This window comes from Mytilus edulis, chromosome 8, assembly GCF_963676685.1.
Source record: "Mytilus edulis chromosome 8, xbMytEdul2.2, whole genome shotgun sequence".
NCBI classification, from domain to species: Eukaryota; Metazoa; Mollusca; class Bivalvia; order Mytilida; family Mytilidae; genus Mytilus; species Mytilus edulis.
In genome coordinates this window covers 59,889,791-60,033,969 of record NC_092351.1, presented here as the reverse complement: position 1 = coordinate 60,033,969, position 144,179 = coordinate 59,889,791, and the positions used below count along the sequence as shown (strand labels likewise).

General features: G+C 31.0%; 4 protein-coding genes and 1 long non-coding RNA gene across 11 annotated transcripts in view; 3 read left to right on the top strand and 2 right to left on the bottom strand.

Moving 5' to 3' along the window:
- Positions 1-869, top strand: part of LOC139484242 (uncharacterized) — a 7,924-nt gene extending 7,055 nt beyond the window's left edge. The window contains exon 4 of the mRNA XM_071267977.1: positions 383-869. Within this exon, the coding sequence (XP_071124078.1) occupies positions 383-846 (464 nt within the window). The 3' untranslated portion in view covers positions 847-869. The remainder of the gene's footprint in view (positions 1-382) is intronic.
- A 7,460-nt stretch (positions 870-8,329) lies between these two features.
- Positions 8,330-9,836, top strand: LOC139484241 (uncharacterized). Its single transcript, XM_071267976.1, has 4 exons — positions 8,330-8,351; positions 8,468-8,539; positions 9,377-9,582; positions 9,615-9,836. The coding sequence occupies exons 1-4, from the start codon at positions 8,330-8,332 to the stop codon at positions 9,834-9,836; spliced, it is 522 nt and encodes a 173-aa protein (XP_071124077.1).
- A 4,470-nt stretch (positions 9,837-14,306) lies between these two features.
- On the top strand, positions 14,307-26,492 carry LOC139484240 (uncharacterized). Its single transcript, XM_071267975.1, has 7 exons — positions 14,307-14,402; positions 15,355-15,730; positions 16,041-16,112; positions 16,857-17,302; positions 22,264-22,555; positions 25,613-25,912; positions 26,470-26,492. The coding sequence occupies exons 1-7, from the start codon at positions 14,307-14,309 to the stop codon at positions 26,490-26,492; spliced, it is 1,605 nt and encodes a 534-aa protein (XP_071124076.1).
- A 26,888-nt stretch (positions 26,493-53,380) lies between these two features.
- On the bottom strand, positions 53,381-136,664 carry LOC139486008 (protocadherin-9-like). 7 transcript variants are annotated; one of them, XM_071270694.1, is made up of 15 exons: positions 136,558-136,661; positions 134,401-134,459; positions 131,544-131,695; positions 129,685-129,817; positions 129,097-129,299; positions 128,211-128,299; positions 126,935-126,995; positions 104,694-104,767; positions 103,031-103,224; positions 90,485-90,527; positions 64,352-67,060; positions 60,085-60,144; positions 56,395-56,482; positions 54,961-55,665; positions 53,381-54,550 (listed from the first exon to the last, which is right to left on the bottom strand). In XM_071270694.1, the coding sequence occupies exons 11-14, from the start codon at positions 66,962-66,964 to the stop codon at positions 55,241-55,243; spliced, it is 3,186 nt and encodes a 1,061-aa protein (XP_071126795.1). In that variant the 5' UTR covers positions 66,965-67,060; positions 90,485-90,527; positions 103,031-103,224; positions 104,694-104,767; positions 126,935-126,995; positions 128,211-128,299; positions 129,097-129,299; positions 129,685-129,817; positions 131,544-131,695; positions 134,401-134,459; positions 136,558-136,661; the 3' UTR covers positions 53,381-54,550; positions 54,961-55,240. The 7 variants fall into 7 exon arrangements, with proteins under 7 accessions (XP_071126795.1, XP_071126794.1, XP_071126793.1 ...); XM_071270693.1 differs by having other exon boundaries at positions 128,211-129,299; positions 134,373-134,459; positions 136,558-136,664; XM_071270692.1 differs by having other exon boundaries at positions 128,211-129,299.
- A 2,523-nt stretch (positions 136,665-139,187) lies between these two features.
- The window catches only part of LOC139486021 (uncharacterized), a 10,347-nt gene continuing 5,355 nt past the window's right edge, over positions 139,188-144,179 (bottom strand). Inside the window, exon 2 of the long non-coding RNA XR_011655454.1 lies at positions 139,188-139,217. This is a non-coding gene — a long non-coding RNA (uncharacterized lncRNA). The remainder of the gene's footprint in view (positions 139,218-144,179) is intronic.

The window sequence follows — 144,179 nt, the reverse complement described above, 5'->3', positions numbered from 1 at the left end:
TCAAATCGTCTTCAATTTGAATAGTTCGACTAATACGATGTTATCTATGAGGGTATGTATTTGTCAATTTCATCTCTGTTCTCGATTTATTTTTCCAATTTATTCGTCTGTCTTTATTTTTGAATATTTTACATAATCGTTTATTTTTTTAACGCACGTCTCTGTTCTGTATTTGAATGTTTTCTCCATTATTTTCAATGCTGTAAATCCTTAGCAAGACACTTATTGGTTTACAATTTTCGAACTCTCATTGATAAATGACTGGACACGTTTTTTCAAGGTTCACAGAAATTTATGGGGAGCGTTTCATAGAAAATAGCTTTAGAAACATATGTACAAAGCATGTGCTATTTTGTAAATAGGGTACATATTTTTCCCACAGGCTTTGCAGGTGGTGGTTATTATGGCGAATCAGGCTCTGCTGCTGAATATGTATGTTTGCCACCAGATCCAAATTATGTAAAAACTAGTGGTGGAGCAGATAATGGTCATATGTACGGTGCAGAATTTAACTCTAACTTTTTTGCTTCGAATGCTAATGGCGAGGACGTCACGTGTGCCTTATGTAGAACGAATCAAGCTACATCTGTGATAATGATTCCCGGTAAGAATACTTGCTATAGTGGATGGACGTTGGAATATCATGGATACTTGGCATCGGGATATTATGGTCACAATGTTGCTTCTGCTTATGTTTGCGTAGACATCAAACCAGAATATGTTATGGGAGGCGTGGATTTTCATTACGGTAAACTTTTCTTTGATGTCCTCACAAAATGTGGATCTTTGAAATGTCCACCGTATATTGACAATTATCCATTGACCTGTGTTGTCTGTTCTAAGTAAAACAATAAAACATGTAAATGGTACCAATTATTGTTTCAGATGCTTTAATATACATATATATTTTGTTGTGCTCCAGTGAATGGTGAAGGATTCGTATACATAGAGAATCGATGTCCCCCTGGCCGAGCAACATGTCGTTTATATTCTGTTTTTTGTTTGTTTTCATGTTGAATTCCGTGTTGTAATAGGATTTAAAAACTTTGAGATAATAATAAACTGAATATAAAACATGAAACATATAGGATTATGGAATAAATTGTTGATGTATATAATAAAAACTAAGGAAACTGGAATTATTAAACTCCCTTTTGTATTAGAAAGGATTCCGAAATGCTAAAAAGACTACCGTAAAGAAATTTAAATAAACAACAATAACGTATAGAAGTGCAGGCTCTTATACTGTACGCGCATGAATTATCTGCCACTGGGCATCTTGCTCATAATAAGCAATGACTCAAATCGTTATTCAAAAATATTTGTGAGGCCATCTCTCAGAAATGATAACTGACAATTTAGAATTGTATCCCTTTAATTGTTTGATTTTTGTGTGCTTCGTTTGTTCCATTGATAAAATTGAGAAAGGAAATGGGGAATGTGTCAAAGCGACAACAACCCGACCAAAGAGCAGACAACAGCCGAAGGCCACCAATGGGTCTTTAATGTAGCAAGAAACTCCCGCACCCGTAGGTGTCCTTCAGCTGGCCCCTTAAAAATATGTATACTAGTACAGTGATGATGGACGTCATACTAAATTCCGAATTATACACAAGAAACTAAAATTAAAAATCATAAAAGACTAACAAAGGCCAGAGGCTCCTGACTTGGGACAGGAGCAAAATTGCGGCGGGGTTAAACATGTTTATGGGATCTCAACCCTCCCCTATACCTCTAACCAATGTAGAAAAGTAAACGCATAACAATACGCACATTACAATTCAGTTCAAGAGAAGTCCGAGTCCGATGTCAGAAAATGTAACAAAGAAAATAAATAAAATGACAATAATACATGGATAACAACAGATTACTAGCAGTTAACTGACATGCCAGCTCCAGAACTCAAATAAACTGATTGAAAGATTATGTCTTCATCATATGAATATCAGGTACAATCCCTACCGTGAGGGGTTTAGTATCATACTATCATAGAATATATGAGAAGAACATAACCCGTGTCATGCCAACAACTGTTTTTCAAATAAATGTGTTTAGTTCCGATGCAAAGACCCTATGAGTGAATCAATATTAAAGCCAACATTTGCAATCTTTAATGACCTGACAACAGTATCGTAACTATATCCCTTCTTAATAAGTCTGTTTAAAGGTTTTGTAAGCTTTTGAGGTGAATACTGTCATTTTTGTGATTTGTGAAGAATATTACCATAAAAGATTGAATGTGAAATACCTGAACTTATAAGATGTCTGCATGTTGAGTTATATTTACGAATTATTTCCTTATACCGATGATAAAATTTAGTAAATGTTTTGACAAGTGTGTGATATCGAAAACCCTGGTGTAATAATTTTTCAGTAATACATAAATTTCTCTCGCAAAAATCCAATACGTTGTTACATACACGAGCGAATCGTACAAGTTGAGACACATAAACACCATAAGATGGTGACAAGGGAACGTCACCATCTAAAATTGGATAACTAACGATAGGAAATAAAAAATCATCTCTTTTATCATATTTTTTTGTATTAAGCTTCCCGTTAATGATATAGATATCAAGATCGAGGAAAGGGCAGTGGTCATTGTTAGTACTAGCTTTATTTAAGGTAAGTTCAACAGGATAAATTTCTTGAATATACATACCGAAGTCGTCATTATTGAGAGCCAATTTATCATCCAAATATCTAAAAGTATTGTTATTTTTTTGTATAAAATGTTGTTTCGATGGGTCTTTGCTAATTTTAGTCATAAATTGTAACTCATAACAATACAAAAACAGGTCTGCAATAAGTGGTGCACAGTAAGTTCCCATTGGAATTCCAATAACTTGACGATATACGGAATCTCCAAAGCGAACAAAGATGTTATCAAGTCAAAGTTCTTTTGTTTATTGCTACTTATAATGACTTAAAAGAGTTTGAACATATGTACTCGCATTCTGACTTTTTAAATGCCCATTTAATTAGGGATGTGATTTTTTTCTTACTAAGAATATGAGACAAAGTAGTATAAAGGTTAGGAAATCAAAACTTTGAACAGATTCAAAATCACCAATATATGCATGCAATTTATCAAGTACTTCCAACGAATTTTTGACACTCCAAAAGTAATTAATTCCACTATTTTCAAAAGCCTTATTTGAACAATTCATTATCAGGTTTTTTATTGTACCAAGTGTACTAGTAAGTAGGATAGACAATTAAGAACTGAAACACTGGCTTGAAGATGAAATGAATCTATATTTGTAAGGATTTTTTTAATGTAGCTTCGGAAGCCAGTACATAGTTGGGACTTCATTGTATTTGGTTCTGCTTGTAAAGAAGTAGCTAAAAATGTGTGTTTGTTACAGATGTCGTTTTCTGAAAATCGATTTTCTGAGTTAAATTCATCAGGAACGTTTTAGAGGGTCGGGTTCACGAGTGATAAATGAAGTAAGGATGTGGAAATAAGACAGAAACCCAATAACAGATACAATTAAAAAGATATGACCGTAAAAAAACTGATATTACAGATGTTACAGATGTCGTTTTCTGAAAATGGAGTCAGTTGGAATGTTGGTGAGTTTATTTCGTGTCTCTACTTATAGACTAATGATTATGATTTTTGTCTAATGATTTTGTAAGAAAATACAAACAACATTCTAAAAAACACAAATACAAAACGCTGAGTGAATTTTAGGTGCTCTTGAAGGGTAATCACATCCAGCAACTCATGTGGCTTCCGTTGTTTTAATCATTGTAAGAAATGATTCTATAATATCCCATTCGTCGATGAAAAGTTAGCGCACTAACATCATTAACAAGTATTTTAAAAACTCAGATTAAAATTATGTCATTCAAATTTAGACATGTTTTTAATATCAGTTTTTTTAAAGTCATATCTTTTTAATTGTATCTGTTATTGGGTTTCTGTCTTATTTCCACGTCCTTACTTCTTTTATCACTCGTAACCCCGACCCTCCAAAACGTTCCTGATAAATTTAACTCAGAAAATCGATTTGGATGCAATGTATACCGTGTTGATTGCATTATTCTCGTGTAATTTGGTCCTTGGTGCCCGAGTGGTCTAAGTAGTTACTTTTATAGTAACTAGCCAGTCAACACTGATGTTGTGAGTTCGAACCCTGCAGGTGGGCACTCAACTCCATTCTTAATTGACTAGGAGTGTCAGTTTTCCTATCGAAGGTCAGTAGTTTTCTCCGGGCTTACCGGATTTCTCCACCAATAAAAACTGGCCGCAGTAATGTTATGTCATTACAATACCTGATTGTCGTCATGAATCCTAACAATGGTCGGATTAAATTATACTATAAATTTTCTCCATTGCCTTTTTCTCAATTTAAACGACACCTTAAGGATAACAAATTGTCGTCTCGAAGTCAGTAAAAGATATATGGGAGGTTGACATGTCTTCACGTCGACTGTCGCCTTCCGTTAAACATCAAACTATATAAGAGGGTATGGATAGTCTTTATAGTCTTCAACGTTGTATTTATTTGGCTTTTTAACTATTTTGATATGAGCGTCACTGATGAGTCTTATGAAGACGAAACGCGCGTCTGGCGTATAAAATTGTAATCCTGGTACTTTTGATAACTATTTATATATAGAAAATAATAGGCCAACTGTACAGATAAATCGACAAAAAGAAAATAGAGAAAAATGAGATAAAAGAACAAGGAAGTGTGATATTGGGGTGCTAAAATAGAAAGAATAGAGAGATTGAGAGAACTGGACAAACAAATAAAGAATAGAGAATATTGAGTTAAATAATAAAAGAATAGAGAAGACCATCCAGATCCTTATATAAACTTCGTTTGTTAGTGTTGCAACTTCCATCAATGTATAGATCAATTTAAAAAACAGTTCATTGAAATCACACGGAATCGCAGTTGCAAACTGGTTTCGTTTCTTTATTTTGTCTTCGATGCTAAACAGATGTATAATTTTCAGTAGTTAAAGATAAAAATTAACGCGGTAAAAAATCGAAATGAAGATTTCGTGCAACAAATTGTTGACTAGTTAGACTAGTGACCGCTGGTTTGAGATAACGTTTGTGTGAGTTTGAAGTGACTTTTAGAAGCAGGTGACCTCTGAAACGAGATAACCGTTCAAGTAGGTTTGACTGTATGTAGAATAAGAGCATGATAAAGAGGTATGCTGATAAGATTTCGTGCAACAAATGATTGACTAGTTCTTTAATAGTAGTATCATTTCTTCTGTTGTACAAGACTTTCAGCAATATATCGTAAATGATTTCAATCATTGTATCAGGATCTAATCAGAGTTTGATACTATTTACCTATTAATGCATTAAACTTTCAGAACTGTTGGTTTTGGTCTAGGTATAATGTATGAAGGTAATTCAAGCAGAAAATATCGATTGCACTGAATTTGTAATCCCGCGTTTATATTTCATGTTTTTATATTATAATGCTATATGTGTTGATTCTCTAGGTATTGTGTAGATAAATCATTGACCTCACCTTAACATCTAATGTTATTCCTTTATATTTTTCAATTAAAAAATATCACGGATATGTTCTATGGTCATACCGTTATGAAACCACGAATTTGATAAATGACCTAGAACGAAACTCAGTAGGAGTTTTAGTAATGACAGAAAAGCTGCTGTAGAATATCATTAGGAAATGAGTGGTTAACGTTTTGGCGAATTTTGGTTTCATTTTTACGGTATTTGAATTATATTTCATAAACAAAGGATGCCACCCACAGTCCCAATATTTTGGATTGGCCATTTGGATAGTTGCAGGTCATCAAAGGCTTAGGGTACTACTAACGTTCGAATACCAAATTCTAAGAAGGAACAGTTGATTTGATTCAATGGCACATATTAACGAATTTATTTCTTAGAGAAAAAATATTCAATGAGTAATTAAAACATTTTACGTTTTGCAAACTAAAGTTGAAATTTCATTATTGTTTCAAATGAAATTGTAAAGGTCTCGATTATATTCTTATAATATTGTAAGGCATTGGAAGTACTTGTTATGATATTATAAATTCAGAAAAGGGAAATATTATTCTTTTAAACATAACGGTTGTGTTCTTACGCATAGTAACTTGGCTCGCACGAGCAAGTAAAACATTTTTTTAATCAAAGATATGGCATTAATTTACTAATTATTTTTTGTATGGATTTCACACGCCAAAGTTTCATTTTTGTTTACCAAATATAAAGGGGGGAAGCATTTCATCAGCTATGATATGAATTTCTAGTTCATAAAATTGAGAATGGAAATGGGGAATGTGTCAAAGAGACAACAACCCGACCAAATAAAAAAACAACAGCAGAAGGTCACCAACAGGTCTTCAATGTAGCGAGAAATTCCCGCACCCGCACCCGCATGTTTGTATATAGGTTCAAGATGATGTTGACAATTATCAAGTTTATCAAATTTTTAATGTGTAAAACACTGGATGTGAAATGAATTTGTCATTTGTTTACATTTTGTTGTACAAGTGTTACGGCAGGGAATGTATGTAATTACTCATGGCTTACCTTCTACATGCTTTATATCATGTATATTGTAAATATTTAGATGATTGAAATGAACTATGTTGTATGTTATTTACGTATTATGTAATAACGCAGATCGTCTGCTAAATCAATGCGCGCGCAGTGGTGTCCGATTGTTTATTTCAAGCATCTTTGTCGATATTTTAAATGCTATAGCTTTGTTTTGATATTTAATGTATAAGGACAATGTTCGGACAACTTAAGATGATATGTATATTATGTTTTTCATTATCTGAAACTTTTATAGTTCCGGCTTCCAGGAAAGGACAAGTTTCAATTGGATTAGTATGTCACGTGACAATTACAATTTAGTATATAAACGCGCGAGCACTCAGCAATGGCAGATAGCCCAAAGTTTTGCTGGCGGCAAGTTCAAACCTTGGAAAACAAATAAAGTAACAATAACCTTTAGGTGAGAATAGGGATAACATTATGAAGTTTAATGATATGTTACTAGCCGTCTTTTGTACAGTAAGCTATCTCCCACCACGTCGGACACCACAAATATGTATTTAAGGATTTATGATTCAGTACACTTGAACTGTTTATTTATATTATTTTACGATGTTATAACAATATTATATTAGGAACAAAAATTAGCTCAGTAACATTCGAATACAAGGGATCGCTCAATAAATACATATTAAACAACCTGAAGACCATACCTGACAAGTAATTTAGGTAGTTTAATACAAATGTAGAGTTGCTTCAGGAGTCACATATTGTATTTAAGTGTTATTAAAGTAAACTACCGAGTATAGGACAGGATGCTCTCGGGTGGCTTACAATATTATATATTTACGCTTCCGATTATTTCGTTTGTTTATTTGTTTTATAAATTAGTCGATATGCCCAATTTAAAAAAATCCTTGCCTTAAAAAATTTCTATCGGTTACACTATTATGGAAAATGTAGGAGTATGTCGAAAACAAGATGTCCTCTTAAAAATTGTCATATCCATATTGTTATGTTCAAATGCACCAGTGAGCTTATGCATGTAAACTTGTTGAAATCTTTGTCTATGTCACCTTACTTAACATTAGATTGATAAGAAACAATTTGTGTCAAATCGTTTCTTCAAAGCACATGAGGGAAGTTTAAGTATGATCATTTGGTTAATATATTTCTTTTGTTTTAGTGTTAATCTGGTCACCTCAGAAGAGAAGAGGCTATTGCTTAATGGTCCAGATGTACTCGTTAATCGTTTGAACCGAATTGAAAATATCGTTGCAATAATGAATGCCACAGTAAAACAGTTATTCATCGAAAACCAACAGCAGATGTTAACTAATCAACAGCAAGAGAAAATCATTCAGCAACATCAGACATCAACACTTCAGCAACAGGCATGGATTACACAACAAAACGCATCAATTCAACAGCAACAGGCAACACTTCAACAACAACAGACATTAATGCAACAACAACAGAACACCATCCAACAACACCAAACAATAAATCAACAACAACAGATAATAAATCAACAACAGGAGCAGACAATTTAACTTTTGCAAAGTTCATTTAACACCATTCCAAGTAAGACTTTTTTCATAAAGAAGAGAATTTACAAAAGATCCAAACACAATCGTAAAGTCAAGCAAACAACGTATAACTTCATATTTTGTTAACTCGTGTGAGTGTGACAAATTGATCTGGCTGATGTGAAGATATAACAATCTCTTGCCTTTCTTGTTCAGTTCACCTGTAAAACAATAATTACAACTTGAGTACTTCAGTGTGCTTTTAACTGAAGAAACCATTGTGTCGTAAATGCCATTGTATCATAAACATGGTATTTAACAAAGCATTGTTTTAAGGTTTCATGTCTGAATAAGCAACCAATCAATCAACATAATATGTGTCTATGGTCTATTTGAAATACACCAATCATTATCTACTTTATTTCAGGTATCGGAACAACTTATATTAGATGGGGAAGAAAGCAGTGTCCAAATAATAATACAGAATTGATATATTCCGGTAAATATGTTACACTTTGTGTATAGATGTTTTGTGTTCTGTTAAATTGTTCCTTTTATAATTGTAACACGATGATGACTGCTGTTCCCATATTTTGAATATTTTATTTATTATGTCTGTTTAGTTCAGGCATAATTTTAAATATAACGGTATTCGATGTGACTGTCATCAAAGCGAGAGGGTTAGCGCTTTAACACCATGTTTAATCCACCATGTTATACATTTGAAAATGCCTGTACCAAGTCAGGAATATGACAGTTCTTGTCCATTCGTTTTTGATGTGTTTAGTTATTTGATTTTGCCATTTGATTATGGACTTTCCGATTGGATTTTCCTCTTAGTTCAGTATTTCCTTAGCCGTATTTGGCACAACTTTTGGGAATGTTGGATCCTCAATGCTCTTCAACTTTGTTCATGTTTGGCTTTATAAATATTTTGATATGAGCGTCACTGAAGAGTCTTATGTAGACGAAACGCGCATCTAGCGTACTAAATTATAATCCTGGTACCTTTGATAACTATTTTAGTGGTTTTACTTTTTCATATAGGTTGAATATATCAAATGCAGAGTTTTGATACTCGTAGTTGGTAGTTTTACATCTGTGATATTTTAGCATCATTGTGTTCTTAATTTTACACATTTCAATTAGAAAATATATCATCCCATTGCCGATTACTTCAAGTATAAGATAAATGTTTCCTTCATTTATTATACTAGTATACGAGTATTTCACATAAACTACATGTTCATTGTTTTAAAATATTATGTGGATTATTTCCCGATTACTAAGTATGCATTTATTATTTTTCCATACTGATGTTACATAACTATTACAGGCTTTGCAGGTGGGAGTCACTATACTGATCCAGGCGCAGCTGCTGAATATGTATGTCTACCACCAGATCCAAATTATGTAAAAACTAGTGGGGGAGAATATGGTCGTATGATCGGTGCAGAATTTGATTCGAACTTTTTTGCCGCCAATGCTAACGATGAAGACGTTCCTTGTGCTCTCTGTAGAGCAGAACGTGCCACACTTGTTGTAATGATTCCCGAAAAAAAACATGTTACAAGGGCTGGAAGATAGAATATTATGGATATTTAGCGTCCGGGAATCATGTTCATGCAGCAGCTACGGCTTACGTATGTGTTGAGCTCAACCCAGAATATATCATTGGGGGTGTTGATCAGCATCTTGGCAAATTGTTTTATGAAGTTCTTTCCAGATGTGGATCATTGAAATGTCCACCGTACATTGACAATTATCCACTAACATGTGTAGTCTGTTCTAAGTGATAGATGACAAGAAAGGAATAATAAAATATCTATTTACTCGTTAGTTAAATGAATGCTTTAAATCACGTCTTGACAATTATAGCCGATAAAGGTAGTCTCATTACGGTATAAGAACCTTCCATGTTTTTTCCGTTTGTATACCGGAATAAAAGGTTTTAATATCTGTTTTTTTGGAAACAATTGTTGAGGCATATGACTAATGATTATGACGATTCATTTCTAAAAACCATCCTTAGAAAGTGAAATCAAAAAAATGCTCCAAGGTAAATTAAAAACGAAAAGTCTCTTTTTTTTAAAATGGCACAATCCAAGGTTCAAAGACAACAAAGCTATCGGATAACAATAGTCATATTCATGACTTGGTAGATGCATTTTCGTAAGATACAATTGGGGTTTGCACCTTGTTTTATAACAAGATAAACCTCTTACATGTGTGACAGTCGCATAAAATTCATTCTATTTACAATAATGTGTGAATAAAACAATGACATAAAGGTAAAAATGTCTCAATATGGGTACAGCAGTGAACATTGTGATATGATCTCAATTACTATACAAACAAACAAATATGAGACAAAGAGACACATACTGGCATATAAAGAAAGCTCGTAAGAAAAAGACAATAATCTAAAAAATACCATAGCAAAATAACCTAATGACCGGGTGAATTACAGAGCCCCGTCAAATTATTATCACCGAATATTGAATAAACAGTTGAAATACTATTCACAGGAAATATTTCAACACGTTATAATGATGATTAACAAAATCAGTTATCAGACTATATACTTCAAGACCATCGGGTCAACAAGGTCTTGGAACCTTTCGATGACTTTTTGTTTTAAAAAAAGAACAAAATGTTCTTTGACATACCCCTGGCTCATTACCTTTTGCTCAAATATTGGTGATGTTTTACAAATTATGAATAGCAGCTAAATTCCGAATAAGTTCGAAAATGTATATCCCATATGCAGGTGAAGTTGATATTATGTACTTAGTTTTGGGAAATTGAAAAGTTTCAAAATTGAAATAGTCTCGCTTGTCATATATTCTGGCACTGAGATGACCGTGTATTTTCTAATTCTAGATTTAAGTTTAAAAATGAGGCGGACAACGTGTTTTTTAGTTTTAGAAATTGGAAATATGTTATCCGAATACAATCAGAAAAGTTCAGATTATTAATGGCAAGAACATCATCAACTTTTCTAAATGTGAAATAAAATTACATAACATTTCAATCCACCTTTTTTCCAAGTGTTTGAAGAAACTCATACCTATATGCAAATAAGAAGAAGTCGGCAAGGAAATGTAAACAGTTCGTTCCAATAGGAATGCCACTAATTTGTTGAAAATTCTACTTCCATATCCAACAAATATGTTGTCAATTAAGAAACTCACGAATGTGATCACTTGTTCCTGTGTGTAGCATGTTTTATATATACGTGTTTCTCGTTTCTCGTTTTGTTTATATAGATTAGACCGTTGGTTTTCCCGTTTGAATGGTTTTACACTAGTAAGGCAGCAACCATTTGATTTTCGGGGGGGGGGGGGGGGGGGGCTATGTTTTTTTTTTCTGTGCAAACTTTTTTTTCGCCTTCGGACGAAGAACAATTTATTTTTTTATAGCGACAAAACGAAAACAATTTTTTTCTTTCAATTTTAGCATTACATATAGTGGCAGCTGAGGGTGAAACAAACAATTTTTTTTTCTCAGGGTCCAAAACAAATTATTTTTTTCACCAAAACCTGGAAACAAACTATTTTTTCCAAAAAAAAACCATAGCCCCCCCCCCCCCCCCCCCCCCCCCCCAGAAAATCAAATGGTTGCTGCCTAATTTTGGGGCCCTTTATAGCTTGTTGTTCGGTGTGAGCCAAGGCTCCGTGTTGAAGGCCGTACTTTAACCTATAATGGTTTAATTTTTAAATTGTTATTTGGATGGAGAGTTGTCTCATTGGCACTCACACCACATCTTCCTATATCTATTAACCTTTTTGTTCACTATTGTCAAAATATACCATATAGTAAGTATCCCAAAGAAATAAATATGTAGCGTAAACTATAATTTTAATAATGAAAAGTATGATTGATTATTTCTTTTAGAATATTTTTTTACTTCAGTGAAAAGCTGGTATACATGGTTTTTACGCTATTCAAATATCATTCTCAATATTATAAATTAACACAAGGTAAATAATAATTTCATTTACCTGATCAGTCTTATGAAATGTTAATCAACAAATGTGAACCACGAGCTGCGAAATAGTACGTTTTGTTTGAATTATCACTTGATCAGTCAGAGTAGTTAAAATCAAAAGTCAATAATTATAGAGTATATATCTCCCATGTGTTACGATAATACAGGCTTCGCGTTTCATAATTTTATAATAACAAGCTCCAAGTACTTAAGATGCAAGTCATCCCTTCAAAAAAATAAAAATAAACGACGCCATCCCAAGCTACAACGTAATTGACTATTTTTAAAATTTCTGTTTCAAAGATGACGACGTAACAATGTTGTTAGCAAAATTCCGTTCTCCTTTTCAACGAATTTGGCATGTAGAATTAGACTTATCACTCGGTTTGTACGTATAAGACGACGGGTGCCACATGTCGGACATCATACCCAACTATATCAGTCCTATTCAGGACCGATAACTCTGTCGATAGATATTATCGGGTATACAATATTGTTAAAACCAGACCAATCGTATTATACGTCTCTGTTGGAATGTATATACATGTAATAAATCTTTTGTTTTACACAATTTAAACTTTAAATCGATTCATTGCCTATATATATTTAGCTTTAAATATTGAATTAAAAGATAAATAACAATAAAATCATATTCAATGATCGAAATTCATTTAAATTAAAATTTGAATCAGAATATTTCTTTGAAATAATTATAGAAACATATAAATATTTGAATGACTTTTAAGCAAAAAATGTTTTTTTTAAGAAATTTTCATAATATTCATATTTTCCTAAAGTTTATAATGAAACATACTTCTTCTGATTTAACACAGGAAGGAGAAGATATTTATTTGTACATTTATGAAAACTTTTGTATATCACAAAATTTAAACTCTGGTAATACATGTATACACACTGACAGGATGTTTAATGTCAGCTGGTTGCTTTTGGTTTTCACGTCTACCTGACAATATATTATGATGTAACATTATAACCCAAGTTAGATTTCACCTGTTTGGTCAAGGAATGAAATTCTAAAGGTATAGAATATTTATCTATTATAATTGGACATTGTTTTTTTTCTCTTAGGATGAAAACATTTTTGTTTTTGTTTTAAAAGAAATGAATAAATATATTTCTAAAGAAAGATAAAATATACAGAAAACTTGAAAAACACCTTTAAAAAAGAAAAGATTTTTTTTATTATAGATAATGTAAAGTATTTTCTGGTAACAGTATCTCCTGGATGAATATCAGTCAAAATAAATGTTCGCGTGTCACACTTATTAAGAAATTTTGTAATCAATGATATCGAAATATCACTAAAGGGAAATAACAGAAACATCAGAGATTCCTTATGAAAAATTAAATATAATTTAGGAAAGTCTACTATAGAAATCATTGATTTGATGCAACATTTTCATATGATACATCAGCCGCCATTTTGAAAAATCTCGGAAAATTCCCGTTTTTAAATCGATGTTTGACCGAAATTGCCCTGAAATTAAACTGTTTTAAGTAGTATTTTCCACTGCTATATGTTTGAATATACTTAATCGATTTGCAAAGTTTGTTTTTTATTTACAGAATTTCTTTATTTGTTGTAAAAGTAGACATGGGTATCGGTAATTTAGCATTGACTCAACGGAGAAATGAGGAGAAAAAGTGTATGTTTTACGATTCCGATTTGACCGAATTTAATCAAAAATTAAACTGTTAGGACCAACATTGTTTGATAGAAATATGTTTGAATATCAAGGATTGATTTGCAAAAGTAAGAAAACGGATTAGGTTTAAGAGAAAATTAAACTGTATTGAAGCATATATGCATTTTATATGGGGAAATATAAAACAAAATGGCGGCTTATATACGTCACAAAAGTCACGTGATGTCCAACTTAGTTGGATATGGGATCTGAATGTTTTGATTTTTAAATATATATCATATGTGATTTTGTTCAGACTTTCATATTGTGGCAATAATGATTTCTTTTTTGTTATTCGATTCCTAAATATCTGTTCGGTGTTGTCAGGTAATAAATTATTTTTTTGTGTGTCTTTTTTTGGTCTTAAAATGAAAAAAAAACATTTGAAAAAATGCTATTAATATAAATTGAAATACTAAAATAATATTTAATTAAAAAAAAGCCAATTCGATTTGGTGTTATGAGATAGGCTGAAACAAATCTGCTCTTTTAGAATAACGTTTTAATACATATATCACTTTTTCAACTTGTCGTTTACGATATACAAATACGATAATGTAAAATTGAGAATGGGTATGGCGAATGTATCAAAGAGACAACAAACTGACGATAAAGCAGACAGCAGCCGAAGGCTACCAATGTGTATCGATGAGTTTACCCAGATCGTATGTTAATTTCAGGCTTATTAAACAACGTATCGTAGATAGATTAAGACAGCTCATCGCGTTAAAAATATATTTTTTCTACTGGTTCAGTCATAGTTTTCAACAAACTCGTTGCATATATGGAAGAATTTAGTTTAGATTTTTAAGAAATATGTGGAAACGAAATCCGTGACTTAATGATTAATGGTTAATACATAGATTACCTTCATTAAACATGTTAAATCCCAATAACATCAATTCAGACATGGGTACAGAGAATTCGTTATGATTAAGAGTATACAAATGCAGTGAGATGGTGGCAAGGGACATCGCCATAAAAACAAGTGGGAAAGAGATTGAGAGTACAATTTTGTTTTATAATTTTAAAGTAACATGTCATGAATATGTATACATTTACTATCTGTATCATTGACAAAACCTCTCACATCTGTTCATATACCTTCAGATTTCCGAAAGAAAACGCCTGTAAATCATAAATAGACCATGTAGTACCCAAAATTAAAACTTAGAATCTGATTTAGACATTTTTAAAAGGAAAGGGGTTCTCATGACATCATTTTAAAAAAATGATTTTTTTTTTGGATTTGGATATGAAAGATGTTGCCAAAACAAGGGGTAAGACACATTCCGAATGTCGTTTCCTCCTTGTTTTGGCAGCATCAACAATTCACGAAACATTTAGAATCTGGTAATTATAAGTCATATATTCAGAGAATGAAAACGGAAAATGAGACAACAACCCGACTAAAGAAAAACTAACAGCACAAGACCAACATATACATATCGGGATTCTTTAACGTACATGTTGGCGTACACATGATAACATTGTGAGACACTTTGTGACCTTTTATAACTTATGAATGATAAGAACCAGTTTATGTTGAATTATATAATAGCAAACATGGTGCATCTAAGTAGATTTGTCTGCTTATATTATTTCCTCTGTTTTAAGGTAAACATGGTTACTTTGGAAGAGAAGAGGTTATTGATTAATGACCAAGACATACTAATTAATCGGTTGAACCGAGTAGAAAATATTGTTGCAATATTAAATGCTACTGTAAAACAGTTATCTACTGAAAATCAACAACAGGGATTGACTATTCAACAGCAAGAGAAAACAATTCAGCAACAACAGACATCAATCCTTGAACATCAGACATCAATTCAACAACAGAAGACGTTAACGCAACAACAACAGTCATTAATCAATCAACAACAAATATCAATCTATCAACAACAGACATCAAACCAGCATCAACAAACATTGATCCAACAACACGAGCAGACAATTAAACAATTACAAGGGTCATTTAGCAGTTCTCAAGGTAAGACTCTTGTGTCAGTTTTCTTCGAAGAAAAAAATTAAATCCATCACAGGATTAATTATGTGAAACGTTTTAGAAAGATAGTATGGCATTCTTTTTTGTTGTTGTTGCTGACGTTATATTAAAACATCAAAACTATATGATATGAAATATAATAAGCCAAAGGCAAATATTTTCGTAATACACATGATTTTTAAAGTTGTTAATAAAATTCGAACTTTAACTTTTTCTACGAAAATATTTCATGAAGAGGTTATATTTTGATTAAAAATTTACCATAATCAGCAAGCAAACATTGCATTGATTTCAGATTTTGGAACAACTTATATTAGATGGGGGAGAAAGCAGTGTCCAAAAAATAATACAGAATTGGTTTACTCAGGTGAAGAAATTAATTTTATTTAACATATTATTCATTTTAAGTTTCTAAGAATTGAATTTCCCTTATCGCATAACTAACCAGTTGACAGAAGATGTGGTATGAGTGCCAATGAAAGAACTATTCAGGTCCAGGTCACAAATTGTAAAAGAAATCAATTATAGGTCAAAGAACCGCCTTCAACACGGAGCCTTGACTCACACCGATCAGCAAGCTATGAAGGACCCCCCCCCAAAAAAAAAAAGACTAGTGTAAATCCAGTTAAACATGATTACCAACTGTATATACATGAAAGAAAAAGAAACGAGAAAACACTTATGAACTAAATCTATAAACTACAACCACTATTTTAAAAAGATTTTTAAAATATAATACTACCTGTTGGTACCTTTATTTTGATAGCCACAACTCAAAACTACTACAGGCTGCTCTATTTATTTGCTTTGTCAATCTTTTTTGTGTTTAATAACAAATTTACCCTTGATATAAAAAACAATAACAAATTGTCAAATGTGAATTTAATAACACTTTATGTCCCCTTTTTAACTTTTCTTCACTGTATACAATTAGAAATAATTATATATCAGCAGTTTCGTATAGATTGAAAATCTAATCTCGTTAGCTGCACTGACAGGAAACTTTAATATTTTTGTGACTTACATGTATGACTGATTTGGTGCAATATGTATATGTTAATACATGTGATATGCATCAACTGGAATGTATATCGAGATACTTTTTTTACAGGATATGCTGGTGGTGGTTACTATGGTGTATCGGGCTCGGCAGCTGAGAGTGTGTGTTTACCACCAGATCCTAATTATTTAAAAACTAGAGGTTCAAATTTTGCTCAAATATACGGTGGAGAATTCAATAATAACTTTTTTGCCTCTTATGCTGATGGTCAAGATGTTCCATGTGCACTATGTCGAACGACTCGAGCTTCTTCTGTGATAATGATTCCTGGAAAGAATAGATGTTACAGCGGATGGACGAGAGAGTATTATGGATATTTATCGTCAGGAGGTTATCAAAACGCCGCTGCTTCGACTTACGAATGCATTGATATAAACCCAGACTACGTTATTGGAGGTGCGGCTCAACATTATGGTAAACTGTTTTATGACGTTGTTACCGTATGCGGATCTTTGAAATGTCCACCGTACATTAACAATTATCCGCTGACATGTGTAGTCTGTTCTAAGTAATATAATAAATGGCAATAAAATAAGGTATGATATATGTGTATGACTATAGTTTCCATGACTATGAATGCATAGCATGATAAACCTAACATGTCGTTACAACTTGGCGCATTGCGATGTAAGGTAAATTTTTACTTTCATATCCAATTCCTCTCTTACGCTTGAGAAAATATAAAGCAACTATGACAATACATAATAAATCGTGACATTAGCTGATCGAGTTTAGATTCAAAGAGATTTCCTGGCATCTTAAGATACTTATTTCATCAGTAGAAAATCCTAATAACTCTTTAGCGCCAGTCTATTAATCAACATGTTTTAAAAATAATGATTCGATCTGATACTGGTAAACTTGATTATTAAACCTTTAATATCTTTATATTCCAATAAAATTTGTCATAAGTAAACTTGTAGTTGCTATTAAAAAAAGAACGGGTGCCACATGTTGAGAAGGAATCGAGTACCCTCTCTTATAGGGTTTCAAAGTTTCCTGTGTGGTGTTTTTTTTAACTTGTTGGTCTCTTTTTTGTATTTCGTTCTTTGATGTCGATTTATGAAATTATATAGACAATTCATCAAATAATTTGAAAACTTGGCGTCTTTGGAGAACGAACCATAATATTATAATGTCACAAAAAGATAACCAAAAAAAATACAATTTACTTTTTTCATAACACCAACATTAGTTACTATTTGTAAGTCTGAATATCAAATTGACTGCTAGCTTATGGGATAACGAACTGGGCTCATATTTAACATTAATTTGTCATGATAATAAAAAAAATGACACACCCACACACACACATGCAATTATTTTTAAGTCAACATATGTTCTTTGATAGACAAGCCCGAATTCAATATGACTATATATAAAGAGATATTGGATGAATGATTGAATATTGAATGCATAATGACCAGTGTGTTATGCATAGTCAGGACAATTAGAGAACAGATGTCTGCAATGAATATGACACCATATTCAGTACTGCATCAAAACGAGAGACGGTATTATCGAAGCGATATTAGAAAACCTGAATTTCTACAAAATCGTGTATTACTTCGTATACATCAATTTACAACATATGAGTGATTAGATAGAAGAACATTGAAAAATCATGACTTTACGGACTCTTCGTTTTGAATTTTTGTCGGAATTTGTTATTTTTGTTATTTTACTTTTAACATACAGACAAATCCAATAGGCAATTTGAATGCTACACTAAAATTAAACAATTATATGACCATTGCATACAGTACAAATAAATGTAATGACATTCAGAACAGAGACATTAACATTACAATAGTACATTTCGACATGTTAACCAGAAACTAAATATCATCATAACTAAACACATGAATGTTGGATAAACAAAAATCGTGACACGTCTTATAGTAATGCGAATCCACTCTCAGTAAAACAGTCATTTTCGGGAATGTGGCATATATGTAAACATAGATGGAGCTACGTTCATTTAAAACAATGCTAAGTTAAGATTTTTTTTAATCTTCAAATAATCTGCTGTGAAATGATTATGAGTATGAGTGTAAATTCACATTGCGATAAGACGTGTCACGGTACTTGTCTATCCCAAACTCATGTATTTGGTTTTGATGTTATATGTATTATTCTCGTGGGATTTTGTCTATGTGTGTTACATTTTAGTGTTATGTCGTTGTTCTCCTCTTATATTTAATGCGTTTCCCTCGGTTTTAGTTTGTTATCCCGATTTTGTTTTTTGTCCATGGATTTATGAGTTTTGAACAGCGGTATACTACTGTTGCCTTTATTTATGTTCACCTGATTGGATTCCTGAATTGCTCTTAAGATTAAGACATTGTTTTAGATTGTTGAGTCTTGACCATTTAAATAATATTTGACTAATCAGGTGCATTCTAAAAAACATTTCAACTCCCGTAAACCAGTTAATAGTAGCATATTTCTTGTTTTTTGTGAAGGCCTTATTTATATTTTAATGCATTATTTTGACTATTACATTTTCTTGATAAATGCAACCCAAGAAGCAAGTGTCGAGTGCACAGTTATGTGCATAAGTATGTATTGAATTTGATTGGTAGTTATTAGTATACATTTTTTGTCTCCTTTAGATACACTATTGAATTCAGGACAAATTTCTCCCAAAAAAAAAAAAACTAATTTCATAAAGGATACGAACACTGACTGAAACTAAAACACTGAATTGTAATAAGCCGATATGATAGGACACACAATTTTCAAAGGAAACATAGGTATGAAGTTTAATAAGTCTAAGTGAAACATGTAAAGATTCAACAAAAGGAGTAGGTCCGGTAAGGGCCGATTTTGGCCTCAAATTTCAGGTTCATCTAACAAAAGTTTTTGGATATAGTTATCAAAAGTACCAGGATTATAATTTTCTACGCCAGACTCGCGTTTCGTCTACATAAGACTCATCAGTGACGCTCAGATCAAAATAGTTAAAAAGCCAAACAAATACAAAGTTGAAGAGCATTGAGGACCCAAAGTTCCTAAAAGTTGTGCCAGATACGGCTAAGGTAATCTAATCCTGGGGTAAGACAATCCTTAGTTTTTCGAATAATTCAAAGTTTTGTAAACAGAAAATTTATAAAAATGACCATATAATTGATATTCATGTCAACACCGAAGTGCTGACTACTGGGCTGGTGATACCCTCGGGGACGAAACGTCCACCAGCAGTGGCACTTTTTAAAGACTTAAGTGTCTATTTCAATTGATTCGATTAGTGTATGTAAAATATCTTAACTGATTTAGTCATTAAAAACGCTCTGATTCAAGTTTTAATATGAAAAATTAGACAAAAAAAGTTGACACCTATGTAAGATATAGAATGTGTTTACTCTATTTATAACACGGGAAATCCCAGATTTCGATTTGAAAACTAATTTTAACTTCTTAAAATGTGTAAGTCTCTAGGTCAATACATAGTCTACTGCACAGGTATAGTCGATATAAATAAACTATTTATGCATAAAGTTTTGAAGATTTCCGTCATTTAGCATGACTTAATGATGCTAGAACGCAATAAATGTGCATTGTGTTGTCAAAAACATCTCATATTTATATGGCAGAAGCATTTTACTTTCCAAAATATAGCTTAAAAATTATATTTTCACAATTTTCTAAAACTGCGATAGTTTTGGGACAAAAAGGGGTCTTACTGAACCTACTCCTCTGGGTTCGTATCTGTTATTGAACGCAGTACATCCTAAATGGCATAAAAGACATCTTTTGTCTCTTAGTTTGACGGGGAGTTACTCTGCTATATCGATATCATGTCACTTAGTGAAACATAACTAACTTCATGACAACACTTACGGAATGATGATTCTTTCAAATTGAATTTGAATTTGTTATTTGGTACAATACGATCAATAGAAAGAGGCAAACTAAATATGACTTTTAAAAGGGTCAGTGGAGAAAAAAATGAGATGTTACCAGCTTCCCAATTGTGAACTTTTCATTCCTTTATAGCAGCACTATATGTAATTTCAGCAGCACCTGCATATGAGGTATATATATATATATATATATATATATATATACGTATCCCAATTGATACGATATTTCAGAGCCTATATAACATTTCCCTATAGGGTTGTTGGTGATATAGTAGCTTTTAAACCACGAGCTCCAAGGGGTAACGTTGAAGATATTCTTAAACGGATCTATCATACATTGGTTGACCGTTATGGAATATCTGTTTCACAGTTGTCAACGGATGTGTTCCAACACCCGTAACCATAATAAATTCCTTGTATCCTGGAATATTACCTACCGAATGCGACATATAACCAGGTTTGTACCTGTATATGACAAAAAAACGAGTGTCGCATATGGATTATGTTAAGCTTATTCTTCCAAAACATCAGATATAATCCTATGATTTTGGCAAGGTTTGTGTTTTTTTTATACTGCCGTTTGTTTTTTAATAGATTTTCATTTTTTTCTTGTAATAGTATGAATATAGATGAAAACAAATAATTTCTCTGAAATAGACACAAAAGAATATAATGTTAACTGTTAACAAAACTTTAAATTTTTGAATTACTAAGGCTGTTGTTTCTCAGGAATAGATTTCGTTAGCTGTATTTGGCAAAACTTTTAAAAAATTTTGGTCCTCAATGCTCTTCAACTTCGTACTTTATTAGGCCATTTTAACATTTTTTTATTCGAGCGTCACTGATGAGTCTTTTATAGACGAAACGCACGTCTGGCGTTAATATAAAATGTCAATTCTGATATATATGATGAGTTTATTTGACCGTGTTTTAAGAGACGGGTGCATAAACGTTTTTAAAGAAAGTTGTCTTTTGATTCGACAAACAATTTTACCATTTCAAGTATTTAGCATAATTCGACTCAAACTTTTATGTAGGTTAGATAGAGTAAATCTTTAACCAGTGAATAATGTGTTATTGCCATTGGAAACATTTGCTTTTTATCATATTCATATGGACCCTCTTGTGTAGAACATGGTAGATTAAACCTTGTTTGTAACTGATACCCACAACCCTTATATTCTAAATGCAAAGGTTTCAGATGTATTTTAAATATTTTTTTAACAAAAGAAAGTCATTTTACGATTTCGAGCATCAAATGTACTTTTTGCGAAACATATCTACTTTTTTAAAAGAAGAAGGTGTTCATCAATAGGTCTTTTATCCCTTTTAATGTTTTATTATAACTCTGTACACACTTTATTTTATTAAACGAAATAAGTCAAACGACTGAGCAATTGCACCATTTTAAATATGTCGAATTTACAAATCACGATTTAAAAACTAGACATCTTTAATATAGACCTGAGACCATTTGTGACCTTTTCTAAATCTTGAATGATAAGATACAAATTGTGTCATTTTATGTCTTCATAGGTAATAACAGACTTTTAACCATGATTGTGTTTTTAATATATTTTCTTTATTTTAAGGCAAATCTGGTCACCACAGAAGACAAAAGGTTACTACTAAATGACCCAGATGTACTGATTAATCGGTTGAACCGAGTGGAAAGTATTGTTGCTATATTAAATGCAACAGCGAAACAGCTCTCTAATGAGAACCAACAACAAGCATTAACTAATCTTAATCAAGAAAAGATCATTCAGCAACAACAGACATTTATCCAACAACAGAACATATCTATTCAGCAACAGCAGAAATTATTTCAACGACAGGAACAGACTATAAAACAGCTGCAAAGTTCATTTAGAGATTTTCACAGTAAGACTAAACCTATGAAATGTCTTTTTTTTCTTACCTTATAGTTATAAATGTTCCAAACGGTAATAATTGTGTACTGCGCGATTACATGACATTTTTGTAGAAACAAAGCTACTTCAGAGGATGGGACTTTCTCATTATTTAAAGCTATGAACTATCCGTGCTCACTTATATGTGATGTGAACTCAGGTTGATATTTAGAAATGTTCACATGGCATGGAATAGGCGTTTGCATGGAATACATTTATGAAAAGTACAAGGTCATGTAAAAATGAATTGCATAACTAATTTCGTTTACATTGTTTGTTTTGAATCATGTAATTTGTTTTATGGTCATTTTTCTGTTATTGTCATGGCGTTTTCTATTTATCTCCAAACAACATTTCAATAAAATATCATGTAATGCGTTAAAGTAACAGAAAGGCATTCAGCATAACCGTTTTTTTCAAACGACGTCACTTGAGTCATAATTTTCGATATTAATTAATTATATAAACAAAGTAATTGCTGGTTATTATATTGTAAATGTTACAGTGATTATTGTCAATCCATTTTTGAAAATGACCCACTACAGTTATGCTTAGAGAATATCAAAAGAATTCGAATTCTGTAAAGCTCTTTCAAAACAAATGTAATATACTTTCAAACTTTATCGCATCTGGTGTAGGTAAATAAGCCGCAATTGCCTCATATTTTCCCCTATCGCATCATATTTGTCCTTCAAATAAACTCATTATAAATACCAGAACTAAATTTTGTATAAACACCAGTCGCGCGTTTCGTCTAAAAAAAGACTCAGCAGTGACGCTCGATTCCAAAAACAAAGTTTAAATGCCAAAAGAGTACGAAGTTGAAAAACATTGGGGACCAAAATTCTTAAAAGTTTTGCAAAATACAGCTAAGGTAATATATGCCTGAGGTAGAAAAGCCTTGGTATTTTAAAAATTCAAAATATTGTAAACAGTTAATTTATACATATAACCATATCAATGATAATTCATGTCAGCACAAAAGTGCTGACTACTGGGCTGGTGATACCCTCGGGGAAATAAATCTCCACAAGCAGTGGCATCGACCCAGTGCATGGTAGTAAATAAACTCATCATAGATACCAGGACTAAATTTTGTATATACACCAGACGCGCGTTTCGTCTACAAAAGACTCATCAGTGACGCTCGAATCCAAAAAAAGTAAAAAATACCAAAAAAGTACGGATTTGAAGAGCATTGGAACCAAAATTCCTAAAAATTTTGCCAAATACAGGTAAGGTAATCTATGCCTGAATTGGAAAAACCTTAGTATTTCAAAAAATTCAAAATTTTGTAAACAGGTATTTCATAAATTGTCGACCTGGTGGTCAAATATAATCCTCATATTGCATAGGCTTATAAGTTAAATATGCAATTCAAAAAGAATTACAGTCAGCTTAGAATGTATAACCAAATAAGTATACCAAAACGTTAATATAACATCGAAATCGACCTTAAACTTCAAACATTTATCCTTGAAATGCAAAAACAAAAGACATTTTCTTTCGTTTTAATCTCAATATGAAGGAGCAAGACTAATTCATAGTTGATTGCAGGCATTGGAACAACGTATACAAGATGGGGAAGAAAGCAGTGTTCGAATAATGGCACAGAATTGGTATATTCAGGTAAATATGTTAAGAAAGCTATACCACTTTCAAAATTGGATACATTTTAACAAAAAAACTTTAGTTCATAAATATATTCGGAGTTTTGTATGTCACCCATTATCACTGAACTAGTACATTATTTTGTTAAGGGTCCAGCTGAAGCACGCTTCCGGCGGTTTTCTGCTCTTTGATCGAGGTGTTGGCTCTTTGATATATTTCCAATTTTCATCTTCAATTTCATCTTGCATACTATCCTTCTTGAGTTATTTAAGAAAAACAAGATAATTATCGAGGATTTATGGAGTCTTTTTAAATGTTGGCGGTTTTTTTTTATAAAAAGGTTTTTAGAATCATTTTTCAAATTAAACTTGAGTGGTATACGTAGTAGCTATTGTCGAAACCACATAATAATCAATAACAATAATTATTACCATCAACCATCACTTTGGTTTTGGCTTTATGAATATTTTGATCTGAGCGTCACTGATGAGTCTTATGTAGACGAAACGCGCTATAAAATTATAATCCTGGTATCTTTCATAACTATTTACACCACTGGGTCGATACCACTGCTGGTGGACGTTTCGTCCCCGAGAGTATCAACAGCTCCGTAGTGAGCACTTCGGTGTTGACATGAATATCAATTAAATGGTCATTTTTATAAATTTCCTGTTACAAGACATTGAAAATTTGAAAAGCTAAGGATTTTCTTATCCCAGGAGTAGATTACCTTAGCCGTATTTCTCAGAACGTTTTGAAATTTCGGCTCCTCAGTGCACTTCAGCTTTGAACTTGTTTGGCTTTATGACTATTTTGATCTGAGCGTCACTGATGAGTCTTATGTAGACGAAACGCGCGTCTGGCGTACATGGCGTATTAAATTATAATTCTGGTACCTTTGATAACAATTTATATGTAGTTAATATCTATAGATATAAGAAGATGTGGTACGAGTGCCAATGAGACAACTCTCCATCCATGTAACAGTAAGCAAAGTAAACCATTATAGTTTAAAATACTGCCTTCAACACTTAGCCTTGGTTTTTCACATAATTTCATTTAGTATAGAAACAACATTCATATTTATAAGATATAACTATACATTCTCGATGCATGCATAATTGTTTACAAATGCTAAGATATAAAGTGGTTTACTGATCTAGTAAAAAGGAATAAGACCGTGTCTTTCAAAATTCTAAAATCATTTAATCTAATTTAAACTGCTAGGTTGAAATAATACAATGATAACTTGCACTCGAATATCAAGCAGTTATACCATAAAAGGTTGAAATTATGATTTAACGAATTTTATATCACACATTTGTATATTGATGTAACGTATATCTTTATAACAGGGTTTGCCGGAGGTGGTTACTATGATAATAAAGGATCGGCAGCTGAATGTGTGTGTTTACCACCTGTCCAAACTATGTTAAGACTAGTGGAAATGATGCAGGCCATATGTATGGTGGAGAATTCAACAATAACGTTTTTGCCCCAAATTCTCAAGATGAAGATGTTCCATGTGCTCTTTGTAGAACGACTCAGGCTACTTCTGTCATAATGAATCCCGGAAAGAATACATGCTACAATGGATGGAAGATTGAATACCATGGATATTTAGCGTCGGGTTATTATGTCCATACAATTGCTCCCGCGTACGTATGCGTTGACAGAAACCCAGAGTATATATTGGGAGGCGTAAATCAGAATCTGGGTAAACTGTTCTATGAAGTTCTTTCCAAATGCGGATCTTTGAAGTGCCCTCCGTACATAAACAATTATACACTAACATGTGTAGTCTGGTCGAAATAATTAGATACAATATAATAAAAAAAAAATGTTGCTATGTGTTATATCATACCAGATATGTTTGCACTCATTTTCTCTCTTAGTTCATAAAATTGTATTAATCAACAACACAAGTCGATGTCTTTTTCTGACCTACAAAAAATTCCATTATAACTTTTTTCAACTCGATGATTAATTTTCTGGTTTTATATACACATGATATTTTCAACAGTATCAACAAAATGTTATTATAGAAAAAGACCATGGAATTTACAAAAAAGGGATCTCATCATAAAAACAATTAAAATCCAAATGAATAAAACAAATTTGCGTCCATAATCAACAGTTTCCTTACATACACTTTGTTTACGTGTTCGTCATTATTGTTTAATATGTAGCATGATTCTATTTACTGATTACAAAATCAATATTTATACCAATAAGAGCAATAATAAAATACTTAAATACTGTGTAACTTTTTAGAAAAAGTTTATCTAAACAACTGATAATTAATCCGCATCTAAACTAGAATTCTGGCCTCAGTTTTCATCATCTTTATAAAATTAAAGATTTGCGACACGAACGTAATACTGAGAATAAAAATGGCCTTGCTTATTATTATTTAAAATTGCTTACCAGTTTATATTTATAAATTCGTTCTAGCGCGGGTCAACTTAAACTGAGGGAAACACATCAAATATAAGATGAGAACTACGATACAACAGAAACACCACAACAAAATGCAGCACTCACAGAACCGAACTATAACATAACAATGCCCACTTTCCCGAACCTGGACAAGACACCCTAAGAAAAATGGCGGCCTGAACCTGGCTCCATGGCATGCCAAACCTCCACGAAAATAAGTGAATCCACAGTATTAAATAATGTAAGATAATCCATACAGAGTAACAATCATAGTAACCAAATAGAAATGTTATGCTTTTCATGGTTAACTTTGTAGTAATAAGGTAACTTTCGTGTTCGCCCTTGGTTGCGAGAGTTCTCAACAGACTATTACATTAATATTTGCTCCTTCTTCTCTCTAGCGAAGCACGTGGCATTTATCAGTAAAAGCAAAGACTTGTCGGTTCGGAGTCAGAATAATATATCTTCATGCAAACTGGTATCTTTAAAACAAAATGCTGAAAATCAGGCTCAGCGTGTCGTTGTAGTACAAAACAGGGCTAATTATCGTCCTGAATATGCAATTGATTTGCCCATGGACGTTTTAAAAATTGCAATTATAGAATCATCCCTGACCGCAAGCTTATTTTGTTATCATTTATGGTTTACATCTCTGTTTTTCTTTTAAGTGTTTTTTTTTGTCGTTATCTGTTGTTGAATAATTTTTTTTTTATATTTGAGAATGATAGTGTTTATGATTTGTATAAAGCGTTTATCATTGTTTTATAATACAAATTATCTCTCTAAATGCGTAACAATTCATTGAAAAATAAACAATTTTCTGATTCTTCACATAAGAACTTTATGGTCCTCCTTGTGTAATGGTTGATGACTTTATCTCCGTATAAAGGCTACATTCAGAACCTCTGTCATGAACATATAATTCTTCCCGTCCGTAGTGTAACAAATTTTTCAAAGGCGAAGTATGTATGATATATTTACCCAGTTTTGACTGCTTATAGGATTATGTTTTTTTAGATTCGTCGGTTAATGCTTTAAAGATGACGCATTTGCCTGATTGATTCACAGACATGGAATTTATCTACATAAGAAATTAATATTAAGATTTACGAATACGTTTCGAATGGATACAAACAAAACTAGGAAATAAACAAGGTATTTACAATTAAAAACCAATTGTTCAGAGAACAATTGTAGGTCTTTCCACTAGTAAAGATCTATTTTGATATTGAAAGATGAAAAATCAGTTTAAAATGTTATTTCCTATGGCTTTATGATGTATTTATATGAATTTAAAGCAAAGGTCAAAATCTAGAACGTCATATTAACCTATGACCTTGACCTCAATTTCAAGTTCACAAACCAAGGACCTTAAATCAAAAGACCCTAGGTCTTTAATATGTTTGGTTTATTAGTAATATCACTTTACGCGTAATTCTAAATGTTAGATGGGCAAAAACTCCCATTTATTGTCTGCGCATCCTTTCAACCAAAATATACAAGTAAGGACATGTCGCAACTAACAATTTATGAAAAATTATTTGTCGATATGTCATAAGGTATTTGAAAATAAATGAAAATAAGCCAAAATCAAAATTTAGAATATGACCTTGACCTTTGACCTTGACCTCATTTTTATCATTTTGGACCAAGGACCTCAAATCTAAAGACCCTATGTCTTTATCACTTATGGTTTACCATTTAGAAATGCATATCACTTAATTAAATGGAAAAGGGGGAATAACTCTCATATGGAGTCTCTGTAAAGCTTCGGTCCAAATGAATATCCTAATCCTGAAGATGTAACGAGCAATTTGGTAAAATAAATTTGTCTTAATCTTTAACGGTTGCGAAGGAGTAGTGGCCACAAGAAAAACAGTGTTTGGGGAGATAACTCTTACAACGTAAAGTATTTTGTTACGCAGTTGTAAATTTTTAAAGCGTATAAACTATACGATACCATATTCCTAATATCTAAGGGACATCTTTTGAAACATCAATAATACGCAAGAAAAAAAATTAGGCGGAAGAAAAAAAAAAAAAAAATAATAATAATAATAATCAGAACAAATTCAATAGGTCTTTCCACGGAAAGGTGGAAAGACCTAATAATATATTATGTCTATATAAGATTTCACGAGTACAAAAATTAAATTGAAAAATCATTTACTATCCAGCCTGGTGTAAACATGGATAAGGCTTTCCAGCCGAACAATATTAAAGTACTTTGCCAGATCTGTTATCTTTACATTATACATTATTTTACAAGAATGATATAGTGCTGGAAGTACAAATTACTAATCTGGAATAATTCTCCCTTTTTAATGCCATTTGTAAAACAAAATGAACACCTGTTACAATGAGCTCATTAATGAAAGCCTTTTGAAAGAAGTATTTGTACTGGAATCAGGGTATATTTTCACTGACTGCTTGAATGCTACACGAGCAGCTTCGTGGTCTCCTGACATCTGTAAAACAATACCAAGAATGTTGTAGGCTTGATATTTTAAACGGACGTTGCTTTCAATCAAATAGTCTTCTGCTATAACAAGTTGTAAAGTATGGATGCAATCCTGACATTGTCTGACATTATGTAGATGATAATTACATAAAAATTGTAGAAAATAAACATAAACTATAGAGGGAATAAAACATTTTCCATTTTCCACTTCCGATTGCAGTTCGTTTGGTATTAAACAAGAATATGTATCAAATTTAATAAAATCTACTAGCATTATTTTCCATAATTTAACTATACTTTTCTTCTGTAAATATTTGAGTTTGTGCAATCGGTAATGAATATCTGTTATATTCATGAAATTGTATAGTTTTTCGGAAGTACATTTCGATAAAGAATACACGAAGATGTGCAACGCTTTATTATATTGCTTTGACTTATAGAAAAGCGTAGCTAACATAAGCCATCCAGAAACAGTGTCATGATAAATATTTTGTAGCAGATAACAAAGACAGGAATTATACTGTTTGTATTGGTGTTTATTACAACTTCTAGTACTGTTCAGTGGAAAGGTCTGAGCATATAATGCACACCACAATGACATGTAATGTGTATACAAGTATTTTAATGCGGATTGGTCCGATGATACTAATTGGTGTATTATATATCTGTATGAATAAATTTCCATTTTGAGATCTATCATTAAAGAATTTGCAAAATTTTTTTTTTTTTATTGAATTCAGTGTTTTTGCAACATCTATAGTATGCACTGTATGTGGCTCCATGTGATCCTTCCACGTTGATACATGAAAGTAATATATTTGATCTGAGAATAAAACGCATCGCCAACCGTAACTTTTGAGTGTATGTAGTCTATCTAGGAGAATTTCACGAGTCCGACCTTCTATTTTGTTTTCAAACATGTTGTTTTCTGGAATAAAGTAATGTACGCATGCTGAATACTTTACACAATAAATAAGCCTGTCAAAGCAACGCAGGAAACAAGGTATAAGATTATCAGGTTTCCATACGGATTGTGGTAATTCTTCTGATATCCAAAAAATAATTGTTTTCAAGAAATATGAGCAGAGTAAATCTGAACATTCAGTGTAGGTTGCTATTACATCTTTCAAAAGAATTTTCAAGAGGGCAAAGCATAATAATTGTGTGTGTGTAAAAGTGTTTATAAGCATTTTCTCACCGACAGAAAAAGACATTCGCCATTCTATATCCTCTTTTGGCGACCCCTTAGTTCCAATTGGTACAAAAAGTACTCCATGTTTTATAATACTTTCTTTGACATTATAATTTGGCCATGAGTTATTTGATCTTGATATCCACTGTGATGCTTGTGATATCCATGTCTTACAATGTAAGCACAAAACATAGTCAAAATTTCCATTTTTGTCTGACACACACGGTCCATGAATTATTTGGTCAACTGAATTTCTTAACACTAATTGTTTACAAATTGTGCTTGATAAATAATATTTTCCATCGAGTTCTTCATTGAGTTCTAATAACTTGAAATCTATGTTTTCATTTAGCAACAGCGTGAAACAAGGTTTTACATCGTCTGTTTCCATACTATAATATATAAAATTTCGATTAACAAGATTAAGTCGGGGTTTTTCATCTTCATAAACCTCGATTGTTTTTGCTACATACATCACATCCAAATCACTACCTCTCATCTCAAGCCCTTCTCCAAAACTTCCACTTGTGATAGTGGTTCCAGACTCGGTGGTCGTCATATTATCCCTGACAATATTCATTAGTCTGATTGTTCTAACATGGTTTTCTGTTCCAACTATGTTTTCACACAAGTAGCGATAGAGTGCTAATGATACGGTATTTGTGTCTGTGTCTAAAATAAATATGACATCAATACAGAGAATAAAATACAATGTTCACCATACATGTAGCCATGAAATGTAATTACAGTTTAGCTTCAATGTGGATGACTTGTTGATGTGTCAATTTATCTTTAAAATCGATAAGGTATTTGCTGTGATTCTGTTGACTTATAAATAACGTTGTATTTTCTAAAGCATTATTATAAATAATATCGAGTACTCCGGAGTCCTAGGTAAATATTGTTTTACTTGTAGCTCACGTTCTACTATCAAATGGTTGACTCGAAATTCATTTTCTTTAAAATCTTAGCTTCATGTTGATAAAGATAAATAGATGTTTGAGAAATGCTTGATATGTGTGTAAAAATAAATAAAACTGAAACGTGCTCCAAAGTACTTGTAGAACATATGTAGTGCTGGGGTGGTTTACGAATACGATCAGAAAACGTAGAAAGACAAGAATTAACATATGTCATAAATATCAATTGTGAGACTGAACTATCGTAACTATCCGACAATAAGCGACTGGCTGATCATTCTGACATTTTAAGGAGTATTTCTTCATAATTTGTGAAAAGTAGAAAATGTTTTTTTAATCATTTTTTTGAAAAGCTGGTAAAATATCAAATGACGACCGAAAGTACGGTACCGTTCTGATCAAGTCCAAGTTGTACATATTATAGGTTGTTTTACTTACAAACATATATGTCAGAAGTTCAAGTCTTATTTTCCTTACCCACTGTGAATGCTTGTAGTGGTCATTATTATGTTATTCACACATGAAACATGTTTAACGGACCACCAATCATAAAATTCAATAAAGTAATATTGTCAATAAAACAACAATAAAAATCAAATGACAATCGCTTGTATTTAATAAAATGATCTGCAGGGCCGAGCTATATGCAATTGCAGAGGTCAAACCCTTAACAATTTGGGCGCTACATTAAAGCTTGATACAGCTCTGAATTTTGATTATGAATACACACTTGACACATTATAGTCAATATGACCAAAGAACTGAACAATTCAAAAATGGACTTTCATCTTTTATGGTTTCATATCCAATATCTAAATATACGGTTAGGTACAGGATATCAAAGGACACCATTTGTTCATTTTTTTGTGTTCTTTTATTAAATGTGTACCCTAGGGACACTAATATGGACAAATTATACCAAAAAACAGGACCCAAAATCGAAAACGGTTTGATTCAGCATATAAAACAATCAACAAAAAATCAAGTCTTTGATTAAACCTCATTGCGATTTCTCATGGAATAGGCAATTCATACAAATTTTAGAACTTTTACCAAAAAGATTAAGACCAAAACTGTGAACCGATAAAAACCTTGTTCAAATCAATATCAACCTGCCTGTAAGGGTTTAGAATCTGAAGGTCAAATTTTATAAGAATAAAAACACTTATTCACAATTGCTTGTCCTGAAACCAGAAAAATGCTTGTTTTTTGGGCCCGTTTCAGGCCCCTGATTTTTTCAAACTACGAAAATAATCCACACCATCAATCCCAACATCCCTGTTGTTGGTATACCATTTCGTCGCTGGGCTTCCAAAATGTCGTATATGACTTTTTTGGTTAAACATGCTTTTTGACACCAATGGTCTGGGCGGGAGAACTTCTTTGGTATTACAAAATAGCACACAGTTAGACCAATCAAAACGTTTGAAATAAGACATATAACAAAATTGCCAATGTCAGTTGTTTGTAAAGTTTGCTTCAAAAATGTTGTATAAAAACTTGAAAATCGATGTGTAATGGCTTTAGGAATAAAATAATTGTACATTTCTTTATTTCTGTGAAAATAATTTAAGTTCTCAGATACTCTAAAATGTCAAAGTTTCTATTTCACTGCTATTTACAAAAATGCTCGAGTTCACATACGACATTTTGGAAGCATGCATTTTGTCAAAATTTTCAAAGACTGTTTGTGAGATATTTATTTCTTGAAAAAATTATAATTTACAACATTTTGGAAAGCCCAGCGACGATTTGCTACAATTTCACTTATAGAAAAGTCATTATCTGTAAACAAAATGTATTCGGTAATGAAAATCTCTTTTGACAACGACACAGACATCGTCAGTACAATATACGAACGCCGAAATGTTGAGGTCGTATAGAAATCCCCGACGTTACATAATGTGTAGCGAGACAAAAGAGAAAATAAAAGATAATATGATAGAGAGTGGTCATCGGCAAATCCCCTCTTATAGTTCAATAGTTCAATAGTCTTACGCTATAACAAATATAATTACCTTTTTTTAAATGGAATGATATATACTAAAACAAGATATTAAAGTACGGATAGGGTATCCTTTATTATGTCTTGAAATATACACTAGCTAGTAATGATAATTTAATTTGATATTCTTGTTTCAGCATTTAGGGAAATTTGTTTAAGGAATGTCTTAACATATTCTGGCTTTGTTCCAAAAGTTCAACCTTTGTTTTGAAAGTAAACTTAAGCATGTTAAACGGTGCAAATTGTTTAAAAGATTGATTTATTTTCACGTTTAATGTACGTGAAATAGAAAAACGAAAACAAATAATGACATATATGCATTTAACTTGCTTCATTTTCCACAATTACATCGACATACCTGCCATGTTGTGTAAGCTATTCAGATGGGTATTTTCACTAAATATATTCAATTTACTTCCGTTTCTATTTTTAACCTTTCGTCATCAAATACAATATGTGAAATACGAAAGAGGCCTAAAAGGGATAAATTGCATGATGGACCAATAAATTCACCATAAACTGGTCAAAGATTTCGTCGCATTTTCATAAACATTTTAATGATAAACAGGAGAAATGTAAAATATCAAATAACTTTTAAATATAAAGTTTTTTATAAGATAAAATTTAAATCCAGATTACAAGTAAGGTTATAATAATTAAATCTATAAAGTACTAAACGGACATAGAGAAAACGGCAAAAAAAACCGTGTAATCTGTAACATTAAATAAGCATAAAATAAAGTTTTTGACCTCAATTTTTTTTAATTTTCAACATTTTCCCCTCATTTCTTGTATTAGAATTTCCCGTATTCTAACTATGACGTCATACAAAATTCAAAGCTGAAATTGAATTGTAGTTTAGTATATGTAAGAAATAGTAATTTGGACGGATTTTGATATTCGAATGGAAGAATCGGTAAGAAAAATATGTAATTGTTTTTTTTTTTATTTCAAAATAACTTGATGTTGCAAATGTGCATTACAAGGGGTTTAAAAAAAATCTTCAAACAATGAATGATTCGATAGTCCAGACTAAACACCTGACTTTTTTTAATGTCCAGTTGTTATGTTACAATTTAAAGAAATGACGTTTTAACGCTATTTTATAAATGGAGTCCACGACATGATCGCTTAATATTACCATTACACTGCTCTTAGCATATATTAATTTATGTTTCCAGAATGTGCATCAGCTGCACTTTATTGTAAAAAAAAACCGTTTTGAACGTTCATGTTTAAAGCTATAAGATAAACTAAATGTCTAGTGTTTTTTTTGCGCGTCTGTTTACGGGGGGGGGGGGGGGGGGGGGGGGCAACGTCGTAAATGAAGGTTATGTCGCCAGCCATATATAATTTGGTTTTATATCACTTTAATAGAACAGCCTAAGTTGTCGTCATCAGAGAGAGTTCTACTGAACAAAAAAATTGAAATTGCACAAGAAAAGAGAGCTAATAAGAAAATCATTCAATATAAATAAACTAATTGCAAAAGAGACACCAAAATTATACAAAGAAAACACAGGAGCAATTACACAGTGTGGGAACGGAACTGTACGGTTTTCTAATAATTTGGTCATTCGGGAGACTGTCAAGCGGTGCTCCGACATTCGAAAAATAACAAGTTGCTTGATGGAAACTTTGACGAACTCTTATGTTCCTATATAACGTTTCTGCTTCAAGTTTTGATAGCTAAAACATTCTTAATGTAAATATGAACCAATAAAATAATAAGAAAGATATATGCATCAAAACGTTTTCCTTAGAATGGTGGAGCTCCGTGTAAAACTATCAAAATGGTCACACAACAGCGATCAAAAATGTCAAATAAACATCGAAAAATCAATGTTTGCTACCTGGATTTTCACATGTACCTTTTCTGATATATAGTCTTACCTGTCTGAAAGTTTCAAAGCCATTGTCCTAGTAGAAATCCAAATATATTCATTTTCTCCATGTCGGATATTTTTTTTGACTGTACAATCGCTCGCAAGTTGACTGTAATATCACTAGGAGCCTTCCTGTACAATCACTCGGAGCTTTTCTTTTCATCGTTTGGTCAACTAGACTACTCCGAAAGGAAGGTAACCTACTTAACCTTCTTATGACTTCACGTTGCAGCTAGCAAGCTAGCTAGTCAATGCATTTTGCTGTAATAGTTTCAAGTGGCATATGACTAATTATAACTCTTAAGGGGGCTCGCGGGTTTAAATCAAATTTTTTATTTAATATAGGATTTCTCTATATTTTTCTATAAATGAACTTTATCTTATACTTAATAGAAAAATGAAATAAAAAAATGGGGTCACCGTTTATTTACGCTCACAATCTGCCTTCGCAAGAAGCATACATTTTTGTTAATGTCCTTTTTTTCTGTTGAATTATTAGGAGAAATAGCAGTAATATCGAAATAAAAAAAGAACTAAATTACAGAAATCGCTAAAATTTTACAATTATTTAGTTTATGTACAGCTTATTCGAAAACAACAATAAAAATTATAGGTCACCGATGAGTAAAAAAAAGATATTTCAATTTTAATGCCAAAAAATGGCATTTTTGCACCAAAGGGAGATAATTTGGAGCTTTTTCAATGATATCAACATTTTAAAAGTCACCTGGGGCCAACACGAATTGATTTTTTGGAATGATTTTTGTACCATATGATAAAGTAACAACTACTTAAGGTAATAAATAAAATTTGTAACGAAAAATTAAAGTTTAATTTTTTTCTAAAAATCTTATACCCGTGAGCCTCCTTAAGTAGATAATGCTAAGCTTCTCCTGCCACATTCATGATCAGTTTATGTTTTCCATGATACTTTTTTCATCTAAATATCTATTAAAACTACTGCAATCCAATACAATATATTTCTGGTATGATTTTTCTCTCCTTTTTCTGTTACGATTTTTGGTATTGTTATCGATTTTTGTTTTAACCTAAATTACACACTCAAAAGTATTAATGATTTTTGAACGTTTTATTTGAATGGCTGCAGCCTGCATTAGCGGATCTGGTATGCGGGGAGAGGGAGTTTTTGGTGGTTGAAGCCTATTTTTTTCGATTTTTCATGATGGTGTCCCGTGGTTTGGATCCCCCTTTGTAGAAAGGCGGGATCCGCACCTGGTCTGATATCGTCAATGATAGTATGATGATCCGATTATTCATCTGATTTTTATAGTTTGGTCTTGTGCTGTGATAGTTTTGGGGAGAAATGAGCGCACACAAACATTTTTACCCTTGCCAAATTCTTTATGTACCTGTTTTAAGTCAAGAGCTCGTAGTTCAGTGCTTGTCATTGGTTCGTGTCTGTCATATATGTTTTTCGTAAATTGTTTTATTATGAATTAGGCCGTCAGTTAAATTCGAAAGGTATTGATTCTTATTTTTCTTTTCGGGACCTTTTGTAGCCGACTATAATTGCTTAAATCCATTTATTTTTTTAACTTTGACAATCATATTACGTCTCCTTATTTTTATGTTGAAAATATAAATGTGGTTTGATAAAATGTTGTTTTCCCTAAATAAAAAAAACTGTTTCGTTCGTTTGTCGGATGCTATCGTTGGGAATATAAAAAAGTTCCTGAATCGTGACATTGATATAAAAAAAAATGTTGAAGAATTTTTGTGTTTTCTCTGTCTTTCAGATAACAAGTCCTCTCCTATCCTTGATAAAATTTAATTTTACAGGAGCTTTTTCTACCAGTAGCTACATGTATAGCTTGTAATAAACAGACATCTCATTTGTAATTATACCACATCTTCTATTTTAATATCATGTTTATTGACATATACGTGTCTTTTCTTGGGTCAGCGGTTAGCTACCACAATTCCACATTCGAATTCCTTGTTATACCAAATTAAAAAGTGTTGGGTATGTGTAGATACACCATAAGAGAGGCTAAATTTCACGATAAAGCTTTGCTTTGAAATTTAGTTCATCCTATGGTGTATCTACACATATAGCCAATCACTTTTTTATTTGGTAAATGACATGTGTCAAAGTTCTCAACTGATAGCACAGGAAAAAAAATGTGTTACAATGTAGTTTCTTGCTAAAAGTGTGAGGTATCTAACATACACCACATGACCATTTTCAATCTTCTGGTAAACCAATCAGAGGGTCGATATGGAACTGTGGTGTATGTGTCGATTCCCTCACACTTTTTCAAACAAACTATGGTACATATCAAGTTACAATATCCCGATCCTGTGCTGAGAAATTCTTTGTTGTATTGTTCAAATATGTATTTATTATTTTTCTAAAATTGCTGGTGAATAATAAATTAAGTAAAATTCAAAATATGCCAATTAACTTTCCAGAGAATCTTTTCGGTATATATAAATATAAATAAGATTAGATTCTTAACATATTTTTACTGTCCTTTTCTTTTTGTCTTGTATACTTATTCAGTGGTTGTTTGTTTATGTGTTACATATTTGTTTTTCGTTCATTTTTTGTACATAAATCAGCCGTTAGTTTTCCGAAGTCGTTTTCCATTGTTATTTCGGGACATTTTAAAGATGACTATGCGGTATGGGCTTTATTCATTGTTGACGACCGTACGGTGACCTATAGTTGATAATTTCTGTGTCATTTTGGTCTCTTGTGGAAATTTGTCTCTTTGGCAATCATACCACATCTTCTTTTTTATGTGTAGTGTACACGTTTTGTTTTTGTCTCTGATATAGTCACCTTAAAAGGGTTCCTAGATAGAATCTTAATTGTCAAAATGACTGGTTTTGTGCTTATTTTCACTTCAAATACAATAGATGAACAAATAGGACAGCAATAAACAACCAATGCAATGCATATGCAATGTATTTAATAAATTTGGCCAAGCAATACTACAGGAAAGCTCCGAGTGATTTACAGGAAGGCTCCGAGTGATATTACAGTCAACTTGCGAGCGATTGTACAGTCAATAAAAATATCCGACATGGAGAAAATGAATATATTTGGATTTCTACTGGGATAATGGCTTTGAAACTTTCAGACAGGTAAGACTATATATCAGAAAAGGTACATGTGAAAATCCAGGTAGCAAGCAATGATTTTTCGATGTTTATTTGACATTTTTGATCGCTGTTGTGTGACAATTTTGATCGTTTTACACGGAGCTCCAACATTCTAAGGAAAACGTTTTGATGCATATATCTTTCTTATTATTTTATTGGTTCATATTTACATAAATAATGTTTTAGCTATCAAAACTTGAAGCAGAAACGTTATATAGGAACATAAGAGTTCGTCAAAGTTTCCATCAAGCAACTTGTTATTTTTCGAATGTCGGAGCACCGCTTGACAGTCTCCCGAATGACCAAATTATTAGAAAACCGTACAGTTCCGTTCACACACTGTGAATTAGATAATGAGAATATACTGAAAGAAAGAGACAACATGAAAACAGAAGACGCAACAGAAACGAATACATGGAAGAATATAGGAGACGTTCTAGTATATTAGAAATCTTAGATAATGATGAACACGATGGAATATTTTCAAACAGACTGAACAATGCTAGGTAGGTCCAGTTGAAAGAAAATTTAATATAAGTGATCATACCAAAAAAAATTAAAGATGAAAAAAATGAAAATTATAATATATTTTTTTTTCTTTTAATGTTATGCCTTTTATTCAAATCAATAACTTTTTTAGACGTTTGCCGATTTTAGGTGCAATGCCATTTCTATATTGTAAAACTATTTGCATATATTTTTGTGTATGGTTATTTGTTTTAATTTTTCGTTCATTGAGATTTTAGAATTAAAATTGTGTGTATATAAAAGTGTATCAAAATGGACTAAGTTCATGTACATCATATATTCTTGAATATATATTATACAGGGACATGCTCAAAATCTAGATTTAGACATGCAGCAGTTCGTCAGATTTTTTTATACAAATATTGCATAGAGAGAAGGATGTAATTGATCATAAAAAAATGCCTTGAAAATTTCACGGAATTGTGTATCTTTTTTTTTCATTTACAAGTCAATTAAGAAACTTAAACTTGCATAACCAGTTAATTCAGTCAAAGAGCGGGTGTTCTGTCGGCATACGTTGACGAAAAAAGGACAATGAAATCTCCTGCCTGCTGTTGATAAATTTCGTTCGTCTATCGAAAAAAGAAAAGATAGAGACATCGGCTATTCTAAGCACCAAAGAAATTATCACGTCAGTTAAACACAAAATAAAAAAAGATGCAATAGCAAGCTGCCAATTAGTTGCATCTGCTGTCAGTGGTCCTAGCATATATAATTAAAAAAAAAGAGTCAGTTAAAAGTTAGCAAGTAAGTTAGGGGTCAATTGGAAAACAATCCAAAAAGGCAAATCCTTCAGAGCTTAATAAAGGCAACAGTAGTATACCGATGTTCAAAACTCATAAATCGCTAGAAAAAAAATCCGGGTTATAAACCAAAACCGTGGGAAACGCGTTAAATATAAGAGATTGGCGACACAACATTAAAATGTAACACACACAGAAACGAACCAAGCATAAGACTAAAGTGGTTCATTCTGGAAAAAGTTCCTTTTTATATACACTAAGAACGACTAGGCGTGATGCGTTAGACGATTGACAAAAAACCTAGTGCACGATTGTTAGTTGAGAGAAAGCAGCAGAAGACCTACGAACAATAAGAATGATATAAAACGTGTCCGTCGAGGTTCAAAACTTTATTTATCCCACCAGTGTTGTATAAACAAAGGCAACAGTAGTATACTGCTGTTCGAAAAAACTAGAAAAAACACAAACACAAATATATCTAGATTTCATAAGAGAATATTCTGAACATGCTGAAATAAAGATTTGTCAGCGGGCTTTTGAAAAATGTAAGCCCTAATTTGGTCGTCCGGCTACTCACAAAGACAATCTTACATGTTGTTGTCGGCATCATGTTGAGATGAAAAGTCTGATTAAGTCATGCATGCAATTTCGAAAGAAAACAGTTATTGGAAAAGAAATATGACTCTTTACATGAACTTGATGATGTAACATTGGGACCCCGATCTGCCAATACGCACCAACATAAAATGACTTCTTTGAATCGGATATGTACGGAATGTGGTGTTGACAAACTTGACTTTTTACCAGATGAATTGGACAACAATGGAGCAGTCGAGATCTCATGGGAACGATAAAAATAAATAAATGTAAAAATAAAAGGCGACATAGTAGTTAGAAAACTAGTTCTTGTAAAGAAAAGCTCTATGGCATGTGACATGTTCAATTATTTAAATAACTACTTGAGAATTTTCCATCCCACCAATTTAGAGCTGACTGACAGTCAAAGCAAATGAAAAACTTTATTAACAATTTATCAGTCACACATTGTGTTGCATTCCATGATTTCTCTGAAAACTTTAAATGTACAGAACAGTGTGAAATTCAGTCTTCGTATCCAAAAACAATGCTTCCGGATATTCCCTGCTCGTTTAGCTGTTAAGCTTTAATTTAATCGTATAGTTAATGGGAGAAAACTCATCTATGCTGCTACATACACAGTTGTAGCTGTGCATTCTGGACCAGTCTGTATCGCGTCTATACTGATATACGTAGTAAGCCAGGATTCCAGATTAGACCAGTTCCATCATTTATGTTTCTCATGGATTTTACCTTAAAGTTTACTTTGCATGAAAACGAAGTCATCATTCTTTAAACATATTGACAAAAGCCTTGTCTGAATTTAAATTGTTAACAGCTGAAGGATAATATCAGATATCAGAGACGGTTAGACAGAGACAGTAAAACAAAGAAACGTCCACGTACGCACCTGTTTATGAAACAAAACATTGATTTTTGCGATTCCAAAAAAGTGTTCCAGTGTATGCAAATCGACTTTGATATATATCTGTATAAGAAATAGTTATGATAAGAGCCCCTGTGTCGTACGGTGTATTGGTATTAATCTGTTATCAATTTGGAAAAGACTCGACTTCCACTGAATTGTTTTTGCTAATGAATCGTGGGACTCACAGACACATACGTCTTGCAGTATAATGCATATTCCCACTCTCTTTATATATCTCTGTTTCCGATTGGTTAAATCTAATGGGAAGGTCTAAATGTTTCTCGAAGTTATCTGATCTTATCTCATTTCATACGTGCAGTCCAGATAGATTGACGTAATGAGTAAATTTGTGTCTAAAAAAGAAACTCGTTTCGTTTCTTTTTTAGACATATCGCAGATATAAAGTTTTACTAACTGGATGATACTTTCTATTCAGACAGTTTTTTTCAAATAATTGTTAGAATTAATCATTTACTGCGAGTTTTAAGTTTCCATCTGGCGTCAGTAGACAAAATAATTACGATTCCCATACATGGGTAGGCCTGCTGCAGATGATTGCGACATCAAAAGTAGGCATTTTATACATCATTATGTAGAAGAATAAAAATGATTTACGATATAACAAGTTTTAGTGGGGTTAGCAAACGATAAATCCATTCCCCAGCACTTCTGCGTTGACATGAAAAATCATTGCATTTCAAATCTTTTAATGACTGTAAAGTTTGCGTACAGAGCACTTTGAAATAATGTAAAATACAGTTATGTATCTCTAAAGTCTATTTATATCTCATCCGGTCAATAACCTGTCCCAATCCTGGCAATAATTAATTGATTGTTTTATTTCAAATATAATAATCCATAAAAAAAAATAAAGACTTAGTTGATTTTCTTGATTCAATTTTTTGTCCATATTTCATTAGAAATTAACCCATCCCTGTTTTCATATCATGTGACACGCCACACCTTCGGTTAATCACAGGAACCACCATCAAATAATAAAAAAGCACCTTTGAATAATAAAAAAAAACTTCGTATAATAAAAAACACCTTCGCATATTAAAAAAAGTACCTTCGTATAATGAAAAACCACCTTCGTATAATAAAAAACCACCGGGAATATAGTCCTTAGTGTGGACAGTGTGTTACTTGCCAATTTTTGTTATACCCCTTCCAAATTTATTTCTCCATGTTTTATGCCTCATATAGCAAGTTGGGGGGTGAAATGACACTGTAAAAAAAGTTGGGTCATAAATATTAATGTAAAGTAGTGATTAGGTCCAGCTGAAAAAGGTCAAAAATTAGCACTTCGGAAGCTGTCAAAAGATTTCAAGACCCCCTTAACATAAGATTGTCCATATTTTGAGTTAGAGCTGATGAAGTTTTCTATAATTTTGATATAATTTGTCCCAAAAGTAGTACAACACACTGTAAAAATATTATTGAGAAAGCGCAGGTGGGTTTTTTTTAATTTTCATTTATTGTCTAAAAGAAATGCACTACGAAATAACTGTGTACTCGGACCACCTGTGTATTATAAAAAAAAAAACTTTAAAATAAAAATCCACCAAAAACCTTCTAATAATGAAAGAGACACATGAGACAGCTATGGCCTTCCATATACAAATATAGGGTTTACTTCTGTTGTATAATGCGATAATAACCCTTCTTCGTATATAAAAAGGCATCACTACGATCATTCTTGATTTTAATAATATAATATTGATAGTTGTAAAAATTGGTGGTTTATATGGATACTATTGTTTTCCAGCAGATCCAAATTAGTTAAAGACCAGCGGACCAGACTATGATCGTATGTATGGTGCAAAATTATTCAGCAACTTCTTTGCGTCTAATTATCACGCCAATGACGTCCCATGTGCTTAAAGGTTAAATGCAAAGGTAGAAAAAAAATTTGAGGAAAAGGTGGAAATCGCAAGAATTTATGTTTAAAACGTTGAAATTTATATTTATACAATAATTCCAAACTTCGTTGGTACTAAAATAACAGGAGAATATAAGTCGAAAAATACAGGAAATATCAACCTTTTTTGTCTCCCTTTATTCCCTTGTCGCTGTGACGTCATTCGTGTCCTTTGTTACATTGGTATCGAATACATGTGTTAGAACGTAATCTTGTAAACAACGTTAACCGGCTATTCAATTTGGGCTTAGCTCATTGTTGAAGGCCGTACGGTGACCTATAGTTGTTGATATGTGTGTCATTTTGGTCTTTTGTGGATAGTTGTCTCATTGGCAATCATACCACATCTTCTTTTTTATATGGTGTTTTGTGTTGCATTCAACTATAATACTGGATCAGGTCAGGGATTAATGGCTTGATGGAAAGTACTTATAAATTGTGTATTACAAAGTGCAATGGATTACAAACACAGCCATGACTTTCCTTAACAAGTTTTCTAAATACTTTGATATTCATGGGATGGAGTTTATAGAGAGAATTGCTCTGTTCAAGCAAATTAACAAGCATAAATGCAAGTCTCTTACTAACAAGTTTGCAAAGTTGATCAATCATCATGTATTGAATTTATAAAAAGAAAGAGAAATATATTTTCTTAATTCAATTTGTCTAATCTGATGCTGGTAACTTACTTATTTTTAACATGTCTTGATCGGAGTTTTTTTGGCAAACGAATACTCTTGAGGCTGTTTTGCAAATGGTTATATAACATCAATTTCGCTAAAACATTTGTATTGTTGATCTCACTTGCTCTGGAAGTATAATAGGTTGTTTTTGCTGCACATGCGGCACCCGTTCAATCAGTTGACTTCATAAAATTCTCCATATTGTCTAATGCAACTCGGGGGTCATATAAAAAAAATTGCACAGCTGGTAAATTATCACTTTATAATTGGAATAACGAAGAAAGAAAATGAATAAGATTTGTCAGAATGAGCACTTGTGATACTAATTAAATGCTACAATTAAATGATAACCTGCTAATCATACTGTCATTTTTTTCTATTAACATTTGTTGGAGAACATCATCTTTTTGTTTTATAAAAAAAAAGCAGGAAACATATGAAATGACGACTGAAGAAGTGAATTTTTCTGTTCAAGTCCAAGTTGTAGAATTTTCTACCTTCAGTCATATATATTTCGGAAGTTCCGTTTTTTTCTTTCTTCTACAATTCAGAAATTAAAATGTGTAAAAATTCGCTGTAAAATTACATGGAATTGCCTTGGCTCAATCAGCTATAAAGTATACTTGAGCAGAAAATCAAAGAGCAATACTATATAATAATTTTAACTATGATGTAAATCATTTTTATCCCAGCGTAAAAAGACATTATGTAAATATATGATACGAAACGATCAATTAAATGTGTAAGGGAAGAAGGATAATGGTCTATATTTCATTCTGAATTTTATCGTCAGAAGTCAGTACCACCAAAGCATCAGTTTTTGTTGTTCTATCTAAAGAATGTAATTAGAGTTAAAAGCAAAAAGTCTCAACAATAAAATTCTCTCTGATTACAATATTTATTTCTTCAAAGTTGGTGATAAGAACATATATATTTTTTTTGTCGTAAAATCATAACCCTCTCTCAGAGCTCAAAAGTTGTACTCTTTAACGAATACTTTTTAAAACGTGAGTGTAAGTACAAATTATGGAATATACATTGATATAAATTATATACTAAAACATTCAATCAAGGTACGTCTTATTATTATGTATTAAAACAGTCACATTAAATTACCTTAATTTCTCCTTCTCCGTAATATTTTGAATGAGGAATGTCTTTAGTATTTCATGTATTTCATGTTTACCTTGGTTAGACAATTTTTTTTTTAAAGTAGACCTGCCAATTTTTAAAAAAGATTGATTTTATTTTCACTTTCGATATACGAATTGAACATGATAAACACAAAAATAAAGAAAAACCTTTCTATACCTCTTTATCATTTGGACTCAAGAAATCCATGCATGTTTCCAGGCATCTGGTCCGAGACCACAATTGTTGTCCCTTGATTTTCGGTTTTTTTTTCAATATTTTATTTTTTAAAGCCCCAAATGTTGATAGTTGAAATTTTTCAATTTTAACGTCAAAATTTAACACGCAAAATTGAGTATAGAATTTAACATACTGTCTATAATATATATCTTATTGTTATGAAACTTTGTAAGCAGTGTTATAATGTATTAAGCTTTGGTCATACCAAGTTTTATTAAGATTATTCAACTCTTTCTATCCTATTAGGTCCGAGACCACAATTGTCGTCCCTTGATTTTCGTTGTTCACGAATATAGTCCCTAGTGTTGACAGTGGGTTACTTGCCACTAATTTTTATACCCCTTCCAAATTTATTTCTCCATGTTTAATGCCTCAAATTGCAAGTAGGGGGTGAAATTACACTGTAAAAAAATTTGGGTCCAGAATTTTAAAGGAAAGTAGTGATTTGGTCCAGCTGAAAAAGGTTAACAAGAGTGCACACGCTGAAATGTCTCGCCTTCTTTACTAATCATTGATATTATGTTGATACTCCTAAATATAAAGCTTTATTACGACTGTCACATAAACTTAACATGAACCATGAAAATGAGGTCAAGGTCAGTTGAACCATATGCCAGGCAGACATGTACAGCTAACAATGCTTTCATACACCAAATATAGTTGACCTGTTGCTTACAGTTTAAGAAAATAGACCAAAAAACAAAAACTTAACACTGAGCAATGAACCGTGAAAACCAGGTCAAGGTCAAATAAAACCTGCACGACTGACATATAGATCATAAAATATTTCCATACACCAAATATAGTTGACCTATGACATATAGTATTAGATAAAAAGACCAAAACTCAAAAACTTAACTTTGACCACTGAACCATGAAAATGAGGTCAAGGTCAGATGACATCTGCCCGCTAGACATGTACACCTTACAATCATTCCATACAACAAATATATTAAACCTATTCACGGGTAGTAAAATCGTCACATCGAGGGGCGTTTAGTACAGTGATTTTGTCATAGTTTGGATAAGTTAGACATGGTTGTGTTATGTCTTTTTTATTGACAAACAATGACACAATATAAACATTCGAATTTTTCGCTATAGGAATCTCTGAATATAAATTCAAGCGGGTAAGTATCTTTGTTTATTGCTAATATGTTAGTACATTAAAGTTTTCATCATATAGTTATAATTTGACACAGAATTATGCTTGCGTATGTCAAAATTTATAAATTGTTGTTCGTATCTAATGCATAAAGTACAGTTATTTCTTTACTGTCTGTTACATCCCATATTTCGATATGGTATTAACCTGCCGTCAATTATTCCTTAAAAAACCTACATTTGCACGCAATTTAAGATTACAGAAATTTCGGTGTCATGGTTTGGTTCCTTAGTGTCATGGTTAAGTTCATGTTCGACATGGTTCAGTTATGTAATTCCTGTCGTGAAAGATGGAAGTGTTACGATCAAAATAAACAGACATTTTGTACAACTATATTAGAATATTGTTAAAACATATTTTCGATGATACTAATTTTCGTGTTAGACCCATTCTTTCCTATTTTGAGTCAATATAGTGTCGCTATTTTCTAATGTTGTTATTTTTTTCCCAGACGAGTAGATCTGAGTTTTACATATTAACGATGATCTACTTGCAAAATACACCACTCGATAAAATAAGTCGTCTACAGTAAAGCTAATATATTATCATTATAATTATCATACTTATAGAACAAGCACGTTAAAGAGATCAATAAAGTAATATATTAATGAATTTCAATTATAACAAATTTCTTTAAAAGTTGGTGTATTCGGAATACACTATGACCTAAGAAAGCACATAGTAATATACCATTAGTAAATACAGTATGATTTCCAATAAGACAACTATCCACCCTAGGCCAAATGACGTAAATGTGAGGTCACCGTACGGCCTTCAACAAATAAGCAAAAAATAAATATGATATAGAGGAAAAAACGACAGTCAGTGTATCACAAACTTTATACAATGTCATACATAATATTTAAATGTTTAAATGTTTGCGGGCTCCCATCCAACCCCTTGGCTCCCAACCAACCCCTTGTCTTAATCTGGGCATACTTACACCACAACAAACTATAGAAATAGTTGAAAGGACTTGACTGATTAGATCGATACAGAGCAAAGTAACCAAGTAACAAAAACACCAAAGAAAGAACTGATCTGAGAGTATATTCCAAGCCAATAGCAACTAATAAAAACACACAAATCTAAGACAAAAAGTTCTTTTTATTTATTTCAGAATGGAATACTTCTACCAATATTCATCTTATTGTCTTTGATTTCTCACCTTGTCGGGTAAGAAGTGTGAACAGTTTAAATGTACTTGTACTAAGCACAACAGTACGTGTATCATTGAATTTTTCAAATGTGTTTTTTCAATCACATTTAATAATGTACATTTTTTATCATTTTTATTTGTTCGTAAAAATAGACATTATGGACCTTTTTCTAATTCGAACTTGTGATCTTTCATACATTTAAATTCCACACTTTGAAATTAATTTTCATATTAATTTTACTTACCTATTAAAACAAGAGGCTCTCAAGAGCCTGAAACGCTCACCTTAATTTTTTTGGTTAAATCTCTCATCAATGATTATTTTGGCTTTTCAATTTATTTAAATGTTCTTGAATCGTCCTATTTTCTTCAAAAGCAAAAAAAAAAAATCATTTTCTCCTATGTTCTATTTTAGCCATAGGAGCTATGTTTCTTGACAAACAAGGAAATAAAATATAAAATTTATACTAGATACTCTGAATCTCATTTAGCCTAAGTTTGGCTGAAATTGATACAGCAGTTGCAAAGGAGAAGATTTTTTAAAGTAAGTCAACATGATGAACAAATTGTGAAAAAAGTCTTTAAAGGGCAATAACTCCTTAAGGGGTCAATTGACAATTTTGGTCAAATTGACTTATTTGTAGATCTTACTTTGCTTAACATTTTTGCTATAAACAGTTTATCTGTATCTATAATAATATTCAAGATAATAACCAAAAACTGCAAAATTTCTTTAAAATCATCAATTCAGGGGCATTATACCTGAAAAACCAGTTACCCAATTCGGCTGAAAATTTCAGGACAGGTAGACCTTGACCTAATAAATACTTTAACTACTTGTCTTATTTGCTCTAAATGCTGGAGTTTTTGAGATATAAGCCAAAAACTGCATTTTACCCTGTGTTCTATTTTTAGCCATGACGGCCATGTTTTTTGACGAAATAAAAAAAAAGCACAAACTTTATTTTATACACCCTACTGATCATTCAGTTGAAGTTTGGTTGAATTTGGTTAAGAAGTTTTAGAGGAGAAGATTTTTTAAAGTTAGCAAATATGATGAACAAATTGTGAAAAATTGTCATTAAAGGACAATTACCCCTTAAGGGGTCAATTGACAATTTTGGTCATAATAACTTATTTGTAGATCTTACTTTGCTGATCATTTTTGTTGTTTACAGTTTATCTTTATCTATAATAATATTCAAGATAATGCCCAAAAACTGCAAAACTTCCTTAAAATTACCAATTAAGTGGCAGCAACCCAACAATGGTTTTGTTTGATTCATCTGACAATTTCAGGGCTGATAGATATTGACCTAATGAACATTTTAACCCCTTGTCAGATTTGCTCTAAATGCTTTCGTTTTTGAGATATAAGCCAAAAACTGCATTTGACCCCTATGTTCTATTTTAAGTAACAGCGGCCATGTTTTTTGACGGATCAAAAATCGAAGCACACACTTTGTGCAGGATAATCTAAGGAACAATCATGTAAAGTTTCATCCAAATCAATTCAGTAGTTTCAGAGGAGAAGATTTTTTTAAGTTAGCACATAAATGATGAACAAATTGTGAAAAATTGTCATTAAAGGACAATAACCCCTTAAGGGGTCAATTGACAATTTTGGTCATATTAACTTATTTGTAGATCTTACTTTGTTGATCATTTTTGCTGTTACAGTTTATCTTTATCTATAATAATATTCAAGATAATGACCAAAAACTGCAAAATTTCCAACAATGGTATGTTTGATTCATCTGAAAATTTCAGGGCTGATAGATCTTGACCTAATGAACATTTTTACACCATCTCAGATTTGCTCTAAATGCTTTCGTTTTTGAGATATAAGCCAAAAACTGCATTTGACCCTTATGTTCTATTTTAAGTAACGTCGGCCATGTTTTTTGACGGATCAAAAATCGAAGCACACACTTTGTGCAGGATAATCTAAGGAACAATCATGCTAAGTTTCATTCAAATCCATTCAGTAGTTTCAGAGGAGAAGATGTTTGAAAAATTGTTAACGACGACAGACGACGACGACGGACGCCAAGTGATGAGAAAAGCTCACATGGCCTTTTAGGCCAGGTGAGCTAAAAAGCTCATTAAAGGGAAAATTCACGATTTTTTACTTATGGTTTAAATATGTTCATTATGACATAGTATGTATATTCACAAAGTTTTATCGCTATATGTGCAGTAATAAAGGAGAAATTCAATAATTAATGAAAAAATATCAACTACTTCCTGTAGGTCGTGACGTTTTCTCCTGATTTTTGCATGCCGGGATTTAAAATACAATCATTAAAAGTCTTGGTTTTTAATCATATTTTAACGTAATCGTAAGCGCGCCGATGACTTATGCTTTATCTAATAACCATCCGATAATAAGAAGATAAAACGCACAGACGTTCAATTGTACTCATTCGTGAGATAAATTATCTATGTTAAACGTATATATTCGAATTATTTTTGTAGACAACACAAAAAGTTATAAATTTATTTTTAATAAATGCATTTTCGGACTGATAAGGTGAACAAATTAAAGTACAATAATCTGTAAAGACAATATGTTGGTGTACTATTATTGACCTTTTACTATCTCTGCTATGGCTAGGTTTATACGATGTGTGTATTCACGGTTCTGTGGCAATACTCGTAGATGGCTTGTTGAAAGGTAAATTGTTATTTGCACTTCGGTATTTAACCACGCCTCTAGGGCACACCTTGCCAGGTGTGACTGTCTATTCGGATCAGTGGTAGCATTTAATACACACATTAAAAATACATATTCAAGTTGGTGACAAATAAAAATTGGTCACCGTGGAATTATTTAATTATATTTGGTGCTATTATTTATTTGAATTCAAATAAGTTAATTTACTAAGAAATACACAATTTTCGGTTAAAGACGGGAAACTTAATTCATATGTCAGAATGAAATGATATACAAGTCTGGTCCTTGATTTATGTCTCATAAAAAAGGGGGACTTAGAAATTAGAAATAGCTTTACTAAATCATTTTTATTTGTCTTTATTAGGCGAAAAAATGTACGAGAAAACTTACATTTAGACTTTTGAAAGCCATGTATTAATTAATATATTAAACTATCTGAAGATAACTCTACCGAAGCGGAATTAATATAATATGTACGAATAAAGAAAAAAATATTTTTGTAATGGAATCGAAAAATTACGAATAGATATTCTTTTCAAGTGTGATAAACGTCAACCAAATTTATTCATAATGGGGAACGTCCTTATTAAAATCTGAGACAACTATAATAATCGTCGTCTCCCAACGTATATATATACTTAAATAACTATTTGATCAACGATGTTTAAAATTAAAAGACAACGAATTTAATGTTATCTTTCCCTATATTTGAATGTTATTATAAGTCTGTTCAACTTGCAAGAATACCCCTAAAGCGGACAAATATCCGACAAGCAGTTTATTCTTTAAATTGCTGTCATTGAATATCAAGAAAGAAAATAAATCCCGAAATTGATACTCAATAGTTTTCCTAGAAAATATTCACATTCCTTGGGGATTATTAGTGTACGTCCAGTTGCATATATTTTACATGAATGTTGGAACAATTGTGATGATGACGAATTTCGTCCTTTATTCGAGAACAATTTAATTGATATATAAATCTGTGAGTTTACTATGTTCTTAACTTCGATGAACCAAAGCAAGTTATAAATTGACCTGTATTTAAATCAAATTGTTTCTTTTTTTTCTTCTTCTTCTTTTGGTATACAATAGTCTATCGAATTCGTTGATTACATACTGTTGGCATACATGGACTAGTCTATTTACAAAACTTTTACCACAATTTACACAAAATGTATGTTTCTTTCTTATGTTCAATGTATACATGTATACATATTTTAAATTGCGCTACTGACCATAGTTCCGTAACTTTCTACCAGGCGTATGTATACACGAATCGTCGACAAGTGCGCACATTTTTTTAGATCAATAATTCTGGTATGTTCCAATCTGTCCTAAACTATTGACAACGAGTATATATTACATTTTCCCAAATTAACCCTTGGAAAAATATGTAAATAGATTTGTATTTCTTCAATTATTTTTTTTTGTATTATTTTTTTTTTATAAATAATATTCTTTACACCAGAAATGTTATTTATAAACAAGCGTATGAGTTCAGTAATGACTAGTATGTTATATTACTTTCGGACACGCAAGACAAAAATGTATATTATACATGCACCGAATAGTTCAAAATGGAAAGTTATAAGTAACGGTCGTGTACACTGATCAATACCTACAGAAGTGAAACGATGCATGAACTTGCAAGCCCGCCGGACAGGAAATCGATTGAATACCTGGACGTGTCACCTTACACCCCTTCCAATACCTTTGGGAGTAATACCTTTAGCCATGCTGATGATCAGATAAGGCAAGATCCGAATTTATTTAAATAAAGTTTATTACTTGAAAGAATTATGAACGAATTAGATTTTCGAAAACAATTTCCACGGAACACTTATTTATCATTTTATGATTTGAACTTTGACTTTTTAACTAATTACAATATTATCAGTTTAAAAATAACAGACTATATGGTTATTTAAAAATATAAGACCATTTTCCGTATCAAGTTAGTCAGTCAGATAAAACAACCGTACGATTGACAAGATATCGACACGCAATTACGACTACATCGTTTACTGTAGTTTTGTTCCTTTGTGGTTTATTGACATATCGGGATTTTTCATCGGAGAAGGTGACAAGATGGCGGAGAGTAGAGAACTGATACTCAAAATTTAAAATCGATGGTGATCTCTGATTTAGCGGAATAAAACTTTAATATCTATAAATTTGAGCATTTTTATACAGAATGGACATAATATCAATTTTTGATTTTTTTGCGAAGTTTCCCTTTAAGTAGAAATCAATGAATTATAACAATTGAGCAAGACCTGTGGTATATTCACAAGAACTTGGAATCTGATACAGCAGACCAAAGAACCAGCATTAATAAATATGGTACCGGTAATGTGAAATACATTAAACGATGAAGACCTAACTTCTTAATGGCATTCCTCTCACAGCATATTTCGCAGATATGCTATCATGGCAACTGCATTACTTCCTTTGAGCTCTAGACACTACTAGAAATGCTTTTCCTTTGCATTTGGTATTTTTCATGAGGTGTAGTGATTTTATTCTGAATTTATCCGTCATTTTTTCTTCAATCTGTTTTGCAATATAATATTAAATATAGTAATATTCTTGTTTCTAGAAAATATGCCAGGTTTTGATTGGATTATTAGTTGTGAATGTCTGTTAATGTTAAGTTGTAGACAGATAGTGCATTTAAGCTTAAATCTATAAACTCTGAAAGTCTATAACCCTGGCAGTTTAAGGGGGTTGATGGCCAATTGAATGAGTAAGACCTCCAGAGATTGACGTTGTCACTGACCTATTCACTAGAATATGGAATTTGTTGCAGCAGCTAAAAGAACAAGCATTATAATTTATTAATGAGATTACCAGTAATGTGAATTACATCAAGCCAAATGTCTAACAAAGATGGCCTAACTTCTTACTGGCAATACTAAGAGCATTACTTCCTTTGCATTTAGTATTTTTAAGAGATGTAGTTATTTTGTTCTGAATTTATTCACCATTTTTTATATGTTGTACAATAAATCCCATATCCTATGTTCTAGAAAATGTGTCAGGTTTTTATTGGACTATTATGTGTGAATTTCTGTTCATCTTGAAGTTTAAGTTAGATATTGCATGTACAATCAATTTCATAAACCCTTCAACTTCCATGAGTTTTGAAAAATATGCAAGCAATGATGCTGCCATCTTTCTATCAGATGAGTTATATTTAAAGTAGTTGATTTAGTAGGTTAACATTTTGTAGCTTACTATGGTATATGGTTTTTGCTCATTATTGTAAGTTATACAGTGATCAGTGTGAAGTTGTTAACCTTGATTTTTTTTTCGTCTGGTTTTTGTGGCGAGTTTTCTCCTGGCAATCATACCTGCTCATTTCTCCTCATGAGTAGGTGTGTTTGAAATAACCAATAGTTTGTCTTTTATATTTATTTTATTTGTTAGTTTCATTAATATAACATTTTATTTTGTAGTATATTTCCTCCATCTAGTTTATGTGTAAAACAAGTGTTAACAAGAATAATACTAACAAGAAGGGACAATTCATACAAATAACAAATAAGATATAGTTTTTACTGACCAATACATATAGTTATCTCTCGTCAGATTCACATGCACCAATCGATATCTAATTATTGGATTTAATATTTTGAAATGCATCATAATCTATCTGTAAAATGTTATTCTTTTATATTTATTTTTTCCTTACTCTCAATGTAATTTGCTCCCTTAAATATATATTTTCAATAAAAATATCATGATGAAAAATAAGGGAAATAATTCAATAGTTTTGCTTTAGGTTTAACGTATCATATTATACTGAAGCAGCACTCTATGGAATGTTTTACTAAATAACATACTGCAGCATATTGCTTTAATTTCTGATATATATGCCAAAGATATCAAAGATGATATTTCACTGAATTCCAAAAAAAAAAGTCATAGAAACATATAAATAATAGAAAATTGTTTCTAAGTGTAAAAGTTGATTTTACCTCGGCACAATAAATGTAGCTAATGCTATCTTTTATCAAAAAATATTTTGAGAGAGTTTTCTTTCTTTTTCTAAATTCTTTGGCTAGCTAATTTATTCCAGATTCTGGCAGTATTTTCGGTAAGAATAAAACATAATTCCATATGCCTTTCATACCTACAAGTAACAACAATCTTTCACATCATATTTTGTTCCCTCTCTCTCTCTCTCTCTCTCTCTCTCACCACATTTATTAAATTTGGGACTTTTTATTATATCCATAACATTCAATTTCCATTCCTAAGAACAAGCACCTTTATATATAATTTTGTTCTTTACAAATTATAAAATATAACAAAAATAGTTAACAAAATTATGTACAAACTGAACACATTAGTAAATAAATGACATCACAGACCTCTCACATGTCATGTTTATAAAGATTTACTGAGATCAATGCAAAATTGCAAAAAATGAAATGAAAATTTTGCCATTTTAGTTTTTAAGAATTGTAAAAGTTAATAATGATAAGGATCTATCACGACTACTACAAGGGGTTTTCCTCAACTTTTCTTTCTCTTTCTGAACTCCATTATCTTTTCTCCTTACATCTGAAAATACAAATAAAAAAATAAATAAATTGTCACATCTAAAACAATGCAAACAGTTTCTTTCAATTTTCTGTTATATACAAAAACTGTTCTCAGAAATATGTTGTATGCAGAATAAAATATAACAGCTCTATAAATTTTTATTGCAGATCTCATAAAAGGAAGATATGACATTAATTTCTTATAAAATAACTTAACATTTGTGTTTGCAGATTACTGTATTTTTTTTTAGTAAAAAGTAGGAAAATCATGACGTTTGCAAACATACAAATTCACATCAACATGAACAATAGGTTTCTAAATCCTGACAATTCACAAAAACTAGTAGACTTTTCTATGACAAAGTTTTATGTTATTTTATTAAATTTTATGAAACCCAATTGAATGTAACAAAGAGAAATTAAACTCACCACAACTCCTGCGTACAATACATTCATATCCACATACTAGTCTTTCTTTCTGCATTAAGAAACTGTAGTCCTATATACTTTCAGTCAATGGTTGAATTTGAGTTATCTCCCCTGAGCCATGTTTGATTTTCCTCTGTGTAGATTAGATTTTGTTTGGTGAGTTTAACAGGTATTCATCTCATTATAACGTATTAGTTGAAGCATTTCTATCTCACATTCAGCATTGTAACAGTATAATGTAAAATTTGGCACCTTTATTTGTAGAAACTTCACTGTCCTGCTATACGAAAAGATCTTTCGGACGATTTTCAAATTCATCGTCCAGTTCATCTGGATTAATTGTGTAGCTACCGGATGTTGTTGTGCATTCATCATCATCTCGACTCTGAATGCTACCTAATGCCATATAAAATGGGGAATTGTTTTGAAAATTTAATTTCATGTCGTTAGTCCATGAGGGACTAATAGCTGAAGTCTGTGAATTACTAGGGTGCCTACTTGATGATGGATTTTCTGACCACATAGAATTCATACTTCCCGTCAGCACGCTATCATCTAAATATTTATTAGATTTGTCCCTCATGGGCGGTAACATATTGCCACGTGCAATGTCTGTATTATTAGATTTGTTTTTGTCTAACATAACATATATTCCAGTGTTATTATAGGTTTGATTGTTCAGAGCAAACGGTCTTCCATTTTTATCTGAAAACAAAAATAATAGCAAATTAAAATTTAATAAAAACATAGCATTACTTTAGAGTGAATTAATTTCTACATGATTTTTTTCTTCTTTTTCTTTGAGTGTGCTTTGTTTTTTCAAAAGATTTTCACTTTTGGAGACTTTTCAGAGTTCGTCGTATTGAATGGTCTGCAACTTAATTTTGGTGATATTAATGAATCGTTACTTGCTCGCCTTCTTTTAAAAGGAATTTTTAGGGTGAACTGCTTCTATGACATTTAAACCATAATATTGGCAGGAAACTTTTGAATACTTAAAAAAAAATTTTTTGTTTTTTTTAAGGTATTTTTTGGTTTTTAATACTTTAAAAGTTGATGTGTATCTAAAAAAAATTCTTATTGGAAAACAGTCCATTCTCTGTTGAATTGTTTCACATTTTGTATTGCATGGACATTCTCTTTTGAATTGTTCTAAAGTGGATAATTGTCTCATTGGCAACAAAACCATATCTTTTCTTTATGGTGAAAAAAGTGTATTATCTCCCTTTACAAATTTCATCATATTGTAAGTTGTGTGTCCAATTTCCTCATTTTCTTCCTTATATTCTAATATTTTTCTATGTTGTTTTTTTTGTTGCTTGTGATATCCCAACTATATATAATAGTGACAATGGTCATATTTGTTTGGACAATATATGTTGTATAAAAATTCATTAAAGGAACACTGTATTTTTAATAAGAATTACAATTTACCTAATTGCTGATTGTAATCTTCTTCACTGCCATGGCCACTGTCTGTTTTACTGGAAGTTTCACTTTCATCTGGCACTTTTTGTGGCATCTGTGGGAAAAAAATACATATTAATTTAATTTCATTGTTGTAACTTATTTTGTACTCGGAAACCAATTTTCTGTAGGGTAATAATAACTTTTGTAAATATAGATTTTTTTTTAAGGCATTGTTTAAAACCATGAAATAATACATTTATACTTCTTTAATTCAAAGATTTTGGCAGTATTATATTGGGAAAAGAGACATGTACGGGTTGTACCTAAAAAAATATACCAATGCAACAAAAAAAAATACCAATGCAACAATTTCATTAGAAGAGTATTTGAGGTGTCTGAGATAGAAGAAAAGAGGCAAATATTGTGTTCAGTGGGAAAAAAATTAAACAAACACAGGGGGTTAAAAAATATAGCTTATTTTTCCTACTATAAATTTCTTTATAAACTGCTTATAGTTTAGATTCAAAACTTTTAATAGAAACACCTTCAAATAAATTAGAAAAAATAAACTATCAAGTCTTTGATAGAAACTGCATCTTATTTTTGAATCATTCAAAATAAATAATAAAAAATATTACTTCAGGCCTTGACTGTTTTTCTTTTTCAGTAATTAAAATCCTTAATGCTCAGTTTATGGCCATGGTTCTGTTCGCCTCATTCCCTAAGTTCAATGTTTATACAGAATCATGTAACAGAATTAAGGCGCTACATTTCTAACACAATAAATCAAATACATTTATATCTGAGGAAATTGTTTTAAAAAGGTATAAATATTAATAATATTTTTGAAAAGATATGAATTCAAATAATCAAAATCATTATGATTTCTGCAATATCATGTCCTTATCATGGGTTTTGATCTCAAAAGTTATATTATGAAAATAAAATGTAGCGTCAAATTTCAAATAAACTTTATGGAAATGTACATTGATTGTTCCGATGCACTCCAACGAGAAAAGGGTAAACACTTTTGTAGAAAAAAATCAATTAATATTTAATAGCTAACACAAACAATAACATGGTCCTATTTTGGAAATAAAACAGCAATATAAATAACACCCTTTTTCATATTGTGCTAGGTTGGCCTTTGAAGAGAAATCAGCTTCTTAGTGAAGCTTGTACCTATGTTTAATGCCACCTGCTGACTAAAACACAAAGGGGAAATGACATTCATATTTCATTCGCTGTGTTTTCGACATGGCTGGCTTATGCACGCCATTGAATTTTCTTCATGTATAAAATGATATTCCAACTTAACATGATTATATCCGTAGCCTGAATAGAATTTTTAACCATGAAATGAATTCTATTTTGGAAAAGTGATGATGTGAAAAGAAAAAGATTAGTGGAAATTATAAGGAATCAATTTCATATCTTGCTTCAGTTCCTGAAGACAAAAAAATAATGTTCCAGTAGATATATGTCAACTTCAAAAATCAGTCATGGTGTTTATGGTTTTATAAAAGTAAAAAAATATTTTTATTTACAAGCAAAACTTTTTGTACATTCTTCCTTTCAATTTATTAAATATAATATTAATTTTACGGTGAATTTTAGAAACCAAATTTTTAACATGCTTACAATTTATACCAGTTTCCAAATGCAGTCGTTAAAAAGCCCAGTTTCACCGAACAAAAGTCACATTTAGGCCTCTTTGTTAGTCATATTTTCTTATTTATTCATTAAATTGATTTTTATTTTTCTATCTGCCATGAAGAAGTACAACCAGTGCAGAAACAGCAAGATATTATACAAAGGTGAAACATCTTGTATGTGTTTATACTAATGCTCCACTGGAATGCTTTCTCTACTAGACTTATTTGGCAAACAAAGTTCAATCTAACACTATTATGCAACAGATATACTTTATAATGGAAAAATGTTTTAAAAGTGGGACAAAAAGCTTCAACAAATACTTCAGTGCATTGAGTAATCATACATTCAAATAAAATAGCCGTAATCTTAATAAATATTTCTAAAAACTAGATACAAATGAATTTCTTCTTTAAATTTGTAAAATCATTTCAGAATTTTGTTTTATCACATATGACAAATATTGTTAGAAGAAGAGCTTATTCAAGGCTAAAATGGACAGCCATTATACAAGAAATTCTTGGACTAATAAAAAAAGAGTAGCAAGAAACAAAACAGCTAGGTCCTCTTCTTTTTTTATGGAATGTTGGATTTATATTGCTCCCAAATGGCAGAAATATACTAATGCTGCTTGTAAACATTGTTAACTGCCTAATTCTAATAAAATCCTGAATCTTCCAATGCTATTTTAAGAGTTTTATTTTAGTCAAGTTGACCAACAGAAGTATTTTCAAAAAGATTAATGTGCCTTATTTTGTCACACCATTACAATTACTTTCTAGATTAAAATAGTGATAAAATTTATTGTCCATCTGACATGACTGAAATAAGTCTGCTACACTTAACCTCTACTTTAATGGTCATCTAAGGACCTACCTGTGGCAAAATTTTAATACAGTTTTATCTTAATGTTCGTTTTATTCTACTTGGGGTTAAAAAGGGAACAAACTGTCTTACTTTTTATCACAGATAATTATGAAAGTATATAATCTATAGTTTCTATTTAACCAGTGTCAGCCAAAAGATTTTTATATTATTTGTATCAGAAGTTCCAATTAATTTTATTTTCAGTATTTAATATCTGAAAAAGGCTTTAGTACTTGAAATATTGTTCTAAACAGGAAAACAAGTCTATGAGCTGATGAGAGCATTTTATTCATAAATTTTATACAGATCAAACTGCAATATGGAAGTAAAGTTATCATTTTAAGTGAGAAAAAAATATTTATTCACATTTCTGCTTTTTTTTTTCACAAACAAGCTTTTGAATAAGAAGCCCTTTAAATTTAAATATTCATCATATCTCCTTTTTCAATGTAATCATACATCCTATTCAAACTATGACATTTTCTTTACAAATCAATAACATCATTAGTAAGCCTCCAATTCTAATAAAGTGGGAGGAGTCACATTCAATTTATGCAGATCAATTTTCCATGGTTAAACTAATTTGAATTTAACCATTGTCAATTTTATAAAGTAAACTCTGGAAAGAGGAAAATTTGAATTTTAATAATCACATCTGTTGTTGACGCTGAATCAAATTTAGATTAAAATTTATTTATTCAGATAATGCCACATTGTTATCGGATAAAATCAATGAACTTTATGTGTATCTAAATTACTGGACATACAAAATATTAGTATTTTATGAATTTAATCGGGCAAGAGGAAGCGTGAAAATTTGAAAGCCTTTATGAGGTCAATAGAGTACAGTTGAGATTAAACCATGTTAAAATATTAATTTCAAAATTCTCAATGAATGTTCACCATGTTCACAAAATGTGCTATATGTTTATACAAAAAAAATATGACTTTTGAAGAGTGAGAACCATAGTATTACTTTTAACATTCAATTTTAGGTTCCTTTAAGTAAAATGTAATTAAGTGTCTAGTTCCCATAGAAAATTGAAAAATATTCTGCTCCTTATAGAGTATACATATTAGGTACTAGCAGTTCAGGTTTAATATGTTAACCAAAATCAAGATTGTCTTGTATATATTTTGCTGTCATTGAGTTATTACTAGTACAAAATGTTTAAGAAGAGTTATTTCCCCTACCTGTCTATCATAATTGTAATTGCTGTCATCTTTCCCTTTACGAGGTGAATCTTTATGTGACTGAAAAATAAATATAGACATTTTAAAATATAATAAATCAAGCAAGTTTGATGTAGTTTTTGCCTCCTACTTTTAGTCATAAACTTTTAATTTCTCTAAATATCAAATGAAAGGGAGATAATTTTAACGCTATACATCTGGTAAAATGTTAAAAGCATTAAAATTCAATGGCAAATTTTTATTTTAAATATTACGAAATTATTGATAGATTTTTTGTAAATTTGGATCATCAACTTTATTACATTACAGATTAAAATGAATGGTGTCAAATTTTAGGGTTGGTCATCACCAAATTTTCATTAATGGCAAATGTAATCCATGGATCAAAGCCTTTATCATCTTTATTCCATTATAAGTCGATTTCCCAGTAAATAAACAAATATTTATCTATCTCTGTATTTGTTTTTAGAAATGGACACATTTGATAAAGTTTTGTCAAATTTATATTACCAACAAGCTTTGGGAATCCCACTAGATTAAATTGTAAACGGTTTAATAGTGTGTCAACCTGCATGAGGTTTATTTTTTAAGGAATTAGGTGAAAATGACTTAACGTTAAATCTAATTATTAATTAACAGAATCTTAATTTTTAACCCTTTCATTTGTTTAAATGTAATGTTTCTGTTTCTGAGGTCTAGAGCTCAATTTTTACAGATCTATACAAATAAATTTAAATTTAAACCAAATATGTATAAATTCATTAAATTTCTTAGAAAAGGTGCACTACAACTACAAAAACACTTTTAAGCTATTTTTCCATTCAGTCAAAAAGGTCTTAAAGGAGAGAACTTGATTATCTTGTAAACTAAAGTTTTTTTCAGAAAGTACATAAGGAATACATCTATTGTAAAGACTTAAGTCTGTTATCTGAAGTTTTAATTTCAGAATTAACACAAGGAATAGTTTTTACTCCATAGTCAAAAATAAGGATGGAAAATCTGTGATTGGGACTTCTACTTAAGAAACTAATAGAGCAATGAACTGTATGGTTAAGCATCCTAACCAAACAAAAAGAGAAGAACTAAAAACAATATTACACTTGTTACACAAACTTATCTGATAAGTTCTAAGTGTTTGTTTCAATTTAAAGTACATGCAGAAAAGTGACAAAACCACATTTTATCTTTGCTTAGAGATAACAGATCTTAAGTATTTCACTTAAAACATGAAACAAAAACAAAATCTTTGCAACTAAAAAGAATACTTTGTGAAAGGAAGTCGATTATTCAGAAATAATAGTGACTTTTTTTAAGGAAACCTATCCAGATTTTCTTCCCCATTAAACACCTATCTAACAAAGAACCAAAAATCGTCAAATGTTCACAAACAGGATGAAAAGAGTTAAATTACCATATCAGTTTTAATCTCCTTTTGCACATTTTTCTAAAACAAAGGTTGATTTGTGAAATAAAACAAATGAAGAAAGATGCTCTGGAAAGATAACTTTTAGAGAAAGAAAACAATAATATTTGAAGGCTCGGTTGATGAAGCTAGGTTTTTCACAAGGACAGATTTCAATATGGCTATTTAAAAGAGCGTGATGTTGCACAAAAAGAGGTTGGTTCAAGTTGCGTCATGTGATTCTATGTATTGTTGTAAGTTTATATATACTATACAAATCATTGTTCTTTATACCGAGATTCAGCGCCAAATTTTATGAGAAAAGATTGTGATATGTTTATTTAATAAACAAAAAAAATTGGCATAGTTTTGACATTTACTACAAATATTTCATACTATTGTAAACGATAGAGATATAAATCTATTCAACATAAAAAAAAAGTTATGATTATAATTAAATTTTCTGTACCAGCAATTACTTCTTTTATTACGTTTCAATTTCAGTTTGTATTTAAATTTGTGTGTCCATAATTGTCACCAAAACAGCATGTTGAAAATATTGGCGCTGCATAAAACACATGAAATTTAAATACATTTGTAAAAAGATGAAATATATACATAAAAACATGCCTACTATCATAACTTAGCATTCGACCAGCATATCATTATAATAAATTGAGACATCATTATCACTAACAAAGTTGACACGTGTCTTCCGGCAAGTCAATATGCAAATTATTTGAAGATAATAATCAATAATGTAACAAAATTTTCCATGATATTCACAATTTTTTTCTAGAAGGCAAAATGAATTCATCGTGTGGTATAATAGTTTTGTTTTTCACTCACTAATGTCAAATTAAATGAAAATTTGTGTACTGATAGCATCAGTCAAACTAAGTTCATTTATAAGTATACATATTTAGTATGTACTTTTTATGGCTTAGTCCTCATTTCCCCCATTTTAGATCAAAAGCTTACATGAGTTGCATTAGGCTTTTAAGTTTTAGCAGTTGGTATAATTAACCTAGCCTAACAAATTGACTACACAGGTTATGAGTCTCTTACATTTTCAGTGGACACTTTTTATACCTAGTGTTTAATTTCCTACACATCACCTGAATTAAACTTTTAAGGTAATGAAAATCCTGCTTTTATAATATTTTTTAGTTATAGAAAGGGGGTAGAGGTTATTAAGGGTGTTTTTCAATTTGAAAAGGGAGGATGATGGGGTGCATAATTTATGTGTTTTCCCTTGGAAAATGAACCATATCATGACAAATAAATCTTGCAACATAGCCAATTTAAGTCATAATGAAAAATTAGGTATAGTCAAACTTAATTGTTTATTAGTTAAGAAAACATCAGAACAAACATCCACTTTGCAATTTAATAACCTCAGAAACAGTAATAATGGCTGAAGTATTTCTATTATTCAAAAATATTTGCTGACTTTTTTTCTTTCTCACAAACCTCCAACATTTTCCAACGTCAATATTAAACAGACAATTAGTATGAAGAAAACAGAAAAACAACCATTATCTGACCATTGGGTATGTCCTGTGTACTGAATCATCACAAAAGATGTACTCATTAGCTAGAAGATTATCGCTGACCACAGAGCTAATGATTCAATAGGACGACAATGATGGTTTAAATAATACCTAAACGTTACGACACAATATGTAAGCCTGTGGTCTCAATTTATCTTAACACCTATACTTAAAAACATCAAAATGAAAGAACCCTCCACCGAGGAGTGGATTTACACTATTACAATACAGGAAATATATAAATCGACAAGATTTGTTCAAGTCTATAAGAACTTATCGTTCAAAATCACTGGCGTTGTTTGGCAGGTCTTACAATCAATTACAATCTATTTTGGAATCTGATCTGCTCAGAGTTATGTTTCACACCTATAGAAACTTGATAAACCTGATACAGTTTTTCAAAACGTGTGACGACCCATGCTGGTGAAGACTTATGTTGTAGACTTTAAAACAAAGTCAAAGAGGGCACTGGGAATAGGACTGAAAATCGAAACCTGCTTGCAAAACAAAAATATAAGAAATTTTGAAATCTGTGTCCAAAAAACATACATGACATAGTATAAAAAATTGCAACAGACCAACTTTACCATGTTTAAATCGACCATATCTATACACATATATTTTAACTATTTTAAACTAATTATCAAAAGGTCAGGTTGAACAAATGACCTTAATTCAATTAAACTCATCAGATTAATGATTTGAATGAATAAACCCCTGTACTAAAAGGCTTTAAATGTGGTTTGATCAAATTGTGTATTAATTCTTAAGTTACAATACTAATGGGTAAAGAATTTTTATGTGAATTTCAACTGATTGACTTCATTTATAGATCATGTGGATCAAGAAAACCTTTTACAAAAATTATTTTTAAATCAATTAACACTTTAAACTGCAATTATATTTACTTCTTTTCCACTAAAATTTTAGGCTAAAAATACTTGGAAACAGTCACACACTAAAAGTTCTTTCTATCCTCTAAATAAATCAATCAGAAATTAGGATGAGAAGAAGTCAAAATGTAGTTGATTAGACATGGGTAAATACTTGGTCCCTTCTCAATGATATTCCACTACATCACTCCCCTTTTTCATAATTTTATAAATTCAGAAATTATTGCAAAGTTTTTAATAATTGGAATAATGGGACAAGGTGATTATCGCAACAACAAAAACTTGTATTCTCATATCTTTATGCAAATTTTCCTAAAATCACTATCATTTAATTTCTGATTTTCGTCAATTCTTAAAAATTTGCAATAATAAAGACATTAGATAATTTCTGAATTTACAGTAATAAATAATATTCTTACCAATGTTAAGGTACCCATCATCTCCTCTTTAGTAAATGTTGTTCCAACTTTAACTCTCTGATTATTCTTGTCATTGAATTGAAAGTTTTTTGGGTGAGCCTGGACTTGGTCATATTGGGGAGGTCGATTATTCTCCAAATAGCGCTCATTTTTACCACATGCTATATTCTTATTCCGTAGGAAGCAGATAACAGCAATAAGTGCAACAGCAACCACAAATGTCACACAAACAACACAGACTACAATCAGGATATACTCCTTGCTCTCTTCAGAAGTAGCATTGACATACAGAATACTTATTTTAAGTTCTGCTGTTTCATTTAATGATGGTCGACCTCGGTCTTTGGCCTCAATTTTTAATCTGAAATTCTTATCTCTCACTGTATTTGATACCTTTTTAACATGCAAACTTCCAGTAGAGGGATTAAGATAGAACAAGTTTTCATCATCACCAGAAAGAATAAAAAAGTTCACTTTTCCATTTTCCTCATAGTCCAAATCATAAGCTTGTATTGTTGCAATGATAGAATCGACAGGCAATGTGTTTGGAATTTGAATTGTGTTGTTAGCATTCTTTGGAAATGTGAAAATTGGCTTGTTATCATTTTTGTCAGTTATGGTGACTCTTACGGTTACTGTACTTGTCAAAGATGGTGTCCCTTTATCTACAGCAATAACAGGGAAATCGTAATGACTTCTGTGCTCTCTATCAAATATTTTTAGAGTAGTGACTTGTCCGTTTGTAAATACATTAAATGGTATTGAAGATGTATCTGAATTAGGATCAAGAGAGTATACAATTTGAGCATTGGTTCCTTGATCAGGGTCAATGGCCGACACAACTTCCACGTTTGTTCCATTTGGCATGTTTTCAGAAACTTGGAAATCAAAAATCATTTTGACGAATTGTGGTTTATTGTCATTCTCATCTTTAATATTCACAACAACTGGAGCTTTGGATTCCATCGGTGGGACTCCATGGTCTTTAGCCACAACTTCGAAAGTGAGACGAGCCGTTGTTTCTCTATCGAACAGTTGATTGGTTGTGACTTCTCCTGTCTGTGGATCAACTTTAAATCTTAGATCAGAACTTGGAGAAATTGCATAAGTTATTTTTCCATTGTCACCAGCGTCAATGTCTGTGGCAGGAACTGTAAGTAAAGGTGCACCTGCTGGTGTGTTTTCTAGAAGGTCAACTTGATAATAATATAGGGAAAACCTTGGTGGATTGTCATTTTCATCCTTTAGTATAATCTGAAAATGTACTGATCCATCCATTTCTGGTAAACCTTTGTCTTTACAAGTGACTGTAACATTATGAATAGCAGTGCTCTCCCTGTCAAGTTTATGTTGCACAATTAGTCTAAAATCTGTGTCTGATATCCGTGAAAGTCCAAAATATGTACTATATGTTTGGCATGTTACAACACCATTGTCTCCTGAGTCCATGTCCTTCACCTTGATAACTGCAACAAGAACATCTATTTCTGATTTCTCACTAATCAACACAGCATCTCCATCTCGTTCATTTGATAAAAAGTTCACTGAGACTTCTGGTGCATTATTGCCACTGTCTTGAACATGAACATTTACAGTTGCCTGTGAACTGAGTGGAGTATTTCCTCTATCTACCGCTTCAACTATCACTGTATATACTTTATTTTGTTCATATTCCAGTTTTTTAGCGGTTGTAAGCTTCCCCAAGGAATCAACGGTAAAAGAGTCATTAATTTCTTTTGCTTGGAAGCTTTTTAAACGATAAAATACCTGTCCATTTTTGCCACTGTCGATATCCACTGCTGTAAGGTGCTTAACTAAAGTTCCAGCCGGTGATGTTTCGTCTAAATTTACATTCACCTCCGACTCTGAAAATAATGGTTTGTTGTCATTTTCATCCACAATATTAACATGGATAGTCAAGGTTCCGGTTCTTAATGGGCTGCCGTTATCATATGCCTTCAGATATAAAGTATATGATGGTGTTCTTTCTCTGTCTAATTCATTATGCACCGATATATACAATGCTTTATTTCCATCAATATTTTCTTCCAAAAGTTTCAAATCGTCTTTTCCGCTTTGACTTGTTAAACTATAAGAGGCTATTCCATTTCCTTTCCCAGTATCTAAATCCCTAGCACCTTGTATTGAAAATTTGCTATATTGAGCTGTCGATTCGGAAATATTCAAAGTCAGTTCATTTGGTTCAAACTTGGGGTCGTTATCATTCAAGTCAGTAACATTCACTCTTATATCTATGATATGGAATATATCCTTTTTATGTGCAAGAATTTTAAAATCAAAATAGCAATCTTCTAAATACAAACATATTCCAACTCCTTCTCTGTCGATGATAGCATTTGTGTAGAGATGACTGGACATAGGGTCGAGACGAAAAAGATGACGATGTTCATCTTTAATGTCATAAAAATCATATGTTATGCCGGTAAGTTCTTCTGCTGAATATTTTTCTCTCAATTTTGATTCGGTTAAAATATTTCCAATGAGTGTAGAATTTGGTCTATCCTCTTGTAGAATAAATGTAATGTTTTGTGATGAACATAATGTTAATACTGAAATCAGCACAATGATTGATAGTACCATGATGGTAGCCATTTTGAATGTAATTATTCCTGTTGCTACGATTATCTTGTTCCCATGTCTTCCTTACTCAGTTAACTCCTTGTTGAGTACCATAGAATTCTTCGAAATCTGGAAGAAAAAAATATATATGTTAAAATGTTGTTTTTTGTATTAATGTTCTAATCAAGTTTGAATTTGAACTGCAAACATGTAATACAACATACGAAACTGACATATAAATAGGAAAATATGTAAATAAATGTTTGTTAAGAGAAAAACATATATACAAGCTTTTGGTAACACTTGTTTATGATGAGGTTCAAATCTGTCTGATGTTGTATCTAAATGCATTCATAACTGGCTTACATTCCCACAAATACTTCCTAACGATACTGAGATTAATTTTTTACAATGTTATCAAATATATAGAAAAACACTGTGTGCTTGTTAAACAATATAACCTTAAATCATTGCTAAAATAAAACAGGTGTTAATCCATCCTTATTTATATTTCCCCAAAATAATGTTAGCTGAAACTATAGTCCAATGTAAGTGTATAGTGACTATCCAAAGTATCTATACAGTGCTAAGACCTCGGACCAACAGAACTGGATAAGGACACCAGCTGTGATTGACCTCTTTTGTGGTACTATATAAAATGTTATCACAAAAATTTGACGTTTACAAGTAGTTTTTCGTATTCATTATTTGTCAAATCAACACCTTATTCCTCAATACATATTTGTGTTGATATCATGAATATTATTATCAATTCGGAAGCGTGTTGGAATTAATTAAAATTTGTATCAATTTTCTGACAGAAATATTGGTCGCTATTCTTCAGCCATTATTAATTACCATGGCTGAAAGGTGCTAAGATGTTCCACGTCTGTTCCGATAATTATTGAAATGTTAACTGTTTGCATAATTGTACACAACTGAATCATACAGGTGGGTTTAGATTTTTTCTGCCAATTAACATACAATCCTGTGAGATTTCAAACTTTTTTTCGTATCCTTTGAACACGTCTTTGATGCACTTTACCAATTAGGAGGGAAATGTTAGAATTCGGTATATGTACACTTTGAAATAATTTTATCCAAATACAATTCAACAATAACAAGTTGATTATGTCAACGTCGAAACATTTTTTTTTCAAATTGAACAGGAACCTACAATTTGAACAAGAAATTTGCTCAACTTGTGCAAATACAAAACAAGTAAACCCTTATTGTCATTTACTTTTGGACTCCGTGTGAGAGATCCATGGAAATATAATAGAGTTGGTAAACACTTCATCTGAGAGGACGATACAATGTAAATAAGAAACTACTTGGATAAATAGTAACTATTAATTGTATCGAACTTTTGAGAGACAAAATTTGCTTGTCACAGTTTTCGTTATTGATTTCGGCATAAAGTGGCGTCAGACATATCCGTTTTATTATTACAAATTTTTGAAAGATAAATTTGTTAAAATCATAATCACTATAATTAGTATAATGCAAGTTTATTTTAGAAAGTTACTTTTAGATTATAATTTTCATTAAATTACAGGGTAAAAGTGATTTCCTAAGAAAACAGTTACTCTACTGTTACTGCAGGTCAAATTATGTAATGAAATAAAACACACACAATATTCAAATATTTTGAAAATTTCACGCAAAATTTTTTTATAGTTTTTGATTATTAACAAATAAACACTTATAAGAACTTATTTACCTGATAGAGAGAAACAATTTAGTTAAATGTAAGGTATAAAATAACAAACTTACATATAATATTTGTAAATAGACATCTCCACTTTATTTTTACAGCATATCTTAAACAAAGGAAATTCTTATTTCCACTTTAAAATTTTTATCCCAATCATGGTACAAAATATGACACACATTTTTATTTTGAGAACAACAAATTCAAAATCAAAGTTCCGATCAAAGAACCCACACAGAATAAATATAATGTAAAGTTTAATGCGTTCGTTAAGTTAATCAACAAGAAAACACACCATTTAAATCATCAAAGGTTAATGATTATAACAGGAATAAAACAATGTGTTTAATTAGAAGAATAGGCGATGACAAGAACTGATGATCGTGTAGATAATTTGTATTTTATACACCTATCACATTTGCATAATGTCTGCATGCCTGTTATTGTCAACATCATTTTTCATATCTATTCCTATCATAGTAATAAATGCTTGAATGTATATTTAATATGTTTTTATGTGTTCTGCATAAATTTGTACCAAAAATAATAAATAGGCCATGTCATAATAATTATGGTCATAATTATTTTTGAAAAAGTATTTAAATTAAGAATTCATGTCGCCATGAAGTTATTTCAACAATATTTCAAAAATGTCAACAATATGTAAAATTTCAGTGATTTTGTCTATCTTATAGCAAAAACTATTAATGTAGCAAACATTTTTGTATTGGCTAATAATGCTGAATCAAATTGCAACTAATTTTGACACAAATAAAAAGGATCCTGTACTTTTGAAAAAAGAAATTGTAATTTTTTATGCTTAAAGGTGTGAGTTGAGAAAGCCTATTTTATGAACCCTTACAATATTTATGGCAAGACAATTATCATAGTTGCAAAATAATAGTCAGTTCTTTTGTTCTTAAGCAAAATTATAACATCAGTACCAAAACATAATTTGTCATTCAAGACACTTTAGAATTATTTTTTTGCATCATTTTATTTAATTCAAAGAATGAGTTCATAATTTAAGTTACTTATAAATTGCACTGAAAATGGCCTGTTACCTGCATCCATTTATGTTAACTTGCTTTTTCTGTAGCTTGTTAAAATCAATCCATAGTCCTTCCTACTTCATATGCACTTAGTAAACAACCATAAAAATAAGACCACACGGAAATACGTAACACCACTAAAGATTCAATATTACGAAACACGTTCCTATATTGAGCACATTGAACAAGACTAAAGTCAAGTTTAAAACACGATCTGTCCAATTTATTATGTCATACAAAGTCTTCCATTGACATTAAACTTAAAAACAAGCATATTAAAGAAGAAATATTGTGTCTAATATTAAATATACGTGATTAATCAAAAATACAAGTAGCTGATTGTAACTTCTCTTCATTTTTAAAGTTAAAAACGATCTCACTTAAAACTTCAGCCCAACTGTAAGTTTCTCTTGAAAGTCAAATTTAATCCAGTGAGCAGACGACAGTATAACCCTGTCTTCTGTTAGATCACCACAGCATATTTATGTTGCCAGCAGCATTAAGAGTTCTTGTCACTACAGGGAACAAGTTTTCTTTTCTACTGGTGCCCATTTTGACAAAACTTGAAATATGTCTTAAAAGTTCTACTTTTTAAAGGCCACAATTCATCGAAGATAATTGTTTTTGATTCTTTGCAAGTGAAAAACAAAGTTAAGAAAACAACTTAGTTTAATTAACCAACAACCCAATTTGTTCCTCATTTGAACGATTTTATCATTAGGAAGCTTGTGTTACTAACATCCGAATGTTTTCATTTCATTTACGCTAAACACACAGAAAATTTGTGTTTCTGAGAGAATAATCTGGGATGGAGTATTTAAATCTGTATATGATACAGTAAAGAAACAATGAGTAAGTCTTGGTGACATGGTTATTAAAATTAAATCACACATGAAATAATCATTATCAACTGTTTATTCTTCTGTTAGTATACTGAGGGATTTCGACTTTGATGAAAGTTAGGCTATATGAGTACATAGGCTTGGTTCAAAAGAAATGTTTTAAGAAAGTCAGTTGTCTCCCATCAGTTCTTTAAAATCTATAGGGAAAAAGAGAACCAAAATAGCTTTTGTTTTTCAAATTCTTATAAATTTCAATTTTCATAAAGATAAAATTTACCTCTTCATCACTAAGAAGTAAAAAAAATGTAACTTGTTTGGAAGCTGGTGTTTTAGAGGAGTTTTTAGGATGAAGAAGTTATCTGAAGGATCGAGACTATAATATTCTGATTAAATATTACTTATATGGAGAAGTTTACTTTTTTTCATTGAATCTGTATACAGTGATTTTAAAAGTCTGTTTTCATTTCTACAATGGTTTGATAACATATGTCACTTCGACTCATCATGATAACTTAACAAAACGTTTGATAAGTAGGGGGTATAGACTGTAGAACGGAAGAAATCCTAAACCTCGTAAATCTATCAAATTTCACTTCTCTATATATTTATGTCGACATTCAAACCCGATTTTGTTTAATGTATATCCTATAATCATTCAGTATATCAGCCGGAAACTTCGTCTGATTCTAACTTTTAAATACTCATATTTGTTATTGGAGTATCAAAATACGATCATTTATGCTAATCCAGTCAAATTTTATAGCTTCCCTCGTAAAATCCTTGCTAACAAGAAGCAAGAAGGTCAATGAACAATATGGATATTTTACTGTTTACAACTTAATCAGACACACAAATTCAACTGTTCCTAGTTTTTATTTTTCAAATATTAAACTGAATTTCTACTTCATATTACTTGTAAAAAATATTTATCCAAACTTTAGCTTCAAATTAGGGATTCACTAAGTTTATACTTATATTTTCTAGTAACAAAATTATGAATACAAAATGGAGAAATTCATATTTGAACTAAATGAAATTGAAATTAACTATACATAAATAAGCATGATTAATTCAAATTATCAGGAGTTGCAACTTCAATCTTTATGCAATTATAACCAAGTCTAGAAGAATATATCTTTTTGGAAATTCCCTTTTTCAATGAAATAAAATCTACTGCATTTTTAAAATTTCAAAATACTTTAGATGTTTTTACACAGGAAATATATTTTCAATCTTGACCCTTTAGAGCCAAACTTCACACCTGGAATCAACAAATCTACCAAATAATCGTCAAATGTACAAAACAGTGGTCATTTATCTCTATAAGGAATTCAATGCCTTTCAATACTTCCTTTCACTAATAACTCGTACAAAGAAATCGTAACGTTTCTCCATTGATGAAGTTTCTACATTTAAAGCTTGAAACTCTCAAATGGGCCAATAATAATTAATTACAGCGGATTAAAAGTGACACAAGGCAAACCCTATTACAGAAAGAAATGCCTAATATAGAGAGTTAAATAATCCGGCAAAATTTTCAGCGAGCCATTGCTTTCTCAGGTTTATTATTGTCGGCAAGATCATTTCCATAAAATACTAATTATTATTATTGAAAATGAATATTTAACGGTTATTTATTACTTTTAATTGTGCTCACGTCAGTTTTCAAACTTTTGAGTTATATCCTAGACATTGGGTTTTTGTGTCTATATATGAATAATACAAAATGCAATCTATATCCAGAAAATAATGAGGCATTTAATTCAATATTCTATTAATTTTCATTTGAAATAACACATACACTTGAATATTTTAGTCAATACATTTAGTATATAAAAATCAGCAACTCTAGCTTTCCCCTGAAAAAGTGTTATTCTATCAATTCCAATAAGTGTGAAAACTTGCTTAAAGACTTGGAAAGTATCCACAGAAAAAGACACAAATACTTTTTAGAAAAAAAAGAACAAAAAAAAGAGATGTTATTAATGTCATCAAAAGTTTCACTATTTTCTTTCCAAAAAAAAATTTAAGTTCTAATCTTCTATTTATAATATACTCTTCAACAGGCTACAGAAACTATATCAAAGCGGAAACAAAAAATTAAATTTCAAAATCTTATGCAAATACAATGTTAAAGTCATCTAAAAACTTACCAGTTTTCACTAATATAAGTTATAATTTCCAATTTCATAAGTTCACAAAAGGGCAAAATTCAGTCACCACTCGAAAAGCTTATAGTCCTCTGATATGATTACATATTGTTGGGGATTTACCTCAAAGCATCGTGGGTAGATCACATGGGATAAGAAATGAACAGATAAACATCCTTAAAAGTCAAAAACAATGTCCATCAATCAGGCTGAACAGCTATGCATGGTTTTTCACAAAAATTATCAAGAAAAACAATCTATTTTTGTTTTACAATCTTGTGAGCGAGAATTTAAACAAGTGCAGCAGATCAGCTGTGAATCTTTGTCACCTTTTGTTTTATAGATGTGTTGGTAAATTGAGATGTTAAACAAAAAGGATGAACACATTTTTTTTTAACTGTATAACATATGTATCCAAAGAATACATAAGGTTTGGTTACTTTATGAAAGACATCTTTTGTTTTTAGTTGGTGTCAATATTGATGTTAAAAACAAGATAAAGATTACACAATGTAAAAGATACAATTCATTTAGAAGTGTGTCTCCGGTACTATCTCTATACCATAAACAAAAGATGACAAAAAAACCACTGATTTACATCATATTTGTCAGTTAGGACATTTTTTAACGATGTTTCAATTTTCGTTTTCAGAAACAAAGAGGTTGTGAGGAAATCAACCAGTTTTTACAAATTTAAAGATTTATTCAAAATAAAAATAAATGTTCTTGTCTTATTCAAAAGATTTTAATTTTTGCACTAAAATCAAATAAAAATATCATTTCTTTTAACATTCTATCACAACTAATCAACATAAAAAAGCTTTACAATACAAAAAATATTTTTCTTAAATTACAATAATTATAAAATAACTGTTGATTTACTCACCAAAGATCAGAATATTATAGATGTTGAGAGTTCAAACATCCAGAAAATTATTCCAACAATCTGTTGGTCGTTTCATTAAATCCAAATAAAAAAGTCGTTACTCAAGTGACCACAATGGACACTCAGTTTCCTCAGACCACTGGCCAAGTCAAAAGTAAAGGGTATAATTGTTGTCGGTATAATTGACAATGACAAACATAGACTAACAAGTTTGAATTTTTAAGTTTGCTTAAGCAAACTCATCCTCGTAATTTTGTAAACTCCAGAAAATAACACCTTGTTGATCCCACGTACGATTATCATTCATATCCAACTGACTACAGCTATAATTTGTCCCATCAGCTTTCAATTCCGTCACATCTTACCCGCGTTGATTTTTATTCTCTTTTAACTACAAATTATAGGTCCCGATTTTCTGAATCAGAAAGGTAGTTCAGATTTTATTTTAAGAGAAGAGATCTTCGTTTTGTTAGCATGAAAGGACTTCCTTTCTTATTGTCAAATGATCCGTTTTATCGGTCGTATTATGTTTAGGCCCCCTCTTAATTTCTATTGTTTGCTTAACACTATAGTTTTGTTTTCCACTCTTTTAACTCTACTATTTGATCCAAATAGGTTAGCAGTATGCTCAAATAGCCAATCACAAACCTTTTAATAAATAAATTCAAACTTTAAGCATTACAAAATTTATACCGGAACTGTCACAAACAACAGCTATGATCATGGACGCACACATTTGATTTTTTACCTTTAATCTGATTAAAATTAATTTTTGTAACTGGATAAAGATTATGTTTTATTTCTTTATAAATTTTCAAGTGTTGAGTAATGTGTTGGATATATTAAAGATAATTCCTACTAATCTATCTGATTTCTAGCCATTGTACCCAACTTAGTCCAACTACATTTTCAAATAAATCTCCACATGGTAGTAAAACGGTGAGAATATATCATTACTGTAAGAGGATTGTTAAGTTTAGCAGATTACATGTTCAATGAGGTACCATTATTTCACTGTTTTCAATTGAATCGTCACACAATATAACATTACCAGTAAAAAGTTATAATCTGGTGTCCTCGACAGGGAGTACTTTTAGTTTTTTCCGTTTTACGAGGGTTCTAACAAGAAAAGACGTGTTCTAACATCAGTTATGGGGAAATATCATCAATCACAAGCTTTGCATATCCTGGGAAATGTCAGATTAGTCCACAGATCAACAATACTACTACATCAATACATGACAATACTTATTATTTTACAGAGTAGTTGTGTAACGATTGTACTTTAACAATTTTTTCTTTAACAATTTGAAGTACCCATGTTAATGCAATTTGTCACACAATATTTAGAATGAAAAATTGCATAAGTTTTAAACTGCACATTTGTTTGGGAAATAAATCATTGAAAACTTAACCTTAAAATAAAATTGATGCATCCAAAACAAAATTATGATTGATTTTTGTCTTCTTAAATGTTCAGTATCAAATATTTCATATAAAAATATATGAAGATGTGGTACATGTATGATAGCCAATGAAACAACTCTCCACCAAAGATCAAAAGATGAACATGCATATTAGGGATTATATTAGAACAAATGAAAAACAAATTTAAAAAAAGGAGGTTCTGCAAAGTTATAAACTATGAAAAAAAAACTTATACATTACACTGTAACGTGTAAACTAATTTGTTAAGGAAAACACATGACTAAATGTTTGAATAAAGATTAAATAGTGGCAATACATCCAACAGAAGAAATTATCAACAAAAGTATACATTAAAACAAGACTCACCATCACTTATCATAAGAGGGTGAAAGTTAAACCCAGTTCAAAAACAGTACCCCACAGATACAGGATACATTTCTAGGTTTTCAAGACAATCCAACTCAAAATAAGAATGCTCTACGGTGAGTCAACAAAGACGCAGAGATATCTTAGGATTTGATGTACTTTTTAATCCGCCTAATCTACACATTGTTGTTTCTCTGGCCAGGTGATGAAGAAATCACTAATTTCTGACAGGTAAATCTTGTTGTTTAGTTGTAATTCCGTCCAAAATCTTGTAATTAATTTTTGACGAGAGAAATCTTAAAGCCGACACATTTAGTTCTTGACAACTTAATCCAGAGTCCTTCGGGGCATATGTGAATTTCAATGCAAAGTAAAAATGTCGCAGCCCATCGTAGTATTGTTTCTAAGTTATTGTAACATGACAAGATAAGTAAAGTTTTATTATGAGGAAGTTATTTTTTTCAACTTGTAAACCCTGTTTGTAATAAAAGAGATGATTTATAACCCTTTTATCTTTCAATTAATTTTTTTAAAGTTATAAATTTCTACCCTAAAGTTTAATAAATAGAATTATAGGACATAGTCTTAATGTATTCTAAATATTAAGGAAAATCTGTTCTAAACCTTAAAACCTACCTTATAAATAAAACAAAAGAATTGATTTAAAAATGAAAACATATGTGCTCAGTTGGTATGTTTCTGGAGGAAAATTCAAATAAATCAATGGGGTTCTGGTCCTTATAAATCAATACATATACAGTTTTTCAAAATCAATAATGTAAACCCCTCCTCATAAATCAACTCGAAAATATAGAATTATTATTTCAAAATCAATCGATCATTTCCTTATAATTCAATATTTTAACAATATTTTTTTTTTTCCGACTAAACAAATATAACACTCTCAAGAACCATAACTCTGCATAACCTACTCAGACATATGAAGTACCTTATTAAGATAAAACAAGACCTAACAGCAATCTCAGACGGTCAAATTAGGGCTATCACTACCCAAAGTTATTGTATACCAAGATATCTTTATGACTCTTATCAAAGTCTGATTATTAATTATCAGCAGGGTGTTAGTGTAAGCTACTGACCAATATCCTTTCTAAATTTGAGGATTTTCAGAGATTTTCTCCTCACAAGATACCAGAGATATACACTTTGATGTTCCTAACAGATTTAGTCTGTCCATAGATTTAAAATAATGAACATTGATGTCTTCCAAAAGTTTTCTTTTCTTGAATGATATGAAGATTATTCTATGAACTTTCCCTAGCAATATATTTCTTTCTGTAGCAACTGAATTATGATTTTCTATCCTATAAAATAAACATATGCCTCCAAATAGGAAGAATTCTAAAATTATATTATCTTTCAAATATTTTTAAGCACTATACAAAACTGTCAAAATGATATTTTTTTCAGTAAGTAATTTCAACATTTTCTTACAACAAAACCATTTTATTCGAGAATGCATATATATCTCCAAATTGAAAAATATCAAAACAGCATACATATTATCAAATAACCACATTGTAAGCAACTCCTACTAAAGAACAATATTTTTCAACCACCATAATTATAAATTAAAACTTAATCTAGTTCATTGAAGGATTAAATGAATGTATATAATTGAAAACAGAACACTATGTTGGATAAACTGCCAATAAACATGTATATAAATTTCTAGACAAATATAAATATTTAACAGAAATCAAAACATACCTTTTGTATGGTTGTCTATTAAGCCACATATTCCAAATAAAAATATTTTTGTTAAATCTCCATTATTTGAAGAAAGAGACACTATTTGAATGACTAATATTATTGGGTAATGTTAAACCTCTTTAACTTTTAAATCTACCCGAATAGCTTAAGTGAAAAATGTAGGTTTATATTTAATAGTTTATTGATGAACTACCGTAATGTATGGTCGCCAGCGTTAAAAACGACTGTTAACTGTTCATTATTCATGAAACTGACAGATATGGGTCTGGATTCTGAATATTGAATAAGATGACTCCATATGATGTTTTTTTTTCAACAAATTTTAATTTTAATGCAAATTATTTGTTAAAAATCAATTTCAAAGCAATTTTCAAAGTGATTTTCACTTTAGAAAAGAAATAATTAGCATTTCGTCATGGTGTGATGGAAAATATTTTTTCTTTACATAAAGAATATCTAATATGATAAATCATCTTTTCCTTTGAAACTATTTTGATGTTTGCCATCTTTTATAACCTGTTGATACCAGACTTCAAAAGTAAATTGTCATCTTTTTTCCTGTATCAAAACAACATGTTGTCAGCAAAGTGTGTTACTATGATTTTCTTCAAGCAAAAATAAACAAAATGAAAACATTTTCAGTTTACATAAAGTTGACATGTTATCCCTTCTATGTTCAATTTCATGGGTATTAACTCTAGTTTCAAATTAAAAGAAAATGACTCCTTTTACTCACATAAATGATTTTTTTACTATCTACTTAAAAAAAAGATTTCCAGTGTAACTACTATACCCTTCTACTTCAATAGTTTTAAGATATTTTAAATTAATTAACATATATAACGTTATGAATATTTTCCAGATTTTATATAATTGTGTATAAACTGGGGTCATACATTACTATAAATCACAATTATTCAAATAGTTATTATTATTGACCAATAAGGAATTATAAAAACCTAATTAGGTGTGAATGATTTAAAAACAATTAACACTTTAGAGCACCTGATGTCATAACCCTTGCAGAAATAAATCCTGACAATTTTTTTAACCAGGATATCTCAAGATTATCCTGGGAAATCCTGAAAATATCCTGTAAAACATTTAGCCCTTTTTTTAGGGAAAAAGTTGATGGGAGAATTTCAGGAAATGTCAGGACTTTCAAATCAAGCAGCTGTAAACTAGGGGAATTCTCAGGATATCTGAAGACTTTCAAAAATAAATATAATATAGACCAGGATATGTCAGGACTTTTCCTTCAACATTCATCCTACTTTCAGAAACTTTACACTTTCTTCCTGAATGAATAAACTGAAATAAAGTCCTTAATGATTCCTGGTATTGGGACTTAAGAAATAATATACATGTAATCTGTATCACAAATTCAAATAAAAAATATCTTTGAGACTGAAATTAACTGTTGTTTGTTAAATTAAATAAGTTTTTTTTGGCAAGGATTTGTGAAGGGTGATAGAATAGGGGGAAGAAACAAAAAGTATTTTGTCAAACATTTTTAAAATACCCAAATTATGGTGTTAATTAAAAATATTAAACATATTTTGACAGTTAACTTATTTACACAGTTACTGCTGATCTCCCTGTTCAGGAAGCATAACGAGTTTCAGTTTTACAGTATTTCAAAGTCAGAGATTTTTGTGATAAAAACAGCAGGGTGTCCAAGAAAGCTTGTCTGGCATATTGAGGATTACTCTGATGTCCAATGGCAGTTTTGCAAGACGGGGCCACAAGTTTGGGCTACGCCCCAGCTTGTCCAGAGGCGGATTAAGGGAGAGCCCAGGGGGTAAGGGACCCCCTTTTCTGGGAAAAATTTGGTTGATTATTTAGGGAATCACTGAGGCATGACCGAAGTGGGCCCCCTCTTAGGCAGTCAGTGGGCCCCCACTTATGAAAATTTCTAGATCCGCCACTGTTGTCTGTACTTCAGAGTAATCTTGGACTAAGCCTAAGCAGGTTAAGATCATAATTTAAATGACATCAATAATAAATCACATTTGTATCTATGCAAATCAATAGTCTTTTTCCTTATTCATGTATGCTCTGTATGTCCCTTGTGGGCCCTTAATTGGATATGAAATATGTTCTGTTCATTCCGAGCTATTTTGGAAGTGTTGAAACACACATAATTTTGTCATTGCCGGATATGCAGAGTTGTTTGGTTTTATTTATCATACAGCTAAATTTTAATTTTATCTTCATTATATGTGTGTTTAGAATCAGAGTTGTAACTTGTCATTATGTCCCGTTAGGGGCCCTTAATTGGAAAATAAAGAACTTTGAACTTTGAACTTACAGTGCCGGTGGCGGTGGTACATTTTTTTGTAACTGGTATCTTTTGACCCTTCCTAGCTTTCCCTACAGATGTAAATTCTGATTTTCTCCAAGTTTATATATGTGCCTTTCTATTAATTGTCGTCCGGCATATAAATAACTTAGAAAAAATATCAGATGAACAGCAATGATAGATTTCTCAACGTATGCAAAATGTAAACAAATTGTAGGACCTCGCGGTTTTTCGTAATTGTACTGAACAGGTCTGAACAGTTCGGCCCTAAATATACGGTCCTAGATGGTGACTCCACTTCGACACTTGTTCATTCGCATGCACCATGTTCCGTTCAAACTAAAGATTATTTTTTATTATACTTCATAAAAAACTGCATATTAAAAAATATTTGTTTGCGACATCCTTGATTTATTTTCATAATACCGGTACGGTGACGGATCAACTTTTGGCCGATATAATTTGGGACGAGATTGTCACCTCAATGTGAGCGTAAGTGCACTCTTGATTAATACGTCACCAAAATGGAGACTACGCTGATGGAAACCCGAAAAGGACATTTCCAGACAGAAAGATTTCAGATAAGTGCATTAAAATTTAATTTAACATGACAGACATGTGTATATTATTATAAAATATAATTTATTGAAGAACTATTATTCTTTTTTGGTTTTTATTTGAGCAAAGCAACATCAGAAAGTCTGAAAACATATTTGAAAAATAATTTTTACGTAAATTAAACAAAATGAATAATTGTTTTCACATATGATAACGGGTATAACTGGTAGATACGTAAACTTTATAAATATTGAATTGTGTGAATAGTTCTTTAGTGAATAATAAGTAGGCTAGCAGGGTATGAAATTAGCAGTGGCCCACGGGCCATTGGCCCCTAAAATCTAGTGTGGGCTACTTAAATTTCTACTTTTTTTGTATAGGACTATGTATGTGGGCTAAAAAAAATTAATCTGTGGGCTACCATTGCCAAAGTCAACCCTGAGCTAGTTTATTTTTAATCTTTTTAAAGTTCAGGGGATAAAAAGGGGGGGGGGCTGTAAATGAATTCGATTCCTTAGGTTAACAGCTTCCGATGTACTGTATAAACAGGCAACAACATTTCTATTGATTGTACTGCTTTTAAACGTCTTAGAACAATTGATTCTTTGTGGATTTTTTGATACTTTTAGGGGATTGAATGATTCCATGCAGATTTCAGTTATTTATTCAGCAATACTACTTGGAAGAACAGACAGCAACATATTACAGAAAGAAGCAGAACTTTACATGTATCCTTTTATATTTCCGACGCATAATTTAATTTTAAATATTGGGTAGGTACAGGGGCGGATCCAGCCATTTTGAAAGGGGGGGGAGGGTTCATACTTTATGTTCTAAAAAAAGGAACCCCCTTTGATAAGCCACTGGTGTACCATTTTATTGGTAATTTAACAATATGAACAGCCATTAATAAAATTGGCCAACAAGTTTGCTTTTCGGAAAAACCTTTTTTTTTTGCATTTAAACAATGTATCGAACAGGTCGAAAAAACAATTTTTCTTTCAATTTTAGCATTACATGTAGTTGCAGCTGAGGGTGAAACAAACATTTCTTTCTCAGGGTCAAAAACAATTTTTTTTTTTCTCCAAAAACTAGAAACAAACTTTATTTTCCAAAAAATCCATAGACCCCCACCCTGCAAAAATTAAATGGTTGCTGCCTAACTACATGTAATGTAATTCAAACAGTCAATGGCGGTTGTAACCTACATAAAAAAAACCATAAGATACCGCCATTGACAGTAAGATCTCATGCGACTCACTAACAAGCCCCTGTGTACCAGGGCAAACATACCTTATCAGTCATTCAGTGGCGTATTTAAGGGAGGGGTCTTGTTGTTTTTTTGGACAATCATTGCATTTGAAAAGGGACATATAGTTGGACCCCCATTTATCCTGGGTTGGGAACCACCCTTTTTGAAATGGCTGGATCCGCCCTTACTTAGAATGAGGAATATGGATTTAAACTAATTTAAGAAATATTTGCAATAGAAAAATTAAAAAAAGGACTTTACTCAAATTTTGTAATTTCTTATAGAATTAATGTAAGACATTTATTGGTCCTGAACTAAGGACATTCTCAGGATATTCACAGGATATACCAGGATTATCCCAGGGCCAACTCAATGCAAGCAAATCTGTAAATCCTGACATCAGGATAATTTCCTGAGACCAGGACCTGAGAATCCTGAGAACAGGATTATCACAGGATTTTCTACTAGGAAATTTATGGTCTGGATGGTCCCTGGATATCCCTGGAATATCCTTGTTCCAATACCGTCCCATGTTTGACCCTATCTCAGGATCAGGATATCTCAAGATTGCCCTGTGATATCCTGGGGAAATCTTGTGATATCCTGCACTATTTTCGCAAGGGAAGCTATTGAACCAAATAAATCTTATTTTTTGAGATTAACAAGATTGTTAAACAATATACAATTTTATAAATGATAATGAATATACTATTAGCCATACATCTTAAAAAGTATAATTTTATTCACCACAAGCATCCAGAGAAAAACAATATGCCTTGAGGTTAAATTTATCATAAATAAGCTTATATGACTTAGTGCAGTTTAACAAAACAAGAAGCAAAATGGGATTCAATGATGCGACAGCAACCTACAGACACAAAAAAGTGACATAAAAAACAAACAAATATATAATTAACTGTGTATACTTAAATAAATAAATATTTTGATCCTTACATATAAGTAACTGGATTGTTCTAAGGCAGAGGAATAGATTGGTAGATAAATTATTGCAAGATTTCAACAATGTGAATAATTTGACTGGGTGAAGTTTGAAAAAAAAAAACACATTCTGGAATAAATTACATATATATGAATGCAGATTTTCCTGAAATTGCAATAATTTAAACTCCCTTTTTTGTCAATATTCTGAAAATATTGTAATAATTTCTAAGTTTATGGTAACTATATATAAGTTATCAATGATTTATAAAACATTTCAATTGTTTTTTATATTAAAACTATTTCAAGGTATGAAAATTAATCAATTTTTAAGATATGAAAATTAATCTATTAACTGCATGCAAAAACAAAAAACAAGAAAAAAAAAATCAAATAAACAGGGAAAAGTATAAAAGTTGACCTACCTCGTCATTTTTGCACTGATTTATAGTTTTTACTATGATAAACCTCAGACAGGACTAAGAATATATGATTTTGACAGACAACCATACTTATTAAATTGATACAGGTAAACCAATTACCTCGTTAGAATCAATTATCAGTTTAACCTTGCTTATCATTTTGATTTCCAATCAATGTGGTCTCATAAAATTGTCAAAATATATCAAATTTTGTCTTGTAGCAAAAGGACCTATTAGACGTTTAATATTATGATGTCTAAAAAAATCTGTCGTCTGATTATCATTTTGACACCAAAGTTAGATGTTGTAAATAACTAATAATTTTCATAAAAAGCTAAAAATTTTATTTAATATTTTCAAATATATCACATTTCAATACATGAACCTTCACTGTGAAATATACTCATCTCATGTTTTAACTTAAAAGTCCTAGGAAATTCATTGCAACTTCTTAATAAGCTTATTTATGTAGATAAAATACATTTATTTAAAAAAGAAAATGAAAAATGAAAATATCATAAAGGAATTTCTTACAGCTTACCTCATAAACTAATACAATCTTGGTATAGATATATCCAACATTCATGTATGTAACAGAAAAATAAATATTAAGTCCAAATTAACTCCAAACTAATTCAGATTTGTATATGTTGTATACCTCTGAGGTCTAACATTCCCACTGCCACTAACAATGACTGTTTTCTTAATTTAGTGACATTTTCAAGTAAATGTTTATTTTTTACAATAGCTATTACTATTTCTAAACAATGTTTTGGATTTTTGTGTACACAAAGACAAGGCCCTAAAAGGATTAAGTAACAAACCTTATGTCTATTATAGAACAATTGTCTTAATCCAAGCCATCAATTAAATCATAAACACAATTTTGTTTTTACATTAATTATGCATAAATTTATGAAAACATGTGAAAAATTCAACATACAGGTGAAAATTGACACAAAATCAGGTAAATCTGACATCAAAAGGAGTAGACGATATTCGCAAACTGTTACAACTTTTTGTAAACATTCTTACAATTAATTGTTGACAGAGTTACTCAAGATGTTTGTCAAACCTTGGAGTTTTTAGATGACATCAAAGTCCTTATGTCCCCTGCGCTTGAGGGACCTCAAACTGACATAGGTCTAAATAAATATGATCTTATTTAAAACAAACAGAACCCAATTAACCTAGATTAGTTTTCATTTATCTATGCTTTTAACCTTCCTTCCTTGGCCATTTCCGGGTGGCCGCTGTGTACATATGGGTCTTGATTTAGTCAACAGTAGCAAGGTACACGACCCTTTGAAGTATGACGAGATTACGCATGTTGCTTTTCACGACTTGGATTTAAAATAATGTTGCTTTTAAGTACTGTTGACTAATTAACAAGTCTATTTACCTGAGAAAGGTGTATCTATTGAAATAGGGATTTTCGGCAATAGTAAATAAAGTTGCAATTTAAAAGAAACTGTAACTTCTGAAGCAGGTGCTATGTGATTAGAAGTTTTATCGTAAAGTTAAACTTTCATCGGAGGTTGAACATGAAACATGATATATATAAATCCTTAGCATGTCAATAAAAACCACAAATCGCATGTAATAAAATAAGATCTACAAGATACGAAAAAGTAACTGTATCCACAGTACAAGAGTTTGGTTTCAATAAATTTAAAACCACCAACCATTCAAAACCATAGGCAATTAAAGGGAGATAATTCATATAGAAGACATGATAACTTTTATGAAAATTGTTTTGTTTTAAAAAGCCTTAAATAAATCCATACCTTTAAAAAAAAATGTTAAAGGGAAAATACATATAGTGACCATAAACTATTTCAGCAAGATTTTTTTTCCCAAATACATGTTAATAATTGTTTGTTAAAGTTAAACTACAACTTTAACAGTATTCAGTTCTGATAAATCTATGCTAGCAGTGTTTCTCTTAAATGAATGAAGTTAATCAATGACATTAAATGTCTTAAAGCACCATTCATATCTTAAGTTGTTTAGAATATTCAACAAACTAAAATTATGAAAAAAATAAAGACCAAAATCAAAATCAAAAATTCAAAATTTTCGATATTTAAGACCGAAGACATTCTTTTGCAGCTGTTTAACACAAAAGCTTACGGTAAACATCATTACTGGAAAAGATATACATGGTCACAACCCTGTGTTAACTTTCTTACACCTTTATAAATAATGGGAATTATCAACTGGAAAAATATGACTTTGTTGACCACATCTGTTACCCTAGAGACTTCAAAAGATACTATTGTAGCCATCCAAGAAAAAACAAATGATGACAACTAGGAACATACATCATTCACATACAAAAAAAAAATCACATGTGTGTCACAGCAAGTAAACATGTCTATTGAAGATATCATAGCATCCAGCATGCTTATGTTAATCATAGGAGTCATAACTCTAATATAATGAACAATTTTAATTTCTCTTTTCGGAACAACTGTTGCAATGTTTTTTTTGTCATAAATTGTGTTTTTTAAGGATTTCTGATGTTTGTTAGTCATAGTAATCTGGACCTATTGAGTGAGGTAATGATTTTAAAATTATTAAACTCGTACCTAACCAAGAGTTAATTCTCTTTTCTTGTTGACTTATGACAGTTTTCAACATATTATACACGTAATGCAGTCAACTGTTTTTACTTGTTAACAAAGCAATACACATGTATACCAAAAAATGCGGACAAACATATACGTGTGTTCAACCATTATTGTAATCTTTTTACATAAAAAATGATTTTTATAAAAGGGAGAACAATAAAAAAATGCCTAAGATCAGCACATGATATTTCAGAAGAAAAAATTATGGTTTTCATTTAGAAAATATCGTAATAAGTAAAAAGTCTTACCACTTGAGAGTATGAAGAAATATTATGTTGTTTACAATGTTTAAAACGTGTTGTGAAAGTCACAAAATTAAAATCCAGAAAAAAAATACTTGTCAAAATTATCATAATCACTTATCCAACGTCTCATTAAAAATGCAATTATTCATAACTAATTCATTATTTATGCATAAAAAAATCTGTAAAAGTGAAGAAATTAGTACAAGTTGAATACTGGTCATTAATTATGGTCAGTTTTGCTTGACCTGCCCTACTCTTTGCCTTTGTATCATTTTGTTTTATATTTATGATGAAGGGTGACTATAAACAAATGTATTCATAACTGAGAATGACATTTGTTCATGTAAGGTAAAAAATAACATGCCCTTAACATACATTGCTCTATATATCATGAAAAAATATACTACAATGTACTTTTTATGCAAACAAATGAAATTACTAATGTAGATTAGCTTGGTAATATAAAGTAAAATCCAAAAATCCTAAATTTAGTGTATGATCTAGGACTTTGAAGAAAATTAATAGAAAACTTTTTTTTTTTTTTTTTAAAGAAATGCTTTATTGAGTCAAGAACTTTTTTTTATAAAAAAATAAATTACTTTGTAGGGAATTTCCCTTCTAAACCAACCACTCATTTTACAGCAAGAATATACAATTTTGCATTGTTCGGTTAAATTAAATTCTGTTTTTTTTCCCCCCTACATTAATTTTAATTAAAAGCAGTTACATTGGTAAAATGAGCAATCTTTCCTATAAAATGTTTTAGCTATAGGTTTATTCCATTTTTCCAAAGCAACATCTTACAAAATCATCAATAGTCTTACCTTAAAAGGTTTCTTAGAATTGAACAGAATTGCAAAGTTCTGTGAGGTAAATCAGTTACCATGGAAACATCAGGTATAATTCAGTTAATTGTATTTTATCCATGATTACTAATCATTTCTGTATGTCAACAAATATTTATAGAAATTAATTTGTCATTTTCCATCATTTTCACAAATAGGGCTCCAAAATGATATTACATTTGTACTTAAAAATATAATTATCCATCACTCATATTTTGCTTAAAATCTTCCAAGTCACACATGTCCACAAGATTTAAATTTTTTGATAAATTTAGGTGAAAAAATTTAACAAAATTTTAGCCAGGTTATATAATTTTTGTCTAGGTTTCAAGCTGGACAATCCTTGATTAAAAGATAATTTTACCATAAAATGTTCAAATTTAATGGCTATAGACAAATTCAAGCATAAATACATATTGTAAAAGTCAATACCTTAAAATACACCTTAAGGCTGAAGGCTGAGGTACAAAGGTAAAATAGTGTGTTAAATCTCTAACATTTTTTATAAACACTTAAGCAAATAGCAAGTGATTTTTAACAGGATACATTACTTAGATGACACCTATAAAAATTGTCGATAACAAAGTGCAAATTGAAAAAGGAAATTATCGCAATTTCCACATAAAAATGTTGTACATGAAAGAGCCACTTTAAACTTAACTATCTATAATCCCATTTGAAACCTCCAAGTTAAAATAGCCAGTAGGAAAATGGTTAAAAGTCCTTAACTTGGGAAAACTTGTGTCCATTTAGATACGATCTTCATTAGCGAGCTCCGTTGACAATAGTACATATTAACGTATACAAACACATGCCTGAATGCCCAGTAGGATGAGGTAACACTCCCCTTGTTACAAGTCAACGAGTTGGTGAAGAGGATCATTTAAAAGAGCTTTTAATGGCGTAAGAATAAACTTATTATGGTTGTCCAACACTCTGGAAATAAAGAGATACTAGTTTTTGTGGTCAAAATTGGTCAAGGATATTTGGGTTATATTTGCTTCCTGTTTTCTTATTTGTTATAAGAAAATATGTCAACAGCTAATTGTGTACCTCCCAGAAAGTCAGAGCATGTAGCAAGAATTAAAACCCCTCACACTGCAAAGTCTACTTAAATGAATGAACTTTCTGAATTTAACTGTAAATGATGTCAAAATATCAAGTATAAAAAAGATAAAAATGAGTCATGCTTTTATAAGAGTGAGAAAATAAAGCAATAAACCCTGACAAAGAAAAGAAATAAAGGCAATCACTGAAACAGAGGCAACCGATATTCTTCATAAAGCTTCCCTATTACACCAGAAGTAGAGCTTCCTCATAACATACATTTTTTATTGTTAGTAAGCACATACCTTATGAGCAATATTCAAGATGTCTGTCATGAGAATGTTAAAGCTCCATTCTCTTTAAAACTGAGAGTTAATTTTAGCTTTTTCGTAACACTATAATGCCTCATGATGAAAAATTACATGACAAAATGACAAATGCTAAATCAATAAGTTGCCATAATGTTGTATAAAAAAAAATATAAAAAATAAAAATTGATAAATATATAGGATCAACATTACAATTTATATATGTCACAACTAGCATATAACACACAAAAAAAACCTAGCCAGGCTCACATCTGCAACAAATACTAGCAACTATTTTGTCTTGTATCAAAATTATTTTTTAGGGAGCCTCATGTGTATCCAAATCTTTTACTCAAAGACAATCCAAACTATAATCAGACAAAACTAAACCAGTTTGATTGTATAAATTGCTTGGTCACATCCATTAAATACTAAAAAATATTATTTGCTCATGCAAATATTAATCAGGTTCGCTATATTCTTTTACTTTATCTTTGTATTCTGTTCCTTTCTTTAACTTCCCTTCTCTTCCATCTTTTTCTATCATTTTCTTTCTATAAATAACTTACTTTTTCATATTTCAATGATATATTTTTTTTTTCAGTTATAAGTTAATGAAATTCAGCAGTATATATCCATCAAATTATAAAATGAAAAAAATCCAGCAACATCTTCAAAATTCAATTACAAAATGTGTTCCATGGGCACAGAAAAAAAAACCACCATGGGATATTAACATATAACACCTTTTGATGTTTACAAACACCAAAAACATTTACACTAACAATTTCTAAAACTTATACATAGTGTTAAATTGGACGTGGTCGATTTTACACTATCCTCTATATAAAGTGCCGAAAATCACAGTTAAGAGAAGTTTGAGCTCATTCCAATTTTTAAGAGGTGCTGGTCTGTAAAATTTCCTGGACAAATGATCAATTATTTTTAAACTATTATACAATTTTGATTGTTTGGAAAAAATCAGTTTGTGTAACAGTCATTATGGATCACTTGTAATACATTTATAGCCAGTAGCTTTGAACTTTCTATTAGCCAAATTACAAAGATGGAAAAAGGATTTTTGTGGACTGGATATTACTCATATAAACACTTATCAAATACTGAATTCAATCATAAATTGTGATAACACATTTTACCTTTAACTAATTATTATTTAGAATTTTTAGTCCTTAAAATAATTTTTCATCTGCTGAAGATAGTCAATTTTTACATTGTATCCAGATTAAATAGGAATAAAAATCAAAACAAAATTTCAGGCTTGAGGAGACGCATTTCAGGTATGCATCTCATTATGAGACCAAAATATGAAATTCACTTACAAAACAGATGCATAAAATACCAATTAAAGAACCATAACTCATCTGTAGATGAGAGAAAAACAAATTCGATCATGAAAAAAGGAAATAACAGTTTACTGTACAAAACATTAGAAGTTGACTGACAGGGGTAAAGCCAATCCAGTTCAAATTCAGGGTTTGCTCAAAAATTTTACACAATTCAGCAACCATGTGGTAAAACAATTTAGAGCAAATTTCACCAAATTTACATACATTATATCATGCATAATAAAAAATAAAAAAACCCAACATCTTTCAACATTAAAATCTTTAAACATTAAAATAACATTTTCCATTACATATTAATACATACACGAACAGCAATTAAATGTAACTTTGTTTTAATATTCCCATAAAAGTGTCTGTGTAACTGATATAATATTTAATATTCAGACCATGTACTCGTGAAATACTTGAGCAACCTTGTGCAAAAAATATTATTACTCAACTTCAGAATTTTGATTAAGTTCACAAGATTAATTGTTACAAGTTCATGGTTTTAAGTGTTTGGATAGAGACAGGGAGAGGTTTATTAATGTGTTTTTATTAAAAATGATATTGGTTTAAGTGTATTTTTCAATTAAGAGAGAGAGAAAAATTGGTAGAAAGTAGAAAGTCAAACACAGGCAAACTATGAAATAAATTGGACCTATTTATAGTTTTGCTCCCACTAACATGGTGCACTTAAAATCTATAAGTAGCAGTTGCACACTTGCACGTTTTTTCACAGTAATGATTAAATGTACTTGAAACGAAAATGACGGCAACTGATTTTGAAAGAAAAGCGTGATACTTCCAAAAAGAAATCTTGTGATCATCAATGTGTAATGATGCATAAAAATACTTCTTGCAATTTGTAGTAAAATGACAGAGGAAACTTAACACCTTCGAATGAGTTTGAACGAAAATAAGAACCCTGTCAAATAAGAGATACTTGATTTTGTAAACGTCACATGACAGTAACTATCTTTGTCTACTTTGATCTTGAGATAGTTAACATGAAATTTGAGGACCATTGATTGAAAGGGACAAATGTTTAAACCATGTTTTAACCGTACTGCACCTGGTTATGTTAAACATGGATCATGGAGAAATTTGCGTAACATGCACTTCAAACATTCAGTTGATGTAATTTCATTTCATTTTGCAGGAAAAACCACACACTAAAAACAAAACATGATCCTCGAAGTTTGATTTTGGAAAGATCACAGAGTTTGGACAGAGATTGAATTACAAAGTAGTTATATTTCCGCCTTTCCTGTTTCATATTGTATTGGTCATTGATTTTTTAAATATAAAGTAGTCCATATATGGTAATTTTATCTGTTTTATTTTGAGGCAGATTAATGCACCTGAATATCTTTAATCAACCGTTTTTGTGAGTTGGTTATCTTTTTTGACAGTCTCTATGCAGACTTTTCAGCTTGCACTTGTCTGTATTTTTTTCTACTGATATTGATTTTAATTCTTACCTGAAAGTGAATTAACTTTGCTTTGCTTTATTCAGTTGGATATCTGAAAGAAAAAGGAAAACATTTTTTAGAAAATACATAAAAAATTTCACATGAAATAAATTTTCAGAGGATAAAACAATTCCATATGACAGAGAGGATTATTCTTTTATTAATATAAATACATCATGGATACATACATTTAAACAAGCAATATCATAACTGAGAAAGAAACTAAAACATTATGAAAAGAAATATTTAAATGAATTTAGGTCAATATTACATCCTTTGACTTCAGCTGTTAATTTCAGCAGATTAGAGACTTTTTTCCACCAAAATCGAAGGCTCGACAAAAACACTATATTTGTAATTCCATATGACCTATAAAATCAAACGCACAGCCTAAAAAATAGGGATTGTTTATTCATCTTGAAATATGTGATGCAAAACATGTCATATTAGTTAAAAAGGAAGTTCCAATCGGAACATTTGTAAGACTGTCCAAGCAGAAACAAACTTAATGCATGGTGTATTGAACATTTACATTTTAAAATTTTGTACCTTGTTTTCCCCTTGTACAAGATATATTAAGATGAATAAGAAATGTTCCCAACAGTTTAAACAATATTTGTAATGTTTTTTTTACAATATATTATGTTTAAAACAAGATCAATTAGATAGAAATAACAGAATTACGACTTGTACAGACTTTAACTAGACATCTTTACAATCTTTTTTCAACGATTGTGTAATTTGACGATTGTCTCAAATCAACAATTGATATATATATATATCTGATAAACTTTCAATAAAAAGTTTCTATTTCACTTACGAGTTCTTATTTCATTGTAATTTTCTTTAAATTAAATACATGCCATATCAAATTATCTGATTATTTACAAGATAAGTGATATAAACATAAAAAACAAAAACAATAAACAAACAAATTTTAACTTGCATAACAGTAACATTTGCCTGTTTTATGTACTTTTAATTTTTCTAAACAAATATATAACCTCAATATCTTAAGAGAACAAATGTGGAGAAAATCCCTGTATCTACAAATCAAATGCCTCCATCTTTCCACAAAAATGGGCAAAAAATGTTCATAAATAATTCAAAACAAAAATCACTATCATTTCAAAAAGAAAAAATTGTGAAACCCAGGCCAGCAGACTAACAAAAAACTATTTATAATACAATTGCCGCCAAAACCTTAACTTCCTGTATTTGTGTTCGGTACAATGGAACTTATTTCTGTCAAGTACAATGGACTTGAGCAATGTTACAATTGACAAATTGGTTGTGACAAGGATTAAGAAATCTGAAAGCTGACAGGGGGTTGATCAAATACCATCCCTCTTTACAGAAAGTACTTATTAACTAAAGAGAAAAAAATCATTACACAACTTTTTTACAATGGTAAATCTTAATTCAAAAACGATATTTAAATTCAATGCAAATTTACAAACTTTCTTAGAATTTGAAAATCAGTTAAATATAAGTAAGAAGTAATTTGCAATTTATTATTCTATTAAATGTCCACCCTTTTTTTCACTGCGTAGAAAATGTGAAGGTTAGGAAGAGAAATAATACATTCAATGCAAGAGTCAAACAATTTCTTCAACAAAACCAATTATTTTACTGAATTTGTTAAACTAAATTTTAAAATGAAGGACTATATATATCCTTGTATATAAATCTTTTTAATATACATTGACACTATTTTCCTCCAATCTCAACATATAATGCCTGTGACCTGGAATATAGAATTTTCTTGAAAGGAAGCGTTAAAAATAGAAAACCTTGTTTTGTTTTACAAAATTGGTCCCTCACAGTTAGGAATACTTGTATGTGTGTGCATGAGTGGATATGGTCCGAGTACACAGTTATTTCGTAGTGCATTTTCTTTAGACAATAAATGGAAATAAAAAAAATCGCACCTGCGCTTTCTCCATAATATTTTTACAGTGTGTTGTACTACTTTTGGGACAAATTATATCAAAACTATAGAAAACTTCATCAGCTCTAACTCAAAATATGGACAATTTTATGTGAAGGGGGTCTTGAAATCTTTTGACAGCTTCTGAAATGCTAATTTTTGACCTTTTTCAACTGGACCAAATCACTACTTTACATTATAATTCATGAATCAAATTTTTTTACAGTGTAATTTGATCCCCCTTCTTGCTACTTGAGGCATAAAACATAAATAAATAAATTTGGAAGGGGTATAAAAAAAATTGACAAGTAACACACTGTCCACACTAGGGACTATATTAGTGGACAACGAAAATCAAGGGACGATAACTGTGAACTCGGACCATATGGGCTAATTTGTCTAAAAGTGCTATTGCTAAAACATATAATGGGGATGAACACCGGTACATGTATCTGGGATGTATTTCTCCACTTTACTAACCAGTGAATACTCTGAGGTTGTCTGTCACTAGAATAAACAACCAATAAGTTCATAGACTACAGATGACAATTTCCACCAAAATTTAACTGACCGCTGATTGACAAACTGACCACCACCACAAATTTAACTAACCACTAACTGACCAACTGAAAACCGCCACACATTCAACTGACCACTGACAACCAACTGATGAAATCATCTGTCATATACACACGTTTAAGCAGAAGCTATAAATTTACATAAAAACATTTTCAACAGAAACACTTTTATAATCATCAGCTTCATTATAAATCTTTAAAAAGAAAATTGAAAATACAAACTTCTTATTGCATACTAAGATTATTACTTAGAATCAAAACTCAGTCATGTCAACTTCCATAAGAGAACAGCCAATTTATAATTCATTACGAGTACCAGAAAGTGCAAAGCTTACTCGAGAGTGAATTTTAAATTCCTGTTGGAAAGCAATAAAGATTAGAACCTAATGATCAGTTGTATTGACTATACTTAACTACTATGATTGTACTGTGAATATTTAACGATTATCCTGATTTTCTAGTCGTTTATTACAAATCAATACAGTATAACATATGTTAAACACAAGACATTAATACTCAAATCGCTGAATTACAAATTATCTGGGTGTTTTAGTTTCAAAGTCATTGTACTTTTTATTCTGTGCCGTCATAATTCTTTAAAAGCTGCTGTTTCTTACATCCTTGTTTTTTCTATATTGTGAGCACAGATGTTTTTGTGGTGTCTCCTATCCTGTTGCTGTCTTATTGACGTATACATGAAAAGTAGTTATTTTATACATTCAGTTACAATATCAAAAAGGAAATGTTATTGACATATATTATTTCATGCATCAGCTGTTCTAGGAAGTCCAGATATCTTTTTTGGGATCATGATATCACAACATGTGTTTTCTGAGACAAGGTATCTTTATTTGGATCATGATATCACATCAGGTCATGTGCAAGATCACGTTACAAGAAGAAGCCTCCATTCTATAATAGCATTTCTACAACACGATTATTGATCTCAACAGAGGCGGATTTATAGGGTTTTTCAGGGGGCCCCAGCCCCCCTTTTCTGGGAAAAAAATGGTTGATTATATATATATATATATAGGGGAACACTGAAGCCTTACTGGAGTGGGCCCCATCTTAGGCAGTAATTGGGCTCCAACTTGTGAAAATTTCTGGATCCGCCACTGCTCACATTTGCAACAGTTGCAAGTTATAGAGCATGCACACATTTCCGAATTCAATTACATCTCAAACTGTATAATTTTAGAAAAGCTCAGACAACTAAACAATTACTAGGTTTCTACACACTACAAACATGTACTTACTAATCTATATCTACGGTTGTACGTTAAATCATATTAAATGAGGTCATATTTTGACGATTTATTTTTGTCTCCCATAATTTCTGACCCATCATTGTTTGTCGGCCAAGTGGACAGGTCATTTTGTGTTATCTCTTACAGATAAAGAAATGAACACTGGCTACTGTCTTAAAACAATAGGTCACCAAATAATCCATCGCTTTCATAAATTAAACACGGTTGCAAGTTCTCTAATTATTGACCGTATTATAATGCTGGACTCGGTTGTAAAGTTTTGGAAAATTATGGCAAACATTAGATTAAAGCAATCTTTTCAAAAACATACAACTTGATTTTTATGATGCTGAATATAATATGGGATATGATATCAACATTCAATGTATATGAACCCTGATTTGTAAGTACTGGATTATGACATGCAGAGCCACCTATTTAAAAAGCTAGTTCGTAAGTTAAGAGGTTGTAGGAAGATATTCAAACTCAGATTTGACCATGTTGTGTTTTGTTGCAAAACAGCCTATATATCAACTTATAAGGCTTTGATTTGACCCAGCATATAAGAAGAAACTGATGTTTTAATATAAAGAACAAAGACTAGTGGTCAAATATTTTGAGACCATCTGACGACCATCTACTTGCCTGTTTGATAGGTTTATTGTCATATTTAAGTTTATAGACAACAGCTGACAGACCACCACAAAACTGTTTGACCACTGACTGACCAACTGACCAAATCATCTGTCATATACACAATTTTTAGCATAAGCTATTAATTTACATAAAACAACATTTATAACTTCCATTATTTGTTTAGGAACGTTCCGCAACTTATTATGTTTATTTTTTATAAAAGTTAGTTTATTCTATTGTTAGTTATCATAATAGTTGTTAAAACTGTTGAAAAAAAACATTGATTAAAATTTAAAAACATAACTCAGAATAAACATTCATGTGATGTGGACCATGGATGCATTGTGAGCTGCTTCAGCTACATGTTTGTATTGGATATTCAGTAAAAGAGCAGTGTTGTGACCTAAAATCAATATTGGTACTTATAATAATCGATTCTTTATACAAAATTTTAAAGTTTTGTTTGAATCTTTTGTAAAATTATGAATAGATGTATATTTTTCTCAGGTGCTGCTTCAGCATTTAATAAACATCAAACAATAACTGAGAACTAAGGTCCTTTCTTAAAAGTTTGTACGGGAAACTAAATTTCAATACAAATTCAAAATAACATGCTAAATGAAGAAATTCAATTCAACTTTTGAATACTAAACAAAGTTTTATAATTTTAAATTAAGAGGGCTGATAAAAACTTAAAAATCTTCTTAAAAAAATGCACTGTAGATCTAAAGCAAGCTACTTTTCATAAATAACAACATGTGTATTTTAATATATCACCAGTTATGGAATATTTTATATGAAGCATTCAATTGATATTAAAGAGAAAATAATTAAAGAAATTATCTTTCAACAAATTGAAGCAATATCATTTACCTACAAATATTCATTTTTTTTTAATAAGATGCTGAGTAAAAACCCTGAACATCAAAAGAGTATCAAATAAAAATACAAAATATATTTCAGCGTTTATAGCCCACGATGAATGATTTTACATAAATTTTCAATATGAACCCATGACTAATTCAAAAGAAAACAAATTGCTACCGTTTCATATTTTTATTTTATTTCTTAGTCAATAAAGTTTAACTTTCACTTCAAACAGAACATATTAAAAAATCAATTACACAAATAATAAACCATATTTTATATTTTCTTCATAGATTTTAATGACATGGGACTTTTGTCAAGAAATTTGTAACATTTCTTTATGCCAGCCATTTACGACCATGTAATTGTACAAGTTGGTGATTGAAGGTTTTCTTTATCTTATGTAAAATCACAAATGTACAAATCACAATAAAATTAACTATTATTATGTCATTTGTATGTCACATAAAAATGCCATTTCTGATTTTTATCCATATACCAGACTAAAATTTATTGAAAAGCCAGCATAGGAAGTCAGAGCAATTACTTTTTAATTTTCAATTTTTGTTCAATCTGGAGCACTGAGTTCACTCTGGGTCAAATCACTTACGAAATTTTGCCTTTGATTACCATAAAAAACTTATCATGCTATCAAGGTAAATAAAAGAAAGGAAAATATCTGAGGATGGGTATTACTATTTTTATAATAAAGCTTGATATGGTTTCATATGTGTCAAATAATTGTCTCCCTTTACTTGTTCTACTGTCATTCTTTTAAAAGGTTGACTTGTTAAAACTTCTCTTTATCTCGTGAAAATCCTTTTTTTTAAGACATACTGAGAGTCATGCAGTTAATGAGCCCAACTGATCATTGAATATTCAATTAAACATAAAGAAGAAAAGGAAGACTTCCTTTTAAAGTTATCTCTGTATAAGAGAACCTAGCCTAGGAATAAGGATTGGTCCTGACTTGAGGAAGAACAACTGAATCTGAAGATAGCAACTGACATGCAGTGGAATGCATAGGGCTAGGTCCATTAACTCCTCTAACAAGATGGGTACACCCATAGATCATACCTATTAGTTCCATCAGTCAGTCAATCAGGGGACAACACTCTGTATTTGACAATCACACAATTGTATTGTACAAGACAGTTTCTATTTTTCAAGAAACTACTTATAGGTCAATTTTAATTTAAGGTTAATTAGCAAATTGAAATAACAGTAGAGATAGAATCAAATTATGCAATTAAACTAATAATGTGAAATTTTTAAATATATTTTCTGGTCATGAAGCTATGATAAATGTTTTTCCTGGAGACTTCAGTTTGAAGCATTTTCAATGTTGCTCTGGTTGAAATCATTATTTCTAATTGAAGGTTTTCTGATCTTGAAATCAGTCATTTATTCTATATGCATCATCATAATTATGTCTTGCTGTAATGAGTTCAGGTTACATCAAATAAAAAAAAATTGAAATGTTTTCCTGATAATTTTTTTGATCACGATGATACAATTATTTTTCCGTAACAAGACATTTTTCATCCCGTCTTGTAAGGTTGTAAGTTAAGAACCTGAAGGAAAAACTAACAATTAAATAAAATCTATGGAAGAAGAATGAAATGAAATGGAAAAATGATTAGATATTAAATCTTTTTAATGCATGTAAAAATGTAATGATGTCTTGTGTCACATATTAAATTTGTGATTTATAGGTCGTCTTCAGTTATATCATGTCTTAATTATATTTGTTAACTTGTTTAAAATAAGAAATCTGTATCTTAAAAGTAAGGTTAAACTTTTTAAACTAAATAAGATCCATAAGGGAAATTCAAACCCATAAGTCAAAAAACCAAGCTACAAGGAAATGGCACATTACAATCAATGGACAAACAACAGCATACAATACAAAACACAGAAAAAATCTAATTGCCATTAGATTGACAACAACACTTAAGTTATCTGCAATTTTATTAAGTCTTAATAATAATTAGACTTAATAAAATTGCAGATAACTTAAGTGTTGTTGTCAATCTAGTGGCAATTAGATTTTTTCTTTCTTTTGACAACCCTGCATAGTGTCGGTATCCACTTAAGGAATCTCTACCTTCACGAAACTTTAGAGGCGTTGGTTCAGCAGTCTGCCAAAACACAGAACAGTAAATACTGTCTCCACAATGATGTACCAGGTTGAGATCAATGAAAGACTAGAATGTATTGGGGCCTTAATGCCTTTTTATAACCCATGCAGTATAGTAAGCTATATAGAGGATGTGGTAGGATTGCCTGGCCAATGGAACAGCAGTTAGCCAGAGACCAAAAGATGGGGATAAGCCTGTAGAAAGGCTGCAGTTCTAATTACATAAAATGTGAACTTTTAATTCCTTATTATAATCCAGACCATATTGAAATGTTTGTATTCAAATAGCATGTCTTTCAATTTTATTCTGAACAATTCAAAGTACTTTTTAGAAAACGAAGTATGAGAAAAAAGACAGGTGATTTTCTTGTGATACGATATACTCCCTTTTATTTCTAAAAAATATTTATTTCTCTTTTATGAAATTAAACAAGTAAACAGCTTGTGATAAAGAATTGATTGTGTGTCATATTTTATGTCTGTTTAACCATATTTAACAATTCATATGCCTTATTTAAAGTTTTAGATATTAACTGTGTCAAAATATTGGTGTGTGTTTGCAATGTATACAGAAAATGTGAAATTGTAACCAGAAAAAGTAACAAATGGTTTACAAATTGGGTTTAAATTGGGTCTATAAATTTAAATTTAAGCCTTATAAATTTAATTTTATTTCGTGGTGGCATGCAATGTACTGATGATGTATCTATTCCATACGACCATTTTGCATGGGAAATAATCATTACTATTATGAAATGTCACTGTTTCTTTCTATTCTGAAATTTGTACCTTTTCAAACCATTTACCCATTTCTTTATTTGAGAAATGAATATTTAAACAATGCTGCAGATATGGTCCATTTCAATGAGGGAACTCCTTTTAAAGATATTATTATTCGTTTACCAAAGGGTTAATTTTAAATACATAATGGGTCATACTATTCTGGTTTCTTTCTTTTTATCTGGTTCCTTTCCTCGCAATATTGCAGAGGAGGGCATCATAAAAGATACTGTTTTCAAACTTTGTCACAATTTATTTGATTCAATAATGACCAAATAGCAACCAACAAAACTGAACTAAAAATATGAAGTGTATTATTCAATTTTTTTTTATTTCTACTGGCTTTAGCTCTGCAACATGGAATTTTGTTCATAATAATTTTACATTTTGTTCTCTTTATATGTTCATTATTTGATTCTACATAGATACAGCAAATTTTGGACTTTCAGAAATTGAAATAACTACCAACATAAACAGACATAGAATATTAGCAATTGGAACCTACAAAACATTTGGGACTTTTCGAGGAGTACCCTGATCTACAAGGACATTGTGGTTCACTCATAATACAAAACCATATGTTTTTTATACTAACTGAAATGAATATTCCATTAGGCTAAGTTACGTCTAAAACCACAATGATTTTTATCAATGAAAAACAAAACAATTGACAATTTTTAAATTTAACCTCTATTTAAAACATTAAAAAATAAAGAAAATACTTCATGAGTATATAAAAATTCTATATATATATTATTGATATATAAATGTAAACATGTGAAGCTTGCCTTGCCAACAAATTGCTGATTTCAACTTCAATTCTGCACACAAAAAGTAAAATCACAAAAATACTGAACTTAGAGGAAGATCAATTTGGAAAGTCCATAATCACATGGCAAAATCAAATAACAAAACGCATCAAAAACGAATGGACAAAAACTGTCATATTCCTGACTTGGTACAGGCAACTGTACAATGAACTTACATTAAAGATTTTATTTATTTATTTTAATGACAGAAGGATATTTTGTACACAAAAACACAGATAAAATATAATTATGTGGACATTTTTTTCTTCAAAAGTTGTTTAAAGAAAATGTTTTTTTTATGATAAATATAATACAGTGAATGACTTTTCGTACACTATAAAATATTGCTCATTAATAGACAAAACTAAATTCACAACAAACTGTTTTTTGAAGAAAAAAATCTTGTCTATGTTAAAAGTGTTATTTCCGAATGGGGGAAAAAAATATATATAGGCAGAATTTTTATTAAAGAATTTTTCATCTTTTAATTGCCAATTTGATTATCAGCCTTTCTATACATGCTTTTTTCACATGACTTATGTACAAATACACTTTCTCAGAATAAATTCATAAACTTACCTAAATCAAGCTAATCACACATTTAAATCCACATCGAAATTGAAGAAACACAATAATATTACTAACAATCTAATAACTGTCCATTCACTATATATGATAAGCTTTTCCAAAAATCCAATTCACACGTTAATAAAGTCCAGGTATTTAAATCTACCCCTTAATACTACCAGGAGATAAAAGTAACAATACTTGCATTAAAATATGAAACCAACATGCACAAATCAACACAAATCTCTATAAAGTCATAAGTTATCTGTAGAAAATTGACAACTATTGTGAGATGGACAAGGCTAAGCTCCGCCCCCTTTTTACAATCACTATCCTCAGGCGGGATACAGGTATGAAAATACAATGGTTTCTTATCAAATAGGTACATTGTTGTATGTTTGTAACCTTGTTTGGCAGAAATGGAGTGACATAAGTTAATTAATCACAATTTTAGGGAGAAAGTGACGATTTCTTCACTTTACATGTTGTCAATCTGTGGTTTTACAGGTGTAAATATCAATTAAATACCTGCAACAATTTGTAACAGAAAACATAAATGGAGATTTGTTATTTGACATTTCAGGGGAAATCAACTTTATTAATCTTATATTGTTAGACCCATTCACGAGACAAACTTAACATTTAGCCAGATTTAATGAATGTGAAAGTGCTTTTAAGGTATACTTCATTTTTCAACATTTAGGTGGGGATATAAAAACCATAAAGCAATCATTTCAAATACAGTTTTAAGACAATTGAAATATTTAAAAACCTGCAGTTAATTTTTCAACATTTAGGTGGGGATAATAAAACCATAAAGCAATCATTTCAAATACAGTTTTAAGACAATTGAAATATTATAAAACCAGTGCATGGAGACATGAGTTAATTAAGTCATAATTTAAAAGATGGATCAATGAGAAAATGTGTCACTTAACTAACTGTGAAGTGCTTTCCAACCAAGGTTTTCATTAAATTTATGATAGCCTCCTTCAAAGTTACTTGGCAAATATCAAAAATGTTTTCAGTGCAGATAATATTATAACCTTTTGAGTAGGTCTGACTGACTAAGCATATTTTTAATTATATTCATCTTAATAAATTTGGTGTAGTTTAATTTGATTCTGAATACACATGCGAAATTTGTCACTGAACATTATATAGGTAACAGAAACACAGCTTCTAAAGAAAAAGTCAAATAAAAGGTATATATCATGATTTCAATGGCTTTTCAAAGTAACCTTGCTTTAAGAATCAATCATATTTCATGGCAACCTAGGTTTTGAATATTTTTTTTTTCTTTTTCTTTTTGGTTGGTGAGGGAAAAGTGGATTGTGAAAATCAGCATAAATTTCTGATATATGTATTTCTGTAGCTACAAAAAGAACAGTTACAATAAATAAATTCCTTATTATAACTGATCTTCATAACCATTCTGTAGAATATCCAACAAACTTGAGACAATCTATTTTGATAATAAAGTTCAAAACCATGAAATCAAATGGAAATAATTTATACCACGTCCACTTGTATTTTTGTCCATCTGATGAGTTAAGCCTTTTTCAACTGATTTTTATAGTTCGTTCTTATGTTGTACTGTTATACCACTTTCCAAGGTTAGGGGGCGGATTGGGATCCCGCTAACATGTTTAACCCCACCACATTATTTATGTATGTGCCTGTCCCAAGTCAGAAGCCTGTAATTCAGTGGTTGTCGTTTGTTTATGTGTTACATATTTGTTTTTCGTTCATTATAACATAAATAAGGCCGTTAGTTTTCTCGTTTGAATTGTTTTACATTGTCTTATCGGGGCCTTTTATAGCTGACAATGCGGTATGGGCTTTGCTCATTGTTGAAGGCCGTACGGTGACCTATAGTTGTTAATGTCTGTGTCATTTTGGTCTTTTGTGGATAGTTGTTTCATTGGCAATCATACCACATCTTCTTTTTTATATAACAATTTGTTTTGGTGATTTTTTGGTAACAGACTTTTATAACATAGCCTTTTATTCAAATCAATACAATGTATCAGGAAAATCTGATATCATAAAGTCACACACTTGATCTGCAATGTTTAATGAGGGGGGCAGGACCTTTTCAGGACGTCAGGATCGGATGTTTTTAAGCTTGGGATTTCGTGATTGATCCTATCTGGATCTGGGAATTCTTTTTTTCAAATTTTGGTATGTCTGGATGTAAAAGAGGGACGAAAGATACCAATGGGACAGTCAAACTCATAAATCTAAAACAAACTGACAACTCCATGGCTAAAAATGAAAAAGACAAACAGAAAAACAATAGTACACACGACACAACATAGAAAACTAAAGAATAAACAACACGAACCCCAATGTAAATTTCTTTAAATTCAGGACCTTGGGATTCTATGTTTTTAAGCCCAGGATTTCGAGATCAGGTACTTCTCCAACCCCCATCTTCAATATTCTGACAATCAAATTTCATTTTTTGTTTGCTTGTGAATTGTACATGAAATTGCCCATACCCCTGATACTTTTACAATATTAACAAATGTTTGATGTTCTCAATTTTGTGTTTGTCATATTCATCTGTGTAAGAGACATCATTCAACAGTAACTAATATTTACATCAAACAGAATTTTGCTATTTCAAAAAATAAAGAATTATCTAGGAGACAATTTCCATTCATAACACTAAACCACTGATTAACAAACCAACCATATTAATTATACCCTTACTACCTTTTTATAAGAAAATGGTAACAATTAAACATCTTAATGCTCAATATCCAGCTTTCTTCCCCCCCCCTTTTTTTTAACTTCAAAGTTTTTTATTCTCCTCTTGGTAGCTTCTCCTTTTCTTTTTACATATACTAAAAGCAGATATTGCTTCAAGCCATCAAAAATCAACTTTTTTTCAATTACCAAGATAGTCCCCAACAATAAAATTCAATTTACTTTGTACATCAATGGCATTAAAAAATACTCAAAAAATTAATTGCCCAGAAGATATTTTTACCTGCTAAAGTATGTCAGATTTTAGTGACTATGTTGATTCCCGAGATTGTGCTTTCAATTTCTATTTATCTTCTTTCAAATTCATATAAGGGCTTCACAAATCTGAATAGCCAAGTCTTCAGTAAAACATTACGTTTGTTTATGAACTGTTCACATCAAACCAATACTTTCGCCCATAATATTAATATCGTCTTTCTACAAAGAGAGAATAAATAATCCTTAATCTTTAATAAGATCAAGATCTGTTATTAGAATCTTTTTCATAAGCTGATTGCAGTTAGGCCATGATAATTTATAATTATCGAATACCCATTGGCAATGGCTAATATTGGCATTTCCTAATTTAAATTATAAAATCTTACAATTTATGGTTCTTAACTGTGTTACAGGTTATTTGCCAAAACAGACTTCATTTAAAGTCTGTGCATTATTAAGTTTTGTGAGGCTCATTGCCTGGCACTATGCTCTAGGTTGTTCAACAAGTTTCATGTGCTTAGAGCAATACCATTTTCCCCCTTACCAATTAAATTAATAATTTTGTTTTTGTTGTACCAATCACTTAAAATATCTCTATTTAAATAATCTAAACATTATTAACTGATATTTCACCAAATTGGGTTATAATCCACACAATGCAGAAAGCATTTTATATGGTCCTGAAACTAGGAACTAAATTAAGTTGGCCTAAAATTGTGTATCCAATATAAAGAAGGTACTTGAAAAATGTCTCCTATATCATCTTAACCATGTTAGGATAGCTTCAATCTAAATAAGTATTAAAAAGAGACTTGTTATTAATATCGATAGTTGACTAGCACCCTTGCAAAGCTTCTTATTCTTTTGCCTTAACAGCAATGATTTTGTCATTTGTGTTGTTAAGTGCCTTATATCTATACATTGTTATGACACAACAATCAAAGGCCAAAGAGTTAACAAACCACACAAGTCGTCAAAAGGAGATTTAATGTGTGAAGAGGCTGGATGAAGCTTTCATCACTGACTATCTGATGAACAAGTCTTGTTACAATGTATTTATTTATTCGTTAAAACATAATATCTATATTTTATCTGTTTTAATTTATTAACTTGATTAAAAAAAAAGATCAGATTTGCAATAAAATTACTGCTGTACGTGTTATTAGTCAGAAGATTTTAAATGATAGATTTTAAGATAAATCAATGATTAATCTGTACTAAATGGCACAAACTAAATCCTTCCAGAATTAATACAGCATTAATTGGGATATTCAGAGACTTATACAGCAACAATTTTCTTTTTCTTTCCGATTCATTTGTGATTTAAGAAATATCTCAAAATCAGGAAACATTTGGATTCCCCTTATCTCACCTGCATTGGGTCGTGCCATCACAGAACAATCAACTATATTAAGACTTTACACTGGCAGATTCTTTTGAATCATATCTGCTGCTGACCATCATTAAAACACAATAAAGATCAGATTTGAGAATAATTATTCGTGACAAATCATTTCCTAATTACCTTTCCAATAGTTCCTAGCTCATCTTTTTATTAAATATTGATTCCAAATTTAGAATCACTTTCTTATTACCTTTGAAAGAAAAGAAAGGTCATAGTCTTCGACAAAATGGAATTCTGTAAGTTTAAGCTGACATCAGAAGCAATCAATGTATAAGAAGCTTACCAGGGTCAATGTATCTGAGGCTTAATCAGCTCAACTGAAGATCATTTGAAAATAGACCATAGGATGACATTTGCCTGAAAAATAGTTATGACATAAATATGAGTATAAGGAAATGTTGAATATAATGAAAAAAATTGCAGTAAATGGCACAATTAAATATAGTCAAACCTTGAAACCAAAATAACAATTCAACCACACAAGTCGAGACAAAATTTATGTTGCACTTTTTCCAATTGCACTTATTATGTAATTTGTAAAAGAGAAAACTACTCTTTACATTATATATTGGTCCATTACCAACTCAGTCAGTTTTAATCTAAAATAGTGATTAATTTCTCAAACACTGAATTTCTAACTGACTCAAGCAAAATGTGAAAAATATATATTGCAGTAAAATGTCTATAAGAGAATTCTTTGTTTGTAGGAAGAAAACCGCATGAAAAATTACTTCACTGTAATCTAAACAAATGCAGTATAGATGACACAAAAGATTTACTGCTTTTTTATTGGCCGATTTGTATCATCTCCATGGTTACTGTTAATATCTGCTTGATCCCAAGGTCCTGTTATTTATAAGCAATTCAGTCATTAAACATGCAGTCATTAGTAACAATTGCATATTTGTGTTCATTTTTCATTTCGAGAAGAATCAGACATGTATTGATTAACAGACATGTCATTTTGCAAAGCATGTTGAATTTAAAAAGACAAACACAGTATTGAAAAACAGACTGACCATCATATAGCGGACTTTGCGGTATGAGCTTTGCTCATTGTTGAAGGCCGTACGGTGACCTATAGTTGTTAATGTCTGTGTCATTTTGGTCTTTTGTGGATAGTTGTCTCATTGGCAATCATACCACATCTTCTTTTTTATATACATCCCTTTATAAACCAGGATTGGTCTCAGGTACCTTAAAGGATGAACAAATCTCTGCTTTACATGTAAAACTCATCATGTTGCTTACGATAGCATAAAAAAGTGGGTGAAACATTTATTAGACAGCAACCAAGCAGTTAAATTTAAAACCAAAGACAACTTCATCAAACAAGCATATGATAAAATAAACATGATAAAATTGAAATTGCAGGTACTGTTAAATGGAACTTGAAAATGTTTTGGCAAATGGTATGGTTACAAAGACCGTACTAAGACTCAAGATTCTGAGCTGTTGCTACTGATCCAGGTTCCTAAAGATAAGTGTTCTAGCAGGAATAAGATCAACAGAAAAAAAAATTATAGACAAAATTTACTTGCATATATGACTTATTGCTTTTTTTGCCAAGTGAAACACTTGGTAATCTAATTACAATAAACAAGAAATAACCTCTACATCTCTGAGTTTCTACACAGAATTTGGTTGGCAGGAAATGAATGATGATTTTTATAATAAAATTACAAATGGTATTCCTAGAGGACATTCAAAAATCATATATTCAACATTTATGAAATATTATATTGAATTATAATATAGTTATTATTTTGATTGTCCTGTGGCGATCCACTTATATGACCTTCTGTTTACTGAAAGTGACAGCTATTATAGTGGTACATCTAAATTTAGGAGACCTCCAATTCTGTGAACAGTTCATTATTTTCTACCCCATAAGAGAGTCATGTCAAGTGCAAACCACTTATTTAATTAAATTTTGCATTCATGATTTTAAATGATCTTTTAAAATTTCAATATCCCAATTAATGTAAAAGCTCGGATTAAATAAAATTCAACTGGTTGGTATTCACTTTTAAAATCTTGTTATAAAAGTCAAATCCAGCTTACTTTAACTGAAGGTGAAAATTGACGCCACAAATCTGATTCTTGTCTGCAAGAATTAAAATTAAATTGTACCCTTTCTGCTTGAACTTTCAATTGATTTTAAGAAAATTGATATCCCATTAAACTGCAAAATTACTTTCTTCCATAAATTTTAATTTTGAATGCATTTAGCTAATTGAGTCATCAATATTTTAAATGTCAGCGATTTGGTCATTTGGTATAAATATTTCCATTATCAAAACTAACATTCAATAATTTTTACCATTAAACGGTCAAATGATCATGAAGATCAATTTCTCTAAGAAGCTTTGATGAAGTCTTGCTTTATAAATTAACAATTGGTTAACTTTCCACAACATTGGTCAGGGTATTTTGACTTCCCAGTTGGTTTATAGAGCATTAAAAGGAAAGAAATTTAATGAGAAAATTCAGAAAATAATGAGATTTAAATAAACCATTTCAGAGGCAAAATATCTAAACATGACCTGAGATTGTGTGCAACTGTAATCGTCCAGTTATTGTCTCTGAATTGAATAAATGCAACTTGTTCACTAATTAGTAAAAAAACTACTAAAAGTAAACTTTACAAAAAGATTGAAAATACATATAAGAAGATGTTTCTTTTTAGAATCAAACCAAGGAAACCATAAGAGACATTAGTTCAAACAAATTTTCTCTTCACATATAATCATTTAGCAGCATTATACCAAGTATCCATGGAAACCAAAAACTTTAATAAAAAGAATCATTTGAGCATTGCATAAAGTCTGTTTTGTAAAATCAATCTTCCTTGTAATATTTACAATTATGACAAAAAAGAAGACATCGTATCATTACCTGTAGAAAAGCGAAACTCAGGATGTTACAAATCGGAAATAAAAAAAATCATGAGCTAAAATCTTTTTTGGAGCAATTTTGAAGCATTCAAGGAAGCAGAAAATTGAAATTCAGACCTGAAACATTCATCCACAGTACAATTTAATATTTCCTACTGAGATAGTAATTTAGCGCCTCCTGACCTCTCAGTTCAGAATTAGGTTTTACCACCCACAGAAGTACTTCATTATTTTGTAAAAGCACAATGGGTCCACCCCAAAATCATTGTTGTCAAACTAGGCTGATCTTAATCAAATTCAATGTTTTAAAAAACTGTTGACATAATAAGGTGTTTGAAAAGGCATTACAACAAATATAACAAGAGGCTGTCACAACGACAGCAAACCGGATTTATTAACATTTATTTGTGTCCTGGCAATATCACAAGAACCATTACTGATGAATGGTGAAAGTGAAAATCGTCAATATCAAATTTGACCTCCATTTTGTCATCAGTATCAACATATTAAATTTTGAAAAGCTTAGATTAAATGGTTCATGAGGAAATGCAACAGCGTGAATGGAAACGCCATTTTACGATCTTTCAAGAACCATAACTCCTGAACGGTAAAAGTCAAAATCATCATTATTGAACTTCACCTCTATTTTATCATCAGTAACAACATATTAAAATTTCAAAAGCTTTGGTTGAATGGTTCATGAGAAAATGCACGGACACGACTGGAAACACCATTTTTCAATCTTTCAAGAACCATAACTCCTGAACGGTAAAATTCAAAATCGTCATTATTGAACTTGACCTCCATTTTCTCATCAGTAACAGCATATTAAAATTTCGGAAGCTTTGGTAGAACAGTTCATGCATAAATGCACGGACACGACTGGAAACTCCATTTTTCAATCTTTCAAGAACCATAACTCCTGAACGGTAAAAGTCAAAATCGCCCGGCCGCCCGCGTACATCCCCAAATCAATAACCGACATTTTTACAAAAATCCGGTTAAAAAACAAGAGTGCACACGTTGAAATGTCTCGCCTTCTATACTAATCATTGATATTATGTTGATAGTCCTAAGTATAAAGTTTTATTACAACTGTCTCACAAACTTAACATTACTTTTCTACATTGGTTAGAGGTATAGGGGGAGGGTTGAGATCTCACAAACATGATTAACCCCGCCGCATTTTTGCGCCTGTCCCAAGTCAGGAGCCTCTGGCCTTTGTTAGTCTTGTATTATTTTAATTTTAGTTTCTTGTGTACAATTTGGAAATTAGTATGGCGTTCATTATCACTGGACTAGGGTAATATTTGTTTAGGGGCCAGCTGAAGGACGCCTCCGGGTGCGGGAATTTCTCGCTACATTGAAGACCTGTTGGTGACCTTCTGCTGTTGTTTTTTATTTGGTCGGGTTGTTGTCTCTTTGACACATTCCCCATTTCCATTCTCAATTTTATTAACCAAGATAACTAAACAAAGACCACTGAACCATGAAAATGAGGTCAAGGTCAGATGAACCATGCCAGGCAGACATGTACAGCTAACAATGCTTCTATACAACATATATAGTTGACCTATTACTTATAGTTTAAGAAAAATAGACCAAAACACAAAAACTTAACACTGTGCAATGAACCGTGAAAATGAGGTCATGGTCAAAAGAAACCTGCGCTACTGACATAAAGATCATAAAATATTTCCATAAACCAAATATAGTTGACCTATGGCATATAGTATTAGATAAAAAGACCAAAACTCAAAACCTTAACTGAACCATGAAAATGAAGTCAAGGTCACATGACATCTGCCCGCTAGACATGTACACCTTACAATCATTCCATACAACAAATATAGTAGACATAGTATGAAAAAAACAGACCAAAACACAAAAATTTAACTATAACCACTGAACCATGAAAATGAGGTCAAGGTCAGATGACACCTGCCAGTTGGACATGTACACCTTACAGTCCTTCCATACAACGAATATACTAGCCCTATTGCTTATAGTATCTGAGATATGGACTTGACCACCAAAACTTAACCTTGTTCACTGATCCATGAAATAAACTCGAGGTCAAGTGAAAACTGTCTGACAGACATGAGGACTTTGCAAGGTACGCACCTATCAAATATGGTTATCCTTTTACTTATAATAAGAGAGAATTCAACATTACAAAAAATCTGAACTTTTTTTTCAAGTGGTCACTGAACCATGAAAATGAGGTCAAGGACATTGGACATGTGACTGACGGAAACTTCGTAACATGAGGCATCTATATACAAAGTATGAAGCATCCAGGTCTTCCACCTTCTAAAATATAAATATAAAGCTTATAAGAAGTTAGCTAACGCCGCCGTAGCCGCTGCCGCCGGATCACTACCCCTACCCTATGTCGAGCTTTCTGCAACAAAAGTTGAAGTTTGAAAATAATTTACTGAGCAAAACATTCCTTCAAATTTTCATCACAAGTCTTATATTTCATAACATTATGGTTTATTGAAAGAGTTTTGATAATTTTACAAAATACAAGATAATTCAATGTTTAAGTCAGTAACCACTTTTCAATAATTTGTAGTCTTCATGAAAGAAGAACTGTGACTCAAATAATATTTTTAGTTGTGTTCAATTTTGTAAGGTCCCCCCCCCCCCCCCCCCCCCCCCAATCATCTTGTAATTAAGTTTAGAAATTCAAAATGAAATTTAATATTATAAGAAAAATTAACAAGCTCAACTGGCTTCTGATTGAAAATTGTATAGGGAATCACTGAAGCATGTCTGGAGCCCCCCTCCTTATTAAAAGTTCTGGATCCTTAACTCCAATATTCCTACTTTAATTATGATTTCAAGACAGATAGTAAAAGAGACCAAATGACATGACTGTAAGGAAATATATAGCATGCAGTGGCGGATCCAGAACTTTTCCTAAGGGGGGTCCCGCTCCAGTCATGCTTCAATGATTCCCTATATAATCAACCAAATTTTTCCCACGAAAGGGGGGGGCCGGGCCCCCCAGGGTCCTCGCCTGGATCCGCCTATGGCATGTAAGCTGTAAGCATCAGTCCATCTTCAAAACATATTGTTACACTCTATCATATACTTTGTATTCCTGGCACTGTCGTGCATTACTATGTGATAAATTTAACAAGCAATAACCAAAACCTCCCTTTTAACCACCTGTTATCTTGTCCTTGTAAGTTATAAATTTGCATGCTAACTACAATCATAAAATAACTTTTATGTGGAAAATAATCCTTATTATTGAAACAATATCTATCTATGTAAGTCTATAAAGGAAATGATATGAAGAAAAATGATATATGATGTTTAAATAATTGTATGTTATGATTATTCTTGTTTAAAGGGGATATCCTTATCAACAGAAAAATTTAGTTAAAAAACAAAACCTAGGACAAAAATAAATACATGATCTGAAAAAGAAGGCTTACTGAAACTACTATTAAAGTCACATAAAAATGAGATAAGGTGTTCAAATAAGTAGGAGAAATCTTAGTCTAACAGATACACCCTTATATGTCCACTTTGTTATGATTTATTGTTGGTTTCGACCTTTTTCTCTCATAAATATTTTACTGTGAGTGAAAACAAGAACTACTTTACATAAATTTTACATTTTCAACATTTTGTTTCCATAAATACATAATGATAATTGGTACTTAAGGAAATAAACAATACTGAAAGATTTAAGACCTGAAACTAATTCCAAATATCCTGGGAACACAAATCCATGACACACTTCAATGTCAAAACATGAATAGTAGTACTAGTATATATAAATAACAACTAATTTACAAGGGAAAGAAACTAGAATGCAAGGTTGAGGTCATAAAGACACATGTCAAATGCACTTGAAATCCTTAAAATTAATTCAATTACCAAAAATGTTTGATAATTCTATTTGTTTCTTAAAACCGACCTATAAGGTCATCAGTTGTAATTTATTATTCACTTTAAATTATTCATATCACATCATAAACTCTCGTGGCAGATTTTTGCATCAAAGTCTTGATAAGATATTTTGTTATTTTGGATACTTTATTTCATGAATTTTTTGTTTCATAATTAATTGTTTAATTTTTCAAGAAAGTTGTGGTTTTATGTTCACACTAACATCCATTAATCAAAATTATGATGAAGTAGCTCCCCTGACTCCCTACCTAAAAACAAAGAAGGCAATGTACTTAAATAACATGCAAATATTAATAAATACCAACTTCATCCTTAGTAGAACACTTTTGTTGAATGACTTTTACCTATCTGAACTTGAAATCATACAGTTTACGTAATACAATAGTAGTACAATACATTAGAAGCTGCATCTTATACTAAGTAGCATTTACTTTTTCATTAATAATTTCAACATTAAAACTGATCATATTTCATTAAATATTTGTAATAAAAAAATAATGACTTTTTCACCTGCAAATTTACCATTACATTTATGACAAAAATCAATTAGGAACACTCAGTCATCATGGAAGAAGGTAAAATATTTTGTTACTCTCAACAGATACAGTGTCCATATTTGACAAATTTTCCTTTAATGCTTTTTAGGCCCCATCAGATAAACCAAAAGGGTTGATGGTTTCTGTCAAAATTTTAATATACACATCACCTAAGGCTCATATATTATCATATTTCTGTTCTCAAATATCTGTTACAACTCATTCTATAAATGTTACTACAAATTGAGTACAAAGTATCTTATTTAAATTTAATGGACGCAGAACACTTTCAAATTTGTTATTGAAACCATCCCCAAGAGGCTGGAATTAGGCACATGTATGTATAAGAACTTTATGAACTGTACATAATTAATGAAATTTCACCATATAATGTGTAAAATTGATCAACTTGTACGTTAAATGTCTGACTTGACCTCAAGGCATGGTATTACAAGTGTCCCTTTTCAATCAGTTAAAAATAAAATTGATTCTGAAATGTCCATTTCTTCAGCCAAAACCTATAAATTAGGTGATATGATCAAACCATTAAAAGACCACATAATAGTCAACAAACTTTATGTTAATTTCAACAAGGAACTCTTTCCGGAAATTTATCTCCAGGCTTGAAAACTGACATCAAATTGGACCTATTATTCAAAGCCAGTTTTGTCTGTGCTCTGACTTTGAATTAATAATAAACAAATTATTTATTACAAATCAATTTGATAAAATCATCAAAACAGTTAAAACATTTAATTTACTGAAAGGATTAGCAATATTTACTGCGAAATCTGATAAACAACTTGCCCAACAAAAAGAAACAGGTTTACTTTGAACTTGCAACAGCAGAATTTGAACTTAGTTAACAACATTGAAGTATTATACTTCTGAGGAATTTTAATGCTGTTGAAAATTTAACCGTATCATTATTGTCTGCCGAATCAAGAAAATTATACATTTAAAGTTAAAACAGATTTCAACTTTATGTTAATAAGTAATATTAAGAAATGATTTGGGCCATCAGCAAACACAGTTCTCAGGAGGCGAGAAATACGGATTATAATTTAGATTTCAAATAATACTTTTATTGTTGTAAGATCTATTTGTCATTTTGATAATAAAACTTGTGCAAACATTTAAAGTTCACTCAAAATCACATTGAAAAATGATGTGGAAAATTACTGTAATCAGAGAATGCAAACATTATTCATATGAAAATAAATGCCTCAATTTTACTGTGATGTCATTAACTTAAATTACTTTTTTTCAAGCAAGAATGACATTCTAATAGAATTTTTGATATTTTTGCTAAAAGGAATCATTTAAACATATTCATTATCTTCCCTTTCTGACAAAAATGTGCATGTCAATGATCTTTAAAGTCACACAAAGTAAAACAGGCATTACATTTTTGAGTTTACAAGTAAACAAGAGGCTGTCACAACGACAGCAAACCGGATTTTTTAACATTTATTTGTGTCCTGGCAATATCACAAGAACCATAACTGATGAACGGTGAAAGTGAAAATCGTTAATATCAAATTTGACCTCCATTTTGCCATCAGTACCAACATATCAAAATTTGAGAAGTTAATAGGTTGAATGGTACATGAGTAAATGCAACAACATAAATGGAAACGCCATTTTTCGATCTTTCAAGAACCATAACTCCTGAACGGTAAAAGTCAAAATCGTCATTATTAAACTTGACCTTCATTTTGTTGTTAGTAACAACATATTAAATTTTAAAAGCTTTGGGTGAACAGTTCATGAGTAAATGCACAGACAACATTTGGTTGCCGCCCACCGGACTGCCGTTCATCCCCAAATCAATAACCGACATTTTTGTCACAAAAATCCTGTTAAAAATGGCAATCAATGCATATAACTGTGTCTTTCTATGTTGTGATGTTACACTATTGTTTCAGGTAAGGGTGAAGGTTGGTACCTATCAAAACATTTAAACCCGCTGCATTTGTTTACACCTGTCCTTAGTCAGGAACCTGATGTTCAGTGGTTGTATTTTGTTGATGTGGTTCATAAGTGTCTCTCATTTTTTGTTTTTTCATATAGATTACATCTTTGGTTTTCCCATTTTAATGGTTTTACACTAGTCATTTTCAGGGCCCTTTATAGCTTTCTGTTTGGTAGGAGCCAATCTGGCTCCATGTTGAAGACCATACTTTGGCTTTACTTTTGCAAATTGGATTGAGACTTGTCTCATTGTCATTCATATCAAATCTTCTAATATTTACCCCCAACATTTACTTTAAATCATATGATTGTCTAAATTACTTATATATTGTATAACCAAAAATGGAAAATTCCCCTAACATCTTAAAATCAAATGGCACAAAAGTGTGGACTGTGTCACAGAAAATACCAAATCCTAAAATTGTATGATGGTTCTATCAATTTGGATGAACTAATGTGAACTTGAGCCAAATGTTCTTTACCAGACTTTTGGCAGTTCCTGATTACATAATAAGATAAATGAGGAGCAATATTTGTCAACAATAGTTAGAAGCTGATCATTCATCACATGTTATATGTCAATATTAATGGCCTTCATGATTACATGACCTGAGAAAATCTACTCTATATTCATATCTTATTTTCAAATATTACCTTTATCATTTCATACCTTTTCCTTCACACTCTAACATTGTCTAACTCCAAAAAATGCATTACTCTAAAGAACTTTTAAATTAATTGATTTAAAATGATTAAAAAACTTGAAATCGTTTTCGTAAAAGTTCCTAGAATTTACAGCTAATTTCCTACTGCTTGTAGAGTAAAACATTGGTTGACTTGCTTGCTTTGTTTGTGTAAACCTTTACTCGAGCTTTGCAATTAAGATTCAAACAAAATATATAGGCATAATTAAACTGGTATATATTATATTTAAATTTGATTGGACATTTTACCAATTACAATTATACAATATACAAACAAAGCAAGTAATCTAACCAAAGTCTTGCTTTTCATGCATTCGGAAATCAGCTGTAATACATTCAAAAATATAATCAAAGCTGAAACAAAAATGTCAATGAAAGAGATAAAAGAATGTTTAAATCTTGCAGTATAAAAATAAAAAAGCTAGGACATTTTTGCTGTAAAGCTTTCATTTAAAATGCCAGCTTGATCATGGTAGACTTATCTGGAAAGAGAAGCAGAAAAAAACAAGATTAGGAACAAAGTTAATCTTTACAAATTGGTGAGAGTCAAAGTAAAATACACTCATTTCCAGAACAAATCCAATGCAAAGTATCAAATTAAAATTTCATTTTCTTCCATCAGACATTTACAGCATAGATCTAAACTCTATAACAATCAAATTAATATAACATAGAACCTTTTCCAAAAAGAATTATTTAAAGCCTAAAACCTAAAAATTCCCGTACTATAATGGATAAATACTAAGAGCTTTCTCTTTAATGAACATAATTTTATGAGATGTTGGACATCTAGAAAATGATTATACAACTAATGTTACAAGAGTTAAGACAATTTGTCACTGTTGGTGATCCCACACATCTACACATCACCTAGTCTAATTGATTTCTAACAAGTCAGCCTTTATCTCTATGTCCATATAGTGTCAAATTTATCATTTTTATGGGACATTTTATAGGACATTATTATTAATTTTTGTCTTTGAAATCATTTTGATTGATTTTAAGAATTGTATCCGATTGTAAGACATTCAACACTACCAGAGCATTATACAAGTGATTCTTTTTAAAACAATTGATATACTTAAAAAAAAAATATATCAATTGAAAGTAAGCCTGCTAAATGTTCAGTGGCAAGTATTTAATTTAATGATTGGCTTGATGTATCTTGCACAAAATTACAGCTGCATTACCAATCTTGTCTTACTAAGAAGTAAACAACTTTGGATTCATTTTTTCATTGATCCAGGAAAAATTAGAACTGTCAGTGAACTGACAAAAAGGATACAGGATCTAGCCCAACATATTTGATTATCTCCCCTTTTCACATGTTGGACTGTGATTTAAAGCTTTTTATATGCAAGTCTTAATGTTTAAAAGTTTTTAAACTGTACGGTATAAGCTCTAAAGTTTATTGCTTAAAATCTCAACCATCTAGCATTTCTAAAGACGAAGAAGAATTATGCATTAAACAACATTTGATACTTTTTTGGTTTTTTATTGGGTTTTTTCGTTATATCAATGTCCCAATAACACCTACAAATAATCTTTTCCTTTTAAAAAAAATAGTAATTCCATAAAATTAATGTTAATTTGGAAACAAAACACCTAAAAGGACAAGGACACAGAAAATCAGCATACTGGGACAGGACCCATGTTAATCTTTCCACCAAGTAAACAAATTGACAGGATCCAGATAAGTTGATAAGATATCCAGGTGTGCAGATGTTTACCTGTACCAATGGTCAGACTCAATGAAGTGAAACAAGATATATCAGTCAAGCTTATGTCCATTAGATCTGTCTACCTTAAGGAGATTTGGTGGTGTTTGTAACAAATGGACATAGGATAAAACAATGGTCAACTGATTATCTGTGTCACCTGCCATTAGTGGACAGTTACAAATGTTAACTAGTGGACGACAAGTGTTATAAGTTGTAGCTAGTTTTTAAATTAAAAGTTCAAATGGATTAAGACATACAGGTCTATTAGATATATGAAGATATGGGTATGAGTGCCAATGAGACAACTCTCCATCCAAGTTACAATATACAAAAGTAAACCATTGTAGGTCAAGTTACAGCTAGCCCCAAAAAATGACTAGTGTAAAACCATTCAAACAGGAATACCAGTGGTATAATCTTTATAAAAAACAAGAAACAAGAAACAATTATGAACCACATCAACAAACAACAACTACTGAACATCAGGTTCCTATGTTTGGTTATTGTAAGACGTTGAAATTATATTTGAACTTCCATTATTTTCAATATAATAAATTGAGGAAAAACCACAGAATTTTTCTAAAAAAAACAACACAATATATAACTTTACATCTTTTAACCGCCCAAGAGGTCTTATATGATAGAAAGTACATCCCTCAATTGTTGAAGGTTCCATATTTTCGATCACAGTTCAACCTGAGATAAATATAATAGTTAGTATCCAGCAAAACAAACCAAGTATTAAACTAGAGGCTCTCAAGAGCCTGTGTCGCTCACCTGTTAATGTGTTTACTGATGTCGGCCATCTTTGTTGGTAGGCGGGGTCATTAGACACTCTTTTTAAAAATAGATACCCTAGTATTATGATTGTGGCCAAGTTTGGTTAAATTTGGCCAAGTAGTTTTAGAAAAGATTTTTATACATTAGTTACAAAAATGAGAAAAAGTTGTTTAATATTGACTCTAAAGGGCAATAACTCCTTAGGGGTCCTCTAACAATTTTGATCATGCTGACTTATTTGTAGATCTTACTTTGCTGAACATTATTGCTGTTTACAGTTTATCTCTATCTAAAATAGTATTCAAGATAATAACCAAAAACTGCAAAATTTTCTTAAAATAACCAATTTAAGGGCAGCAACCCAACAACAGGTTGTCCGATTCAACTGAAAATTTGTGAGGGGATATATCTTATTCTGATGGACATTAAAATCTTGAAAGATTTGCCCTAAATGTCTTGGTTTCAAAGATATAAAGCAAAAACTGCATTTTACCACTATGTTCTAATTTTAGCCATGTCAGCCATTTTGTTTGGTAGGCTGGGTCATCGGACACATTTTTTAAACTATAAACCACAATGATAATTGTCGCCAAGTTTGATTAAATTTGGCAAAGTAGTTTTAGAGAAGAAGATTTTTAGAAAAGTTACAAAAATGATGAAAAGTTGTAAAAAATTGACTATAAAGGGCAATAACTCCTTAAGGGGTCAACTGGCAATTTTGGTCATGTTGACTTATTTGTAGGTCTTACTCTGCTGAACATTATTGCTGTTTACAGTTTATCTCTATCTATAATAGTATTCAAGATAATAACCAAAAACTGCAAAATTTCCTTAAAATAACCATTTCAGGGGCAGCAACCCAACAACAGGTTATCCAATTCGTCTGAAAATTTCAGGGCAGATAGATCTTCACCTAATTAACAATTTTATCCCTTGTCAGATTTGCTCTAAATGCTTTGGTTTTTGAGTTATAAGCCAAAAACTGCATTTTACCCCTATGTTCTATTTTTAGCCATGGCGGTCATCTTGGTTGGTTTGACAGATCACGCCACACATTTTTTAAACTAGATATCCCAAGGATGATTGTGGCCAAGTTTGGTAGAATTTGGCCCAGTAGTTTCAGAGGAGAAGATTTTTGTAAAAGTTTACAGACGACGGACGCCAAGTGATGAGAAAAGCTCACTTGACCTTTCAGGTCAGGTGAGCTAAAAACAGTTCTCATGAGTATTCAAATTGGGTAAAGAATTAAATCTATCGAAAATATAATAACAAATTCTTTTCCTTTTCATAAACATTCTCAATATCAATGATTTTCACCGTATCATTAGATTTTAATAGATGCTGGATAAAGACTCAACAATATTAACATACAGAACTATGGTATAAAAGAAGAAAAGGGGTTCAGTAAATCATATATATCACCTAATGATATGGGTGGATTGTATAGATTTGCCGCAAAATTATTTATTCTGATTTAATCAAAGACCGTATCTTTTCAAATAGATTTGAATTTATTTAATTCACCGCCTAGGTCACTGATTTTATGTGAACTATTCAGAAACCAAATATATTATCTTCCTCAATTGATTTCTACAGTGACTTGTTTAATAGTGTGAATTTATCATCCCTAAATAAAGCATTGACCACAGAATAAAAATCAGATCCAGCCTTTTCTTTTTCATAGTAAGAAGGAAGATCCAATAAGCAGAGGGAACAAGTTAAACTGCGAGCTACTGCTCACTGATGATACCCCCGCCGCAAGTGGATAATATTAATAGTGTAAAAATATGCAAGTGTTCGGTAAACAGGAAGTTGTCGAGTGATGAATCTGAAAACGCATCACACGGTATAGCTGACTTATATAAATCCTGAAACCAAATTTCAGAAATCCTTGTATTGTAGTTCCTGAGAAAAATGTGACAAAAATTTTCAACTTGGCTATCATGTGTAAAATCATACAAGTGTTCGGTAAACAGGAAGTTGTTGAGTGATGAATCTGAAAACGTATCACACCGTATAGCTGACTTATATTAATCCTGAAACCAAATTTCAGAAATCCTTGTATTGTAGTTCCTGAGAAAAATGTGACGAAAATTTTCAACTTGGCTATCATGTGTAAAATCATACAAGTGTTCGGTAAACAGGAAGTTGTCGAGTGATGAATCTGAAAACGCATCACACGGTATAGCTGACTTATATAAATCCTGAAACCAAATTACAGAAATCCTTGTATTGTAGTTCCTGAGAAAAATGTGACGAAAATTTTCAACTTGGCTATCATGTGTAAAATCATACAAGTGTTCGGTAAACAGGAAGTTGTCAAGTGATGAATCTGAAAATGCATCACACGGTATGGCTGACATATATAAATGTTGATACCAAATTACAGAAAGGGTGGATGTGTAGTTCCTGAGAAAAATGTGACGAAGTTTCGTGGGACGGACTGACTGACGGACTGACGGACTGACGGACTGATGGACGGACGGACGGACGGACTGACAGACAGAGGTAAAACAGTATACCCCCCCTTTTTTAAAGCGGGGGTATAAAAAAAAACAAAAACCCAGTGTATACTATACAATAGCTGTTTACATAATATTGCTGAAAAAGGATCTTGAAAAAAAGCATTAAAAACCTTGTCAACAATAAAAACAATAATTTGAATAATTTGTTGACCTACAAGTGTTGGTTTAATTATGTGCCTATTACACTGTTAACAATTTTAAAAATGGTTATTAAATAAACTTTGCTTTTCATTTGTGGTGAGACAAATGTTTCAAATGACTTTTGTGGTCAAAACGTTTGCCACTAAATTGTTCAGCATTTAAAAAGAAGGAGAGCACACAATGGAATTTGTCAGACAGTATAATAATTTATCTATTTTAGTTATAATATTTGCATTTTATAACATGACATGCAAATAAATATATGACATGAAAGATTGCAGAGTATGACATTATAGTTTTGGTTGTAACATGTATACAGGTCTTGAGCGGTAGTATTTCCTGATTCTTGAAACAACATATCCCTTAAAAGTGTTATCAAAATTAAGAAATGTGGAATGCATGAATACCAATAAGACAACTATCCATCATGTATAGAGCAAAGGCCAAAAATGTTATTGTCCCTTTACTCAGACAGTATCATTTCTTATGCAAAGTTAAGTTAATGATTTAAAAAAAAACTAGTACCTGTATAAGTTAACATAATTTAATCAAATAAATGGAGAACAAACTGGAGGATTCCTCTTAATTTATAACATAGGACTTCTATTTCCAGTTTTGCCCACTGGCCAGAATATTTCTTTCTCAAATCCTTCCAACCCACACTCTTTAATCCTGTGATGTTCATTGTTTTTAATTTATAATGTTACTGTCTTAATCAGTCTAGTTCTTTCTAGGTACACTTTTTAAGATGTACCTATCATTTAAAAACAAGCAGCACGCACAATTAAATTTGTCAGCCAGTAAAATAATGAATATATTTCAGTTACAAAATTTGCATATTATACCATGGCATGCATTGGCAACTGGTGTTAAAAATAGAATTTAGTATCTTTTTACCTTTTTTTTATGGTGAAGAAAGTGTATTTGGAGGATTTTAAACATTGAATAGATTAACAATGAGCAAAAGACATTTAGTCAGCTTTTCTTCAAAAATCCAATTTTTTCAGCCAATCCCATATGATCATCAATACAAATTTGAAAAAAAAACTACCATTACTATATTATAGTTTGCTATTTACAAGGAGTAAACTTTGTCCATTTTATTTTTTAAAGGACTGGCTTAAATATCAGTACCTTTTTAAAATAACCATTTATTTTTCTGTTTCAAAATTGCCCACACATTACGAAAGCAATTGTTCACAAAGCCCACAAAATGCAATTGTCATGTCAAAGTCTACTTACAAAGTACATTCTTCCAACATGTTCAAGATTATTGATTAAAATAATCCCCATCTAAATTGTTTCTTTTTAAAGATATGCAAATATATTATCTTGTAAAAAAAAAGAGGCAGAAATTAATGCAAAAAGAGAGAAAAATAAGAATAGTTCAAACAAAGGTAAAACTACTTAAAAATAGACGAAGTGCATCATCAAAATTCCTAAAATATACCCAAATATTCACGACAAGCACAAAAAGAACCCTGCTCTAAAGAATCAGTATTTATTAAGTCAACAATTTCACACTTCTCATTGTGTCAAGCCCCTCAAATACATGTCAGGTCTAACAATAGTTGATAGATGGTGATAGCCAGCTGACACCTTTCCGCCTTATGTCTTAAGCCACAATACAATTGTATCGACATCGGACCTCTTTAATCACCTTTTTTGTAAACGTTATACACCATATCAATAAGCTTGTTTACTCTTCACTTATCGGAAGGATCCTCTTTAAAGATTTAAATAAATAACAATGTGGTCGAATTGCTACTCGGCTAATACTCAGATAAATCTCCATCTTTTTCAATTCTGAAAACCATTTACTATATTTATTAAGAGAGATTAATGGCAGGTCATCAATTCACGATATAAATATCTGCAAAGTCAGACACCTTCATAACACTAAGCAGACCTGTATGTATGTCCTAGTTTCTATATTCATTCAAGCAATACTTTTGCCGCCACTAGAATTACTAGGATTTCCTCGATTCCCAAGAAACCGAAGATTTCTATTCACATCTCGGCAATAAAACAGATATTAACATCAATCGACCAGCAGGATGTTTGTATATCGGACATATAAATAGATTACGCTTGTTTCACACGATATGCCTTGTATACAATACATCATAACTTTTCAAAAATAAAATATAGGGACTTTAAACTACAATATTTAAAAGGATTTTCATCATCTTTATAGATTTTATAGATTTTCCTTTCTTTTGAAATCAATGATTTTTATTTCTCAAATTTATTTTAATTCACTTTTTGTCTAATAAATCATAATTTTATTACAGACAACTGTCTATTTCTTCAAATACAAACATAGAGCAAGCCCAGACCCACTTTACCAAGGATTTGTCTAAACCTTGAAAACATTTACCAAGGATTTGTCTAAACCTTGAAAACAATCTATGTTCATTGGTCTTGCATATCATTTAAAAAAACACAATGTATGTACATTTGTCCTGCGTATCATTTTAAAAAAAAGTATTTAAAGATTTCAACTTTGTCTTTCCTATAGATTTAAAAATTATTAATTAAAGTCATAAGAAACGAGTGACCAGTGAAAAATTATGTTCTTCCAATTCTTGAACCAATGCATACAAACATCATAAACTTAGTCTTCTGTGCACGAATTTATCATTTTTTTCGCATAAATTTCGTATAATCGTCAATTTTTTTTTCAATCGGTCAGTGTTGTTGTGAAAATATGGCAGGAAATTAAAGTTCATGTTTTGAAGCCGAAGTTTAACGATGGTCACCTGTTTGTCTACAATCAACAAAAAAGCATGGAAATTGAGCACGTGCTTAACATGTAAATTCAGATAATAGTTTATTTTAAGGACATCTATGCGTATTGCGATCACCGGATTTTTACGGGATGGGTCACACTGAGGTCACTTTGCATACGGAAAATATGTCGAGGGAATTGCTTCCTGGAAGGAAGCAATTAAAATAAAGTAAACTTCTTCTAAATATGAATATATTAAAGAATTTTCTTCAGAAAAAAGTATATGAAGATACATTTTATAACAAAAACTATCCATTGAGTTATAAAAAAAAATATGCATTATTTTTTTTAATTTGAGGTTTCTTATGACTTTAACTTCTTTAGTTTACCGGTTATTTTACAAATATTTAGAAGTATACTGACAAAATCAGGCAGGTATGTATGTTTCACATTAAGTTTCTTTTTACAGAACAGAAATGGTGCAGCTTATTAGATGTCATTTGGTGCATTTCTTGTATTTGACATGTAAAGATGAATTTTAAGTAAAGTTCTTTAATAATTAACTAAGTGGTATGTTACTGTATGTTGTAAGTGAATTAGATTAAAGCCCAATCTTTCGCATTCTTGTATTTCAGTAATTTTTTTTTTTTAAAGTAGTGTTAATCTCTGTCACTGATCATGGCAGAATCATATGTGCAACCCTTTGCATTATTTAGATATAAGAATATGTGGTATGAATGCCAATGAGACAAGAATTACTTGGATATAAGAAGATGTGGTATGAGACAAGAATTACTTGGATATAAGAAGCTGTGGTATGAGTGCCTATAAGACAAGCACTACACTTAGATATAAGAAGATGTGGTATGAATGCCAATGAAACAATTATTACTTAGCTATAAAACCAGGTTCTGAATCCATCATTTTATACATTTGAAAATTCCTGTACCAAGTCAGGAAAATGACAATTGTTGCCCATTCATTTGATTTTGCCTTTTGATTAGGGACTTTCCGTTTTGAATTTTCCTCTGAGTTCAGTATTTTTGTGATTTTACTTTTTAGATATAAGAAGATGTGGTATGACTGTCAATGAGGAAGCATTACTTAGATATGAACAAGAATGTGTCCATAGTACATGGATGCCCCACATGCACTATCATTTTCTGTGTTCAGTGGACCATGGATTTGGCATTAAATTTAGAAATATCATATCATAGGGAACATGTGTACTAAGGTTCAAGTTAAGTTGATTGGACTTCAACTTCATCAAAAACTATCTTGACCAAAACATTAACCTGAAGCGGGACAGATTGACAAATGAACAAACAAACAAAGGATGAACGAACCCACAAACAAACAGACTAAAGGACGCATAGACCAGAAAACTTAATGCCAATCTACTATCATAGGTGGGACATAAAAATATTAACAAATGTGCACACACTGAAATGTCTCGCCTCCTTTACTTATCATTGATATTATGTTGATAGTCCTAAATATAAAGCTTTATTACAACTGTCACATAAACTTTACATTAACCAAGAAAACTAAACATTGACCTTTGAACCATGAAAATGAGGTCAAGGTCAGATGAACCATGCCAGACAGCCATGTACAGCTAACAATTCTTCCATACAACAAATATAGTTGACCTATTGCTTATAGTTTAAGAAAAACAGACCAAAACACAAATACTTAACACTAGGCAATGAACCATGAAAATGAGATCAAGGTTAAAAAAAAAACCTATGCGACTGACATAGATCATAAAATATTTCCATACACCAAATATAGTTGACCTATTGTATATAGTATTAGAAAAAAAGACCAAAACTCAAAAAATTAACTTTGACCACTGAACCATGAAAATGAAGTCAAGGTCAGATGTACACCTTCCAATCATTCCATACACCAAATATAGACCTATTCCATACAGTATAAGAAATTAAAACAGACCAAAACACAAAAACTTAACCATAACCACTGAACCATGAAAATGAGGTCAAGGTCAGATGAAACCTGCCAGTTGGACATGTACACCTTACAGTGCTTCTATACACCCAATATACTAGACCTATTGCTTATAGTATCTCAGATGTGGACTTGACCACCAAAACTTAACCTTGTTCACTGATCCATGAAATGAGGTGGAGGTCAAGTGAAAACTGTCTGACAGGCATGAGGACCTTGCAAGGTACACACATACCAAATATAGTTATCCTATTACTTGTAATAAGAGAGAATTTAACATTAAAAAAATCGTAACTTTTTTTCCAGTAGTCACTGAACAATGATGAGGTCAAGGACATTGGACATGTGACATGTGTGACTGACAGAAACTTCCTAACATGAGGCATCTATATACAAAGTATGAAGCATCCAGGTCTTCTACCTTCTAAAATATAAAGCTTTTAAGAAGTTACCTAACGTCGCCGCCGCCGGATCAATATCCCTATGTCCAGCTTTCTGCAACTAAAGTTGCAGGCTCGACAAAAATCAAACTGAATCTTGATATGATTAATAACTTTCTCTTTGTGTTTTAGATTTAGCAGTGGTCCTGCTAGCAAGTACGACTTTCAAATAAAAATATTATTCATTACAAATTCAACAGGCTATCAATTACATTATCTATGAAAGAAAAAGCCAAAGATCATTTATAATTTTGAAATTGAAAATTGTATCACTTTATATCATTGTAAACAAATGAAATAATATATGCAATCCAACCATCAATTACGACAATTAATGACACAGCAATGTAACTTTCGAGCTTCAAGTTCCAAAAACTTGGATAAATTGATACACAAGTTTTGTCATGAAAGCTTATCAAGACATAATACATTAAGAGTAATCAGCAGGTGTTCTGAAATAAGTCGTACTTTACAATCGTCAAATTTCACATCCCATGTCGATTTCGAAAGGAAAACGACACTATGTCAATATATAAATGTCTCGGTCAAATCATTGGATGCTTCATCTTAACCTTTTAAGCGAAACCTACCATTATTCCGTATTTAACTGTATCAGGTCACAATGATTACATACAGAGCTCTTTTGTTCTTCAGTTTGTAAAAGATCACTTTTTGTAGTTATAAGAAACCCTAAACCACTTGAGTTTTAACCTTATACGGGTAATATGTTTCATAAATTATTTTCTATTTTCATGCTCAGATAAATCTACACAAATTTGGTAGTTACATTAAACACATTAGATTTGGCTTATTTCCCTAATGATATTTAATTGTAGCAGAACCTAGCATGCATGCTATGCAACTTGAGATGTGGACCTTTAAAATGGAAGTGTGAGTAACATTAGGTACATATCCTTCTATCAAAAGGAGTAAACAAAGTTCTTTAAGAAGCACTCTGAATGTAGTGGTGTAAATGTATATAAGAAAATGTTGTTTGTTCTGTATTAATACCCCTCTACAACGAAATTTTTTACATGCACACGTATAAAAATTGTGTTTTTTTTTTAAATTGGGGTTTTTATCCAACACAATCATAGCTTTGAAAATTGTTTTCAATTTAGTCTTGTTTAAATGTATACATATATATATATAACTCTTCTAAACATCAACCCAACAATGTTAGATCATATATATATATATGTACTAGTAAAAAAGTGATGCATTGAAACCGTTATTATCTTTTAATAATTTTCTTATATATATATACATAACATCCATTTTTTAATTAACTATGGATTCATACTTATTTTTCAATGGTACCTTTTTTTGTCGATTTAAGAAGTATAGGTAAAGCACAATGTTCCACTAAGTACAAATATATCATAAGCTTGTATGTAGACTTTTGTAAAACTAAGAAGTTACGGATGTTTGCTGCTCAGTTTCAAAAAGAATAACTTAAATTAAAACTTATATGTAATGAAAGGGAATAAATTGAGGAATCAAAAAAGCAAAAAAAATATATGGGTAAATGTGCTTGTTTTCGAGATATTTGCCATTGGAATTTTGGCGGGAAATTTTCTCTCTTGGTTTTTCATAGCTTTATCATTGACCAGTTTGAGTTCTCAAATACTATTAAAAAATAAATAAAATGTTATAAGACTTTTACAAATGACCTATAATTATACATGTAAAAGATTTATAAAAAGAAAAATGGGGGTTCATGGGGATTTTTTTTCAAGGCTTTCAAATGTATAAAACCAGAGGATCCTGAAAATCTGACAAAATTTCCAAAACATGACAAGCAGACATCTTTAAATATCCTCATCATTCTTAAATAATAAGCACTGTTTAATTTGTAAGGTTTATAAAATTTGGTTGAGGCAAACTAAAGTTATAGAGAACAGAAACCAATTTTGAGGACACAAGTATGCATAAGGGATGGCATAGAGGGAGAAGGGTTTCACTTAATGCCCCATATTATTCAATTCAATTCACTGTCAGCCATTGTTTTATATTATGAAACATTATATTTTAATCCAAAGCACCATTACTTTATTTAAGTGCAAAGACCACATGAAAATATTGTTACACATCTGATTTTAAAGATGGCAGTTATAATAGAACCTTCTCCTTTAGCACTAATAGAAGAAAATACTTAGCATGTAAAAACTTACATTCAAACTTCGGTCCCTCTCTTTCTCATTTTTAATCTTCAACACTTCCGATCATAACAACCTGCAAAATTCCAAAATGACTAATTCATAAATTGTAAATGCCTGGAAGCTGGATTTTATGTAAAAGAATTTTTATCAGATATCATAAATGTAACGGGAAGGATACAGATGAATGGAGAAGTCGAACAAACAACACATCAAAACTCGGACAACTGATAAAATCACCGATTTTCATCACCTCGGGTTCCAAATGATACACAGCAATCGGTACTTTATACAACTTAACCACAGGGAAATTATAGTAAATGTTGATAATTACATTGTAACTTGTTCGCTTTTATCAAATCAGATTTTCATTTTAAATCTCCAGTTGTTATATTTCAAGGGATAAATCATTTAGTAACGTTAATCATTAAATGCTGAACAGCAATAATACAATTATAATTTCAGTAAATTAAGCCAATCATTCTAGAAAGATTTGTTTTTTACTCTATGGTTATAATATATATATATGACATCATTAAGATACATACTGTTAAAAGGTTGATATGCCCACTCCTAACAGAAGAATCAAAATTATGGTTGTACATGTATCATAAAAAGTTAAACGTAAATGTTTTGATGGGGTTAACAGATTTCAATTAAACTTATTACACTATCTCTGAATGTGAATAAAAATCAAATGAAAACAATAACAAACAATTTGGATAAATAAAAAGTTTTTTGATAGAATAAAAGAACCTTAGTGAGCGCACTCACATACCCTACCCCCCTACATTGTCACTGGACAAATAAAATAACTGTAAGGCCTAAAAGTTATATCATAATTTCCTGTAGATATGCACATATACATAATATGTCCTTATAATCTAAAAGGTTTCATGAAATTCTGTTGTAAGGTTTCAAAAAAAAGTTTTGATGACAAACTGTTGCAGTAGTATATTGAAGCAAATAAGTTCAAAGGGGCATAACTCCTAGAAAAAACCTGATTTATATTTTCCTGTTGATATGCACATCTACATAGTATTGTTCTTTTTCATAATCTAAAACTTTTTAATATACGCACTGAAGTATACCAATTGTATCACTTACTAACTGGGAACAGTTCTTATGTTACCTTCTAAGGTCATTGCCTGCTATAAGAACCATAGCTGTAACATAATACATTACCACAAGAAAATGTAATCATTTCCACATAAAACATATATGAAAAGATATATATATATATACAGTTGGTTATAAAATATCACACTACAATAAATTTTTATGATGGTACCTTTAAATCTCAGTCAGTATTGGCAGCAAGCATGGAGTTCATTTGGTTGATTCCCACTTTCACGTTCACCTGTTTTAAAATGACCAGGCCTACAAATATAGTAATAAAAGAATATTTCATCTTTGGTCACATTTAAAATTTGTTTTGAATACCTATTATTACAATTATGTATTTGTAAATAAAACAATAATCAGAAAAAGTGGTTACCGGTACTTTATGTTCAAAAAGTGTGAAATAAATATTATTATTAATAAGTGTTTCTCATTTCTAGTTTTTTTATATAGATTAGACCTTTGGTTTCCCTGTTTGAATGGTTTTACACTAGTCATTTTTGGGCCCTTTATAGTTTGAGGTTCGGTGTGAGCCAATTTAAGACTCAAAATTGAAGACCGTACTTTGACCTATAATGGTTTACTTTTACTAATTGTGAATTGGATGGACAATTGTCACATTGGCACTCATACCACATCTTCTTATAAATCGATGTATGAGTAAAGATTGAGATCTTCCTAATATATAAAAAAAAAAAATCATAATAAAGTTGTATTTTACAAACTTTAGTAAAAGAATCTAGGTATGAATATCATTATTTTCTTTTCAGAAGTAACATGTTCAGTCAGATATGAAAGACAGAAAAATATTACAACCTTTCATGAAATCATGAACAAAATAAAAATTCAATTGTTTTACCACAGCAGTAGATCTTCCAGAAAATTTTGTGGCTGATTCAAAACCATGAGAAAATCTAGTATGTCAGTTTCCAATTAAAATTTTCACAATTAGTCGGAAGTGTACTGAGTCAGAAATACTCGATATATTCAATACAAATCAGTTTGAGATATTTGAAATTCCACTAAACCATTTTATGTAGGAGTATAGTATTTACTGTTTTAAATACAATTCATATGTAATAATCTTAAGATGACACTTTTTCAATTAAGTGCTCAACCCAGTCGTAAAAAATCCAGCAGTGTCAATCAGAATCTGCAACAATACGTTACAATCTATGGACGTCAGGCTTGCTGTTACCCATCCTTCTATTACAGAAATCTATATCGCCATGGAAACTAAGAGGTTCAGCATCTTAACCTTCAAAAGAGCACGACATGAGTTCAAGATTTTCGTGGTTTATGGTTTGTTGACCTGTCAGCAGTACCGTAGGATACTTTTTCAATTTTATATAGCTTAATCAAATATTTAAAAAGATTGATAAATAGACATTGAAGTAGTTTAACATGATTTATATATATACAACTGTAAACAAAAATCCATGACATTTTTGTGATAGAATGTTAATCTTAAATTTCATACAATTGACCTTCTACTATATGGTGAAAAATTTCATGAATTGCATGTAGTATAACAACATTAAAATTCATTTCATTATTACTTGTTTACAAGTATGAAACATTTTTAAGTAACTTATTTAAATAAAACTTTTTTTAACATATATTTTGCTATTGCTGAAAGTCACCTTGAAACTGGTGCACATCTGTTCTTCATCATTTCTGCTTTTTAATATGACATTAAAACACAAACAAGACAGGAATTCCGCTCTCAATACAAAGGTTAGGGACAATAAACCACAAAATTATTCTGCTAAACACCTAAAAAAGAAGATATTTATAACCTAATTTGTAGGAAAATGACAGAAAAATGTGATTAAGAAAACCAGTGGACACACACAAGATATGTAAATGAGGCACTTGACCACAGAGTCAACACAACAAAGCTATCATCTTCTGGGATGACAATAGAAAGGACTATAATAATAGCTAAAAACAACATTAAAATGCATGAAATTTCACCTCTTTCATCTACTCTTTTATCAAGCATCACTTTCTATTAAAAATGAAATATGATTTCTTTTGTTCAGACAGGCTATCAAAATTTGACGGCAGATTAGCACATGTGGCTGAATGACAATTTCTCACTAATTTCTATGTTAATGAAGACAGATGCAGGAGACTGCACAAGTTTTTAGCCGGTCCCTATACATTATCCAGTATCCATATAAGTCCAGAGGCTTATTATGGGCAGATGTCCAGTCCAGTGGACATTAATGGACAAGATGGTCAACAGGATAACTGATTTTATGACATGGAAAGATACAAATGTAGTAAATATGAGTGATACATGTTTGTTTTCTCTAGCGGGTCACTGTGATCATCGTTTTATAATACTTTTATCAATGACCATCTTATACTGTCGGTACAAACAGATTTCAAGACATATTTAGCGAAAAATTGGGTCACTGTGATCATCGTTTTATAATACTTTTATCAATGACCATCTTATACTGTCGGTACAAACAGATTTCAAGACATATTTAGCGAAAAATTTAAAGAATTGATACAAATTTTTTAGGGTCACAATTTTGTCAACTCTATCAGTTTAAATTCCATTTAAACCATTATTTTCATTTGTCAGATGCAAGTTTGCATAATGCATAGTGAATTTTTTAACTATGCTAGATTTTACTACAAATACAAACTAACAAATTATGAAATAATGTGTTTCTATTAGCGTTCAATATATAGGGGTTATGGCCACACAACATTTGTCAATGGAAGTTTAAGGCAAGCAACAGTTAATCTGATATACAATCCTTATATAAATTTTTTCAAAGTAAGGAGTGAAGGGCTTGCTGGACTTATGCCATCAAATTCTAAAGCATACAAAATACAGTTTAATTTTCTTCACTTATAAGCATAAGTCAAGACTTTTAACTAAAATGAAATACAAATAGTCGACATTTTTCTAGCCAGGGTACCTTTAAGGCACTAGTATTATTCTAATTTAAAAACTTATCAATGGAAAATTCTAAACACTAAACAATTTGTTTGTTTTATTTTTAAATTATCCTCTGAATCATGTACATGTAATTCTTTTCTTACATCCACTATCTTTAGTACATCTCAAACTACAAACTTCCGAAATCTAAATATGTATGTAAACTTTTGTCATCAGCATTGTTACATATCATTCATTTCAAATCAAGAAACAATTTTATGGCAATAAACCAAGCCATAAACAAGTTCATTGTCGTCCAAACACGTTTTTAGAACAAATATTCAATATTTTATTGATAACTATAAAACCCATAACAATGTGGTCATTTGAGTGCATTGTTACAAAAAATCATTTTTAAGCAATATTTTAATAATAAAATTTATACAAAGCAAAAAATAACTGTTTTACTATAATACAAGACAACCCAAGCAAACACCTTAAAAGAATTATTTACGACTATTTCCATTATTTAATTGACGTAACAAATCGTTTAATGATGCTGCGATATTAGAGCATCACATTACATGACCATTTAGATACCTGATAACAATGAAAATGAGGCTGTCAACGATCGTACAGTATGGCCTATTTTGACATCAATTAGGTTCTCTTCCTTTTTTGACGTAACCTTCTTTCATCTCTAACAAGTACCTGTTGGTTCCGTCTCCTGTTACCTTTTCATGTCTTGCTTTCTGAAATTTGAATATGTAATAAAATCTGAAACTTAATTACTATTCTGAGCACTATAGATTACATTATCTTTATCTAATAAACAATAATTTATGTCGTTATAAATAAGCACCAATGATAGAAGACTGACAGTCAATGCTTGGCATATGACTTCCATATTGTTATGCAATTTGTTGATGTTATATGTGCAGTGACAGAAACTGCCTTCCATTATAATAAAAATTCTTTTAACGTTGATATTATGTTGTTTGGCAGACATATTGGTGGATGGTATGAAAATGTGCATACTGAAGGCGCAAGTCAGTAAAAATGGTGCATGACCATTGCAATATGAAAATATTTAGCCTATGTTCTATACATGTAGTTTAAGTACAACTTACAGATTTTCTAAGACTATGGGGAGGGGGAGAGTACGTTTGACCATTCCTACATTCTGTATGTGCATGTCCCTTATAAGTCAGTAACCTGTGATAAAGCGGTTGTAGTTTGTTGCTGTATACCATTTTGTGATAATTGTTTTTGCTTATTGTCTTTTACATAATTTATAGGATGTTGCTTTCTTGTTTGAATTATTTTATGCTTGTTGTATCAGAGCCTAAATATAAAATGGGTTTTGCATATGGTTGAAGGCTGTGCAGTGACCTATAGTTCTTAACTTCTACATCTGGTCTTAAATATTCAGATTATAATCATAACACATCTCCTTATTTTTAGATACCATGCTAAATAAATCCGCAAAAATCACTCCTTAACCAACCTTAGATACCATATGGCATACAAATAAAAAAAAAATCCTATTCAATAATGTATCATTCTTTTTTCTCTCAATATCACTATCAATTCATCAAGTGCTCTCTTCTATAACCTCATTTGATATCAAGACATCTGAGAGTATGGTGTTTGCCATGGTAAAAATATTTGGACCATTATTTCAATTAAAAAATTCCTGTTTGTGATGATAATGTCTGCTCAACTGAATACAATATCAAAATCACTATCTCAATTAATATAACGTGGACATTATTGTTCCAATATAGGATCGAATCACCAGTTTAATGTTTCACATAGAATGATTATATTTCAAACAGAACTCCTGCGTTTTATTTGTTTTAACCAGTAAGAGATGTTTGCCTAGCTTAGCACTTTTCAAAAAGAATGACAAATCAAATGCGGTCTTGATTGAGTGATTGCTGGTTATTTAATGTTCAGTGGCAAATGTTTCATGAATATTTACATGATTATGCTGTCTTTCGAAAAGGGTACTATTTAATTATGCATACTTTAAAAATATATGTAGTGTTACATTTTCATCGCCACAGTAGTATTATATGTTTCAGTTGATCATGCTTTTTTCAACTCAAAAAACCAGAAATTTTGCAGACCTCCCTTAATTTAACTTTGGGAATTAAGGTAACACCAATAATAATTTTCAGATTTTGCTAATTAAAAGCTTTATTTATTGATTTGTTTGTTGCACTGTGGTGGTGCTTCATTGTCTGTGGTATATGTATGCACTCAATATCAAACAAGAGTGCACACGCTGAAATGTCTCGCCTTCTATACTAATCATTGATATTATGCTGATAGTCCTAAGTATAAAGCTTAGTTTTATTACAACTGTCTCATAAACTTAACATTAACCAAGATAACTAAACAAAGACCAATGAACCTTGAAAATAAGGTCAAGGTCAGATGAACCATGCCAGGCAGACATGTACAGCCAACAATGCTTCTATACAACATATATAGTTGACCCATTACTTATAGTTTAAGAAAATAGACCAAAACACAAAAACTTAACACTGTGCAATGAACCGTGAAAATGAGGTCACCGTCAAATAAAATCTGCGCGACTGACATAAAGATCATAAAATATTTCCATACACCAAATATAGTTGACCTATGGCATACAGTATTAGATAAAAAGACCAAAACTCAAAAACTTAACTTTGACCACTGAACCATGAAAATGAGGTCAATGTCACATGACATCTGCCCGCTAGACATGTACACCTTACCATCATTCAATTCAACAAATATAGTAGACCTATTGCATATAGTATGAGAAAAACAGACCAAAACACAAAAATTTAACTATAACCACTGAACCATGAAAATGAGGTCAAGGTCAGATGACACCTGCCAGTTGGACATGTACACCTTACAGTCCTTCCATACACCGAATATACTAGCCCTATTGCTTTTAGTATCTGAGATATGGACTTGACCACCAAAACTTAACCTTGATCACTGATCCATGAAATGAAATGAAATGAAGTGAAAACTGTCTGACAGACATGAGGACCTTGCAAGGTACGCACTTACCAAATATAGTTATCCTATTACTTATAATAAGAGAGAATTCAACATTACAAAAAATTTGAACTTTTTTTTCAAGTGGTCACTGAACCATGAAAATGAGGTCAAGGACATTGGACATGTGACTGACGGAAACTTCGTAACATGAAGCATCTATATATAAAGTATGAAGCATCCAGGTCTTCCACCTTCTGAAATATAAAGCTTTTAAGAAGTGAGCTAACACCGCCGCCGTAGCCGCCGCCAGATCACTATCCCTATGTCGAGCTTTCTGCAACAAAAGTTGCAGGCTTGACAAAAAAAACCCATGTATTTGTCAACAATATTTCAAAGATCTTACTGTTAAAACTTTGCACATACTTATTAATTGTATTTCGGTCAATATCACCTGATTTTGTAATAGTACATTTTCAGATGAGACACCTCCTCCTTTGCTGGGCTATTAATCTGAAAATATATATCATACAGTATGAATAAATGGCATGCTGGCATGAAGCTTGCTACCAAAATTCAGAAAGCTTTGATTGTAATTACTGAGAAATGTGCAACAAAAATTTCTTGGGACAGAGAGAAAAAAAACAGACAATGGACAAATGAAAATCCATTTTTTTTGGCAGTGATTGTCTTGCTCAGTCTCTATTAGTTATCATGTTGTGTTCTCTATATTGTTGTTTTAATTTTTTTAGCCATAGACTGTCATTTTATTTTGGACTTACTAGTTTAAAAGAGGGGCAAAAGATACCAGAGGGACAGTCCATGGTTAAAAAATAAAAAGACAAACAGACAAATTAAAGTACAGAAGACACAACATAGAAAAAGAAGACTAATTAACATGAACCCAAAAGTTGCTTCGGAACCTTGTGCTTCTTTCATCCTTCTCTCCTTCAAAGCAGGGTCATAAAAATTACTAAGCTATATTCTATTGATATATGTATCAATTAATTCTATGTCATCATAGGATACCAACATTTCTATTTCTAAAACAGTGGTGGATCCAAAATATTTCGTAAGGGGTGGCCCACTGATTGCCAAAGAGGGGCCACACTAGTCATGCTTTAGTGATTCCTTAAATAATAAACCAAATTTGAAACACAAAAAAGGGGGGGTGGTGGACTTTGTAAAACATTTACAAAACTTCCCATTGATCAAGATTTTCATCTTAAATATACAATTTCATCATGGGTAGCCATAATTATTGTTGCATGAATCCAGAAAATGCAGGATAAATATCAATAGGTTGTTGTACCATTTACTTTTACAGATTTTTTAAAAGGATCTTCAGACCTTTAAAAAGTATTTCGATATTTTTAAAATATTATATCTGGTCTTGATTTATTTTCAAATGTATCATGTTATACAACCTTTCGTGATGTTAACATATTATAGAACTGTTGATAGTTTCATAAAAACTGTAAACAATATCAGCTTAGCAAATCATGAAATGACCAATTTTAACCAACTAAATATATCTTCAATTTATGAATAATTCACGAGCTTTGAGAGAAAATTTGAACTACACTTGTAATAATGTGTTTTCAATCATCTCCCGTCAATAAAATGACAATTTTACATATGTTTATTTCTCTCTTATCTCATGTTAAATCTTTGTGAAATTATACACTTGAAAGGCACATTTATTACAATTTTCTCTGCTTCAAAAATTTCTATTTGAAAAAAGTGTTTCTTAATATACCTCGCTTGATCATTATGCTTTCATACAACTCTGGTTATGCGATTTTAATGAAATTTTCCGTGCATAATGGGAACATCTAATTCAATTAGGTTACCCCCAATGAACAAAGTAACACAACATTAAAATTGTATTTTAGTCATTTTTAAAAAGTGGTGTTCCAAAATTGAATTTTTACTGATATTAAATGGCTTTTATTGCAAGACATTACATGATTCAATGATGAAAAGATATTTATCAACATTTTTTAAATAAAGTGAAATATATACATCAACGCATAGCGGAAACTCATAAACTGGTGATACTTTCAGAAGAAAATAAATATCAATTTTCTTAAACTATTTTTCCATATGAAAACAACCACATAATGTGAGTGTAAGCATATTAGAGTAATTTGTGTAGAATTTATGTAATAGGAAATGTCCCAGTTTATAGCTTATTTACACAAGCATGTTTATTCCGTCAGGAATAAAACCGTTGGGAAGGACAGAGTCCAATGAAAAAGTATCAGCGTTACAAGAACAAAAATTGTTTGAGCTGACCAAAGACACCAGTCCAACTTGTAATTTCATTGATTTTATAAAACCAAAATGGTATCAACTTCATTTTGTAGATCGAAGATTAGGGGAATGAACAAAGGTCACATTGGTGATCCTTATATCATGGCAAAGCATTGTAAAATAATCCATGAAAAGCAAATAAAATATAGATTTTCAATAGGGAATGTTTTCCATAATTAACATTAAAGCAGATTTTCTATAGCTAAATGTTATCCCCTCCACAAGCAACATTTGTTTTGTTACTTCCTAAGAAGAAATTTTTTTTTCATTAATGATTGCCAATAAGACAACTCACCACGACATAGACGTTAACAGAACTTTGGTAAAGATGATAGGGCGACTTCTATTATGTAGTGACGCCTTCAGTTGAAGTTTATAGTATCTTATATATAATATCAACCATTATCCTGTAAATTATAAAAACAAATCTTGAAATGGCTTTGTAACTTCACTATTCACCCCACCCTGACCACTGATTTTAAAAAGAAGATATTTTGATAATTGGTATCAAAGAATACCATTGCTTACAATGTTCGTTGTCCAATTTGAGCAGAAAAAAGATCATTTGTAGAGGACCTCCCTAACATCATTCCTAGCAAGTTCGGTTCAAATTGGTGTAAAATAATATAACGCACATACAATCACATCTGTTATAAGATGACAGGTTAACTAACTTACATTAGTGCAAAAAAAAAATTGAAAATTTCTTGCCAATTTTGAATTAAAAAAAACCTCCAAAACCAGATCAAAAACTAATTTCATAAGATTACTTCTTTCTAAGTTCTTATTTTTCAATGTCGAGAATACAAGTGCCGACTATAACTATCTTTGAAGATTTTCAAGGTGGTCCAGACTACCCAATCTTGACACAAACACAGAATCTGTCTATTTTAAAAGATGTCACGTAGTCTGTACATTTTCACTGTCAGATGTCAGCGGTCTTCATATAGGAAAACGTTACTTGATTGCATAATTACACAGAGACAACTGTGAAGGTTGTTTTTTAATCCTTTAAACTTACAATTTGTCCGTCTAATTCAAAAGACGATTTATCAGATCAAATGGGTTAAAAATGTTTCTAAAAACTCAGGTACAAGGGAACAAATTTAAACTTCCCATGTAAAAAGTTTCTCTTTCTTGGTCATTAGATCATTATCTTCCAATTAAAAAGATTGGTGAAATAGATTAGTTAATAAAAGATTTAAATTATTACATTTAATATCTAATCTTTCCCTCTTTTCAAGGTACCACCCATTTAATAGAATCTTTTTATGAATTTTGTAATTTTCATTTCATCTACACAAAAAAATCAATTGTAAGGGTTGGATCGCATTCAAGTGTCATGAAACTTGTCAGGGCCAAAGAAAGCAAAAGTTATAGTGTAACCCAGTGATTGGAAAATCAAAAGATATTATCTTGTATGAAGAGTTACTTTAATATCAAAATTGTGACTTTTAAAATATATATGCACCCAAATATGTCACTTTTGAGGATTATCTGTGTTATCTTAGGTGCACATAAGTTTTATTCATAACTCTTACGTATGTATCTTAACTTGAAGTTAAGGTCATAAATTAGGATAAATTTGCCAATATTCTGCCTTAGGTCAATAATTTTTTTTCTAAATCAATTCAAGAATAGTTATAAATCTGTAAAAAAAGATTTATATATTTTGTAACTATGTGGGACTTTTTAACATTAAAGGAAAATCAATTTAGGGAAGCTCTATATCATATTTTATATTTTGTAAAAGAAGTGTTTTTTAAAACACTGTAACCTGTGTAGGAAGCATGTTTTAAGTTCGAATAAAACAAAACAAAATTGATTGCATAAATATAAATAAGATAAACAAAACTTATTTTCAAACATATCCCTCTATTTGTTTTTAGCCTTTTCAACTTTCAGTGATTTATTATTGTGTTTTTTTTAATCTAATTTTTTGATGATGTAATCAAATAAGAAATGATTGGTGTTTGACGTATTCATTAAGTAAACAATCATTTTCCCCCCAATCAAAGGGGATGTTTGTCCTCTATGCCTCCATATTATTTCACTTTGTTGAATTTAGTGTATTGTTACACTTTGTTTAATGATGCATTGACCAACTGAATTGATTAACTGCCTATTAAGAACCATCTAATTAATAATAATATCATATGTGCAAAGCAATGTTAAATCTCAGATAACTATTTAATATAACAAAAAAAGACAAAATATACTGTTTAAGGTTTCATATTTTGCTGGGATTTATCAATAATTTCAAAGTTTAAAGTTCCTAGATATGTTTTGTTTTTATGTTTTTTTCTTGTTCCCAACTCTTGCCCTCCTTAAAGATAAAATTCACTCAAGGAAATATTTGAAAGATTTTATCTTGGCATAGTTAACAAAAAATAAAGAGCTCTGCCATAAGAATAAAGTCCAACAACTTGGAAATAAAAACTCTAAACTTATCAAAAGCTCAAGTCAATAGATATAAACAATTCATTATCACTGGACTAGTATATATTTGTTTAGGGGCCAGCTGAAGGACGCCACCGGGTGCGGGAATTTCTCGCTACATTGAAGACCTGTTGGTGACCCTCTGCTGTTGTTTTTTATTTGGTCAGGTTGTTGTCTCTTTGACACATTCCCCATTTCCATTCTCAATTTTACTAGAGTTTCATGCAAATTCTTTAAAGTATTTTTTGAATTATTGTCTGTCATGTAGACAACGGACTGACAGACAGATGACAAAAGGTGTACCATAATACCTCCTGGAGAAGGGCCCATAAAAAAACCTTCCAATTATTACCACCGTAAAGTACTTATGTTTCAAAACACAAATTGAAAACATCTTGCAGTCATGACTTACATGTATGTATAAGACAGTTCTTTTACACCTTTATATTTGTAGACAGCATAAAATGTTGGGGGTGCTAAGACTACAGTCAACTGGATAACTTGATTCAGGTATCACTGAAAAAAAATAAAACCTTTGCATCAATACATTTTTATTGTGTCACCCCTGTCCAAGGTCTAATTTTATCATTATTTGATCACCATTAAAGGTTCTTGGTACATTGTACTACCGACCAGCAACATGAACCTTAATGTAATGTCACTTCATTACTTAAACAGTTTTTGTATAATTGTTGATGAAATCACTAAATGTCTTTGTACAACACAACATTTAGTTATCAATAATTCAATCACAACATCACATTATTTTTTCTTTGCCACTAAAAAAAAAGTGCTTGAAATCCAATTTTTTAACTGCTTAACTGACAGTCAAGATAAAGGGAAGTAACTCAATATTTAAAACAAATTCAAATATTGTACAAAAGTCTTATACCAACAGCTTGCATTCATAACTTGCAGTTGTACATCTATGACTAACATCTTTATTTTTTTGCAGACAGAATGGTGGACTTGAAATTGTTCACTGGGCAATTTAATTAAAAAGTCACTGAGGAAAAAATAAAAGAATTTTTATAAAAGCTTCATTATTGTGTCACCTCTGGTTAGGGATAATTGTTTAATCATCATTAAATGTTCTTGGTACTGCCTATCGGCATCATGAACCTAAATGTAATAACATTCATTATTAAAATAGTTTTTTTGTAGAATCACTAGATGTCTTTGCACCACTGTGCATTTAATAATCAATAAATTACATGCAGAAATTATGAATGCTTGTTATCTATTAGTTTGATGTGTTTGAGCTTTTGATTTTGCCACTTGCTTAGGGACTTGCCATTTAGAATTTGCCTCAGAGTTAGGTATAATACTTTTTGTTTTTTTATTTCTTTCTTCTATATATACTCATGACTGGGAAAAATCAGAAATTATATGTGCATTTATTATTGCGATTTTGGAAGAATGAACAACAATGTGAGTTTAATTATTGTACTTTCAGGAAAATCTGCATACAGATATATGTATCAGATTCTAATTATTGCAATACTCCCCCCAGTCTCATAATTGCCAATAATAAATACCTGCATTTACAACTAATTTTACTTCTGAAGTCAAGATAAAGGGGAATAACTCTGCATTCATAACCAGTTCAAATATCATATACTTTTTCATCATTATCTATTTCACTTTTCCATCTCTTTCCTGAATAAGGAACTGTTACGTACCATTCATGAAAAGTTTGAAGAGATTACAACTAAAATGCATTTTTTCAGAATCCCTTTCCATTGATTTCTGTCAAAATTTCCCGTTTGATGGAGAGGTAGGCCAGCAGCCATTCGTTTTCATTTTTTTTGTAAGATTGTTTCAATAGTAATTCTATTTCCCCCCTGCTTCTATCATAAAAATCTAACAAAGGGAATTGTTTAACAATAACAAAGGAGTATATATATATAATTAATCCAGCAAAGTAGTTATTCTAATCTATAAACTAAGAGATTTTATTTTTTTTGAAAACATTCCTTCCCCCCCCCCCTAGAATTAAAGTGAAACCATTCTTTAACAGTGTAGGGATCAATAATGAAAGAACAGCTGATCAACCTTATCTATTTTAAAATACCTGTACATGTAATAAAATTCACTTCTAAAAAGTGCAAATCATTACATTCTGTTACAATATCATAATGAGATCATTTTGAAATATATAATATAAAATATTTACGTTTGAAATTATAATCTCATTACAAGATTTTTATCAAGAAATATATGTATCAAAGTAGTATAGTATACAATGAAAGGTAAAGATGGCTGCGTCCAGTACATTACAAGATTTTTATCAAGAAATATATGTATCAAAGTAGTATAGTATACAATGAAAGGTAAAGATGGCTGCGTCCAGTACATTGTAAAAACTCGGCGTGGTTTTGCCCTTTTAGATGACTGACCAAGAAAAGGATGAGAGTTTTACCCTTCTATAAACACTCATAAGCATTAATATGTCAATATAGATAAATACCAGTGACAATTCGGCGTTATTTCTACACATAAAATGTCAAACTCCTCGTCTGCACACGACGCACAAATCAGCATGTCAGATAAATTTCCATTTGAGATACACGAGGATGAAATTGACAAGTCAGTCACCCCAATATTTAAGGATTATCCAAGAGAATGTCTTCCAGAAAAATTTAAGAATCCCTCGGGTGCAAAAGCCAAGAAACTACAATACGAGATAATTGATCCAAATCTTTATGAGCCCCCCGCAAGAATGGTTGCATGTAGAATTAAGAGAAACAGGTTGGAGGCTTGGATACGTGCACTTGGTGTCTTATATTATGAACATTTTGGTAAAAAAGCTGAATTGTTTCAAGTTGACTGGTACGATGATCCTCACCAGTGGGAGGGGGAAGGTAACAAAGCTATATGCATAAACCTTACCAATGATAAACAACTTATATACAAGATTACATTATTCATCACTACTGGTGTGTTGCAAGCTCAAGGACTTAGCAAAGACCTCTTCACCACAAGGGACTTCCCAACATTAATAAAACTAGTTAATTCTATTTGTGTACACAATCCTTCGTTAATAGTCAACACGGATGTTGATTCTACATGTAAATCTTCAGACAAAAACTTAATCGAAGAATCTACAAGTGTAAAATCAGTTTTTAACTCAACTGCTAGTTCTGTAGACAATAAATTAACAGATAGCAACAACAACTCACATACAAGCATTCAAGCAAATGTTCCCACTTCTAATACATGTACAGAAACTACAATTGCCACACAGGCTAAGATTTCTATCGGATATGAAGACTTAGATAGGCTTCAGACTACTTTTGTTGAAGCTTTAGCTGGTATCACCAAATCTCAAACGGCACTTATAGTGCAAGCAGAAAAAAGCTTTTCGGATGTTATAAGATCAGCAATTACACCAGTTGTAGAAACAGTTAAAAAGCTACAAGAGCAGGTTAATAACAAACATCAATCAGATACAAGTTTGCATAATGCCTCTACGTGTAATATAAAGGAACACAGCAACATGGAAAAACAATTCAATAAACTAGAACATCGCATTGTAGAACTAGAAAACCAAGTCCATAACCTTTCTATGGACAAACACAAAGCTGCAACAGATTACGCTGAGCTTGATTCCAAATTTCGCATTGAAAATAATAAATTTGAAATAGCTAAAACTAGAATGGACCAGAAAATGGAGGATATAAATCATATTAATGATGATCTCAAGGTTAAATTGAACACCAAATCTAGTGAAATGATGAAAATTAGTGAAGAAAACAAACTTTTAAAAGAGAAAACTGACTCTCAATTTAATGAAATATTATCTCTCAAATCACAGCTATCGAGCATGTATTTACCTACACAGCAACAAAATGAGCAGCAATTTGCTAATGGGTCCTTCAACAATGAAGGCAAATCTAACAAACCTACAGCTCTATTTATTGGCACATCAAACACTGATAGAATTAATGAAAACAAACTCTCAACGGCAGTGGATATAACAAAAACTACAGCATATACTTTAGATGAAGCCTACGAGGTAATCTCAACCGCACAGTGTAGGCCTGATGTTGTTATCATACATTCCCTAACTAACGACGTTAAAAACAACAACCCAAATGAATGCATGGACAAACTACAAATGGTAGTAGAATCAATTTCTAGCAAATGGAAAGAAGCTAAAACCATAGTGTCACTAACGACTCCCCGCCTGGATAATCGCCTACATCGTCTTAATTCAGAAATCATTGATGGACTAGTAAAACGAAAATATCTAGACAATAAAGATGTATATGTTTCTGACAACTCAAACATGTGGCATGGGCAAGTCTCAATACAACAACTCTTAAATGAAGATAAATTTCACTTGTCAGAGAGGGGAACATCAATGTTGGCTTCTAACATTAAGAATGCGTTACATACTGTCTTAGGTATTAAGGTACAACAAAGGAACAACAGATATTCCAGATCCACTGACCGTGCTCGTCAACAGTATCGGCCACAACATCGCCAATCATTTAACAATTATCATGATCATAATGAGCAAAATAGGGTCAAGTTCAAAAGAACAGGGTAAACCATGAAAATATACTTATTGTACTATCTTTTTATTTTTTCCTATAATAGAATCAGCAAAGAATTTATTAAGTCAGATAATAGCTAGCTTATTGATCTTTATTTGTTCAAGTGTTATCTGTATATTTTTGGAAAATTAAAAGCTGATAAAAGGTAGTTTGTTACAAGTGGTAATTTTTTTTTTTTTTTTTTTCTTCTTTTTCTGGCAAGTAGCCAATTTGTCTCTGAGACTAATTAAGTTTTAGTTTTTGTTGTTTATTTTATTTTATTTTTTAAAGTTTTTTGTTCATTATTAGTAGCCTATTTTGTTACCAATTAAGAAACATTACTTGAAACAAGTATATTTGGTGTCTAATTTAGATTTTTAAATATGGCTATACATGGTCGTTCTATTGTTAAGAACAATTTGAAAATATGTTACTGGAACATTGGTGGTATAAATACACATAATATGAATAAGTTAGAAGATCACCTTTTTGTACAAGAAATAAAAGAGTATGATGTGGTTATTTTAGCAGAAACACATATTGGATATGATGTTAACTTACATGTTGAAGGTTTTAATTATTTTCCTGTTTGTAGAAATATTTCAACCAATGGAAGATACTATGGTGGGTTAGGCATTTTTCGAAGGACTTCTTTAAAAGATCATATTAAGATAATTCCTGGGTTGTCCAAAGATTTTCAGTGGATAAAATTTGAAAAACAGTTTTTCTGTCTTCAAAACGACATATACTTATGTGCAGCATATTTACCCCCTGCTAATTCATCTTATACTAAGAAGTTAGATTTTGATATAATTGATCAAATAGAAAAGGACATTGTTTCCTACAAAAGTAAAGGGGATATTTTGTTTTGTGGTGATTTAAACGCCCGCACCTCCACTGAAGAAGATTACATTGCACAAGATAGCTCCAGATATCT

Coding starts and splice junctions, on each gene's coding strand:
- LOC139484241 (XM_071267976.1), top strand. CDS start 8,330: ATGCCATTGTATCATAAACATG. Junction 8,540..9,376: donor TACAGAATTGATATATTCCG/GTAAATATGTTA, acceptor TAACTATTACAG/GCTTTGCAGGTGGGAGTCAC. Junction 9,583..9,614: donor CAGAACGTGCCACACTTGTT/GTAATGATTCCC, acceptor ACATGTTACAAG/GGCTGGAAGATAGAATATTA.
- LOC139484240 (XM_071267975.1), top strand. CDS start 14,307: ATGGGTATGGCGAATGTATCAAAGAGACAACAAACTGACGATAAAGCA. Junction 16,113..16,856: donor TACAGAATTGGTTTACTCAG/GTGAAGAAATTA, acceptor CTTTTTTTACAG/GATATGCTGGTGGTGGTTAC. Junction 25,913..26,469: donor AGGCGTAAATCAGAATCTGG/GTAAACTGTTCT, acceptor GTAACTTTTTAG/AAAAAGTTTATCTAAACAAC.
- LOC139486008 (XM_071270693.1), bottom strand. CDS start 66,964: ATGGCTACCATCATGGTACTATCAATCATTGTGCTGATTTCAGTATTA. Junction 60,145..64,351: donor TGATGGGTACCTTAACATTG/GTAAGAATATTA, acceptor TTTATTTTTCAG/TCACATAAAGATTCACCTCG. Junction 56,483..60,084: donor ATTACAATTATGATAGACAG/GTAGGGGAAATA, acceptor TTTTTCCCACAG/ATGCCACAAAAAGTGCCAGA.